The sequence below is a fragment of the Hippopotamus amphibius genome, chromosome 7 (genome assembly GCF_030028045.1).
Source record: "Hippopotamus amphibius kiboko isolate mHipAmp2 chromosome 7, mHipAmp2.hap2, whole genome shotgun sequence".
Classification (NCBI taxonomy): Eukaryota; Metazoa; Chordata; class Mammalia; order Artiodactyla; family Hippopotamidae; genus Hippopotamus; species Hippopotamus amphibius.
In genome coordinates, this window is record NC_080192.1 from 102,495,141 (window position 1) to 102,617,036 (window position 121,896).

At 37.1% G+C, this 121,896-nt stretch overlaps 2 protein-coding genes across 2 annotated transcripts; both read left to right on the forward strand.

The window, feature by feature from the left end:
* Positions 1-67,268: 67,268 nt before the first annotated feature.
* Positions 67,269-116,889, forward strand: PNPT1 (polyribonucleotide nucleotidyltransferase 1). The gene is made up of 28 exons (XM_057743587.1): positions 67,269-67,441; positions 71,845-71,905; positions 72,527-72,601; positions 73,277-73,382; positions 74,617-74,666; positions 75,662-75,725; positions 75,826-75,873; positions 76,815-76,928; positions 84,333-84,519; positions 85,052-85,103; positions 85,480-85,537; positions 87,278-87,374; positions 87,831-87,933; positions 92,137-92,207; positions 99,512-99,548; positions 101,460-101,526; positions 101,618-101,707; positions 105,582-105,635; positions 109,935-110,041; positions 110,496-110,567; positions 110,652-110,715; positions 111,119-111,202; positions 111,532-111,615; positions 112,541-112,647; positions 112,735-112,790; positions 113,821-113,899; positions 115,317-115,364; positions 116,527-116,889. Exons 1-28 carry the CDS (start codon positions 67,281-67,283, stop codon positions 116,683-116,685), a joined length of 2,355 nt encoding a protein of 784 aa, XP_057599570.1. The 5' UTR covers positions 67,269-67,280; the 3' UTR covers positions 116,686-116,889.
* Positions 116,890-119,352: 2,463 nt separating this feature from the next.
* Positions 119,353-121,667, forward strand: LOC130857672 (non-histone chromosomal protein HMG-14-like). Its single transcript, XM_057743386.1, has 2 exons — positions 119,353-119,377; positions 120,731-121,667. Exons 1-2 carry the CDS (start codon positions 119,353-119,355, stop codon positions 121,174-121,176), a joined length of 471 nt encoding a protein of 156 aa, XP_057599369.1. The 3' UTR covers positions 121,177-121,667.
* Positions 121,668-121,896: the final 229 nt, after the last annotated feature.

Here is a 121,896-nt window from a genome sequence, read left to right on the forward strand (position 1 = left end):
AAAGAGTTTGTAGTGGTAAGTGATTTGAAGTTAGCAGATTCAAATTCTAATTAAGATTCCAATACTCACATAAAATCATAGAATTTTGAAAATAGAGACAGTGAAGCCAAAAAGCATACTCTAGGTGAATACTAGAGGAACATTTTACTGTCTCCTTCCTCAATTCGACACACTTTCATCTATTTGGTGTATATAATGGTTGTTTGCAAATGCTCATAGCAGAAGAACTAATTGTTCACATATCACAGTGTTTTGGTTTTATATTACCTCTTCTGTTTATGTTTTTTTAGCTAAATATTGTCTTCAGAACTGAATTAGATTTCAAGAGAGAGCAGATTTTCCTAGGATCCCTCGCACTGGCTACAGGAGTGCTGGTCAACATAAGAGGCACTAGGTAAATAGCACTTTTCCTTACTACCTTAGGAAAGACGTTTTTAACCCCTCCAGTTAAAGAGAAGAAAATCAGGTGGGAAAATTTAGTTCCACAAATAATTACTGTATGAGGAGAAGAAAATCAGGTGGGAAAATTCAGTTCTGCAAGTAATTACTGTATCCCTAACAAAAGCAAAGCATTGTGCTGTAGCACCATCCTACAGGGGTACATAAAATACCAGATTTCCAGACATCATCACAGAGGTCTTCAGAAAACCCTGGTAAGGTAAATAATTAGCAAATGCCATGAGGAGCTACAATAAGTAGCATAATTCTAACAGAAAACTTGTCCTCAATATTTGAGAACTCATGGAAAACTGAGACCTCCTATTCACTTCAGAAAGCCTTCTCCAATTCTAATTCTTATCCCCAAATCTGTCCCACACGTCACGTATTCCCAGTGACTCCCAACATTGGCAGAATTAGAGAACTCGTGGAAAAACTACTAAACATTAGCTTCTTATGCATAAAGACTAATTCAGAAGACAGATTCTTAATGCTGGGAGACTTTGTTGATAACATGTCTACTTTGTTTAAGTTATCATTCAATGCTCCCATTTTCCATAATCTTTTCTTGAAATTTCTATAATTATTGTAGCTATAAAACAGCCTTGGATTAGCTAACTTGTGCCATCTAAAGGCTATAGTGAGAAACTCTTTGACGAAGAAAAATAAAATAAAAAATAAAGGATAAATAAAATAAATTAATTAAAATATTTATATCAGGCTCTGCAAAATGAATTCAACAAAACTCTTCTGTGTGAGGCTAAAATGTAAAACAGATAATAAGGGTTTGGGCAGATAATATTGATATTATTTCAAATTAAAATAAAGGAGAAAATCAAGAAACCTCCAAGCTCTAGTCTTAGCTCTGTTGCCTGTAAGCTGTGGGACCTTAGGCAAGTTACTTAATCTCTCTGGACTTCATATTTCTCATCTATAAAATAAAAGCATTGAACATGATTTCAAAAGAAATTCGAGAATATAATTTTTTAATTTTATGAAATAAACAAATCTATAAATATTTACATGAAATTCAAGAAAATGGGTAGCTTTAAAGAAGGATTAGTGAATTAAGAGAGAAGTGGAGTACGTGAGAGGCCTTCACAGTCCTCCCCTATTTTTCAACTATTTCCTTTTTTCCTGGGCACCCAGTGGCATACATTTTCCAGGCTCCCTCACAGTTAGGTTTTGACCAAGTAACTGAGTTCTAGTCAACAGAATGTCAGTACCATGATAGGTGCCTCTTCCATGTCTAGCCCATAAAAGCACCTCATGTGTGACACCCTCCGTGCCCTTCCACCTTCCGCCAGCTTGATGTCAATATGCACAAATAACTTTAAAGGAAATGGGCATCTGTATTAATGCTTGGAAGAGACCCACCTATTTACCAGAAATACCCATTTTGGATTTTATACAAGCAAGAAACAAACTTATTTCATGATTTAGCCATTACATACCATCATATTTTAGCCACTGCATATCATTGTTATATGAGGCAGCTATATGCTAACTGGTACAACAACTTTTCATTCAAATTGACCAAGGATACATTTGTGTTCCTTCTTTCTGGAATCCCTCAGAAAATGCCAAATCAAAAACCATGTGAGACATATGACTTTCTAAATTTGTTTGTGCTGTAAACTTAAGAATTGCAATGTTTGGCTATTACTTCAAGAAAACAAAAAGTAAGGAAAGCACTATGAACCACGATAAACTGGACGACATAATCAGAGCTAAAAGGAAGGTACAGACAGCTTCCAAAGGTAACCCTGAAGTGGCTCCATGCCTGAGACAATGTCTTCTTGCACAAAACAGATGTTCAATTTCTTGAATGAAACAATGAGTGAATGAATGAATGGACCACAAATCTAATCATTTCTAAAGTGGAGTATAAAAAAAAAAAGATTTATTGCCCATGCCATAGAACGTCTAGATTTAATTCATTCATGTTATCAGCAATGTCTTCAGTGCAGGTGAAAAATTCTAATCATAATGTGTATTCTAGTGACTTGGTTCACCAAGAAATGGGAGATTTGAAATTCATTCAGAATCAGCCTAGGCTTCTACCATGAGCCTGGTTCTGTGTCCTGCCCCCAGGAAGCATATGTCCTCTGCCTCCAGCATAGTTCCTCACTCGGGACATGCAGATTTTCCGTGTAACCTCAGTAGGCTCCCAGCTTCCTCTGGCTTTTCCAGTATTGTTACCCTCATTCATAAAGTAGGACTAGCACAGTGATTAAGAGCACAGTCTGTGGAGTGAGAATGCCTGGGTGAGAACTTGCCTCTGAAATTTTTAGTCTTGGGAGTTTGGGAAAGTTACTTAAGCTCTCTTCCTCTCTAAACAGGAGAACTAACAGTACCCACTCTTTCAGCTGCTGTGAGGAGACACTGAGAAACTCCAAGTTTAGAACACTGCTTGACACACACTAAATTAATTCTCAATAAATTTTAAATATTATCATTTCTCTTGCTTAAGAATATAAGGTCTTAAGATGGCAGGCACCAGTGGAAAAAACATCAGTCAGGATGTCAGCACTCCAGAATTCCTAGATTGTTGTTTCAGGTCTGTTGCTAAATAGATATTTTAATGTGAGCACATCATTTAACGTCTCTGAGTCCAATTTTCTTATCTTTCAAATAAGAAGGGTGGCCAGATGATTTGTATTTTCCCTTCCCACTCTATGACACTATTATGTCTTATTCAGGTCTCTGTAATCTAATGCTCAATACTTGGTTCAGCACATAAAGTACAGACAGACAATTCCATAACCTCCCTCTGACACCTACTCCAATTATTTTAAAACATAAGAGCTCACTCCTGGCATCTTCGCCATATGGTAAAATGTGTAATAGGAAAGGCAGGTGGAGCCAAACAGGACTCAGATGCCCTATCAAACACCCTGAGGGCAGATGTTATGGCCGAGAGTGTGGGATCCATAGGAACATCTGCAGAGAGCATCAATAACTCACAGAAGCTGCCACATTTATCTCATAGCAAAGCACCACAGGGATAAATAGCAGAATTCTAAGCATAGAAGGCACTCAAAAATATCTCCGGCTTTATTTATTTATGTAGAACACTCATTTCCTGATTCTGAAAGACTGAATTTGAAGAGACCAAAAAAAAAGTATATTTCTTGCTTCAGATAAGGAATTATATATTTTGATTCCTTAGAGGCAACAAATAGTAGATTCTCAATATATGCATGTTTGATGAATGAATCAATCTGGATCTTCTAGTTCTGCATGAGTGAATGCAGGTTGTTAGAAACTTGTAAATTAATTTTTATAATGTCTCCTAATGAAGCATATGGTAGATCATTATAATAATGGTCCCCAAGGACTCACTTCTCCCTCTGCCTATTCCTCTTTTGCAATGTTATATTGTTGCTACTCCAGTAAAGAGGGGGGCTCTTTCTTCACTTATTTGAATCTAGGCTGGCCTGGTGACTTGCTTTGACCTTTAGAATGTAACAGAAGTGATATTGTGAAAGTTGCAGAGCTTAGACCTAAAGATTCTTTGTAGCTACTACCCATGCCCTCTTAGGGCTCAGCCATCATGGAAAAAAGCTTGGGTCCAAATACTGATGAGAGACCATGTGGAGAGAGAGGTCCTAGTTTTCCAACCAGTGCTGCCAAGGTGCCAAAATATGAGGATGAGACCTTCAAGACTCTCCAGCTCGGGGCTTCCCTGATGGCTCAGTGGTTAAGAATCCACCTGCCAATTCCGGGGACACGGGTTCAATCCCTGGGCAGGGAAGATCCCACATGCCGCGGAGCAGCTAAGCCGGTGTGCCACAACTACTGAGCCTGCACTCTAGAGCCCACGAGCCACAACTACTGAAACCTGTGTGCTTAGAGCCCGTGCTCCACAACAAGAGAAGCCACCGCAATGAGAAGCCCACATACCACAACAAAGAGTAGCCCCCGCTCACCACAACTAGACAAAGCCTGTGTACAGCAACGAAGACCCAAGGCAGCCAAAAATAAATAAATAAATAAATAATAAATAATAAATAAATAATAATAAAATAGATCTTTATTAAAAAATAAAAGACTCTCCAGCTCTAGCAGACCCACCAGATGAATGCAGCTCCATGAGGGAGTCTAGGCAAGACCAGCAAAAGAACTGTCCAGCCAAGCCACAGAATCATGAGAAACAGAAATTGTCGTTGTTTTAAAACACTGAGTTTTGGGGGTGGCTTGTTACACAGCAAAAGATCATTGATGCAAAATTATTTCTGGGCCAGAATCAGAATAGTCACACCATAAGAAGTTTCTTGAAAATAAGATTATATCAGCAGTTCTGTCAGAGCAGAAAAAGGAAAAAAGAGAGGAAAAAAAATTTAAATACTATATATATGATAAAGGATAAAATCCCAGATTTTTTCAATATGCAAATTACACAGGAAATGCAATGCAGGGATTGGTTACCACATTAAATCTATTCATTGGTCTGGGGCCCTGCAGAAACAGCTGCTAAAGAGTAGATGCTTTTTTTGAACTAATTATTCATTAGTTATCATTCATTACAATAGTTACCTATTTCTGCATATCAAGTCACTCAAAAGCTTAGTGGTTAAAAGAATGACAGTCATTTATTATTCTCACAGTTTCTGTGGATTGTGTATAGAGAAGCTTGGTTGAACAGTTGTAATTCAACTGTGATGAGGTTGCAGTTGAGGTGTCGGCTGGGGCTGCAGCCATCTAAAGTCTTGGTTGGGGATGGCCAACAAACACATGAAAAGATGCTCAACTAATCATCAGAGAAATGCAAGTCAAAGCCACAATGAGGTATCACCTCATACCAATCAGAATGGCCATCATCACAAAATCTGGAAACAACAAATGTTGGAGAAGGTGTGGAGAAAAGGGAACTCTCCTGCACTGTTGGTGGGAATGTAAGTTGGTACAGCCACTATGGAAAACAATTTGGAGGTTCCTTAAAAAACTACAAATAGAACTACCATATGATCCAGTAATCCCACTACTGGGCATATACCCAAAGAAAACCATAATCCCAAAAGAAACGTGTACCATAATGTTTATTGCAGCACTATTTACAATAGCCAGGACATGGAAGCAACCTAAATGCCCATCAACAAATGAATGGATAAAGAAGATGTGGCATATATATACAATGGAATATTACTCAGCTATAAAAAGGGATGAGATGGAGCTATATGTAATGAGGTGGATAGACCTAGAGTCTGTCATACAGAGTGAAATAAGTCAGAAAGAGAAGGACAAATATTGTATGCTAACTCACATATACGGAATCTAAAAATGGTACTGATGAACTCAGTGACAAGACAAGAACAAGGACGCAGATGCAGAGAATGGACTGTAGAACTCGAGGTTTGCAGGGGGCGGGGGGGTGAAGGGGAAGCTGAGACGAAGCGAGAGAGTAGCACAGACATATATATACTACCAACTGTAAAACAGATAGCCAGTGGGAAGTTGTTGTATAACAAAGGGAGTTCAACTCGAGGATGGAAGACGCCTTAGAGGACTGGGACGGGGAGGGTGGGGGGGACTCGAGGGAGGGTAGGGGGGAGTCAAGGGAGGGAGGGAATACGGGGATATGTGTATAAAAACAGATGATTGAACTTGTACCCCCCAAATAATAATAAATAAATAAATAAAATTTAAAAAAATAAAAAATAAAAAATAAAGTCTTGGTTGGGGCTGGAGAACCCACTTGCAAGGTGCCTCACTCACGTGGCTGGCAAGTGCATTCCTCTCCGCTTAGGTTTCTTCTTGTAGCTCTTTGTATGTCCTCATGCCATGATGGCTGGTTTCCCTCAGAACCAAAGATCCAAAAGGCCAAAGCAGAAGCTAAAATGTCTCTTATGGCCTGACTTCAGAAGTCACACACCAGCACCGTTGCCCATATTCTATATGCACACACAGAACATCTCTAAGTTAATACAGGAAAAGACTACACAAGGGCAAAGATTATTGTGGGTCCTCTTGGAGACTGGCTTCCATATCCTTACTGCCAAAAAAATTGAGAGCTTATACTAAAAATACATATGCAACAGGATTATTAAAAAATTATGTTAGAAAGTGAAACCAGAAACCATAAAGAGGCAAGAAGAAAGCTAATTCTGTCTGAACCTTCAGGTAGGATATTTATTGCAAGTCCCAAGTCCCTTAACGGAAACCCTTGAGGCCAGATATGTTTCAGAATTCAGATTATTTTGAATTTTAGAAAGGTAAGGAGGTATATACACCAGATATTACACAATACCCTCCAGTATGGTGTAATAAACAATTTAAAATCAACTACATTGTTATTTAACCAAAAAAAATGTATGAATTTTCAAATTAAATGGGATAAAGACTTTAAATAGTCACATACATCCATTTAGGTAAGATTTTGACAACAAAAATTTTTAAAGTCTAGATATTTAGAGCTTTAGGGATTTCAGAAGTGCAGGTAAAATGTTGTGAACCTATAGAAGTTGCAAGTTCACAGGACCAGAACCTGTGGCTATAGAGTCCCCTCGATTGTGTGCATCCATTTGCGTTTCCAGGCCTTGCCTCCCTGTCAACTCCCCAGTATGGCTGATCAAATTTGTCCCACAAACTCAGATATTGAGAGCTGCCCCACTCATATCTGAAGTCTCCTAATGATCTATTTCCTGCCTTGTACTTTGATTCAGGGGCTAGGTCTTCATATTTGCTCAGCTATACCCAGCATCTGTTTTCAGGTTTACAGCCACCATTTTATCACTGACAGCTCACAGTAACTATCACATAGTCTAAGAGGTAGAATAGTTACCAGACTTGAACCATAGATTTAGCTGTTTCCTGACAATCAAAGTGAAAAAGCATAGAAGTTGTTTGAGAGAAACCATTATTTTCCTTATGTCAAATTCTGATAGGAATTAAGTCAAATGACTATTTAAAAGGACATAGCTCTAACCAGAGGCATCCAAAACAAGACACAACACCGCCCAGAAGTCACAAAGTAAAAGAGTTTTAGTTTGTCTAAAATAAAAATATGAAATTTCTAAACAGGGTTAAAAGACAAATGACAGGCTGGTTGGAAACTTTGCAACATACAAAACAGAGAAGGAATTAATGAGGGCTCCTAAAATTAAAAACACATTAATAGGAAGCACATTAATAGGAAATTCACAGAAAATATATTTAAATGTCTAACAAATACATGGAAAACTTCCTGATATCACTAGGAAGGAGGAAAATACAATTTTTTAAAGTGAGACTATTTTTTAGCCTTTGGATGGACAAAAATTTTAAAGTTTGATAATATTAAGTTTTTGCAAGGTATAGAGAATAGCACTCTCATATACTATTGGTGGAAGTGTAAATGGTACAAACTTTGCAGAGGGTAATTTGACAATATCTGTCCCAATGTTAAATGTAAATACATTTCAAGGATTGATTTCACTTCTAGGATTCTATTGGCACACATGAACAGAGATATGAGTAGCAGGATGTTTAACTGCAGCCTTGTTTGAAATAGTGAAAAATGCAAACAATCTGTCTATGAATAGGGGACTGTTTAGAAAACAAAACTGCGGTATAGCCCAGGAATTTGCCATCTATGGCCCTGGATTTCAGCCTGTTTTTGTACTGCCTGCAAGCTAAGAATAGTTTTTACAGTTTTAGAAAATTAAGGAAGTCAAAGAAGAGAAGGAGGAGAAGGAAAAAGAGAATTTGCAACAGAGGCCTTATATGACCCAGAAAACCTAAAATGTTTTCTAGCTGGCCTTTTGGAGGAAACGTTTGATATAACCAAATTATAGAACACTTATCAGTCCATGAAAATGATGAGAAAACAAGGGCAGCAATGGTTGGAGCCAAGCAGTGCAACTGACAAATTTATCCTGTTCCTATCATCTCTCAGGCCTCTGTGCCAATAGCACTTGAAAATACAAAGTTCCCAATGCCCTCTTGAAGCTTCATGAGGCATTTTTAAAACGAGCCCCATTTTTTAAAAAACAAACACTAATTCCAAGTGGCTGTCTACATTGATCATTATTACTGGCAAGTGGTTCTCTACTTCTCTCAGCTGACAAATGTTGATGTTACAATATCATAGCTTCGTGGGATTGAGAGAGTCCAAAAGAGAGTAGAGGATTAAGTGAAGTAAGTGGCTGGGGGGAAATCCTAAATTGTGCTGTTCTATCCTACGAGAAAACCAGGGCTGACATTTTCTTATTCAGTAATAGCACCTTGCCTGTAAATAGTATTTTACAGCTGACAAAGTCCAGGCAAAGACAGCAGCTGTATCTCTATTTTCACATGTGGAAACTAGGGCCAGCTCTAGCATCCAGATCGCCCGATACCTAGGAAAGTTTATTCTCTGTTATTTTTACCTCCAGACTTCAATTAAATGATCCTGGACTACTGTGATTAAGAATATAAAGACTGGACTTCCTCGGTGGTGCAGTGGTTAAGAATCTGCTTGCCAACGCAGGGGACACAGGTTCAAGCCCTGCTCTGGGAAGATTCTACAAGCCGCGGAGCAACTAAGCCCATGTGCCACAACTATTGAGCCTGTGCTCTAGAGCCCGTGAGCCACAACTGTTGAGCCCATGTGTCGCCAACTATTGAAGCCCACACGCCTAGAGCCTGTGTTCTGCAACAAGAGAAGCCACCCCGATGAGGAGGCAGCGCACCACAGTGAAGAGTAGCCCCCACTCACAGCAACTAGAGAAAGCCCAAGTGCAGCAACGAAGACCCAACACAGCCAATAAATAAAATTAATTAATTAATTAATTAAAAAAAAGACTATAAAGACTTTCAGGGGAAGAAAACTTCAAAAATCATCCTAGCTGTCGTACTGAAAAGAGCAAAAATCTTCGAGAAAGACAGCCCTGGTATTGAACACTGGCTTCCGCACTCTCAGTCACCGTAAATACTTCTAGAATTCTCTGAGTCCCCATTTTATTTATAAATGAGGAGTATACTACCTCCCTCATGTGGTAGTTAGCAGAATTAAATAAGGTAACATACAAAAAGTGTAGAAACATAGTGAACGCTCAATCAGTGCTAACTCCTTTAACAATGTCAGTATTCAAGAAACTCTACCTTATTTTGAGCTCAAATCTTTCCTGCTACATTTTACCTTTTATTTCTTTCCACACTATGGAAATATATATATATATAATATTAAAAATAGACTTTATGTTAGATGATTAGATGGTTTTGTTCAACTGTAGGCTAACATAAGGGTTCTGAGCACGTTTAAGGTAGGCTAGGCTAAGCTATGATATTCTGTAGGTTAGGTTATGCATTTCAACTTAAGATTCTTTCAGTTTACGAAGGGTTTATCAGGACATAACCTTAACTCTTACATTAAAAATGTCTCTCAAGTGCCACAATTATGAAAGCCTCATTGTATCCCATCAGTTGTCCTTCCTGATTATCTTGAGCACACAGGGAGAGAATCCCATTTCTGTAGCTAAGGCAAGAGATTACACTCTGAAAAACCAAAAGACAAAGAGAAGTAGCATGAATCATGTGGTTAAATAGGAAAATAATGTCTTGTTTATTTGTTTTTATATGTGTAGCAGAAGAAAATGGTCGAAGGATTCTCACACATGCAATATGCTACTTATTTGCATTACCTATGGCATTGTTTTAACTCTGAAACAGGGGGAATTGATTCATCTGCCCAGATTTCCCATAATAATGGTAGTTTAAAAAAGAAAATGGGACTTGACTCTCACTATATATTTTTCTTAAAACCCTTGCAAATATCTTAAGTGTTTTCAAAGTCCAGATCTGACTTCTTAAAAGCAAAATGATTTTGCAAAGGCCAAGTCTGATTTTGTTAAAACTATCACAGCCAAATGAAAAACTCCACTAATCTTTTAGGATTTATAGTAGCAGCATAGCAGCACACTAATCAAACCCAAGGCTATGGTAAATCTACTTACACTGGGAAAACAATGACAGTTCAGATTTGAAGGAGTTCAGAGTCAAGCTTTATCCCCAAATAGAGACTCATTAAGCACATAGTGTACTAACCACAGTGTACCCTACAGGGATAAATTCAGAACTCCTGGCATATGAGATGTTAGGGCTGGAGCAACTCTGAACTTCTTCTATAAAGGCATGAAAAACATGAGAAGCATGTCTCTGAACCTGAGCCAACTCATAAGGCTGCCATGCCCTCCTGTTTTGGCAAGGAATTGAAAAATGCTTAACCTTGGAGTGGTTATCTGTCCTCATCATACTATTCTAATCTGTAATATTCTGAAGTCAGAAAATTAAAGATAAAACTCAAGAAAACAGGATTAGTCACTATGGGTAAGAAAGACCCTATAGCTAAATCCAGGTTTACATTACCAATTATTTATCATTAATTCTACTTCTCTTACCTCACCTAGTAACAGATTTGAGCAGGTACTATAGATTTATTTGCCAAAAAATTGGTTGCATATTCTGCTCTAAGGGAAATACTGTGTTTGAGGAACAGATGATATAAGGAAATAATACTTGTTGGAAAACACAATGAAGAGAAAAAGTGAGATGGCAAAGCAAAGAAACTGAAAAACTAGCATAACGTGAGTGATGAAATCATGCAGTGATGAACTCCATAAAGCAGGATTAGGACATACGTATAAGGAAAAAATTAAAACCAGAAAAAAAGGGAAAGCATGAAATAGACATAAGGAAAGGCGGGGGGGGGGGGGAAGATGAAGAAAGGAGAGAAGAGAAAAGGGCATAAGAAAACAGTATTAGAGGAAGTGAGGCTGAGTACTCACAGGGCAAGAACACAATTGTGACCATCTCAAAGAGCCCCTGCATACTGGCATAAAGTGATCCTGGAAAATGTTTGCCTCTGTGATGTTTTACATTTGCATTATTTGGTCCTGTATTAATTGCAGAGGTTAACCTATTTTTAACCATGTTTACGCTAGGCAGTGTAAGTCAGAGCTTTTAAACTGTCAATGTATAATGAGGTCTCAGAACGTTTCCCCCAATGAGTATATAAGAAAATAGACAGAGTCAATATAAAGGTACTTTGTTGGGAAAATACAATAATGGTTAAGATGTCCTGTTGGGGGTAAATGTGCATGAAGGGACACAAACACCTAAGATCCCCCTTCAGAGACATATAAGTAATTTCAAACAGAGGAGAGCACAGGCTAAGTGTCAAGCAAGATTAATATCTTGGATTTATGCATGATAGCATCAAAAATAGACTCATACCTGAGAAATTCTTTACAGTATAATTCTTTCAGTCATATTGTTGTATAAAGCGATCTTAGCCACAGAAATTCTAAACAGATAAACTCAGAGAGTGCAGGCTGCAATGTGAACAGGTAAGAACATATTACAATTTCTGATGATGTCTTCCCAATGCAAACTGTGAAGCCAGTATTTCTTTCTTTAACTTCTAAAACACTGTAGTAGGCAGAATTTTGGCATCCATAATCTTTGCCTCCTGGTATTACTCCTGTGGTTGTGCTACATTGCGTGGTAAAAGGATATTGCAAATGTAATTAGGATTACTAATCACCTGACCATAAAATAGGGAGATTATTCTGGATTATTTGGATTATTCTGGAGAACCCAATGTAATTACATAAGCCCTTAAAAGCAGAAGAGGAAGTCAGAATTATTAAAAGCATGAGAAGGACTTGATATGACGTTATTGGCTTGAAGACAGAAGGGCCACATGGAAGGCCATGAAAAGGAACTGGACTCTGCCAACAACCTGGATAAGCTTGTTTTAAAATGTATGTTTAATTACTATTTTTTTAAGAACATTTATTGAGATACAGTTAACAGACAATAAACAGCATATATTTAGAGTGTACAATTTGGTATCCCAAGCTCCCAATTCATTCCCCCCCCAACCCTCCCCACTTTCCCCACTTGGTGTCCATGTGTTTGTTCTCTACACCTGTGCCTCTATTTCTGCCTTGCATTTCCTCTTTCATAGTTGTTAGCATTTGCCTTATGTATTGAGGTGCTCCTATGTTGGGTGCATATATATTTATAATTGTTATCTCCTCTTCTTGGATGGATCCCTTGATCTTTATGTAATGTCCTTTCTTGTCTCTTGTCACATTTTTTATTTTAGTCTATTTTATCTGATATGTGTATTGCTACTCCAAGTTTCTTTTGATTTTCATTTGCATGGAATATCTTTTTCCATCCCCTCACTTTCAGTCTCTATGTGTCCCTAGGTCTGAAGTGGGTCTCTTGGAGACAGCACATATATGGGTCTTGTTTTTGTATCCATTCAACCAGTCTGTGTCTTCTGGTTGGTGCATTTAGTCCATTTACATTCAAGGTAATTATCGATATGTATGTTCCTATTACCATTTTCTTAATTGTTTTGTTTTTGTTTTTGTAGGTCCTTTCCTTCTCTTATGCTTCCCGCTTAGAGAAGTTCCTTTAGCATTTGTTGTAGGGCTGGTTTGGTGGTGCTGAATTCTCTTAGCTGTTGCTTGTCTGTAAAGCTTTTGATTTCTCCATCGAATCTGAATGAGATCCTTGCTGGGTAGAGTATTCTTGGTTGTAGGTTCTTCCCTATCATCACTTGAAATATATCGTGCCACTCCCTTCTGGCTTGCAGAGTTTCTGCTGAGAAATCAGCTGTTAACCTGATGGGAGTTCCCTTGTATGTTATTTGTTGTTTTTCCCTTGTTGCTTTTAATAATATTTCTCTGTCTTTAATTTTTGTCAACTTGACTACTATATGTCTTGGTGTGTTTCTCCTTGGATTTATCCTGCCTGGGACTCTCGGCGCTTCCTGCATTTGGGTAGCTATTTCCTTTCCCATATTAGGGAAGTTTTCAGCTATAATCTCTTCCAATATTTTCTCAGGTCCTTTCTCTCTCTTGTCTCCTTCTGGGACCCCTATAACGCGAATGTTGGTGCGTTTAACATTGTCCCAGAGGTCTCTTAGGCTGTCTTCAGTTCTTTTCATTCTTTTTTCTTTATTCTTTTCCACATCAGTAATGATCACCATTCTGTCTTCCAGGTCACTTATTCGCCCTTCTGCCTCAGTTAATCTGTTATTGGTTCTTTCTAGTGTATTTTACATTTCAGTTATTGTGTTGCATATCTCTGTTTGTTTGTTCTTTAATTCTTCTAGGTCTTTGGTAAACTTTTTGATCTTTGCATCCAGTCTTTTTCCAAAGTCCTGGATCATCTTCACCTTCATTATTCTGAATTCTTTTTCTGTAAGGGTGCCTATCTCCTCTTCATTTAGTTGTTTTTCTGGGGCTTTATCCTGTCCCTTCATTTGGTACAAAGTCCTCTGCTTTTTCATTTTCTCTGTCTTTCTGTGGCTGTGGTTTTCAGTTCCACAAGATGAAATACTGCTGATACTGCTTGATACTGCTGTCTTCTCTCTTGTGGAGGAAGCTATCTAGGAGCCTCCTGTGTGCTTCCTGATGGGAGGGACTGATGGTGGGCAGGACTGGGTGGGCGGAGCTCAGTAAAGCTTTAATCCGATTTGGTGGACGGAGGTCAGTAAAACTTTAATCTGCTTGTCTGTTAATGGGTGGGGCTGTGTTCACACCTTGTTGGCTGTTTGGCCTGAGGCCACCTAGTGCTGGAGTCCACAGGCTCTTTGGTGGGGCTAATGGCAGACTCTGGGAGGGATCACACCAGTAAGCACTTCCCAAAACCCCTGCTGCCAGTGCCCCTGTCTCCTCAGTGAGCCACAGCTGCCCCCCACCTCTGCAGGCAACCCTCCAACACCAGCAGGTAGGTCTGGTTCAGTCTCCTATGGGGTCATTGCTCCTTCCCCCTGGGTCCTGGTGAGCACATTTTTTTGTGTGCCCTCCAAGAGTGGAGTCTCTGTTTCCACCAGTCCTGTGGAGGTCCTGCAATCAAATCCCGCTGGCTTTCAGAGTCTGATTCTCTGGAGATTCCTCCTCCCATTGCTGGACTCCCAGGTTGGGAAGCCTGACGTGGGGCTCAGAACCCTCACTTTAGTGGGTGGACTTCTGCAGTATAACTGTTCTCCAGTTTGTGAGTCACCCACCCAGCATTTATGGGATTTGATTTTAATGCGATTGCGCCCCTCCTACTGTCTCGTTGCGGTTTCTCCTTTGTCTCTGGGTGTGGGGTGTCTTTTTTGGTGAGTTCCAGTGTCTTTCTGTCAATGATTGTTCAGCAGTTAGTTGTAATTCCGGTGCTCTCGCAAGAGGGAGTGAGCGCACGTCCTCCTACTCCGCCATCTTAATCCTATCTCTCTGTTTAATTACTATTTAGGTAAGGTAAGGCCAACAGATCCGGAGACCATGGCCATTGAAAAGATAGTTTGTTACTCACAGTTGCCAAGAGGAGGTGCATGCCACACCACACAGGGCCACATAGGGAAGCACTAGTGTCACTCAGGAGGTAGAGAGAGAATAGGGAAAATGTGGGTCTTTATTGTGGTTTAGATGGGAAGGAAAGGAAGAGGCAGGGTAGGCAGGCTTGGCATTGGCTAGTTTGAATAATTTCAGCAAGTTCTAGAGCATAGGGGCTGTCCCTAGCTGCCTAGTACCTGGCCCTGGGTTGATTAGAGCACGGGAGTACTGGCCCTGAGTCTGACAGCCTAAGATAGGAGCAAGTGAGTGTATGGGCTCTGGATTGGTTAGTTTGTATATGAAAAGCACCCTTATAGGTAAGTCATTTACTGTCTTTAGGAACTGGCTAGCCCAGGAAGGGGCAGTTTCTCAAGGGGCAACAAAGTCCAAGGTGTTAAAGCATCAGAAATATAGAATTTAAGAAGGCATAATTAATGCAGCTTGCATATTAATTCTTCCCAACAGCTTCCAGAAAGGAATGCAGTCCTACCAGCACCTTGATATGGCTTTGTGACACCCTGAACAGAGAATTCAACTATGCCATGCCAGACTGCATTTCTGCAGATCTATGAGATAACAAATGGATACTGTTTTAAACTGCTACATTTGTGGCAATTTGTTACAGCAGCAATAGAAAACTAATACATATGCCAAATCCTCTTTGGTGATATGTTTCTAATTAATTCTCTGGGCGTGTTATATTCTGCAGAAACTTGCACCACCTTCTGCACCACAGTTATGGTACAGAAAAAGGCTAATTAGAAGTTTTCTTCAATGACTATATTTGGCAGGTTTCCATCAAGCTAAATATAATGTGAAATTTTTAATGCTATCCACCAATAGAGCATAGAGGAAAATTAAATCAAGATGTGCTTAGGAAATCAGTTTGAGTTTGTAGAATTCAAATTCTTAAACCTTTAAAGCATTGGGCTGCATGAGATAGAATAAGTACTAATAACTGCAGCACATATTATCCATCCCTATTAGGCAAATGACTACCTGTTTTAACATATACATTTGGCCACAACTTCAGATCAAGATGTTGCAAATTCATGCTTTGAGCCAGTCTCCAGCCCAAGTAAGATTACAGCAATGAAAGATAAAATGTAAAAAAAGTGAAAATCTTTAAAATGTAGCCAAGCTTACAAAGAGACCAACATCTCTGTGGATCAATAACCAATCGTTCATCCATTTGTTCATTCATTCACTCATTTAGCAAGCTTTTATTCAGTACCTACTATGTGATAGACATTGCTTTAGACACAGGACACTGCATTGAACAAAGTCTCTGCCCTTATGAAACTTACATTCCAAAAGAAGAAAATTCTATAGAAACACAAAGCAATAAACCAGGTGAATGTAGCAAGCAAAGACAGCCAGGAGCTTATTTCCTTAGGGGATAATGGAGACTGAAAGTGTCCTATCTGAGGCAGAACACCAGAGCCAGTTTTAGTGCTTGAAATAACAGACTGGGGTGGAAAGGAGGCTGGAAAGAGCTATGACTGCTGAGGGGGATATAACATATAAAACTATGTACGGATCTACATGAGACAAGTGGATAGCTTCACAGTCAGGACTTGGGCTGAGCTACCACTGGCTAAGTGATTGGATCTGTGCTGCCACCTAATCACCAGTGATAAGTGCCCTGAGCTGTCCCTAAAAGACCTAATTCTGGTAGTGAACAACAGGGGCTATGTAGAGACAACTGCAACAAAGCAGAGAAGGAGGAGTGAACAAACAAGGACAAAGGGAAAAAATAATTGCCCTCAAGATGAGTCTACAAATTAAAATTTTATACCACATGAGGAAAACTAAGAAGCAACAAGAAGAAAATTAAAAAAGAAACTTGACATGACTTCAGGATGCTCAAAGAGGTAAAGAAAGGAATAACACTTTTATGGAAAAAAAAATCAAGAAATTATGAAATAAAATAAGCAGAAATGAAATGAAAACAGGCATTCTGAAAAAAATTAGAAATCCTAGAAATGAAAACTAGAGTTTAATTTTTTTTTAAATTTTAATAGGTGAGATAATGGTGAGGGAATTAATAAAATGGAAGAGTAATGAGGAATGTACCCAAAACCATTACAGTGATATAAAGCACAAAAATGTAATTATGAAAAAGCAGTTTAAAAACATGGAAGTTCAATTGGAAGTCTTCAACATACATCTAAGGAGAAAGCCACAAGAAGAGCATCGAGGAAATGGCATAAAATTTTCCAAAGTAGAAGAAATACAGGAGTCTTCAGATTTAAAGTGCCCACCAAGTGCTACATAGGATAAGTGGATATACCTAGTCTGGAATTGATCCATTGCAATAAAGGTGCTAAAGCAAAAGATCCACCCTTAGAATGCACTATTCATTAAAAAAATCTTTAGAAATATAAACATAAGAATTCATATACTGACTGAAATGCTCCTTAACAGCTCTGAAACTCAATGGAGTTGGAATTTCTAGTTAGAATTATTGTAAGAATTATATCTAACAATATTAAATTACAGTGTCTTCCTAAATTGCCTTCTCTGTTTCTGTGGAGCAACTGAGTTGAAATTATCTAAAAAGTCAAATGGAGGAAAAAAATAAAGTCGGGGATAGGGGAAATGAAATACTAAATTGTTTGTATTATCTGGAAGAAAGATAAAGTTTTTATTAAGTAAAGTAAATTGTGCATGTTGTAATACATAGGTGAAATACTAAATGAATAAAACAACAGTATACAACTACCAAGCTAATAAAGGGGAAAAAATGATTTTTAAAAATATACTCAGCCAATCTGGGGGGAAAAAAAAGCAAAGAGAGAAAAATGTAGAGTAGGTGTGTCAAATAGAAATAAATAAATAAAATGAGAGAATTAAACAAAGCATATTTGTAGTTACATACAATGTAAATAGACTAAATATTCTAGTTTGGGCTTCCTAGGTGGCGCAGTGGTTAAGAATCTGCCTGCCAAAGCAGGAGGCACGGGTTTGATCCCTGCTCCAGGAAGATCCCACATGCTGCGTAGCAGCAAAGCCCATGCGCCACAAGTATTGAGCCTGCGCTTTAGAGCCTGTGAGCCACAACTATTGAGCCCACATGCTGCAACTACTGAAGCCCACATGCCTAGAGCCCGTGCTCCGCAACAAGAGAAGCCACGGCAATGAGGAGTCCGCGCTCCACAACAAAGAGTAGCCCTACTCACTGCCACTAAAGAAAGCCCGCGCAAAGCAAAAAAGACCCAATACAGCCAATAAAATAAATAAATAAATAAATAAATAAATAAATAAACAAACAAATAAGTTACAAAATATTCTAGTTTAAGGAACAATTATTTTCAAATTGAATTTTAATGGGACATTGAAAAGTTGAAAGTAAAAAGATGGAAAATCTTATACTATGTAAATACCAACCAAAATAAAAATGGGTGTGTATATATTAATATCACATGAAGTAAACTTTAAGGGAAAATTATAAATAAAGAGGCTTCATAATGATAAAAATGTTCAATTCACCAGAAAGACAAAGTTTTAGAATTGTATGCACCTGATAACATGACTTGAAAATATGTAAAGCAAAAATTGAACTACAAGGTTAAATAAACAACCCACCATTATGCAGAGAGATTTAACATACTTCTCTCAGTAAGTGATAAAACAATCAAAAAAAGCACAAAATATTTGAACACAATCTAACTGAACTGGATTCAGTTAGAACATTGAATCTAACAACTATGAAATGCACATTCTTATCAAGTACACAGAAACATTTACCAAAACATTGACCATATACTGGGCCATAAAGCAAGTCTCAACAAATTGCAAAGATTTGAAAATCATACAGATGTTTTCTTACCACTGTACAATGTGAAAAGATAACTTCAAAATTTTTCTTTGAGAAATTGTGAAATGAGTCAGATAGGTCAAAAAATAAATAATGGGAGAAATTAGAAAATGTTTGAACTGAATAATCATGTAAAAACCTGAATATTGGAATTTTAAGATGCTGTTAAAATAGTACTTAGAAAGAAACATATAACCTAAACTGTATATATTAGAAAAGAATAAAGACTAAAAATTAATAAGCTAAGCATTTATCTTAAGAGATTAGAAAAAGGGAAGCAAAATTAAAGAAAATAGAAGAAAAGAAATAACAAAGATAGAGAGCAATTAGTGGAGAAGAAACAAGAAAGCCAAAAGTCCCTTCTTTGAAAAGGCTAACAAAATTGACAAACCTTTGGTGAAACTAATCAGGAAAAAAAAAGAGAAAAGGAGTGAATAACAAATATCAGAAATTAAAGAGAACAACTGCTACTGATGCTGCACACATAAACAGGTAATAATGGCCTATTATTGATAGCTTTGGCCAACCAATTTGAACATTTAGATGAGATAGAAAAAATCCTATAAAAATATAGTATATCAAATTAGCAGCAAAAGAAACAGAAAACTCTAAAACCCTTTAAGCGTTCAAGAAAGTAAATCAGTAATTTAAAAACCTGCCCACAAAGACAGCTCTGAGCTTAGATAACTTTGCTCTTAAGTTCTACCAAACATACAAAGAGTAAATAATTCCCATTTTACACAAAATTTTTCAGAGAATAGAAAAATAGCAAATACTATCCAACTCATTTAATGTGGCTAGCATAAATTTGATACCAAAGCCTGACAATGACAATATATGAAAAGAATATTACAGACCAAACTCACTTACATAAGCATAGATGCAAAAATCCTAAACACAATATTAACAAACCTAGTCTAGCAACATGTAAAAATAATAATAAATCATGATCAAGTTGTGTTTATACCAGAAATTCATGGTTGTTTAATATTCAGTAATTTAGTAATGTAATTTACCACATTAACAAATTAAAGGAGAAAAATCATGTGGTCATCTCAATAGACGCAGATAAAAGCACTTAATAAAATTTAATATCCATTTATGGTTTAATCAATTAAAACTCTCAACAAACTAGGAACAGAAAGAAATTTCTTTAATATGAAATATTTACAAAAACATACAGCAAATATTATACTTAATTTAAATACTGAAAGTTTTCCACTGGAAATCAAGAACAAGACAAGGAAGTCTGCTATCATTGTTTCTAGTCAACATTGTACTGGAGGGTCCGCCAATAGGAAAATAAAAAGAAATGAAAGGTAAGAAACTAAAGTAGAAGAAAAAACAAAACTATCATTATTTACAAATGATAATGATTTTATACAAAATCCAAAAGAATTTACAAATAAACTGTTAGAATTTAGAACAAAGTATAGCAAAGCCATTGGATATTAAATCAATGTACAAAAATCTTTATTTGTCTATACCAGCAACAAATAGAAATTTTCATTTTACAAAAGATGTCATTTTATAATAATATCAAAAATTACCAGTTACTTCAGAATAAATCTAACAAAAGATTTCCAAGACCTTTAGGAGAAATTAAAGACAACCTAAGTAAAGGAGAATACAACGTTAACAGATTGGAACACTCAATATTCAAAATATGTAATTTCTTCCCAAATTTATTTATAGATTCATGCCATCTTATCAAAATCACAAGTGTGTATGGAACCTGACTAACTACTTCTAAAATTTATGTAGACGTGCACAAAGCCAAAAGTAGTCAAGGCACTTATAGGAGTTCTCTAGGGCTGCTGTAACAAAACACCACAAACTGGAGGGCTTAAAACAACAAGTTTATTGTCTCATAATTCTGGAGGCTAAAATTCCAAAATCAAGGTGTTATCAAGTTGATGCTTCCTGAAACCTGTACACAGGGAATTCTTCCTTGCCTCTTCCTAGCTTCCGTGGTTTCTTGACAATCTTTGGCTTTCCTTGACTTGCAGCTGCCATAACTCCAATCTCTACCTTCATCACACAGCATTCTCCCTATGTCTCTCTCTTTACACGGCCATCATCTTATAAAGGCATCATTCATAATGGAGTAGGGGCTCACCCTACTCCAATATGACCTCGTCTTAACTAATTACCACTGGAATGACCCTGTTTCCAAATAAGATCACATTCTGAGATATTGGAGACTTCAACATATCTTTTTGTAGAGGGACACAATTCAGCTCATAACATCACTCTTGAAGAGAAAGAACAAAAAGGAAAATTTGTTCTTCTAGGCATCAGGACATATTACAAAGTTATAGTAATCAAGATAGTGTGGGGACTTCCCTGGTGGCACAGTGCTTGGGAATTCAATGCAGAGGACACATGCTCGATCCCTCTCCAGGAAGATCCCATGTGCCGCAGAACAACTAAGCCTGTGCACCACAACTACTGAGCCTGTGCTCTAGAGCCGGAGAGCCACAACTACTGAGCCCACATGCCACAACTACTGAAGTCCTTGCGCCTAGTGCCTGTGCTCCATGACAGGAGAAGCCACTGCAATGAGAAACTCGCACACCACAACAAAGAGTAGCCCCCACTCGCTGCAACTAGACAAAGCCCGTGCACAGAGATGAAGACCCAATTGCAATAAATAGATAGATAGATAGATAGATAGATAGATAGATGGATAGATAGATAAATTTATTTTAAAAAAACACATACAGTTTGATGTTGGCACAGGGGCAGAAAAATAGGTAAATAGGAGAGCTCAAAAGCAGCATAGAAACTGACCTATGTAACACTTGATTTACGACAGTGATGGTACTGCAGAACAGTGAGAATGGAATGAATTTTCCAAAAGAAGGTACTAGGACAAAGGAAAAAATGATATTGGACTCCTCTTTCACAGCATACACAAAAATCAAACCCAGAGAATTTTAGGAAATACAGGATGATTTCTTCTTGACCTCGGACTAAGGAAGGATTTCCAAAATAAACACAAAGAGTACTCAAATAGAGAAAATAACTAATAAACTAAAATTAAGAAGGCAATATAGAAAGAGTGGAAAGTCAACCCTCAGAGTAGGAAAAGATATTTGCAATACATATAATTAAATATGTAAATAAAGAACTAGCATCCAGAATATAAAGAAACCCCTACAAATAACAAGGGGAAAGTACCCAGAAGTAAAAATAGTGAAAAGATTTGAAAAATCACTTCACAAAAGAGGTAATCCCAATGACTAATACATACCACACTTTAAAATGTTCAGTGCCACTATTTCTCAGGGAAATGCATTTTAAAACCATGATGAAATACCACCATTTATTCATCAGATGAGAAAAAATGTAAAAGTCTGATAGTATTAACAGTTAGCAAAATATGGAGCATCAGGAAATTTCATAGTATGAATGGTATATATTGGAACAAATTCTTTGAAAACCTGTTGCATTGTCTAGTCTAGTTGAAGACATGCATACACTATGACTCTGCAATTCTCCCAAATCTCTACCCTGGAGATTCACATTTATAGGTACCATAATACATGAACAAGAATGTTCCTAGAAGCATTGTTTAAAAATACCAAAAAGTATAAATAATTCAAATGTCCATCAGCAATAAAATGAATAAATAGTGGTCTTAATCATCAGTAAGAATGAGCAATCCATAGCTGCAAACAGAAACATGAATAATTCTTAAAATAATGTCAAGACAAAGAAAAGCAAGTCACACGCAAAATACATAAAATAATGATTTCATCTATATAAAGGTCAAGAACAGAGAAACACTATTTGTTCAGGGGTGTATATCTAAGTGGTAAGATTATGAAGAAAAGTAAGGAAATACTTCTATAAAAGTCAGGATAGTGATTATCTCTGAAAGAAGGAAAGGAGTTTGGGATTGAGAGGAGGATAATTAGGAAGACATACACAAGAGGCTTTCTGAGTATCAGTAATGTTCTATTTCTTGACCTGGGTGATGGTTACAGGGGTGTTCACTTTACATATATTTGTTACACTACACATACATGTTAAAAGTCCACATGGTCTGGAGGAGAATAAGTCAATTACATAGTCAAGGCCCTTAGAATATAAGACTTAAGTGAGGAGAGTGTGGTTTTCGAAAAGAAATCCTTCTAGGAGCCATAAATGGATACAACACTGAAGATTTTTGAACAGGGAATTAACAATGTCAGAGCTTGGCTTCTGAAAGTTCAAGCTGGCAGCAACATGGAAAACAGTTGAAGGCAAGAGAACTACAGGGGGGCACTTCCTAGGTGGCGCAATGGTTAAGAATCCACCTGCCAATGCAGGAGACACGGGTTCAAGCCCTGATCTGGGAAGATTCCACATGCCACGGAGCAACTAAGCCCGTGAGCCACAACTGTTGAGCCCGTGTGCTGCAACTATTGAAGCCCACACACCTAGAGCCCGTGCTCTGCAACAAGAGAAGCCACTACAATGAGGAGCCTGTGCACCACAATGAAGAGTAGCCCCCACTCGCAGATACTAGAGAAAGCCCATGTGCAGCAACGAAGACCCAACGCAGCCAATAAATAAATAAATAAATAAATAAATAAATAAATAAATAAACTTTTTAAAAAGAGAGAGAGAGAGCTATAGGAGGACATGAGGGCTCAAAATTGGATCCGTTGGAACTAAATGGAAATGGTAGTATGGAAGTAAATTATGCACAACTTAGCAACTGGTCAACAAAGCAAAGAATAAGGCAGAGAGAAAAGTCAAATATGGCTCCAAGGTCTCAATTCTGGGGCAACTTTTATGGATGGTTCTATTAATGCAAAAGGGGGGTATGTGAAGTAGGGCAGATTTAAGCATCTAGGTGACAAGTTCCATTTTGTACATCATGATATTGAGGTACCAGAAAATATCCTACTGCTGATATTTAGCTGACCATTGGAATTGGACCTGTTAGATATTTTACAAACATGTATTATGGGCGGAATGTTTGTGTCTCCTAAAATTCATATGTTAAGTGCTAACCCCCAGTGTAATGATGTTTGGAAGTAGGGATGATAATTAGGTTTAGATGAGGCCATGAGGGTAGGGCCTCATGAAGGGATTAGTGCCATCATAAGAAGAGGAAGAGAGACCACAGCTTTCTCTCTCCATTAAGTGAGGACATAGCCAGAAGGCAGCTGTCTACAAGCCAGGACGAGATCTCCTACAGGGAAACCAAACTGGCTGGCACCTTGATCTTGGGCTTCCTAGTCTCCAGAGCTGTGAGTAATAAGTTCCTGTTGTTTAAGCCACCCACTCTACGGTATTTTGTTATTACAGCCTGAGGTGACTAATACAATATGGGAGGAAACAAGGGAGGGAGAGTCATGTAGTAGAGAAAGTAGAGTTATAGATATAGATTTGGAGGTCAACCACACACAGCTAACAGTCCAAGAGATTGGATAAAAGAGTTTCAGGATTTGTCCAACAGTGGGTTAGAGGGTTGACAGAAAGTGATTGTGCTCAGTGATAGACCAATTTTTAGCCACCTTAAAGAGAGTGACTTCAGCACATTGTTGAGGGCAGAAGTCAGGCTACAAACAGTTATGGAATCTATGGATCACCCTAAAGCAGAGGAAGCAAACCTGACGCTTCCGTGACTTTCAGTAGTGAAAAGGTGAACCAAAGGAAAGTAACAGGAGAGTAATAAAGTCAAAAGAAAAGCCCTTTTTCAGACAAAGAAGACTACTACAATGAAGAAATATTACAGATGCAGAATGATGGTCAGAGTAGATAAATGAAGGAATGATGTTCTGGGAGCCGTAAGAGCACAAGTGCAGGAGCTAGTCTTTGAAAGGAGGTCCTCACAACCTGTCTGAGGCAGAAGAATCTTCATTATTAAAATGTACAGCTCGAAAGGAAAACTCAGAGATAAAAGCATTAAGAAAAGAAAACAAAACAAAACAAAGCAAAACAAAACCCTTGTGCACTGAGGTGGGAATGTAAACTGGTACAGTCACTATGGAAAACAGTATGGAGATTCCTCAAAAAATTAAAAATAGAACCACTATATGATCCAGCAATTCCACTCTTGGGTATTTATCCAAAGAAAACAAAAACGCTAACTCAAAAGGATATATGCACCCCCATGTACATAGCAGCATTATTTATAAAATACAAGATATAAAAATAGCCTGTGTCCACTGACAGATGAATGGATAAAGAAAATGATATATACAATGAAAAATATACATGAATATCATTCATCCATAAAAAAAGAATGAAATCTTGCCATTTGTGATAACATGGAAATATGTATATACCTTGAGGGCATTATGCTAAACGAAATAAGTCAGGCAGAGAAAGACAAAAACACATGATCTCACTTATACCCGGAACAAGCTCATAGATACAAAGAACCAATTGGTGGTTACCAGAGGGAGCGGGGTGCAAAATGGATGAAGGGAGTAAAAAGGTACAAACTTCCACTTATGAAATAAATAAGTCATGGAGAGGATATAATGTACAGCATGGTGACCATAGTTAATAATACTGTATTGCATAATTGAAAGTTGCTAAGAGAATAGATTTTTTAAAAAGGAAGGAAAAAAGTATTTTTATTTCTAACAAAAGTATTTTTACTTCTCATGCCTTGTAATGGAGTCCAGTCATTAAAAGAATGTATTCCGGACAAAGAATGCAGCAGGTATTTAGAGGGAAAAAAGTGAGGTTACCGAGATAACAGTGAATCTGTTTATGATGGGCAAAAGTAGCTGTGTCCTCGCATGGTTCCTCATATGGGCAAGGATCGCCACCTACCTGTAGATGGCAGAAGTCGGGGGTAAATTTGTTTTCATCAGGAACTCCCCAGAAAGGACTCAAAAGGCTTCATTACTCGGGGGCTCATGTTAGACAAAGTGTTCCTGCATTTTGTTTTGTTTTTACTGTGGTTCGCGCTGTGCTACTCGTGTTGCTCTCAGATTTACAGTCATCTGCAGTCAGTGAGTGTGCCTGTGAACGTGTGGACCTTTAGGAAAATGCAGAATGCTTGAAATGGACAGCGTAGGAAATGTGAGGAGTTGGTTGTATGTCATGTGTGCATAAGAATGGAATCCTAGCATGAACAGTAAAACAAGCAGTTCCCATAATTTCAGATACATTATTTTGGTCTTTTCCAGACTCTCTAGGAAAGAAAAAGAAGAAAAAAAGGCACACAATATGTCTTTTTTAAATTCCTAAAATAAATTAGAAGTACTATAGGAACAAATGTAGAATAAAAAGTTACCCAATAGTAAAGCACTTTATATTAAACTGGCATTTTAAAAAATAGAAATTAAAAACTTTAAAAAAAAATATTTCCAATAGCTTCCTAATTTAATCAAGATCTCATTTAGAGTGAGATAAATTAATCTGAGGAACTATTAAAATGAATGTACTTATTCAATCATAAAAGTTATTAAAATATTGAAAATTCCTAAACCTCTTGCTAATATTAAATCACATTATTAAGCTGTTCTAGAAATGAAAAGAAGTTTAAGTATAGCTTGAAGACAAGAATAAAAGGGTGGAGAAACAATTCATTAGTCTTCCATCACATTTTAATCATTCCAAATAATAGTAAAATGTTAATACAGTAAAATAGCCAAATGAAACTAATCAATTTACATAAAAATAAGAAAGCCATAGAAAATGTCCTTCTATAAAACTGTGGTACTAGTTTTAAAATGGTCAGTTTCTGGTTTTAATTAACTTCTAATTTGCAGAATAGCAATCTGAATATATACTCTAGGAAAAATCATAATTAGACAAGACTGATTTTCTTAAAGTTATTCATTTTAGAGTTGAATGTGAAGAGTTGTCAAAAATAATCTCAAGGCAGCTGTTTTCAATTATGCTTATTTTGACATCTGAAAATGAGTAAACAAACCAAAAATAGTTTAATATTTTGATCAATGTAACTCCTTAATGCTAAACAAAATAATTATGCTTATATAGGTATACAATTTAAGAAGCACATTTTAATGTTTAAACAGGAAGGAATTATTTTCTTAAATTCTGCAGAAGTTAAATTATTATACAAATTCAGGTAAATGGTATACAAGGTATGTTTTCATCAACACAAAAATTCCAAAGAAGGCATGCCTAGTCTGTAAGTCAGATAACTTGAATCCACTCAACACAAGCTTCATTCATAAAAGGTTTCCACCATATTTAATATTTGAGGGACATCATGTACAGTGTCAGTACCAATAATAGTTTAAATGTGACTGAGATCTTCTAAATACTTTCCATTCTGCCAAAGCTAGATTTCTACCTTCATTCTTAAAAACAAACAAATAACAACAACAAAAATCTTTATAGGAATTTCAACTATTTGGAAAGAATTTTTTTTGTATATGGAAACAAAAGTAGAAATAATACAAATGAGGCAGAAAGAAGAAAACGGGGAAACATGAACAACAGTTATCAAGCATACAAAAGTCCTAGAATTATATAGCAAAAACAGTACAGGTATCTGGGTTTTTCCCCTCCGCACTGCTGTGAAATACTGGGGACACAATTTAATCTTTGCATTTTGGGGTTAAAACATCTTCTCTCATTACAAATCTGCATTTTTCTTTGCAGCTTTCATTAAAACTTTTCAGTGGCAGTTATAGGGATTTTTTTCTCAATGGAAAACAAGTGAAAATTCAAGGGCAGCTTTGACCTTGTGCATAAGATCCTATAGGACACTAGAGCCTGCCTTTTCCTAGACACCTGTTTGATTAGCCTGGCATCATCTGAAATTTCCATTAATTTGTTATATTAGCAGAGTGTCTTTGAGGATAAGGAATTAATTCTGATGGATTCCTGTTGTTAAAGTACAAAATGTTATATCAATGCTAACATTTTTCCAACCAGCTAGCTAGCTATACATGGTTGGGAGCAGATGTATATAAAGGAAGAGGACACAAAATTATTTCAGGTCAGTGAATACCCATCCTTATGTGGATGGTAAAGGTGAAGAAAAGATCCAGAGCATGGGGTATTACACAAAGGCAAATTTGTGGGGGGACTCTGAATGTGGGGTTCTTAAACAAAGCCATGTGGCAACAGCCATGTTGTAACAGACACTTGGGGACAGTAGGAGAATCAAAGAACCACATTTTCCTATTCCACCATTTGATCTCCTAAATACTCTCCATTGCCAGGGGTAGATTCATTCACAGTATAATAGCATGTTGAACACACCAGAAGAAAGCAACATATCTGTACTGTAAGATTTATGACTTTCCACATTTAGTAAAAGGGGCTGTTCCTGCACCTATATCTGTGTTTTTCTTTCTGCCTTCAAGTATTAATTCTGCTTACCTCGAATTCCTCATCTGCCTAGTCCTGCAGCAGACCAGGCCTAAAATATAGGACCAGCCAGCACCATTTCACCCTAACATTAAACAATTGAGGCTGAGGGCAGAAGGGAACCATCTCTGTGTATTTCTAGAATGAAATGCCATGACTTCCCTTACTGGAAGTGTCAAGCCATGTCATGGACTAACATTAGGATCAAAAGCAGATGATTACCCTTTTTAAAGCTTACCCTGTTTTTCCTAGTTAGTTTAAAACCCAAAACCTAATTTTTATCTTGGAAAAAAAAAAAAAAACTCTTTAAAGTAAATATTTCCCCCGAAGAAAACCACCGTAATTTACTTGAGTAGAGGGGAGGAGAGGGGATAGAAAAGGAAAACAGAATAAATTGAGATTTGCGTGGGGCATATGTAATTTGAACTCTGAATGTGGACATGGATCTTTACCATTAGTAATTGTTCTGCTATTCTGGGGGTGAGGAAGGATGAAGCTAGGGTTGAAAACAATTCAGGACTGACCAGAGATGAAAGCACTAATTCCAGTGCGGGTGGAGGATAGGATTCAGAAATACTGGAAAGCTTTGTTTTCCTCACCCTGTGTCTTGGAACTGCCAGATCAGAAGTTGGCAACTCTAGATTAAACATCATAACAGCTGGGATGAGGAAACTCTTCACAGAAGGCCACCCCAAAAGTCAGGAATGAAAAAATGCTAGAGGAATAAACACAACGAAATCCCTCAGGAAAACATATCTGGCCACTGGGTGGGTATCAGCCTTGTGTCATACTTGGTATTTTTTCTCTCTTTAAAATAAAGATTTTTTTTTTCTTTCAGAAAGTTGTCTGGTTTTTAGGTATTCACCCATCTTTCACAGAGAATTTCAATTCTAAGTATATATTGCTCATAATCCTTTATTTTTAGGGGAAACATTAGCCCAATCCTTTGAGATAGGGTTTTAAAACATTACCTATAAGAGTCAGTGGACAGGAAGAAAAAAAGAAAATGTTAAATAATTTCTCCCCTTGGGAGAAGCAAGTTGGTTTTCTACAATGTTATTTACCCTGAATTGTATACAAGACTGTTGTCAAGCTGTAAGTGTGTCTTGGTAGAAGCACAATAGTTACCCTACCTTCATTCTGCATCATGTTTCTATTCTCAGTCTGCTTAAACTCCTTCCCCTGATGCCTCAGCATCCAAAGTCCTGTCATCTTCCCCCCAAAATGATAGCCTTTTTTATTAACAACAGACAACTTCTCTCTGCATAAGAGAATTCTGTACTAAATTTAGCCCTAAATGTTTGTACCTTTGCCTTCACATTATTTATTGACCCTCTTCCCACCTTCTCATGACCTCTTATGCCCATTATCATGCAGTGGGAAAATTGAGAGCCTTTAAAAACTACAAGGTAGGAACCTAATCCATGAGCAGGCAGTCAGAAGGCCCTGGAAAATAATGTTAAAACAGGATCAAAGTCAAGGGCAGAAAGAGTATCCACAGAGACAACAGAAGAGTCAGTTCCTTAATTGAACTTTTTAATATTAAAGAGAAATCCAGAAAAACAAAGTGTTCATAGATAATTTGTGTTTTTGCCCCATGGAACAAAGAATTCTCTTAATAAATGTAAGAGAAAATACTGGAATGTATTGACTTTAGGTTGCCCCATGGGTAGATATATTTTCTTCTCTGCACTAAGCAAAAAACAGAGTTGAAGTACAATAGATGAGATTTGTATTAGACTTTTATTTTTTTCTGACTTACTTTAGGGGAACAAGTCACTGGAATATGGCACCAAAAGACCTCCTCTGGAAACTTTGAAGAATCTAAGCTAGTTATTGGACAGGGCTTCCTGGAAAAACTAGGTGAGAGCTCCTTTAAGCCAGAGACAGGCTATATAGGGTAATATATTTGAACACTAGCTTGGCAGTCAAGCATATTTTGGGTGTGAATTCTGCTTTACCAGTCACCATATCGGTGATCTCAGGCAAGTTACTTAGCCTTTATAAGCCCTGGTCTCTCAGCTATAAAAATAGAGGTAATACTAATAATATCCTCAACAGAGTTGTTACAAGAATTAAATGAAGTAATGTAAGTAAGTTCTGGCACATGAAAAGCAAATAATAATAATAGTAATAAGAGCTAAGCTGCATCTAGTGATTACCAAGTGCCATGTACTCTTTACATGTATTACTTAATTTCATCGTCACAGTAATCCTTTGAATTACATGCTGTTTGTAGCGCCATTTCACTGATGAGGAAACTGAGGTTAAGTAATTTGCCTGAGGTCTATCACTTAGGAAGTGGTAGAGATAGGAGTCAAATCTAAGTACTCTTATCCACTATGCAATTTATTACTACTATACTACTACCGTTACTGCTACTACCTTTCATTATTCATCAGCGTACCTCCAGTACCTAGCATGGTACTGAACATAATAAGCATTTTGATAAATGTTTCTTGAATTGAATTGAATTTCTCACATTACTTAGACTCAGGCAAGGAATGAATAGTCCAGTCAACCAAAAAAATCATATTCATAGTCAAAGTATCTATCAAAAAACATGACTGTCATTTTTCACTGAATTAACTTGTTTTTATCAATTTCAGTGAACTAAATGGGAATTTGGGCAGAATACACTCTAATATTCATGAATGTCACCAGAAGATAAAATTACAGACCAATATCACTTATAAATATATATGTAAATATCCTCAAGAAAATACTAGCCAGCCAAACCCAGCAACATATAAAAAGAATTATACATTGTAGTCAGGTGGAATTTATCCCAGGAATGCAAAGTTACTTAACAGCTGAAAATCAATGTGATAATCATGAGTGGCCTTGAAGATGTAGCATTTTGTCTAGCATTTTACTAAGAGGCAAATTTGAACCACACGCAGTGCAAGACCAGTATGGGAAGACCAGTCACGAAGGTGTGTTTGGTGTGCGCACTGAAAGGGGGCCCGCTGAGAAGGCAAATTGGCCCTTTTCTAAATCATTATCTTTGTAGTAACTCTTATAAAGTTGTGGAGGAAAAGGTGTCCTTGTGGAAAAGTGGGCTCAAAAAGTCAGCCAACAAAGCCATAATAGTATTCATGAATTTGGGAACTCAAAAAGCACTTGGGACAGATCCCTAGTAGATATCAAGGATATACCATGTAGAATGTGATAACTGTGAAAACTAAAATCAGATCACATCAAAACTACCCAGTTAGAAGACCAAATAAATTCTCTGAAATTCAGCAAAAAATTCTGGTGCAAACTTTTAAAGTCTAGTTTATCTTATCACTTTCCCAAGTTGTGATATGTTCATGATTTCCTGTTTAATTCTCTTCAGAAACTTAAAAAAGAAAAACTTTTACAACATTTTCACATTTTCCAAAACAGTGCAAACAATCAAATGTCAAGCCTACCATAATAAAATGATTTAAAATGTACATGCAGAAAATATGAAATTACTTTGCATTTTAACATTAGCTTAACCACATTACAGAGTAAATATTATGTTCTTTTAACATCATAAGAGTAAACTAATGGCTCAGAAACAACATGTGTGATTTGACTAAATTAGTGTTACTATGGAAACTTGATATTTTCAATTTCCCGACCCTCAAGGTTGATTTCAACACTGCAATATGCTGTGTTTTCCATTTTGCTGCTATAGTTCAGTACAATAGAAAAGCATGCTGCAAATTAGTTATTGAAGACGCTAAAACTGGGAAATAAAAGTAGGAAAAACTATATTCTCTTTTAAAGTTCAGACATATGTCATCTATGCTTCATTCCATAACCCAAGTCCTCATCTGGCTTGTCTTTATTTTTCCCAACAGTTTGCTGGCAGATTCACAAATTCAAAATAAATAGAATTTTTCCACTATCTAATTCTGAATTTGGCAGGGAAACTCAATGATGAATCTATTCCTACCTCAAAAAATGTTTTCTTTTATACATTTCACTCACCCATATTCACTCAAGTCTGTAGACTAGAGAAATAACAACTTTATTTTGGGGGGTATTTCCATCATGTTTCTCAGGAATAAGTCAAATACAAATTCAACACTAATATCTGAAATTTCAAATAGGAATAATCGATTTCTCTACCACTTCCATCTTGGATTCCTTCCAGGCCATCTGAAGAGAAATCCCATAGGCTTTCTGTCTATGAGGAGCATATTCCTTCATATCCTGAACCAGTAAAGTCCCCTCACAATAGCAGGTGGTGCTGCAGGTGGTGCAGCTTCGCCTACCGTACTTCAACTTGATTCTTTTTTACAACACAAATGCTTCACAACCTATACAAACTTTTAACCAGCTAACTTGTCTAGAACTTACAGTAGTAAAATAATTTAAACAGTAATTTTTATTATTTCCTTGGTATTGTTATCTAAAAATGCTTTCTCTACTAATTTTTTTCTTACTTTTTCAAGTTAAACTTAGTCCCAGTCATTCTCTACCTACCAAGTCAACCTCTAATACAAACCTTTTCAAAAAGTCTTAAAAGCTCATTCATTCTATTTGGAATTAATGCCAGCGGAGTGACACAACGTGAACCACCCTGTTTGTTTCATGTAGGTGCCTAGAAACAACTTAGAATTTCTATTTGGAAAGAGACAAACCTGGGTTATACATGTACTTTTACTGTGGAATCTGTTATTTCTTTTTCAAGTATCATTTTCAGTTTATGTGAGGAAACTTGTCCCCAGGGCATTATTTTAAGGGGATTTGTGAATTTGTACTGCATAGTGCCTCCAAATTAATTTCACCAAAGCAATTTTGATCATGTCACTACCTTACTCAAAACCCCTCAATGATTCTCTTTCTTTCTCCATTGCCTACAAGCTAAAGTTCTAAAAGACCCTCAACAATCTGGCAGCAATTAGTGCCAGGGACCTCACTTCCACCCTCTCTACTCAGACTCTCTCTTCCGACCAGTGCAAGGAGAACTTAAAATTCCTATTCAGTGGGATATGATGTGTAATGTGGACCAGGGAAAACCATGTACTGTATTCTAACCACTCTTTCCAATGGGATTTTTATTGACATTATCCTGTTCTTTCTCCACAATTCCATACTGGTGGTTTTGGAAGTGGACCTCTTAGATCATTAGACTGCAAAGAGTTGTGTCCACACCTGATGGAGAAGAAAGGGGGAAATCCCGAGATCCTGGACTTAGAACTTGAATTAGACTTGGATTATCTTCCTTTGGAGAGAGTCTGTAAATGAACATAGTCTATGGGTAGGAAAAAGGATATGTATAGATGCTGAACCAGAAATAGATTGCAGAGGACACTGTGGGTGCCTCCCCAACACATTATCCACTCCTTTTGTAGAAAAAACTGTGCTGTTTGAGTGGCAGCAAACCACTTCTCCGGCTCTAGCTGGACACTAATTTGTCTAAGCCAATCATTGCCATCCTATCCCCCTTGAAACAAACATTAGCTCAGTAATCCAGACCCAAGTCATTCAGCCACTGTTGTTCTACCAGCCACTGTGATTGGTTTAAAGATGGTACAATCAGAGAAAATCTGACAACTTTTGTTCAATGGCTAAAAAAAGTAACTCACTTTTTTTGGATATGAACAAGGAATCACATAGGCCAGTTGTGGTAGCCAGACTCTAAGATGGCCCCCAATGATTCCAGGCTCCTGATATTAACATCTTAGTATAATCCCACTCTCACTGTGTACCAGGGTTTGTCTGTATGACCAATAGGGCAGAAGTGATGGTATGTCACTTCTGAGATTATATAATAACAGACTAGTTTCCCTCCCCTCTCTCTCTCTCTCTCTCTTTCTCTCTCATTCTCCCTCATTATTTACTGCTGAGGAAGCCAACTGCCACATCATGAGAAACCTAAATAGAGGCCCATATGACAAGGAACTGAAGCCTCCAGCCAATAGCCACATGAATGTACCTGGAAGCAGATTCTCCAGCCCCAGTGAAGCCTCAGATGACCACAGCCCAGCTGACATCTTGATTGCTTCCTGGTGAGAAACTCTGAGACAGAGCTACTCAGCAAAGCTGTGTCTAGATTTCTGTCACACAAAAACTGTGAGACAATAAATGTTTATTGCTTAATTTGTTAAAGTTTGGGGATAATTTGTTATGCAGCAATAGATAACACATACACCTGAGGAATAATTCTTGCAACTAAGAAGAACACTAGGCTAAAGGTAAAGGGCTATGAGGCTCATAGAGAAATGGAGCTACAGCCCTAATCAATGCACCCCTAAAGCCCACTTTACCTCTAGTTGTATTCAATTACTTAAGCCAATAAATAAATGCCTTTTATATTTTAAACTAGTTTGATTTAAATTTTCCAGTACTTGAAAAGTAAGCTGATGTAGAGTTTGTTTGGGGGGACTCAGTGGCTCCAAATGTGACTTCCAAACTACCCTGATCTCTGCCTAATTTCTCACATAGCAGTGCTTTAGCCTCTGCCCACTTTATTTCTACCCATCTTCATGGCACTGTTCAAGACTTCACCTTTGCTTTAAAAAAAAAAAAAAAAAAAAGACTTCACGTTTTCTGATCTGATGACCACTGCAAGAGGGTATCCAGGTAATCTAAATTCATACAGTGCTTTAGCTGTCACTTACATTCATTTGGCACTTGTCATACACTGTCCTATCTTTGATGAGTATATACTTATTTAGATTGCAACCTCCTTGAAGGTGGAGACCATTTTTATATACTTCTAATACCTGTGGTATGCATCATGAAAGGCACTCATTAACTATTGACTGCTTAATTAGATCTATCAGTCAGGATTTCTTAATGCAACAGTGACCTACCTGGCTTGGAATCATACATCTTAATTCTGGCAGATCAGATGCTAAGATATCTGCTGTGGCAAAAAGAAAAATCAAAAGAAAGAAGGGGGTTACCTTTTTTGCTGACCCATGTTTTCTCAGTCTCATCCCCTGGACACGCAATAATGATGGATTTTAAAGATGCTACCTGGTTCCTAACAACATCATCCCATAAATGGGTCTCTTTCTGTGTATTTGAAAAGGATGCAAAGCTGTCCAGGTAAGCTATGGTTATTACACATATTTTTGAAGCATATGTAATATCCATTCTAAACAGCCTGAACTCAGTAGAGTACAAACATAAAATGTCTTTTTTTCCAATTACTACCTTAATAGTAGTAAGGGGACAGGCGACTCCATTGCCTGCTTAATCTTCTTTTCTCATCCCTAACAACATTCTGGGCAGCTCTTACATCTTTGAAATAACAACATTATTAAGAAGTCCAGTCCCAGTACTTCCCTGGTGGTCCAGTGGCTAAAACTCTGTGCTCCCAGTGCAGGGTACCCAGGTTCCATCCCAGGTCAGGGAAGTAGATCCCACATGCCACAACTAAGAGTTCACATGCTGCAACTAAAATATCCCACATGCCTCAGCTGAAGATCCCACATGACTTGACTAAGACCCCGTGCAGCCAAATAAATAAATAAATAATTTTAAAAAAAGAAGTCCAGTCCCGATTTAAAACTTCCTTTTAGCTTCTCCCTTCCTATAGCTCAGGCATTTGTGGCCAGAGCCTGAGAAATGGAGAAGGGGCTTGGTCTCTTCCTTCACTTCTCCTTCCTTCCCTCTTGAGTAGCCGGCTTGGGGTTGGAGCTTGTAGTAGAAGCAGAGATGGGAAGGGGCAAGTGTCTGCTTCAGTGCTGAATTGTGGCCTTCTCTTGGCTGATGCTGCTTATTGGCCTCTGTGGGGCAGACATCCCAGCACTGGCTCTTCCATGGGCTACATATGTGAGTTTTCTTTAGGGGTTTGTGAGGGGCCTCCCCAGGGCAAAGTCTCCACCTTGCTTTTCTAATACTCCCACTGTTGCTACCCCTGGCATTACCCCCATAGCCTCTTGCGTAGGGTATTGGCAAATCAGCTCAACTCTGGCTACTTTCCTTGGAGGCTTCTCAACCCTTGGGAAACCCACACATCACTGCTGTGCCATAAGATGGGGACAGGCTGCTCCTTGCCTCACTTCTTTCTGCCCTGTTATTTCACTTCAATTCTCTGTTCCCTTATTTGCACAGGCAATGAGGTCAGATAAGCTGGTTTGATGACTAAGAAATATGATATCATTTTCCTCTTTTAGTACCTTCCCCCTATGGTTTCAAAGGGGATGCCATAGTACTTTCCACCAGGCCAAAGACTCACAATTCTAACAGTATGTCCATCTCCCCTGGTCTAGTCAAAAGTTTAAGTGGGTTAGGCATCAGGAATATTTCATTCTCAGAGGATGATGGGCAGGAGGTGGGGCCTTGTGGGGGGGAGCATTAAATCCTGCAGGTGATACCTGGTCTCCAATATTCAGAATATGGAGTACTTGGTACCTCTTTTTCCTTAGCTTTGGCTCCTAGTTGCCAATTACCTACTCAACACTCTGATATATATGGCAGAGAAGTGGAACCTGATCTATTAGGAAGAACTGGATTCTTAACTCTGTCAGCATTAGCTAGCACAATACTATGATGGTAGTCTTAACCTTTCATATTTTCTCATCAGTAAAATGAGAATACTCTTTACTTTATCAATAGGCTTCATACATATATAGGCTAAAAACACAGAATCACTTTTATTTTATTCAGTATTTAGGTTGTATCTATAGAAGAGCATTCAATGAAAAAATAAGCCAGTAATGCCAGTTTCTTAGCGCTGATTTATAATCCCAGTTTGTCACATATTATGTATGAGATAATAGGACTATTGTGAGAATTAAACTGACCATCCATGAGGAGGGCTTGGCGTAAAGTAAGTGCTCAGTTAATATTATCCATCATTATTATTCTCTCTGTGACCTCAGACAAGTCATTTAAGCTCTCTGAGTCTCCACGTCCTCATTTTTAATTAAGGATAACAATAGAGTTCCAAGGAAAGATTCTAAGATACATATTCAAAGAGTCTGTAAAATCATGTTATCTGGTAGCAATTATAAATTTCTTTGTAAATTTTAGTTATTATATATAAAACAAGAACACTAAACCTTTAAAGTATTTTCCCCTTCTAAACCTGCCCTCCTAGCACAGCCAGCAGTGGGTGTCTCATAAAGTATTTCCTCCTCTAAGTGCCATGCATTTTCCATTATGAAGAAAGAAGAGAAAAATGTTCACTTTTCAACAAAATGTGTTGGAGACATTAATAAATAAAATCAGCAAACACAGCCTCATTCTATCCAAGAACTCACAATTTTCAGAGTGTAAAAACTACTCTTCCCTTCTATCACACTCAATTCTCGTCTGTTCTCCAAAATGTTTTACCTTCTCAAGCACCTTCACATAACTTAACAGAGAAGGAAAATGACTTAGGATGCAATGAAAAACTACCAAAGAATCAGCCAATAAAATTTACTCATGGGGTTACTTATTCCAATTCCTTATGTCTAAAATATTGCTGGGGGGGGGGCGGAGTCAAGATGGCGGTGTGGGAAGACGCGGAGATCATGTCTCCCCACAAATAGATCGGTTGCTGGAGGCCGGCTGGGGACCTGAGGCCCAAGGAGACCCGAGGAACCCTGGAGCAACCGGGAAGGACCAGGGGGAAGTCAGGGGGGCAGGAAAGGGGAAGTCGGACAGGACTGGTGGCCCTGGGGGGGTGGTTGGGTGAGGGGGGAGGTTCCTGCCTGCAGAGACCCTTGGAGGCTGGGGAAATCGCAAAACTGCAACTGGGTTTCTCCGGCCCAGGAGGCCAGGAGGTCTGCTGAGCTCCTGGGCCTGGGAGCCTGCTGGGTCCTTCACCCTCCAAGGCCCTCTCTGGGCTGCCTGAGTCCTGGGGGTGTGGGAGGGAAGGAGGAGGGGCGAGGAGGTGGAGAGGCTGACTGGTGGGGGTGGGGACTTTGAGATCAGGGGACAGGGAGGTGAGAGGGCATTTCGCCTGCCCTCTTGGCCAGGGAGGCCAACTGGGCTCCTGGGCCTGGTCCTTCACTCTCCGGGCCCCCCTCCAGCACGTGGGTCCTGGGGGCATGGGGGGGATGGGGGGAGGGAGAGAGGCAGACAGTGGGGGTGGGAAGGGATCTCTCCAGCTCAGAAGAATAGGGGAAGTGCCACCGGGTATTTCTTCCGGATGGGTCCTCCACCTTCCAAGGCCCCTCTGGGCCCTTGGTCCTAGAAGTACAGGAGGGAAGTGGTGAGGGGAGAAGAAGAGAGGCGGAAGGCAGGAGGGACCCTCTGGGATCAGAGAATTGGGGGAGGAGCAGAAGACATTTCTGCTCCCCACTGGTGCAGGAGCCCGGCTGGTCTCCCAGGCCTGCTCTCCAGGATCCCCTCCCAGACGCGTTGGTCCCCGGGGCATAGGAGCATGGCAGGGGAAGAGGAAGAGAGGCAGACAGGTGGTGGGATGTTCCAGGATCAGCGGATCAGGGGAGGTGCGGAGGAGCTTTCCCCTGCCCACTTGGGCCCAGTGGGCCTGCTGGGCTCCCGAGTCTGGTCCCTTGGTCCCTAGAGTGTCCTCTCCTGCTGAGTGGGTCATACAGGCATGGGAGGGAGGGAGGAGAGGGGAAGAGGAGGAGAGGCAGACAGTGGGGGGGGGGGAGACCTTGTAGGAGCTGCGGATCAGGGCAGACACTGCAGGAAATCTCCCTACCCACTTGGCACCGGGAGGCCTGTTGGTCCCCCAGGCCTGGTCTTTGGTCTTCCAGGGGCCCCTCTAGGTCTCACTGGTCCTAGGGGTGTAGAAGGAAAGCAGGGGAGAAGAGGAGAGGTGGGCAGGGAGGGGGCCTTCTGGGATTGGATGATCAAGGGAGGTGAGGAAGGTATTTCCCCTGTCCACTAGCCCTGGGAAGCCTGCTAGGCTCATGGACCTGGTCTTTCACACTCCAGGGCCCCGTCCAGCTGCTTGGGACCTAGGAGAGTGGGACGCAGGGGAGAGGGAGAGAGGCGGACAGGGAACCTAGGAGACTGGGAGATTTGGAGAAGTGCCGCAGATGTTACCCTAGCCCAGTTGGCCCTAGGAAGCCTGTTGGGTGTCAGGGTCTGGTCTCCTGCCTTCCAGTGCCCCCTCCAGCTGTGAAGGTCCTAGAGGAATAGGAGGGAGGGGGTGAGGAAGAAGAGAACCCAAGGGGGAGGGACCCCCTGAGATTGGAGGACTAGGGAAGGTGCCTAGCATTTCTCCCACCAACTCGGGACCAGGGAGCCTGCTGGGTTACCCTCAGGACCAGAGGCATGCCTGGGACCCTCCGCCTCATTGGGCCTAAGCCCCACCCCCACAGCCAAGGCCTTTTCTGGCTTTTTTTTTCTTCCCACCTCCTCACTTCGGCTACTGCAGTTGTTTTACCTTCCAGTTGTTTCTCCGTCTATTTTCTTTTTAATTTTTCTAACACATCTGTTAGTTTACTATTCTTATCATATTTTTTATCTTACTATTGTTCTGCTGTTCTCCTACTTTTTCATTATTATTTTCATTTCCCTACTTCACACAGCTTGTGGGATCTCAATTCACAAGCATGGGGTCAGGCCTGAGCTCCTGAAATGAGAGCTCTGAGTCCAAAACATTGGACTAACAGTTCTCAGGGAATATCCATCAGACTGAGGTCTCCCAGAGGTTCTCACTTCAACAACAAGACACAGCTATACTCAACAGCCTACAAACTCCATACTTGAAACCTCAGGCCAAACACCCAGTGGGACAGGAACACAATCCCACCCATCCAAAGTGGGGGGGAAATGAGACAACAAAAAAATATGTCACAGATGAAGGAACAAGGTAAAAATACACAAGACCAAATAAATGAAGAGGAAATAGAAAAATTGCCTGAAAAATGATAGTAATGATAGTAAAGATGATCCAAAATCTCAATAACAAAATAGAGAAAATACAAGAAACAGTTAATAAGGACTCAGAAGAACTAAAGAGCAAACAAACAGTAATAGATAACAAAATAACCAAAATTAAAAATACTCTAGATGCTATAAACAGCAAAATAACTGAGGCAGAAGAACGAATAAGTGAGTTGGAAGATAGAATGGGGGAAATATTCTGCCACAGAGCAGGAAAAAGAAAAAAGAATAAAAAGAATGAAAGACAGTCTCAGAGACCTTGGTGACAACATTAAGCGCACCAACATTTGAATCATAGGTGTCCCAGAAGAAGAAGAAAAAAGAAAGGGTCTGAGAAAATATTTGAAGAGGTTATAGTGGAAAACTTTCCCAACATGGAAAAGGAAATAATTAATCAAGTCCAAGAAGCACAGAGAGTACCATACAGAATAAATCCAAGGAGAAATACACCAAGGCACATATTAATCAAACTAACAAAAATTAAACACAAAGAAAAAAATGTTAAAAGCAGCAAGAGAAAAGCAACAAATAACATATAAGGGAAAACCCAAAAGGATAACAGCTGATCTTTCTGTAGAAACTCTGCAGGCCAGAAGTGTGTGGCAGGATATATTGAAAGTCCTGAAAGAGAAAAACCTACAGCCAAGAATACTCTACCCAGCAAGAATCTCATTCAGATTCAATGGAGAAATCAAAAGCTTTACAGACAAGCAAAAGTTAAGAGAATTCAGCACCACCAAACCAGCCTTATGACAATTGCTAAAGGAACTTTTCTAAGTAGGAAACACAAGAGAAGGAAAAGACCTACAAAAACAAACCCAAAACAATTAAGAAAACGGTAATAGGAACATACATGTCAATAATCACCTTAAATGTAAATGGATTAAATGCTCCAACCAAAAGACACAGACTGGCTGAATGGATACAAAAACAAGACCCTTACATATGCTGCCTACAAGAAACCCACTTCAGACCAAGGAACACATATAGACTGAAAGTAAGGGGATGGAAAAAGATATTCCATGCAAATGGAAGTCAAAAGAAAGCTGGAGTAGCAGTACTCATATCAGACAAATTAGATTTTAAAGTAAAGATCATCACAAGAGGCAAGGAAGGACACTACATAATGATCAAGGGATCAATCCAAGAAGAAGATATAACAATTGTAAATATCTATGCACCCAACATAGGAGCACCTCAATACATAAGGCAAATGCTAACAGCCATAAAAGGGGAAATCGACAGTAACACAATAATAGTAGACTTTAACACCTGACTTACATCAATGGACAGATCATCCAAACAGAAAATAAATAAGGACACACAAGCTTTAAATGACACATTAGACCATCTTGACTTAATTGATATTTATAGGATATTCCATCCAAAAACTACAGAATACACTTTCTTCTCAAGTACACATGGAACATTCTCCAGGATAGATCACATCTTGGGTTACAAATCAAGCCTTGGTAAATTCAAGACAATTTAAATCATATCAAGCATCTTCTCTGACCACAACGCCATGAGACTAGATATCAATTACCTGAAAAAAAATGTAAAAATTACAACCACATGGAGGCTAAACAATATGCTATTATACAACCAAGAAATCACTGAAGAAATCAAAGAGGAAATCAAAAAATACCTAGAACCAAATGACAATGAAAACACAACAACCCAAAACCTATGGGATACAGCAAAAGCAGTTCTAAGAGGGAAGTTTATAGCAATACAGTCCTACCTCAAGAAGCAAGAAAAATATCAAATAAAGAACCTAACCTTACACCTAAAACAATTAGAGAAAGAAGAACAAAAAAAACCCCAAAGTGAACAGAAGGAAAGAAATCATAAAGATCAGATCAGAAATTAATGAAAAAGAAAGGAAGGAAACAATAGCAAAGATCAATGAAACTAAAAGCTGATTCTTTGAGAAGATAAACAAAATTGATAAACCATTAGCCAGACTCATCAGGAAAAAAAGGGAGAAGATGCAAATCAATAGAATTAGAAATGAAAAAGGAGAAGGAACAACTGACACCGAAGAAATACAAAACATCATGAGAGACTACTACAAGCAACTATATGCCAATAAAGTGGGTAACCTGGAAGAAATGGATAAATTCTTAGATAACTTCAATCTTCCAAGAATGAACCAGAAAGAAATAGAAACTGTGAACAGATCAATCACAAGTACAGAAATTTAGACTGTGATTAAAAATCTCCCAACAAACAAAAGCTGAGGGCCAGATGGATTCACAAGCAAATACTATCAAACATTTAGAGAAGAGCTAACACCTATCCTTCTCAAACTCTTCCAAAATATAGCAGAAGGAGGAACACTCCCAAACTCATTCTACAAGGCCACCATCACCCTGATACCAAAACCAGGCAATGATGTCACAAAAAAAGAAAATTACAGGCCAATATCACTGATGAATATAGATGTTAAAATCCTCAACAAAATACTAGCTAACAGAATCCAACAGCCCATTAAAAAGATCATACACCATGATCAAGTGGGGTTTATCCTGGGAGTGCAAGGATTCTTCAATATACGCAAATCAATCAATATGTTACATCATATTAACAAATTGAAGGATAAAAACCATATGATCATCTCAATAGATGCAGAAAAAGCTTTTGACAAAATTCAACATCCATTTATGATAAAAAATCTCCAGGAAATGGGCATAGAAGGAAATTACCTCAACATAATAAAAGCCATATATGACAAACTAACAGCCAACATCGTTCTCAATGGGGAAAAACTGAAAGCATTCCCTCTAAGGACGGGAATAAGACAAGGGTGCCCACTCTCACCATTATTATTCAACATAGTTTTGGGAGTTTTAGCCACAGCAATCAGAGAAGGAAAAGAAATAAAAGGAATCCAAACTGGAAAAGAAGAAGTGAAATTGTCACTCTTTGCAGATGACGTGATATTATACATAGAAAACCCTAAAGATTCTACCAGAAAACTGCTAGCACTAATCGATGAATTTAGTAAAGTAGCAGGATACAAAATTAATGCACAGAAATCTCTTGCATTCCTATACACTAACAACAAAAGAGCAGAAAGAGAAATTAAGGAAACTCTCCCATTTACCATTGCAACAAAAAGAATAAAATACCTAGGAATAAACCTGCCTAAGGAGGCAAAAGACCTCTATGCAGAAAACTATAAGACACTGATGAAAGAAATCAAAGATAATACAAACAAATGGAGGGACATATCATGATCTTTGATTGGAAGAATCAACATTGTGAAAATGATCATCCTACCCAAAGCAATTTACAGATTCAGTGCAATCCCTATCAAATTACCAACGGCATTTTTCACAGAACTAGAACAAGAAATCTTACGATTTGTATAGAAATGCAGAAGACCCTGAATAGTGAAAGCAATCTTGAGAAGGAAAGACAGAGTTGGTGGCATTAGGCTTCCTGACTTCAAACTATACTACAAGGCTACAGTGATCAAGACAGTATGGTACTGGCACAAAAACAGAAAGGAAGATCAGTGGAACAGAATAGAGAACCCAGAGATAAACCCAAGCACATATGGGCAAGCTTATCTTTGACAAAGGAGGCAAGAATATACAATGGAAAAAAGACAGCCTCTTCAATAAGTATTGCTGGCAAAATTGGACAGCAACATTTAAAAGAATGAAATTAGAACACTCCTTAACACCATATGCAAAAATAAACTCAAAATGCATTAAAGACCTAAATGTTAAGGCCAGACATTATAAAATTCCTAGAGGAAAACATAGGCAGAACACTATGACATACATCAAAGCAAGACCCTTTTTGACCCACCTCCTAGAATAATAAAATAAAATCAAGAATAAATAAATGGGACAATGAAAATTAAAAGCTTTTGCACAGCGAAAGAAACCATAAACAAGACAAAAAGACAACCCTCAGAATGGGAGAAAATACTTGCCAATGAAGCAATGAACAAAGGATTAATCTCCAAAATATACAAGCAGCTCATGCAGCTTCATACCAAAAAAGCAAATAACCCAATCCACAAATGGGCAGAAGACCTAAATAGACCTTTTTCCAAAGAAGACATGCAGATGGCTAACAAACACATGAAAAGATGCTCAACATCACTAATCACTGGAGAAATGCATGTCAAAGCCACAGTGAGGTATCACCTGACACTGGTTAGAATGGCCATCATCAAAACATCTAGAAACAATAAATGTTGGAAAGGGTGTGGAGAAAAGGGAACTCTCCTGCACACTTGGTGGGAATGTAAACTGGTACAGCTGCTATGGAAAACAGTTTCGAGGTTCCTTAAAAAACCACAGTAGAACTACCATATGATCCAGTAATCCCACTACTGGGCATATACCCAGAGAAAACCATAATGCAAAAAGAAACATGTACCATAATGTTCATTGCAGTACTATTTACAATAGCCAGAACGTGGAAGCAACCTAAATGCCCGTCAACAGATGAATGGATACAGAAGATGTGGCACATATATACAATGGAATATTACTCAACCATAAAAAGGAATGAAATTGAACTATATGTAATGAGGTGGATAGACCTAGAGACTGTCACACAGAGCAAAGTAAGCCAGAAAGAGAAAAACAAATACCATATGCTAACTCATATATATGTAATCTAAAAAAATGGTACTGATGGCCCCAGTGACAGGGCAAGAATAAAGATGCAGATGTAGAGAATGGACTTGAGGTCATGGGGCTGGGGGAGAGCGGGTGAAGGGGAAACTGGGAACAAGTGAGAAATTAGCATAGACATATATACACTACCAACTGTAAAATAGATAGCTAATGGGAAGTTGCTGTATAACAAAGGGAGATCAACTTGATGATGGGTGATGCTTTAGAGGGCCAGGACAGGGAGGGTGGGAGGGAGTCACAGGAGGGAGGTGATATGGGGATATATGTATAAATACAGCTGATTCCCTTTGGTGTACCTCAAAAACTGGTACAAGAGTGTAAAGCAATTATATTGCAATAAAGAGCTTAAAAAATAATAATAATAAAATAAAATAAAATAATCCTAGAAAAATCCAAAAAATAAAAAATAAAATAAAATAAAATAAGTAAAATAAAATAAAATAAATAAAAAATAAAATAAAATAAAAAAATACTGGTGGGAATTTTTTCTTCCATCCTGCCTTCAAATATGAACACTAATCATATCACAGAGATATTAATTCCATTTTGGAAATTCCAAATCTGTCCATATTCCTTGCCTGTTGAATAATATAAACAGCATATTCAAATCTAAGGTTTTTTTTTAAAGTTATCTATTTAATTTACATTCATTGGCCAGTCTGTCAAAAATATTTTAACCATGTTAGTCAATTGAAATTGAAAAGAACAGAAATCTAAGTTTCTGTTGTCACAACATGACATAACTATGTATTGCAATCTTTAAGTACAAAATTGAAACAAACTCTTATATCTGCCCTTAAGGAATAAAATAGTAGTTAATGTATTTGGCTACATTCAGACTCACAATTATTCTAATCATTAAGTTTTGAAACAGGAGATTATCTTGGGGACAGAATCAATTTCAAGTTTGAATGTAGGTTGCTTGCTGCAAATTTGCAAGTGGCTCTATTTATCAATCGAGAAAAATCTCTTTTGGAAGGTCAGTCACCTACTAATACAGTCCTTTACAATTTGAGAAGTGTTTTCACATAAATTGTTTTATTTGATATATGAAATTCCCTGGAAGAGAAACAGAGGAGATAAGAAAACTGATGCTCAGAGAAGGTCAGTGACTTGCTCAAGATCACAGGAACTGGCAGAGCAGAAAGGAAAACTCGGGTCTCTTGATTCCCAGCCCAGGATCCTCCTACCATAACAGGATGCTTCAAAAATCCATGGAGTTCTCTGAAATACTGAGGACATCTCATCTATCACCCCACCATCAATCAGTTAAAATCATGCCAGATAAAATCAGTCAGTCAAAATCATGTTCCGTATGGAAGAATGCTTACGATATATTTCTTTTTTGGGGGGCGGGGAGAGGCCCGCATGCAAGATCTTAGTTCCCGGACCAGGGATCAAACCAGTGTCCCTTGCAGTGGAAGCATGGAGTCTTAACAAGTGGACCATCAGGAAGTCCCATGACATATTTCAATTACTCATTCACTCATTCAAAAACTGTATGTGCCTGACATTGTACTGGCACTTGGGATGCAGTCATGAGTGAACCAGCCATGATTCCTACTCCCCTGGAGCTTACAGTTAAGTCATGGAGATAGATACTACTCACAAAATCACACAAGTAAATATATCACTACAAATCGGAAGTAACACTGTCCAGAATGACTACAACACACTTTGAAAGTGTCTAATGGAGAGACCTAGCCTCATCTGAAACACCAGTGATGGCTGGGATGGGGGAAGGGGTGGAGAAATAAGGAACATCCCAAGTCATGGAAGGACATGCCAGGCCAAGAGAATCACATTTATAGAAGCCCTAGGGCAAGAAAGAAAATTGAACATACTTTATGATAGCAATTTTAACACAATGTAAACAAAGGGGGGGAGTCTAGCAGGAAATACACCAAAACATTAATGATGTTTCCTTTTGGAGAATAATTGGTGATGTTCATTTTCTCATTTATGCTTTATTGAATGTTCCAAATTTTCTACAATGAAAAAAAACAGGCTTTTTGATCTGCAGGGAAAGTCAGCCTAAAGAAGTGGGAAAGAGCTGACTAGAAAATCTGGCCCAAAGGGCCCCTGCGTGAGGAGGAGGGAAAACAGAACTGTCCCAGTCATTCCAGGCCAAAAATCCAGAAGCTGGAGTGGGAAGCTAGAAGTTAGCAGTATAAGAACATAATTAGCTTTGGTGAATTAAAAGGTCCCTGAATACTTAAAATGTATAAAGCTGTGAATGGAAAGGAACTAACGTGTATTGAGCCCTCTATCGTGCCAAGCACTATCCTACATTCTTTATACCGTTTCCTGGAACAGTAGTATACAGATAATGTGCTGAATTTCCACAGTTTACCATCTGACTGTGTTCCTTTCTCTACACCAGCCCTACAAGATGGATATTATAATCTCCATTTTAGAAATGAAAAAGAAAGTGAGATTTAAAGAGAGGTCAGGTAATTTACTTAAAGTCAGACACCTATTAGGTGGGAGAGCTGGAATTACAAGAATGGGTCTGACTCCAAAGAAGATCCTAGGACTCCTGTTGATACCAACAAGGGTTCTTGGCCTTCCCCAATCAATAGAAATTGATAAGAGGCCAGTCAAGTAATTCAGGCAAGGCTTTACTGGGGCTCCTGAAGCCACAGGAGGGAGTGAAAACGAGTAACAGGTTCCTTTGCTCACTCCCCTAGTGGGGGCAAGCTGCTTCCTTATATGGGGTGAGTATAGTGGTGTGTCCAGGAGTCTGGCTGGAGGGTGGCTTAGGTGTTTTGCCCTCCCCTTTGGTGGTGTTGAGTAGGAGGCATGCACAGTAACCTGCTTTTGCTCCCTACACTCTATTTTTGCTCCTGGCTCTTCAGAAGTGGCAGTTGGGTTTTTTGGCTCTTTTTGAATCTTGTTGTCTAGAATTTGCCCCAACTGCACCTGCACAGTTATTTTTAGTTTCTCATAGTTTCTTTGTAATTTGTTACTCAAGTTGACATTTGTTCAGGTGCAAGCATTGCAGCACTGCAGCAAAGGGTCCCAAGTCCCAGCCTGTCTCACTGTCACAAATGTAAATATGATAGAGATTGTTTATATTAAGATTTTCCCATAAGAATTGGGGAAATGTATGACTGTTGTTTTGTTGCTGACCAAAGATAGTAGGATTGTGCTGGCAGGATGGTAGGTGACCTGTGCAAAGAACAGTATTTTTAAACCCTTACAGAGTGCCAGGTACTGTTCTAAGTGAATTAGAAATGTTGTCTAATTTAATCCTCATAACAACATAACAAGCCTATAAGTACTATTATTACCTTCAGTTTGCTGATAAGGAAACTGAGTTACAGAGAGGTCAAATAACTTGCCCAATATCACACAGAGCTGTTATTTGAAGCAGGCAAAGTGGATCCAGTAATTTACTTACTGACTTTAAGTAAATTACTTGACCTCTCTTTAAATCTCATTTTCTTTTTCATTTCTAAAATGGAGATTATAATATCCATCTTGCAGGGCTGGTGTAGAGAAAGGAACACAATCAGATGGTAAATTGTGGAAATACCACCAAGCTACACAGCATTTCTAAAATCTAAACTCTCTTGGTTCCCTCTATACATGAGAGATCTGCTTCCAAAGTTTCCTTCCATGGGCTGGTGCCCCTCCTTAGACCAGTGAAAACAAGTTCCTTTAGAAGCTTGAAGCAGGTAGAAAACCACTTTGATACTGACTACCATTTGCCTAAGAGTCTGAGACCTAGCGGAGAAGAAAGTCTGCTTTTAATTCTCAGAGGAAGGACTACGCAATAGTACTGAAGTTCTGCTTGCCCAAATGCAGCTTGCCTTGTGAAAACAAAGTGTCTAGCCTAGTGGTTCTCAAACTGTAGTGTACATCAGAATCACCTAGAGAACTTGTTAAAACACAAACGACTGGGTCCTACCCCCAGCAGTTCTGATTCAGTACATCTGGGGTGGGGGCCCAAGAATTTGCATTCTAACATGTTCTCAGGAGATGCTGATGTTGCTTATTGGGGGAACTTTGAGAACCACTGGCATAGCCTAATAGAACGGCATGACCGTCCTGGGAAGCAGAACTCACAAGAGTGTCAGCACCTTGCACCAGAACCCCTGAAACAGTTTCTCATCCTGGCCTCACTCCACCCTCATAATCTGGTTCCAGAGTAGGTGGCTGAGATGGAGAAGGAAACTTGGCTCTCAGACCCACAATGAACCAGGGCTGGAAGTGTTTGCTGGAAAGCAGAAACAATGGATTTTTCTTTTCATTCTTTTTGTTGTTATTGTTGGTAATGGGTTCTGATTATGATGTCATTTGGGTAATTATTTTAATCTGACAGCAAAAACAAGACATAGTTAAGTTTTAAAACATTGGAGTTACATTTATCCCCAAATCTCAAACTAAGTTCACCTACAAATATAAAGAAATAAAAATTCCATTTTACATTTCGCATTACACAGGAGGTCCAGAAATCGAGAGATGACTTAAGTAACACCCGAGCGCCCTCTGGTGGGAACCAAATTCTCTGTTGTCCAAGCGGAAGTGTTTCCATGCTAAACCACCATAAAAGAAACTTTCCTTATTTTTCTAACCCTTTGAAGTTGGTGAATGTTTTATGGGAACAAATATAAAGAAAAAGATTACTGGAGGAGAGAGATTTTGGAGAGTACTGTTATGAAAATGGCTGAATTTTAGATCAGATATATTGATCTATATCAAATTTTTACCCACTAGTCTTATCTCTGTTGATGATTCTTACCTGAATCAATTATTATGAAGACAGAAAATATTTTTATTTATATTATAGATTCCAAAGCACTTGAACAATAGTTAATATACAAAAGTAGGATTCTAGTAAACTCTTGAAATTATCTCGTTATAAATATTCTGCTGGTCTCACTTGAAAATGCCCATGTATTTTGTTTAAGTCTCCAGGCTTGCTTCCATTTTACTTGACATTTTGTAAAGCTATCTTTTGTGTTTTGTGAAATATCCTGACCCACTACATGGATCTCTCTGGATTCACAGCACATACCTACAGGTTGAGGATCAGGCCTAAGGGATTTCAGCTCAGAACATCTTTAAAATTTTAATTAAGCCCAAGAGGCAATCTCTAGCACTTGCATGGTTGCTAGTAACCAGCCGCTGGAATATTATTACATAGTATCGATATCTTCTTACCAACCTTCAATCCATGTAGAAGAGCTGATGAAAATTTTGAATCAACTATATTTTTTAACATAGTAACTGGATTAGACTTACATTTTGCAGTATTTCCTTACTTTTAGAATTCTAACAATAGCACTTAGCACTTAATGCATGTTATATGCTAGTCACAGCAGCCTTATGTGAAGAGCACTCTTGCTGTCTCCATATTACATATCAGTAAACTCAGATGTACAATGGTTAGAACACTCACCCAAGTACATACACACAGCCATTTAAAAGCAGAGCAGAGATTTAAACCAAGAAGTCTTAACTATGCTCTTAGCCAGTACGGCACACTACCCCCCTTTTTATTGTTTTTTTTTAATGTCTTTGCTTGTAAGAAAGAAAAAGACAGGTGAGGACATAGGTAGTCTTCTATTTGAAGATGCCCCTAGTACTTTTACCACACACTATCTCTATAAACCTGTTTCTCTATTAGATTCCTTTATTTCTGTAGAGGCAGCTCCATCCTATCAATCTCTTATGATCCAACCATCTATAATGTTTGACCCGAGCCCCACTCTCAAATGCAATCTTTTTCATCACTGGTCCCCTCCCCGCTATTCCTGTTTCTGGCATTCTGGTGCAGCATCTTGATTCTTCTCTGCCTTCAATCTCTCTCTACCTCTATTTTGTCTCAGAATACCTGAGATTATTCTTCCCAAGGCATGGTTCTGTTCAGATCGTCGCCAGTGCAAAGCCCAAAGCCCAATACACACAGATCCCAAGGCCTTTTATGACCTGACTCCAACCCTCACATCAGCTGCATTCCCCTCCTCGGGCTTTAGCAAACTCCACTCTAGTCACAGACAGGACGTCTTAGTTGTTATCCAGCAATATTGTAAGTGTGTCCATGCCTTCACTTAGACATTTCTCTTCCATCATATCCCTATATCTAGGTCTTACCAATCCTTCAAGGCCTAGGTGAAACACTACCTTCTGCAAACTAGAAATTATTTCTGCTCCTCTAAGTTTTGTTCCTACTTCCTCTGTGCCATTTACTACTTTTGACCTCGTGTTTTAGGACAAATCCATGGTGGGTGGTTGACAAGCACCTTAAACTTTGCATAGCCAAAACTGATATCATCATCTCTCATACTCCAAACCTTTCAGAAACCTGGGAATCATCCTTGAGTCCTCCTTCCTCATCCTCATCCCTTACTTTGAATCAGGGGCCAAATTTTATTCTCCCTGAACCTCTTGAACATTCATTCCAACTCAGCCCTCTGTAACGCCCTGGTTTATGTCCTCATCATCACTCACTATAGCAATTAGTCTCTTAGCTCTTTTTTGTCCTCTTACCCCCTCAAATTCATTGTCCATACCACCACATAAACCATCTCTTAGAAATTCAAGTCTCCACATCATTCCTCTGCTCAAACCCACCTAGAGTTCTCCGCTGCCTACAGAGTACAGTCCAAGATCCATAGCATAGGATCACCCATTAACTAGTTTTGGGTCCTATCACTTTCCACCTTCATTTTGCAATCTAGTAACATCAAACTGATTCCAGTTCCCCGAACACAGTCCTTTATTTTACACTTCTCTGCCTTTGTTCTGCCTGGACTGATCTTCCCCTTGGTACTCCCTCTTCAGGGCTTCTGTATTGTATAACCTGGGGGGTGGGGGGTACGATTCACATAGGATACACTTCGTTGTGCCTGCAGTACCTTTTGGCATCCTCAGCCCCACTTCTGTACCTCACGAAGTCAGAACTATTATTCTGGTTTAATTTGAAATTCATCTCTCCCAGGAAGCTTCCCTGGCATTCTTCAGTAGTCTGTGCACACGGCTTCTAGTATAGCATGTTGCCATATATTTTTTTAATCATCTGATCATGTGTTTGCCTCTCCCATTACCAGACTTGAAGACAAAGACCATGACTTGCTTATCTTTGTAGCTCCAACACCTAGCCCAGTGTCGCATACATTCAATAAACACTGATTAAACTGAAATGTTATGTTCATGCCATCTTGCTGTCAGGACTGTGATTTGCTGTAAAAGAGGAATTCTGGCTTACAGTACATATTAATATCTTTTCATTCTCCATAGTCATCATACACAAAGCTGACTGAATATCAGAATCTCCTGGAGAGTTTTTTTTTTTAAATATAGTTTCTGAGAATTGAGCATATTACAAAGGTAGCATTTCATATCATGGAGGGGAGGGAAGAGGAAGGATATTAACCATTTCTCCAATAGTGCTAATTTTTACAACATACATAGGATATACTGTGATCAATAGTTTAATAATTTGACTGTGATAAGGAGCTGATGTTGACTAAGTAGAGAAAATGTGTACAAAGCATAGGACACAGAGCCACTTTGCTAGAAAGGCTAGCTACTCTGTTGGCATGCCCAATATTTATACCTGGGCATAACATTTGCTCTTATATTTACCTTTGGTGTTTGTGAGGTATGCTGCAAGAAAAATTGCCAGGTCAAGGCCTAAGATTAAAGAGGAGAATAAGGCTCTGGAGTGAGTGGAATGTAAAGAAAATGAAGAAGTTTGTTTTGTTGATTTTAATATAATTTATTATTTTTAGTGTGTAATAACTAAATATATTTATATTCAAAATTCCTTTATTATTGAAATCCCTGCAGCAAAAATAACTTGGTTATTGCCAATCTAAAACTCTCTAACCCCTAATTTCCTTTTTCTACTGAAACAATTGTTTTGATAACATACTTACATAGTGACAAGTATCTCAGGAATGATACTTTTGAGTTATAACAGAATAGATTGTATTAAAAATGGTTTTGGGATAACTGGCTGACCAAATGAAGCTTACAGACTAGAGAAGAAAAAAATCATTAAACAACATCAACATGACAAAACCTGAACTCATCTTTTTCCCAAATCTGGCTTTCTTCACACTTCTCTAAGAGAGACACAGTTGCTCACACCTCTCTAAGACAGGCATACCATGCCACATTTGACTCTCCTCATGCCCTCTCCCCAACATCCAAAGTATCACCTAGTCTTATAGATTCTACCTGCTAAGCATCTTGTGAATCTGTCCACTTTTCTCCAGTGAACTTCCAACATCTCAGTTTTGGCCTCTGTCATCTCATATCTGGATTTCTGAAATAGTCTCCTAATGAGTATCCCTCCCTACTTCCTTGTGCTTTCCCAATCCGTTCCTACAAATCACAGCCAAGCAGTCTTTCTAAAAACAAATCCAATCACTTCATTCCCCTGTTTATAACCCTTCCATGGCTCCCCACTTATACTAGAATAAAGAGCACACTCCTTAATGTAGCTGAAAGAACACTGCATTTTCTGGCCCCTTCTCTAGCCTCATCTCTTGCCACTTTCTCCCTCAGACATTCTTATCCAGACACAATAAATTTATTTCACTCCTCTCTCACTTCTTGCCTTCTGCATTAACCACTTTTTCTATCTCTTGGCCACTTTCCTACTTATTAAGCAGCTTACCTGATACCCCTCCCCACCAGTTTCTGTTGGATTCTGAGCTCTGTTCCCTATGTCATCCTGTACTATGACCATCATAGGAGCTACCACAGCAAATTGTATTTATATATTTAATTGACTCTTTTTTTCATCAGATAATAAACTCACTGAAGATAGAGATTTTGCCTATCATGTTCACTCCCAAACTTCTGGGCTTAACACAATACCTGGTACATGGTAGGCATTCAGTAGTTAATTGGTCAAATGGATGGGTGGAAGGATAAATGAATTAATGAATAGACTCTACGATAAGTGCTATAACTTATAAATTATCATAGGGCATTAAGACCACCCTCAGGTTCTATGATTCACTAGGAGGACTCAAAGGACACAGAATGTGTGTTATATTCACATCATGATTTATTACAGAAAAAATACAGATTAAAATCAGCAAGGGAAAAAGGTGCATAGAGCAGAGTCCAGGAGAAACTAAATGCAAGCTTCCAAGTGTCCTTTCCCAGTGGAGTCTCATGGACAGCACTTAATTCTCCCAGCAATGATGTGTGACAACACACGCAAAGTGTTGCCAACCAGGGAAACCCACCTGAGTCTTGGTTCCAGAATTTTTACTGGGGGATCAGTCACAGAGGCATGAAGTGCCTGCATGACTGACCTTAGTTGCTCAATCTCCCGCTCCCCACTCAAAGGTCAAACTGATACAGGATGACCCAAAGCCCAAGGAATGAAAAAACAGGTATTCACCACAAATCACACTGTTAGCATAAACTACGGTTTTCCCCAATTATCCAAAAGTAAAGCATGCCTATGAAAACTTTCATAAGCCAAATGGCGTAATGTGGAAAAGCAATTACCTTAGGACACACCTTGCTAACAGACGTACAATATTTAAATCAAGATAAACCCAGTTCAAAGCCACAGCAGCTCGATGCTGAGATGCTGAGTGTAGTTCTCTGGGGAAGAAGCTTGTCCGTGCCACTCCCACTTAAGGGGGTGCTGCTGCATCTATAACTGCTCACTGCAAAACAAATGCTGAACACTATTTTCTCTTTTTGCCTTTTTTCATAACAGCAAAAATCCTCTTTGGATTTCTTCCAGTTAGTGAACATGGGTACTGATACAGGTCTTTTGTGAAAGTGAGGTGGTGTAAAGCAAACTGTAAAAAAGCCCAGGATATCTCTATCTGGTGTGGTACAGTCTCAGTTATATAAAGACACTCTTAGCAAGAAGGATATTTCAAGGGCTCAGAGATTATATGCCAGAAAGTCATCAAGGGCCAGTCCTAAAGCCCTTTAGCATGGGCAGGATTTGGGCAACCGAAGCCTGCTGAGTTAATCCCTCTCTGCTTACAGAAACTCAGTAGACTGAAGTGGACTAAGGAAGACCTCTCAACACATACAATACCTGAGCTGCATATTGAAAGACAAGTATCAGCCAGAAGAATATAGATGAGGAAACACTTCAAGCAAATGTAGAAATATGAGCAAAATCACCAAGGTATAAGTGAGCATGGCTCTTTAGGGGACTGAAAATATCTCATATGGCTCAAGTCCCCTCTACTCACAGATCCTCCAGCTTCCATGAAGTTCCTATTGCCACTCCTCTCCCACTCGTATTTATCCACTTGCTAGGATATATTTTCACAAACTGTAAAAATGATTCCTGCAACATCCTGTATTCTTTCTAATCTATTTTTACAGTATACAGAACTTTTTGCCCAAAGGCTCACAAATAATTTATCTCAAAATATTGTCTGCATCTATTTTCAAACTCAAAAACTAAGTATCTTATTATTTTCTTTCTTTCTTATAACCTTTTCCAGAGACAGTGAAAATAGTATACCCAAGTTACTTCCTGACTTGAGGAAATGGTAGGATAGAAGAAAATACTGGAAAAGAAGAATAAGTATCTCAAAATATCATTGAATTCCCTGTAGCTCATAGCTCATAAATTTATATTACTCCAAGTCTGCATGGCCATGCTCCCCTATTCTCTAAAATTAAGTAATAAATGTAAAAATAGTGTTGTGCCTATATCCAACAGACTCAATAAATTATTGTTGAAACTGAATCCTAATTCTTTAAGTACCTTTTCCAAATTAACCTCTTCATCAAAAGAGATAATAACTAGCTTGTATACTGAAATCAAGGCTTGAATGAAGTATACCTTCTTAACAGTCAAAGCAATCGAACTTTATGAAAGAAAAAAACTAAAACTAAAACTTTCCATAAGAAAATATTGGGGGATGGGAGGAGTTAAACTTTAATGGGAAGAGTGAAACAAAACAGCCATGAAAAATTAAACTAAGCTATGTATCTAAGGCCAAAACAAAATTAAAGGAGGCCTAACGAGAACGAGGCAGCAGCCTGAAAGAAATCTTATTTGCCCTCTTCACCCTGGTATTGCCTTGTTGAGAGTCATTGAGAGTCTGTATTTAAGGAACAAAAATGTGCAGGCATTTGCTACAGAAATTCCTCTGGTTTCTCATGCAATGGTGTGGGCTCCAGAAATAAGAATGATGATTATTGGAAGCAGGAAAAAAGACATAGGGATTGTTTAAAGGAAGAGAAAATACAAATATAGATGCACAAATGGAATTCTTGTACGCTAATTTTTGAAAGCTATATGAAAGACTGAAAAAGACAATAAAATATTAAAGCAAATATTACTGCTCAGCTTCAAAGCCTCTTCTCATAAGACTGAGGCATGTGTACAACCAAAAGAGAAGTTTTATTTTAAATTTAAACATTTCAAGGAATAGTGTATGACCTTGAATATCATCTCTTTAAAAGAGAACAAACTGTGAGAAGCTAAAGGCCTGTGATGTTAATGAGCATTAACAATGAAAATATAAAGCTACCTTGAACACAATAGTCCATTTATTAGCAACAGCTCACGCCTGTCTGCAGAGCCACCTGTTTCATATCCAAGACACAGTAAGTGTATTTTAATATAAAACTTTAAGTTACTTCAAGACATTCTAAATTTGTACCAACATTATCATCTTACTCAATGAGCCAAAACTCAAATGTATGGATTGCTTCTCTCCTGATCTGACTTTTGTGTGAATTGTCAAAGGGAGAAGGAGAAAATTGGGTGAGGGCTGGCTCTGTATTATTCCTGACCAAACATTAAAATCAGCCTGTTCCAAAATCAGACCAAAGACATAATTATTCTGTTAAGAAAACACAGAACAAATTTATAGAGCAAGAGAAAATGTTAATATGGTCTGAAATTTCCACTAGCATAATTAACAAAAAACAACTCCAAAAATCTCTTCCAAATTTTAATCCACGTTAATAACAAATGACAAACACAGTTAATATAAGCCATTAATGGTCTAAACTAATTTGACCAAGCATGCAATACAGTGTTGGCAAGGTCAGGCTTTTTGTACTCAATTATTGTTCCTTCATGCTGATTTTAAAGAAACTGTTTTGTGAGAAGGAACAATGATCCCACTATCCAAAGAACAACTAACATGAAAATTTAAATAACAATCAAATGGAGGTTGCACTTGGAATCCTAAAGACACTCAAACATATGCAAAACTCTATTTGTAAATTGATTCTATTCATTACAATTCTGTAGAACTTTTTACTAGACAGTTAGTGACAATGAATGAATGCATCAGGAGTGTGGACAGTATAGGAAAGTCCATCCATTAGGAAAAATGACAATGACTAGTGGTGGTAGAAGTAACAATTAACCGTAATGGTGATTGGACGTATCAGGACACCCATGAGACTGAAGGTCTAGGTACAGAACTTAGCTGTTTTAAGGTATGGAAAAATTAGGGGTGATCCCCTCATTGGGGCAGACCTCTTTCTGATTCTCCTTTTGTTGGGATGGAGGGAAATTTCAGTACACCAAAACAAAGAGAGACTGAAGGGATTTTTACTGCCTCTTATTCTCCTCCAAAAAAGTAGCAGCAAATATTATCCCTGTATTACCTAACTTGCTCCTACCCTCATTTAGTTATCTAAATGATTCAAAGCCCTGAAACTGCTCAGTTCACTTGGTTCCTGGGGAAGATACCAAAGAGATATCTGTTACCTGTACCAGAAAGGCTGGGTGACCATTCCAAAGGAGGAAAATATCCTAACCCCTGTTATTGCTTTCCTGATAGCAGAAAATGTGGGACAATGGTGATATCGAGTTGCAGCTTTCTTAATAAATCCATGACAATGAGGAACAGGTGTTTCTTAAACTTTTTTTCTACCCTTTTATGTTAAGTACCTAGGCCTGTGAATTAAAATGACAAAAGACATATTAATAAAAGAAAATGCATACAAATTTTACTGATGTTAATATTTTTACATGCCCAGAGGCTTTGTGGAAAACAAGTGAAAAAACCCAGAGAAGCAGTTAGACTCAGGGGCTGTAATATTTTAACAAAATGTGATAAATTGCAGAAAAGCAACTAGACTAAGGAAAGGGGGTGTTGGGCTTCCAGTAATGATAAATGGAGGGAAACTAGTGGAAGATGAGAGTTATTTTAGTAAGGTTTGTTTATGCAGATTCATCTCAGTGCCAGCCCTCCACTTCCAGTGATAAGGGTCATTCTCCTCATCCCAATACAGAAGAAGGACAGGGGAGTTATGTCACCTTCACAAAGGGAAATTTATGCCCTATTTCTAGGTAAATAAGGGAAGGGCACAGAACTTTTCTTATATTTGTTGATTCTCAATTTCCTTCAGCTCAAAATGATCCTTATGCCAAGGTGGCCTCTTTTAACTGCAAATGCCAAAAGTCCAGAACAAATTCACTCCAAAAAAAAAAAAAATTATTGAACCATTTACCTGGAAATGACCCAAAATTCATTAACTGATAAACAAATAAATTGTATATCCATACAATGAAGTATTATTGAGCCGTTAAAAGAATGACATGCTGATATATACTTCAACATGAGTAAACCTTGAAAACAACCATCATCTTTTATTTCCACTTCTATAATTCAACCTTCAATCTATTGACCCCACCATTTCTCACTGTTCGTCAATGTTTTGCCATCATATTTGGAGCTACTTGTCCTGCCTAGATTATTTTCCTTTCTTTCTTTCTTTTTTTTAATTAATTTATTTATTTTGGCTGCATCGGGTCTTGGTTGCGGCATGCAGGATCTCTGTTGAGGCACGAGGCATCTTCGTTGCAGCGCCCAGGATTCTCTCTAGTTGTGGCGCGTGCAGGCTCCAGAGAGCGTGGGCTCTGTAGTTTGCAGCACACAGGCTCTCTAGTTGAGGCTCAGTAGTTGTGGCGCACGTGAGTTTAGCTGCCCCATGGCATGTGGGATCTTAGTTCCCCGACCAGGGATTGAACACGAGTCCCCTGCATTGGAAGGTGGATTCTTTAACCACTGGACCAGCAGGGAAGTCCTCAGCCTAGATTGCATAGTCCCATCCTTATAATCATTCCTCTGTAAATATCCCCAACTCCTTTCCCCTCTCTTCCTCTGTCATTCATGCACAGTGTCTTAGTCAGCTTAGGCTGCCGTAACAAAATATCATAGACCAAGTGCCTTAAACAACAGATATATATTTTCTTACAGATTTGCAATCTAGAAGTCTCAGATCAAGGTCCAGCATCTTTGGTTCCTGGATTGTAGATGGCTGCCTTCTCACTGTGTTCTCACATGGCAGAGAGAGAAAAAGAGCTTTCTGGTGTTTCTTCTTTTAATCCTATCAGGGCCCCACCCTTATGACCTGGTTTAAACTTAATTACTTCCTTACCCCAAATACAATCACACTGAGGGCTAGGGCTTCAATATATGAATTTTGAGGAAACACACCAGTCCATAGCACTTAGAAAACTCCATCTCTAGATAAATCCTACCACTCACTTTCTCCATTCTTGCACCAAACAGGTAAACTTTGCTAGAAAAAAAAATTCACCCAAATGAATAGATTGATTTCCCTTGAAATTCGTGATCACACATCTCAAAGAGCACACAGCCATGCACCCATGGCTGGCAGTCCCAACGTGCTTCCTGAGCCGATTCACTTTTCTATCCAACAAAATAACTTCCTTCTGAAACGTCATATACTTTCTCTTCCCCTCAACCCACAAATCTCAGCTACTGGCCTTACCTCAAACTTTATTAAAGACACAACTAAAACAAGTTTCCTTCATTCTTCCCCAGGCAAGCCTTCAGACTCACCTACAGTTGCTCCTATCCCCACCTTCTCTCTCATTTCAGTGAAGGAAACTTTCCTCCCATTATGTGTAAAACAGGTTGTTAAATGAGGACTTTCCTACTGTATCAGAATTTGGGTTAAGTTTCCAAAAATGAAAATAATCACTGATAATTACCCCAACATTCTACAAGATACAAGACAGCAGAATCAGTCCATAATTATCAACTCCCACCATGCATTCCAGCCAAAACAGACGACATTAGCAACTTGGAACGCAAATTAAAGAGAGTCATGTAGGTAGAGACTTGCCAGCCTAGTTAGGAATGATGTGGCATTTTCCTGCCCATTCCATGGAGGAATACAGAGCCTTCCCTGCCTATTCCACCCTCAACCAAACTAAGCAATGGGAGTTCAAGAGAACAACTGAAAGAGAATGAGAAAAATATTATTTCCTTCCCCAACTAAACATTTATTAAGCTTTGGAATAGCCCTGTGATGCCATGAAATAGGAGCAAACACAGTAAGAGGGTTCACAGAAAGGCTTGACGTATGTCACCTAGAGCTGGAGGACTAAAATAAAGAATTTGAATCCATTTTTTTTAACGTTTAATTGCTGATAACTTTTAACCCTCATTGTCCTTCTTCTCCTTGTGACTCACTTCTGGGCACACTGATAAGAAAGCTCAAGCACTCCCGCCTTTTGCCCCAGTGGGAAATTTAAAGCACAAAAGCCTCTGCCCACCCACACATAGGGACACTCACTCCAGCCCCACCTCATAATCACAATGAAAACTCCAAGCTGGTCTCCTTTCCCTGCTCTCTCAAGCCAATTTCAAATCAGCTTATGAAGTCTGTCTTGCTCACCCCAAAAGCCTCATTAGGTAAGTGATACACCTCTTCATACTCACTTGGTATGCAGGTGGAGGTGGGGGTGGGAGTGTCACATCAGTCTTGAAATCCAACCAAATTTTGGGTGAGAGTTATCCTGCTACTACAAAGAGGCCATACAGAGATATTTAAGTATAGACTCTAGGGACTTCCCTGCTGGTCCAGTGGTTCAGATTCCACCTTCCAATGCAGCGGACATGGGTTCATTCCCTGGTCAGGGAACTAAGATCCCACATGCCTCTGGGCAACTAAGCCTACGTGCCGCAACTACTGAACACTCTGGACACAACTAGAGAGCCCACGCGCTGCAACTACTCAGCCCAAACACCACAGTGGAGGATCCCACAATGAAGATCCCACCTGCCGCAACTAAGACTCAATGCAGCCAAAAATAAAATAAATTAATTAAAAAAAAAAAAGAATATAGATACTAGTACCTGCTTCCCAGGTAAGAGAATTTGAGGACAAGAGTCTGACTGAAGCCACCTGCAATGGCACAGCAAGAAAAGAGGTCAGTGGTTGAAATAAGACACAATGCTACCTGTTTGGGGGACAAGGATATGTGAGTTTGTGTGCCAAGAGAACCCAAGGGAGCTATTTTGATGGTACTTTACCCAAGAGGGCTAAGAGCCAAGACAGACAAGAGGATCTCAGCAGTAAGAAACTGTGCACCAGGAGCAGAAGCTGGGAAGGTCACAAAATGTCACCCAGAGAGTATGCACCTTAGGAAACTATGCAGTTTGGTGGCCTCAGCAGAGGTGGTCCCACACACACACCCCATATCATAGCCAGCTTTCGGATGTCTGCAGTAATGGTGAAATGAAAACCACACAGTGTCAAATAAGAACTCCACTGGCTCCAGAAATTAAACTCTTTCATCTCTCTTCTGCTCACTCCTCCTGTGTCCCAGTTCTGGAAGACCCATAAAAATTATGAATGCTGGATGAGGCTAAAAAATAAAATAATGAAAGAACAAATTCTACCTTTTATTCACCTCTCTGTACTAGTGAAAAGGAGAGGTGTTAAATTACATGAGAGACCTCTGGCTTCTGCTTAGGGTGCAGAAATCTGGAAAGAGCATCCCATCCTTATAACAATAATAACAATAACAACAGAAACAACAGAACCAGACAATCTGGAAATTCACAACTCTCCTACAACTTGTTAGAGAGCTAAAATGACAGAATAATCAGATAATCTGCAATCTCAGGAAAGATCAGACTCTCCAAAGAGAGACAGGACATGAGCCCTTGCTTACCTGGCACAGTCAGCAAAGGACATTGGCAAGAAGAATAAACTAAAATTTTTAACCAATTGTTAAAGCCAAGTGTGGGCTACTGAGAGAATTTAGAACTCCTGGAGGCTGCAGATAGTAGAAGAATTCACAACCACTCACAGGCTCTTCTCTGTGGACCTCACTGGGCACTCACAAAAAAGCCTAGGATAAAAGCAAGAGTCCTGAGAAAGTGTCCTTCATGGTGCAGGCCTGGGGAAGGAGGATAACAGTTACTGTGGGAAAGGCAGAAGCGCCCCTGGATTCTCCTTCCCTACCTCTCCAGAGGAATAAAAACCTTACTCACTGTGGGAAGGTAAATGCTGTCACCCTAAGGCACTGTGAAAACTCACTGCAGGTGGGAGAAGAAAGAGAACGTAAACCTTTGCCTCTGGGGAATGGACAGAATACATGCTGGGTCCAGAATTACATCTGGAAGAGGGTCTTCAGCACTGAGAATGCTACTCCCACTCAAAATCCAGGGAGAGAATACCTTTCTAAGACAGAGGGTTAATCAGAACAGCATACCCCTCACCTCCCACCTCCAGAGTAACATGCTTCTGGTAACAAGTAACAGTGTTCTACTGCTGAGACGCAAAAGAGTGATGAGAGCTCCTCTCTGAGGAGCAGGGCAAAGGGAAGCAAGAAACAGAGGGCATACTCAGATGAGTTCCGAAGAGAATTTAATGAACAGACTATTTACAGAGGGGAAGGCAGATTCTCGAAGGAACAATGAGGAATGCTGAGACACTGAGAGATGGGCAGCAGTAGGAAACTGTCAAGGCTTGAAGCAGCAAGGAGAAGAAACTATGCAATTGGAGTCATAGCTAGAGTCAAGCAAGCAGGACTATCTGGAAGGTACGGCAGAGACAGGTGGAAGCAGTCACTGCCCCACTGCAAGGAATTAAGGTTCTGTGTTTTTAATTTGTCTCTCCTCTAGCCTTCTGATCTCCTGCTGATGTCTCCCACTGGCTGACTCAACGAAAATTCAAAGGGCCAGAAAGTTGGGGTGTTACAATCCATAAATCAGCTACTTGGGGTACAGGGCAGAGCTGAGAAGGGCAGAAAATAGATGGAGCCGGTGCAAATGGAAAATACCTAGCACAGTACATCCTAGCTTTCCTCCTGCAACAAGGTTGGCTCCATTTCAGTGGACTTGGCAGCCTCTCCCTCCTTAGGGCTCAGACCCAGGCCTTCTTCTCTTTTCTTTCTAACCTCTCTCGGGGCAATATCATGCATTTCCATCGTTGGTACACCGATTTCTCTTATATTTATATTACTCTAGCCCTCTCCTTGAGTCAAATCCAACTGTCTTGATAGTGACTCTTGGGTGTCTCAGACACTGCATTTCTCATCCATCTAAGACTATTAATAGTCTTAATTTCCCCCTTCTGGTATCCAATTCATCAACAAGTCCTACCAATCCCAACACTAAAATATATTCCAAATCTTTCCATCCTTTCTCCTTGTCACCCTTGCCACCATATTACTCCTGATCTCTACACTACACTCTTGTCCTCCTCCAACCCACTCTGAGCTCAGCAGCCAGAGGCACCATCTTTTTAAACTCCACAGTGCCTTCCTCTCCATCCTCATCTCTCCCACACTCTTGCTAATCACTCGCTATCCACACTGGCTTTTCCATATGTCCTCATAGAAACCAAACTCTTTCCTGACTTAGCGGTAACCGTTGCCCTGCAAGTGGCTTCTCCCACCTGGCCCCCATGTCTCAGAAGCCCATTTCCTTCTCATCCTTCAGGCTGGCTTATATGTCTCCTCCTCAGGAAGTCTCTCCCTGGCCACTTTATTTGATGTAAGTTATGCCTTCATCCCACTATTTTCTATCTTTGCACCTAGTTTATTGCCTTCTTAGCATTAATCACAGTCTAGTTATTCTGTTTGTTTGGTTCTGCTTTTGTCAGTCTTTCATACTATACTGCAAGCTCCATAAAGCAGGGATTTTTATGCTTTATGACTGTCTTGACACCCTTATATCCTCTGAGCCTAGTACATAATGCCTGACATAAAGCAGGTATTCAATAAATATTTCAACACCCTATTACATTTTCCATATGCCAGGGACTATGCTTAGTTCCCTAAAAATAAGACTGATTTTAAACATAACAACTCTAAGAGGTAGATATTATTTTAATTCTCATTGTACAAATGAGGAAACTGAGGTTATAGAAAGAGTGAGTGACTTACCAAGAGTCACATGTTTAAGAGGTGACAGAGGTGAGATTCAAATCTAGACAATCTGATGCCAGAGCCAACACTGTTAACCACTATGCAACACCTATTCCCACATTCATCTCCATGCTTAAAATAATGACTATATGAATTAATTAATAAAGTAGGAGGACAGACATAGATTGTACCCATAAGTCAGCCTGGGGAAGTCAGAGAAGATAGTATTGCAGCTGAGACCAGAAAACTAAGTCTGCAAGACCGGCACATGAGGGGTGTGTGTGCGAAACACAGAGAATCATTTGTGCAAAGGCACGGAGGCAGAAGAGAGAGCAGTATGTTAGAGAAGAACAAGTAATTCAGTTTACTTGGAATGTAAAATGAAGAGAGGGGGACTTCCCTGATAGTCCAGTGGTTAAGACTCCACACTTCTAATGCAGGGGCATGAGTTCAATCCCTGGTCAGGGAACTAAGGTCCTGCATGCTGTGGGACCAAAAATAAATAAAATAAAATGAGGAGAGGAAAATAAGGAAGTAGGGTAGTAAGTCAAAACTGATGAGGCTAAATAGGAAAAGTTCATAGTCCACACAAAGCAGTTGAGATTTTATTATGTAGATTAAAGATTTAGGAAGCCACTGAAGAAGTTTAATCAAGATGGAGAAACATTTAGTTTTGTGATTTAGAAAGATCCCTCTGGCAGTGGTGTAGAGCAGACTTTTTATTTTTTTATTTTTTGGGGGGGTACACCAAGTTTAGAGCAGACTTTCTTAAAGTTGAATAGGCTACGTTCTTTCAAGAAAAAAAATTGTCATGGATCCCTTCGGTGTCTGAAGATACTTTTTATTATGTTGTTTAAATATGCACAAGTATATAATAAAACATAAGTTCCTTATTCTGGTAGCTTCATCATAAAACTAAAATACATAAGTAAGTAAATAAATAAATAAGTAAATTATTAATTTATTAAACCAAACTACAAACCAAATTAAATTTTAATTAGCAACCATTTAATGCAATGGTATTTTACTTAAATGAAATTGCTACTCAGAGGGTGCAGTGGTATTAACTATTTTGATGCAAGTCTTTTGGAGTTTCAAGAAAAGAGAAAAGGAGATCTGAGAAACATTGCTGGTGGATTTAAACTGGATCACCTTTAATGTGCTTCAAGGTAAAGAAGCTGATTTTAAATTACATTTTGACTGTCAAACTAGACTTGGCAGAACTGTGCTTCTAGAATGTGACATTTCAGATTGAATCTCATGGATCACAACTTTGGTAGCTACAAGCAGAAGAATTTTTATACGTTTATAAAACATATAAAATATGTTTATAATCATAAAAATGTTTTATAAACATAAAAATATAACTTTTATATGTTTCTATGTCAATTTTAAAATGCTTAATATAAACACAGTCTGGGTCATCTGTATGACTACTTTGTAACAAAGCTCTGCCACAAGATTTCAGTATCCACACTTGCCTTTGAGTTTATAATCCAATTACTATCATTTCAATTATTTTGGATTGGTGTGAGGAAACAGTTGGGCTTAATGTGCAAATTCTGCTTTCCACTATTTCCATCTGGATGAAAGCTAACCAATCCATGGTTAGTTTCTGAAGGAAAGGAGGTTGTTCAGTATTTTAAACTGAGAAAACCAGAGGCAAAATTAAGAAAAGGCTAAACGAAAGCTGAATCTACCATTTATAAGACAACATGTTGCTGACAACATGCTAGATACTGTGATAAACATCTTACATCCTGTCACATTTAATCTTTACAGAAATCCTTTGAGATTTGTATTATCCATTTCCATAGATGAGAAAACTGAGGCTCAGAGAGATTGGGTCAGACAACTAGCAAATGGCAAAGCCAAGACCGGGACCACTCAGGACTAACTTTGTTACTGATTCCCAGTGGGTCATAGACCCCTCAATGGGTCAATAGGCCCTTTGCCTGGAGTTGAAAATGTCAATCAAATGAAACCAGGTTCAGTAGAGCACAGCAGAAACTTTATTCATTCATCAAGGAATGAAGAAAGGAAATACTTTGTCACCCATATCAGTCCCTGAGAGCTAATGGATCCTTGCCTTGATTTATCTTCCTGTTTGTTTCAAAATCACCTGATATTTGACAGTTGTCTTCCAGTTGTTAAGAGATATGCAGTGCTCAACTGCCTTAAACTGGCTCTGACTTGACCACAGACAAAACCTGGCAATATCCAGAATTTATCTTTGCTTCACTACTGTGCTACGATCTCTGCCCAAGGTGGGGGATTTGTACTCTGCTAGGCACAATTTGTGCCTTGTGCAAAGAAGCATGGAAGACTGGGCATGCCCCAGCTGCCCCCAGCTGCCTCTGGAAATCTCCACCCCTTTCCTAGAGCCCTGATAACTTATCTGCCTCCTACCCCTTAAAATTCCCTTATTCCCCTTCCTTTGGGGAGAAGGTGTTTTTAGAGCACAAGCTCTCCTTTCTCCATTCCTTCATCAATAAATAAAGTTTCTGCTGTGCTGTACCAAACCTGGTTTCATTTTAGTGGCATTTGCAACTCTAGGCAAAGGACCCATTGAGGGGCCACTGACCATTTGGGGACTGGTTACCAACTTCAAGTCTATGCTCTAAACTATTAGACAATACTGCCTAAATGAAAATGAGTACACAGTACTTAGGTACTTTACCAAAAGGTGATTTAGTATTCTTATTTTATAAATCTAAAATCATGTTGAATTGTGGCAGGTAGATTCTATGGATTTGTCCTTATGACAAGGTTTCAATGGATTGGTCTTGAAAACACTGGCAACACAAGGTAAAGTCAAAGGCAGAGGAAGAGGCAAAAACTACTTTCACACTAAATACTATAAGTTATCAGTAATCCCTTCTATCGGCATGGAAATCCCAAGTCAGTGATAATAGTTCTTGAGAGCAAGGTATACGGGAGCTGCTTTGCCACCAGATAATTTGAGTTAATATTTTTTGTTCTTAAAACCCTATTTGAATGTGCATTGGATTTTGTTGTTTGGATTTCTTTTGCAGGGACAGGATTATGACCTTAAAACAGAAATATGACCCTCATAATAGAAAAATGATCATTTGGTTCATTCCAGGAACCATATAAAGATTTCCCAACAGACTGGATTAAGAGGGGTGGGAGAAATTCATCTAATTCCAAAAACATTTTTTCATTTTCCAAAACATTTTTTTAAATAGTAGCAGGCATTTTGCCTTTAAGAGTTGGTTTAGAAAGTATTAACACTTGACCAAAAGCAGGCTGAGAAATGAACTGCAAAATGTTAACAATGGAAAGGAAGATGAATCCAAAATGACCATAAAGATATAAAAAATGATGACATAAGAAGTGAAATTAGCTTACTAGAAATAAATTAACGCAAACCTTCGTAGTAATATATTTGTTGTTTGAAATTTATAAAATAAAAGCCAGGGAGGAGGAGGGGAGAGAGAAAGATATCTTTCCACGACCCACAACACAAATTCTCCTAATTCTCAGCTCGCAGAAGCCAAATAATAATACTGTTTTCTGATTACTATTATATTTACTCTACTTATTAAACACATTATTCTAGGATTCTCTTTTAAACTACGATAGAAAAACTAAAAGCTAACTAAAAAAACCACAATATTTTTCTAATTGTTCATTGGCTAATACGGAAAGGACGCGTTAAAGCACAATAGCGTTCAGATAGGTTTGACCCTCTCTAGGCTTCGTAGAAAGCGGCCAAGGTATCCGCTTCCCCAGCTTTCTCCCCGGCACCGCGGAAACGAAACTGCATCAGGCTCCGCCCACTATCTGCTGAGTAAGCCAATCAGAGCGCAGCCCGGGCTGATCGCTTGTCGGGTGTCATGGCGGCATGCAGGCATTGCTGCTCGTGTCTACGGCTCCGGCCACTGGGCGATGGTCCCCTCCGTCTAACAGGGCGGGGTCGGATACTCACCCAGTTGCAGGTGCGAGCACTATGGGGTGGTGCGGGGTCGCGAACTGTGGCTGTGGACTTAGGCAGCAGGTAAGGAACGGTGTGCCTTCTTTTTCCTTTCACAAGGCGTCATGACAGACCAGCCCGAGTATATTCATCTCCTAGAGTACGAATCCGGCAACCCAGGTCTCTTTCCCCTTGTTTACCCCAAACCAAGGTTCCAAATTTCCCTTTCTGGGTTTGGAGGCAGTCTGTTGGTACCCCTGTCCTTCTAGCGCTGTCTCAGCCTCGTGCCCTTTGCTACTTGTTCCTCCCTCCTGCCCTGTTCCGGGCTTCTTTTCCCCAGCTGAATATCCACCTGATTTCCATTCTCTTTGCTTTCGGGGATTCCTAGGCTGTGAAGTGAAAAGATAATGCGTTGATAATTGATGCTTACGTCATCCAATCCAGTTTATTGCCTAAAAAGCTTGGCCTGTATGACCCTGGATGGGAAGGGAAGGGCAAGACCAGTTTATTGAACGCGGGTTCTATGATACCCTATGTTTAAGGCTGTAGTAAATGTAAATACTGTTACTCCCATTTCATAGTTAAAACAACAGAGGCTCAGAGAAGGTTAGGTAACTTTATCAGAGTGAACAAAAGCTAGTACTGTGAGAGTAGGTGGATTTTGAACTTGTGTTTCAAACCCATACTTTCTTTAGGGGTCTGTTTGCCAGAATTCATGTCTGAAATCACCTCAAGGAAAAAAAACTACCGAATTCATTTTTAGAATAAATGAAACTTCTAATCTTTACTTTATGTATCTACACTTTTCACGTATACTTTTTAAAAACTTGATCCTAGTCGTAGATCCAAGACTTGCTTCCTAACTTACGGAATGATCTTAGAGCAAGGTACTTCACCACTTCTCCGCTCCGCGCCCCCCAAATGAGGAGACTGAATTAGATCGAGTCTGCAAACTTTCTGTAAGGGACCAGATAGTAATTATTTTAGGTTTTGTGGGCTGCCCACTGTGTGTCACCTATCCATGCGTGTTTACAAACCCTCTAAAAATGTAAATTACGTTCTTAGGTGAAAGGCTGTTAAGAAACAGGGTGTAGTTTGTTGACCCCTAATCTAGATGATCTCTAAGATCTTTTCACTTCTGGTATTCTTTGATTCTGATTTTTTGAGGGAAAAGATATCTTTTCCATTCTCTGAAGAAATGCCCCAGAACATTTCATTCAACAGACGTCTACTATTTGTTAGGCACTAGGAACTCAAAGCAACAAAATTAGACTCTGCCCTCCACATAAATAATCTACTTTGAATCTCTCATTAGTTAAACTGGACCTCTTTTGTAACCTCTTTTTTAAACCTGTGTCTTGTGTTGTAACAATGAGATTCATAATATCATACCTGCTGGGTAAGTCAGTTATTTTCTTTGTCATGTTTGTTGTTTGCAGCAAACTTTTTTGGGTGATTACTGTGTATCACACACTTTATACTTGTTATATATATTCTTTACAGTGCCCTAGAAGGTTGTATACTATTGTAGTAAATGTGTTTAATACAGTAACCTTGGGGTCAACTTTAATTTTCATTTCAACAAGCTATTATTTGAGCATCTATGACATTGAGTTCCAAGGCACTAGAGATAGTCTGATGAGGAAGTAAGATAAACAGAGGCTCAGCGTTGAGAAAATCAGTGTGGGAAAGGTATGCTGAAGGAGCACAGAGGGATATTTATCCCACCCTAAAGTTTGCTGTTGAAGGTGAAGCCTGAAAGGCAAGGAGGAATTAGCAAGGAGAAAGCAGAGAAAGTGGCAAGCACAATTGCAGAGAAGTGAGAGAGTACATTAAGTGGCTACAAATAATTCACTGTGGATGGAGTGAAAGGTGATATGTGAGTCAGCAACAAAGGCAAGGCCAAATCATAAAGGTGGGTGTTTTGCAGGTGGTGGTGGGGTGAGTTTTGTATTACCAAATTTTTCGTGGTGGAAGTTGGAGGAAGGTGGTTACATTCCATACCATTTGCAAGTGTTTCTAAAAATGTTCTTTAAGCCTATCTCTCTCCCTGGCGTTCTGCTTCCTGGGGCAGATAACTCCTCTTTTCCTAAGCTACCTTCTCCCACTCTTCTGCCCACCAATAGGATCTCCCTGCTCATCTTATCCTTTTTATTATTTATTTTTTCAAAAGTATTTTTTGATTAGGTATTCACTCACATGGTTCAACATTTAAAAAGCTCAAAAATCTCCTTCCCATACAGTTCCATAGCAACCCAGTTCCAGTTCCAGAAACCACTGATGTGTTAGTAATCTTTTACATATTAATATTTGGAGATATTAATATTGGGAAGTAAGTTGATAAGAGGTAAAGTCAACCATGAAATACAAAACTAATAACAGATTTGCACCAAAAACAACTAAAAGTGTGTTAATAGGAAAAAATTACATAGGTCAGTTAACACCAGCTGAGATCATGAGACATAATGGAAAGTAATCACTTAGTTCTTTGCATACTATAAATTGTACACACCTGGAAAAAACAGTTTAAATTAGGGCAATCGGCAAGGCAGGACCATAGGACTATCAGGTGGGAGGTCTAGGACCCCTAAAGGAGACACTGCGTAGACTCAGCAAAGGGAACAAAGAAAGTAGGAGGATTTGGTATTTGGCTATAAATCCAAGCATGTGTTTGAGAACATTGGGGGTACTGTAGAGCTGGTTTGTTTGTTCTTTTGTTTTTCTCTCATTGATTCATTCAGTCCCCATTGTAAATAGTCATCCCTCAGTATCTGCAGGGAACTGGTTCCAGGACCCACTGTGGGTACCAAAATCCAAGGATGCCCAAGTCCCATAGTCAGGCCTCCCTATCGACAGTTCTGCATCTGAGGATTCAACCAACGGAGGATTGTGAAGAACTGTACTGAAAAAAATCTGTATATAAGTGGACCCTTGCAGTTCAAACCCAGGCTGTATATTAGCTTTAGAAGCTTTTAACAGTGCTTTCCTGGCTCCACTTCTCTCCCTGTTCTTGATACAGTTGGGAGGGCTTATTCTTAGCCAAGGTGGGGGTAGTCCATCCCTTGACTCATCCTTGTGAGTATCTGTTCTGTCTTCTTTGATACGCTCATTTGTCAGTTGGCAGACATTTCAATAGTTTCCATTTGGGAGCTATTATTAATAATGCTGCTGTGAAGATTCATGTGCAGATTTTTGCATGAACATATGTTTTCATTTCCCTTGGGTATATATATAGGAGTAGAATTGCTGGGTCATATGGTACTTCTGTGTTTAACCTTTTAGGAATTGCCAGATTATTTCCCAAAGCAGGTGCACCATTTTAGATTTCAGTCAGCAGTATATGAGGTTTCCAATTTCTCCACATCATCTTCAACACATAACCATCCTAGTAGATGTGAATAGTTATCTCATTGGGGTTTTGATTTGCATTTCTGTAGTGGCTAATGATGTTGAGCATATTTTCATTTATTGGCCATTTGTTGATATTCCTTGAAGAGACATCTATTCAAATCTTTTGCCAGTTTTTAAAATTGGCTTTCTTTTTATTGTTGAGTTGTAAGAATTCTTTACATATTCTAGATACAAGTCCCTTATCAGGTATATGATTTCCAATAATTTCTCCTATTCTGTAGGTTTTCTTTCACTTTCTTGATGATATTCTTTGAAATATGAAAGTTTTTAATTTTGATGAAGATTTATTTTTCTTTAGTTACTTGTGCTTTTGATGTCATCTATAAGATGTTGTCTAACCCAAGTTTATGATTTACTCCTATGTTTTTTCTTTAGAGTTTTATAGTTTTAACTTTTACATTTAAGTCAATAGTCCATTTTGAGTTAATTTTTATTTATAATATGAGGAGCGGGTCTGACTTTAACTTTTTTGCATATGGCTATCCAATTTTCTCAGCACCATTGCTTGAAAAGACTATTTCTTTTCCCCCTTGACTTATCTTGGCACCGTTATAGAACATAAGGGTGTCTGTAGGCAGTTTTGGAGTTTATATTTTGAAAGCAATGCGGGAAATTTTAAAGAATTTGAGAGAATGATCCAGTTTGTGTGTTAAAAGGCTACGTAGTAAGTGGGAATTAACATTTAAGAAGTCAGCTTCTGGGGATATATGTATACGTATAGCTGATTCACTTTGCTGGAGAGCAGAAACTAATACAACATTGTAAAGCAACTATACACCAATAAAAATTCATTTAAAAAAAAAAGAGGACAGCTTCTGCACCCCAGAAATACTTTGTCATTCAGATTACTCCTGTGCCTTGGTTTCTATATTTTTCCTAAAGCACCTCTTAGATTCACCTTGTATCTTCAATAATGATAGTGAACTGTCCCTTTTTAGTTTGTTTTTTGCTGGTTCGGGGCCTATGGGGGTTGGTAACCTTTAGTTCTTCTGTTAGAATCTTTGATTGCTTTATACTAAGCTGGGAGTTGTACTGATGACCTAAGTCCTTTTGTACTGAATTTTTATTTTAAACAGAAAATTAGAAATATCCTCTGGAAAACTGGCCAGATTTGCAGATGGCTCTGCTGTAGTACAGGTAAAAAGTCCAAGTTGTTAAATTTTTAGTCTTAAAGATGGTCATGGAGACCGGTACTGAATTGTTTTTACAGCATCAAGTAACTTCTTAGAATTTAGTTACTGGAAATTAATTCAGATCATTTCTAATGTCAGAACCATTCCAGACACCCAGGGAGTCAGAGGACTAGGTATATTAAATGACCTTTAAGATCTCTTCCAAACTTGGGGTTCTGTTTTATTCTGTTAGATTCTGTAATGCTTTTCTAGAGAAAGTAATTTTACAGGTTTCTTCAATAGTAATACTTTGGAAATTTTTCTTTATATGTAGCCTAAACTTCCTAAAATTTCCTAAATTTCCTAATATAGAAAATATGATTGGATGTGACTTAAGCTATCAGTGAGCCTATTCCCTTTTAGTTCTGTTGCTTTTGAAAAACTTAGTGACTGTTCTAATACAGATCATGATCATGCAGAAGGGATTAAAAGTGGACTACCTGGGAACAATTATTTTCATAGGCATTGTGTCATGGAATAACAGTTCACTTTCTTTGGGTTTAACTGAGGGAGGATTTAGTCATTCATTGCTTGTATGTTAATATCTGATTTTAAAAGAATTTTACCAGTGTTGTTGTTGTTTAAGTCAGGTGACACTGCAGTGATGGTCACAGCGGTCAGTAAAACAAAACCTTCACCTTCCCAGTTCATGCCTTTGGTGGTAAGTATTTGCTGATTTTTCTGAACTGTAATATAGCATAAATATAGAATTTATAATATTTTTGTCCAGTGTCTAGTGAGTACAAAGTGTAAACTTTGCACAATAAAAGATTTTCCTTAATTGCTGGATATTGAGTCATTAAAAGAATTTAAACTGAGTGCCTCATAACCAATTCTCATATTAGTGGTAAGTGTACCTTAGAAGGTCCAGGTTTGTTGACAAAAACAGTGGAAGTACATGAGTACTTTGTTTAATAAGCAATGATTAATTGCTTTCATAGGTTCCCCTTTAGTGTGAGTCTGCAAGTATATGTTTGGTGACGAGTAAAGAGCTCATTAGTATTCTATGGCTTCTTTTATTATGAAAAGGGGAATGCAGTTATATCTGAGAGAGTTGATACAAAAAAGGCAACGTTGAACTTGACCAGGATAAGCTACTGTGGGGGCTACACAGTCATCTGACTGATAAATGGAAGGCTTTTTAAAAATCAGTTTGCTGAAACACTTCTACAGCTCTCCTTTCCCTAAGAAATACAAAACACTAAAAGTAAACTTAGTCTGGACTGTGCTGTTGGCAACCTCAGGAGAATCGTATCTATATAATAATTCTTGGGGAATAGTTTGCTACTACAAAAAAGCAGTCAAATGAACTACATTTTTTTCATTGCTACTTCAGGTTGACTATAGACAGAAGGCTGCTGCAGCAGGTAGAATTCCCACAAACTATCTTAGAAGAGAGATTGGATCTTCTGATAAAGAAATTCTTACAAGTCGAGTAATAGGTAAGATACTAAAATAGAGGCATTAACCCTCTCTGATATGCCTGTGTTAGTATCTCTTCTCTTCCATCTGTGCTCTACAGTATCTCTTTTTTTTTCATTCAAAATTTTTTTAATTTTTTAAATTTTTTTATTAACTATAATCACCATATTTTATTTTATTTTTCATATATCCCCATATCCCCTCCCTCCCGCAACTCCCTCCCACCCTCTCTGTGTTGGCCCTCTGAGGCATCACCCATCATCGAGTTGATCTCCTTTTGTTATACAGCAACTTCCCACTAGCTATCTGTTTTACAGTTGGTAGTGTATCTATGTCTATGCTACCCTCTCACTTCATCCCAGCTTCCCCTTCGCGCCCCCCAGCCCCATGTCCTCTAGTCCATTCTCTGCATCTGCATCTTTATTCTTGCCCTGTCACTGGGTTCATCGGTACCATTTTTTTAGAAATTTTCTTTCGTTACAGTAACAGTGCCTAAAATTATTTACCTTCTGTATCCCTTCACTCAGATGTGGGGTCCATGAGAGAAAAAACTTTTTCTTTGTTTAATACTGAATCCCCTACACCTGGCATACTGCCCAGCACAAAACAGGCATTCAATAAATATTTGTTGACCAAATGAATGAATTTCTATTAATTATATAAATTCTGTGACCCATGCCTCTACTCCGTTGAACCTATCCTATTTTTCATTTTTGTGTTCAGCATAGTAATTCCTGAAAGCGTTATATTCATCAACTACTGAAATGTTTTATAATCTTTCAAATCTTTGACATCCTTAAATATCGTGGTATCATTTGTAGATTATAGTGCTTCTACCCAAAATTTCTACTTTGTGTATGTTTATATGCATTCATCAGACACAGAATACCAAGGAAGGATTTTCTTTTGGTGTGCTGTTGGTCTTAAGTCTCTTTCCTCTGCTTATGTAAATAAATAACAAATAAGCAATGAATTCTGATGCCTATGGAACCAGAATGAAAAGTTGCTCCCCAGTTTTACACTTGGGTGCTCCTGCCCTGCTATTTTTTTGTCTTTAGGGCATGTGTATATTAACATTTATCTGTGTCCCTCTCAGAAATTAGTCCAAGGGTTTTGTTTTTGTTGTTATTGTTTTGTTTTATTGAATGGCTAGTTATATTATTTTTTAGCTTGGTGGTTAATGGGAGGAAAGTTTTGAACTGTGAAGCAACTTCTGTCCCTATTTCATGTCTTTTCTTTTCTTTCTGTTGTCAGATCGTTCAATTAGACCTCTCTTTCCACCTGGCTACTTTTATGATACACAGGTAGGTTCTGTTTTAGGTTTATTTGTTTCCAGGTCAATCAAAAAATGACTTGATGGATCTCTATGTAATACTTCCTGGGCTGAACATTATAAACATTACAAAATAAGAATTTTTGGTGATCCTGCTGCATTTTACATTAAGTTTTTTTTAAAAACAGTAATTTTTAAAAGCTGACGTTTATTTGATGTCAGTTTGAGCTGAATTATCAGTAGGAATTAGCCAAAAATGTAGGAGTGGAGGAAGATGGAATGGGAAACACAAAAGCCCTGAAGCAGGAAAGAAATTGGTACATTTGAAAAGAGGTTACAGTGATTGAGGTGGGTGGGGACAGGCTGGGCCTTGAAGATCATGTTAGTAATAGACTAAGACAGTCAACACAACTAATATTTATTACCTATTTTTATCACTGGGTCCTCTAAACCTCTACTATGTTATATTTTAATACTTTCTGAATATTACTTTCAGAATAATGACTCATATACTTTAAAAAACTTTTATGTATTTGAGAAAAATATGCCTTGCAAATATCCCTTTGCAAAGATGTCACTGCCTCAAGAAGTTATTTTCCTAAGTATATGACATAGGCATATTATTACAGTGTAATTTATTTGTCTATGCTTAACAAACAGAAGACAACAATATTTTTATGTAACATTTATTAACATAACTAATATTTACTGAATACTTTCAACATGCTCAGTATTATAAATGCTTTACACACAATATTTCCTATACTTTTTCTAAGAATTTTTTAGGAAGATGCTATTATTTTTCCTTTTAAAGATGAGGAAACTTCTGAGACTTAATTTAAGTAATTTGTCTATGGTCAGGCACGTACTTAAATGATAACCAGAATTAAGGGGTTTGACTACAAAGCCCCTACTTTTAACCATATAGTGCTCCTATATTTTAGGCCAAGATGTTAATCGAAATGATAATCCTCCCAAATCAAGTAGATTTTTTTTAAGTGCTTTGAATTTTTTCCCTTGCACCAGATCCTTTGTAATCTGTTAGCAGTAGATGGTATTAATGAACCTGATGTCCTAGCAATTAATGGTGGTAAGTATAAAAATAAATATTAAAATTATTATTCTTGATTTTTTGTTTTTAAGCAGTGAAATATTTTTACTTCAGCTCTTATTTTTTTCCTTTTTTAAAGCTTCTGTAGCCCTCTCATTATCAGATATTCCTTGGAATGGACCTATTGGTAAGTTAGGATTTGAAAATAAGAAACATATTTTTTCGGGAAATAGAGGAGTGAGCATGCTATAGCAAGGGCACAGATTTATTGCCTCTGATTTATTATTTCTTAGGGAATTGAATTAGATGACATTCTAAGAAGAGTCCTATTAGCATTTTAAGACATTTTTCTCTTTGCTTTGGGTTTTGTTTCCTATAGCAATATGCTATGGTGTTAGAGATTATTTTATGTTCTTAGATACTTTGACTTCTTAGTTGCCTCTTTTGTTTGAGGACTTTTCTTTTTTTGGACTGAGAAATTATCAGAGTACATAGTCTTTCAAGATAATACAAACATGTTTGCAACTTACAGCTCTTATAAATTATAATCATGCAATATACACATGATTCATTGAGTAAATAATTATTGAGTGTCCTAAATGCCAGATACTGAACTAAGCATGGAAGGAACTAAGGCAGACTAGGCACCAGCGGTACAAAGATGAATGAGACAGTTCTTGGTTTCAGTGTAAGTGAAACAGACAAATAATTATTGATACTTATAAAATAAAGGTGTAGTCAGAGTGCTAAGAAAATGATAAAGAAGGGAGGGTTTAGTCTTGTGAGGTCAAATTGTCAAGGAGGGCTTCTCAGAGTTACTGACATTTAAGCTGAACCTTAGTAGGGCCAAATGGTAAGCACTTGCCTTAGAGAAAGTACATTCTAGACCAGAAGAGCATGAGCATAATCACAGAGATGTAGAAGAAATGGTGTATTTGCGCAACTGAGTGGTCCAGTGAGGCCAGAAGGTAGGGTGAGGTAGTATAATCTGTGGGTCTTAAATACCATGATAGAGATATGGATTTTATTGTGGTCACAATTGAACTGAGTATGCATTGAAGCCATCACTGGACTGTCTTGAAAACTGAGTTTTTGTTAAACAATTGCCAATATTTTAATATATTTTAGGAGCAGTACGAATAGGAATGATTGATGGAGAATGTGTTGTTAACCCAACACGAAAAGAAATGTCTTCCAGTACTTTAAATTTAGTGGTTACAGGAGCACCTAAAAGTCAGATTGGTAAGTAGTTTAAGTGGTAGATTTGTTCTGGATTTTACTTACAAGTTCTGGCTTCTTAAAAGTGTATTTAAACTCTTTTTTGTATGTGTGTTTTGTTAATTAGCCATAAAGATTTTTGTTTTGTTTTATTGCTGCTCTATTTTGGTAGTGCTCTTGCTTCATATCAAATAATACCTAAAATTATAGACTGTTATACAACTCTGATTGAAATATACAAAAATCTTTATGAAGATAATTATAGTAATTATTTTTAGACTGATAAGCTAGTCTAAAATTTGAAGTTCTAAATCTGGTAGTAAATTAATTGTTTTATTTATTTAAATATGTTAATTTAGCTAATGTAGTTATTCTAAGTCTGTTTGTTGTCCTCTAAGAAAGAGGTATCATATTTCCAGTAGGTGGAAAACTAGTAATAAAGTAGAAAAAATGCACTGACTGTGGGTCACCTTCACTCCTTCTAACTAAAATGTCATAACTGCATGAATGAAAATCAGGAGCTGGTTCTGTTAAAGGAGGATGGGCTTCAACAGAGAGAATGATCTGGGTTTGAAACCCAGCATCTGCCACAGTTAACCATGGACAAATTAATTAAGGTCTCTTAGCAGTTTATTCTACTTTGTGACATTTGATGTCTGGAACTTTTTGACATGGGATCTTCTGATGCGGGAACATTTTTTTTTTAATAAATTTATTTTATTTATTGGCTATTTTGGGTCTTTGTTGCTAGACGCGGGCTTTCTCTAGTTGCTGAGAGCAGGGGCTGCTCTTCATTGTGGTGTGCGGGCTCCTCATTGTAGTGGCTTCTCTTGCTGTGGAGCATGGGCTCCAGGTGCTTGGGCTGCAATAGTTGTGGCACATGGGCTCAACAGTTGTGGCACATGGGCATAGTTGCTCCGCGGCACATGGAATCCTCCGAGAGCAGGGCTCGAACCCGTGTTCCCTGCATTGGCAGGTGGATTCTTAACCACTGTGCCACCTAGGAAGTCCTGATGTGGGAACATTTTGATGAAATGTAAACTATTAAACTTTTAGTGCTTTTTTGTACAGTTAATGTGGGGAACACCTCATTTCCAACTTCTTCTTTTGCAGTGTTAGTAATGAGTTAGAATTAGGTACTATATGATAGACAAACACATGAAACAGGAATTGTGTATTATCTACATGTTAGTTAGGGATTGTGTGGTTAAACTAAATAATAAGGCTTAAACAAGATGGGAACTTAATTTTTCTCTCAAGTGACAAAAATTCAGAGGTAATAAATCCAGGACAGTTACAGCAGCTCTGTAATGTCTTAAGAAATATAGATTCTTTCTAGCTTCTACTCTGCTATCCTCAGGGTATGGCCTACATCTTCATGCTTATGAACTGGCTATCAGAGCTCTAGCCAACTTATCTGACTTGCAGGCAAGAAGAAGAAAAAAGAAAAAGGGGAATAGTAAAAAGGTGTGTGCTCTCTGAGTAAGTCACCCTCCCTTTTAAAGAGCTTTCCGAGAAGCCCCCACATAGCAGTTTCCACTTACATCTTATTGGACAAAAGTGTGACACATTTGCATCACTGACTACAAGGGAGGCAAGGAAATAGATTTTAGATTCTACCTCCAGAAAGTGGGATCACAATATAGAGAGGATTCCACAGATTTGGGGAGGTTCTGAATAATGAATGACCCCTATATCATATTTGAGTATCTCAGAAAGGGCTTTGGGCAGAGTATTGGTTTACTATTTGAAGTTCACTTGGTCAAAATCTGAATTTTTTGCTGAAAGTTACAATGTTCTTTTACCTTCAATTAGTAAATCGATTTGACTACTTTACAGGGCCATTATGATTAATTCAAGGTTTGTAAAGTATGCAGCATAGTACCTAGTAAGCAAATGGTTAATACCTGCTATTACCATTAAGACACAAAATAGCTTGTTTCTAAATGGTCATATACCCTGTATCTGCCTTAGAATTTGAACCCCTCTAATTTTAAATAGATATTGGAGGAATGAACTAAGGCGCTTTACTGTATCTGTGGCATGCCACAGAAACCCAATAGGCAGTCTTCCAGCTGGCTGTTCTCACCTGTTCCTCTCTAGATGGAGGAGTGAGACCAGAAACTGCTTAAACCATCACAGGGTAGTCCTGAGTAATTATAAGGAGGCTGAAAGTGATTCAGAACCAACCTATAAGGAGTAAAAAGTTAGGAATAGTAAAAAAGTGTGTGCCTTCTTACTCCCCAGTAAGGAGACTGGTTTCAGAAATTACCAGCATCCACTTATGACTTATGCATCACTATTTTCATGAAGATATTCAGCCAATTCTCTGTGCTTTTGTCAAGGTACACCAAATATACATTTGACCCCATGTTCATATGTTAAACTTAATATTGGGTCCAAGTCAAATACCACCATCATGGAACTTCTGGGATACAAAAATATGAAAAAGTAATTGCTACTGCTTCATTATTAAAATATTTAGTAATCTGAATCTTTAAACTTTGACCTTATAGGGCAAGAACAATTTCTTTTTTTTTAATTAATTTTTTTAAGCTCTCTATTGGAATATAATTGCTTTACACACTTGTACCAGTTTTTGAGGTACACCAAAGTGAATCAGCTGTATTTATACAAATATCCCCATATCCCCTCCCTCCCGTGACTCCCTCCCACCCTCCCTCTCCTGGCCCTCTAAAGCATCATCCATCATTGAGTTGATCTCCCTTTGTTATACAGCAACTTCCCACTAGCTATTTGTTTTACATTTGGTAGTGTATCTATGTCTATGCTACTCTCTCACTTCATCCAGCTTCCCCTTCGCCCCCCACCCCAGCCCCGTGTCCTCAGGTCCGTTCTCTACATCTGCATCTCCACTCTTGCCCTGTCACTGGGTTCATCAGTACCATTTCTTCAGATTCCATATATATAAGTTAGCATATGGTATTTGTTTTTCTCTTTCTGGCTTACTTCACTCTGTATGACAGTCTCTAGGTCTATCCACCTCATTACATATAGTTCAGTTTCATTCCTTTTTATGGCTGAGTAATATTCCATTGTATATATGTGCCACATCTTCTGTATCCATTCATCTGTTGACGGGCATTTAGGTTGCTTCCACGTCCTGGCTATTGTAAATAGTGCTGCAATGAACATTATGGTACATGTTTCTTTTTGCATTATGGTTTTCTCTGGGTATATGCCCAGTAGTGGGATTACTGGATCATATGGTAGTTCTATTTGTAGTTTTTTAAGGAACCTCCAAACTGTTTCCCATAGCGGCTATACCAGCTTACATTCCCACCAACAGTGCAGGAGAGTTCCTTTTTCTCCACACCCTTTCCAACATTAATTGTTTCTAGATGTTTTGATGATGGCCATTCTGACCAGTGTCAGGTGATACCTCACTGTGGCTTTGACTTGCATTTCTCTAATGATTAGTGATGTTGAGCATCTTTTCATGTGTTTGTTAGCCATCTGCATGTCTTCTTTGGAGAAATGTCTTTTTAGGTCTTCTGCCCATTTGTGGATTGGGTTATTTGCTTTTTTGGTATGAAGCTGCATGAGCTGCTTGTATATTTTGGAGATTAATCCTTTGTCCGCTGCTTCGTTGGCAAGTATTTTCTCCCATTCTGAGGGTTGTCTTTTTGTCTTGTTTATGGTTTCTTTCACTGTACAAAAGCTTTTAAGTTTCATTAGGAAAAAAAAAAGTCTCATTAGGTCCCATTTGTTTATTCTTGATTTTATTTCCATTATTCTAGGAGGTGGGTCAAAAAGGGTCTTGCTTTGATGTATGTCATACAGTGTTCTGCCTATGTTTTCCTCTAGGAGTTTTATAGTGTCTGGCCTTATATTTAGGTCTTTAATCCATTTTGAGTTTATTTTTGTGTATGGTGTTAGGAAGTGTTCTAATTTCATTCTTTTACATGTAGCTGTCCAGTTTTCCCAGCACCACTTACTGAAGAGGCTGTCTTTTTTCCATTGTATATTCTTGCCTGCTTTGTCAAAGATCAGGTGCCCATGTGTGTGTGGGTTTACCTCTGGGTTCTCTATTCTGTTCCATTGATCTACTTTTCTATTTTTGTAATTAATTTTTATTGGCGTATAGTTGCTTTACAATGTTTTGTTAGTTTCTGCTCTACATAGAAGTAAATCAGCTACACGTATACATATATCCCCTCTATTTTGGATTTCCTTCCCATTTAGGTCACCACGGAGCATTAAGTAGAGTTCCCTGTGTTAAACAGTAGGTTCTCATTAGTTATCTGTTTTATACATACTAGTGTATATATGTCTATCCCAATCTTCCAGTTCATCCCCCACACACACCCCCTACCCCCCTTGGTATCCATATGTTTGTTCTCTGTGTCTTTGTCTCTATTTCTGCTTAGGGCAAGAATAATTTCTGTGCGCTGTCAACTGCTAGGTTACTTCAGCAGTCATTATTCTGCACAGTGCCATTTAGATGCTTGTTTACAACTGGTACATTTAATATCACGAATCTTTCTGTGTATACTAGGATATAATTTAGGAAAAAAGTACACCAGTAACAAATTTTAAGAAAAAAAATTGTATCTAGAATTCATAGCTTCAACTAATCTCAAAATTCCCTTATCTTCAACTATTGAAAATAGTTAAGTTCAGAGCAATCTTTTTTTTTTTTTTTTTAGAGCAATCATTTTGACAAGCTTTTTTGTTTAAAGTTTTAGCCTCTATGGCAGTGCTGTCCGGTAGAACTCTCTGCAATGAAGGAAATGTTTTATATCTGAACATGTGATTACTGAGTACTTAAAATGTGGCTAGTGACTAAGGAACTAAATTTTTATTTTTATATAATCTTAACTTATGTAAAAGCAAATAGCTATATGGGGCAGCACAGGTCTACAGACTCAAAACAATAAGGAATTTTCTTATAAAGCACTTTTAAAAATGAATTGCTGATACAGGGATATGTGTATAAAAACAGATGATTGAACCTGGTGTACCCCCAAAAAAATAAAATTAAAAAAAAAAAAAAAAGAAGAATTGCTGGGACTTCCCTTGTTGGTACAGTGGTTAAGAATCTGCCTGCCAATGCAGAGGACATGGGTTTGATCCCTGGTCCGGGAAGATCCCACATGCCACGGAGCAACTAAGCCTGCGCTCTAGGGCCCACATGCCACAACTGCTGAGCCTGCATGCTGCAGCTGAAGTCCGTGCACCTATGCCCATGCTCCGTAACAAGAGACGCCACCACAATGAGAAGCCCGCGCACCACAATGAAGGGTAGCCCCCACTTGATGGAACTAGAGAAAGCCTGCACACAGCAATGAAGACCCAATACAACCAAAAAAAAAAAATTACAAAAAAAAATGAATTGCTTTGAAGTTTACTTGGTGAAAACAAAGTTTGTGATATTCATTTTCTTTACCATATTCTCTTCATATTCTCTTTTTTAAATCAGTTTACTCAGGTATAATTTATATGCATTAAAGGCATGTTTTTAAATCTCCAATTTAACTCTGTGAAAGTGAGAGATGTCATGTGAATACAAATAAGAAGAAGGATATAACCATCTCCATATGGTATCAGAGGAAGCTTCTTCATGCCTCAAGTGAAGAATCGAAACCTCACCCCCCTTCACCCTCCCACATGTGTATTACTTTAATATTTCTCTACATTTAGAACCACAACAGGGAACTGTTACAATTTTTGCTTTTGCTTCAGCCATCAAACAGTTTAGAAAATTCCAGAGAAGGAAAGTGTATTGTATTTACCCATATTTCTGCTTAGCATGTTCTTAACATGGTTTGCTTAACAAGGTTTCTTCCTTTATTGTCTCTTTTCTGTTTAGAGAACTTCCTTTAGCCATTTTAAGGTGACAAATTTTCTTCATTCTCTTTCATCTAAGAGTCTTGAGTTCTCCTTCATTCCTAAATATTTTTACTGGGTATAGGATTCTGGGTTGACAGCTCTTTTCTTTCAGCACCTGAAAAATATTAATGTCTGTTCCTTCTGGCCTCCATGGTTTCTGATGATAAATCTGCTGTTGTTTGAATTGCTTTTCCCATATGGGTAAGGTATTGTTTTTCTCTGGCTGGTTTCAAGATTTTTTCTTTGTTTTTGGCTATCAGAAATTTAATTGTGATTATCTTTCTTTGGATTATCCAATGTATGGTTTATTCAGCTTCTTTAGTATGCAGGTTTATGTCTCCATTAAATTTGGGGAGTTTCTCGCTATTTTTCCCTTAGTACTTTTTAGCCCTGCCATCTTTCTCCTCTTTTTCCAGGACACCAATGACACAAATGTTAGATCTTTTGTTGTAGTTTCACAGGTCTGCTTCAATTGACTGATGGAATTCCAACATAAGTAGATTTTTTTCCATTCTCAATTATGTCTAGACGCCTTTAGAAGTGACTTTTTAGGCAATTATAAATCTTAATGACAACATGATGTGGTTGAATGTATTAGTTATGATGGTAACTGCATTACATGATCTTCTACTTTGGACAAGTTGAGAAATGCCAGAAATGGCACACAAGTTGGCAGGAGTCTGTTCAGCCCTGTAGAAACTGAAGCCAAAGCTGAATAGTAGATTATACCTAGATACCATGCTAAAAGCCTTACTTTGGAGCTTCCCTGCCTTACACAGGAGTTTTACTGTTACAAAACTATAAAAACAACTTTTTTATGGTAGTAGCTAGGGTTCTCTAGTTAGCTTACTTACAGTATCACTGCAAAGATTTCCCCACCTGTGCAAGAATTAGACAATGTGACAATTACCAAATTAAGTGGGAGGTCATATCAAATAATTGTTAAACAGGAAACATTTATTGGACACTTACTGTGCTGATATTTTAAATTTTCATTTTAAATACATTTTAAAAATAGATGCAACTGTACACATTAAAAGATGGAATTTTATGGTATTTGAATTTTATAAAGCTGTTATAAAAAATTGTGTGCAGGGACTTCCCTGGCATCCAGTAGTTAAGACTTTGCCTTCCAGTGTACGGGATGCAGGTTCAATCCCTGGTCAGGGTGTTAAGATCCCACATGCTTTGTGGCCAAAAAAACCATAACATAAAACAGAAGCAATATTGCAACAAATTCAATAAAGACTTTAAAAATGGTCCACATCAAGAAAATCTTTTAAAAAAAAATTGTGTGCATAGTTTCTTTTCTGTTTCATTTTTTATGAAAAATCCCTCATTAAATTTATGAAGAATATAAACCTAACTTCAAATACCAAGGTATCTTTATTCATTTACTACTGTTTATATTTTGGAATTACGTTGATTCTGAAGAAAGAAATCAAAAAGGTGAATTAATAAACAGGATTCATCTGTAGTATTTATGTCATGTCATGGTATTTGAAAATGCTATATTGGTGAAAGGTTCAATGGCTGTCTTTTTTTTTTTTTTTTTTTTTTCCTTTTGTCTTTTAGTCATGTTGGAAGCCTCTGCAGAGAATATTTTACAGCAGGACTTTTGCCATGCTATCAAAGTGGGAGTAAAATATACACAACAAATAATTCAGGGCATCCAGCAGTTGGTAAAAGAAATTGGTGTTGCCAAGAGGACACCTCAGAAGTTATTTGTCCCTTCACCAGAGATTGTGAAACACGCTCATAAGTAAGAATATCTGTACAAAAGAAAATATGAAAGTGTCACCAGATTTAATTTCCTCTCAGAAAAAACTTCTCATGGAAGCATTACTTCTTAAATAGCACCCTTCTATTTTAAGAGTCATTGCCATCAGTACCAGTCTAATGCTTTAAAAAGGATAAACCCACATCCCTCTTCAAGGGCCTAAGTTTGAATCTCAAAGGAATAGGGAGAGTGAGTTTATTGGTCAAGATTCAGATAATCATATCTCTCTGTCAAGGAAAAAAGAGTATAAAGCATAAGATATTTGAATATCTAAGGAAACTGTTGACGTTCTCGAAAAAAAATACAACCAGCACTATATGCCCAGTCCTTATAACAGCGCCTGCACATAAGCACTCCGTACAGATTAGCAGTGTTACAGAGCAGTAAATACATATTTTTAACGCTTTATGAAATGTTAAATATTTTAGTTTATTAAATATTTCAGTTTTGTTAAAATAGTCACTGCGTAGTGTTTCCAAATATTATGCTGACATTTATTTTATGCTTAAAATAGACTCGCCATGGAAAAACTCTATGCAGTTTTTACAGATCATGAACATGATAAAGTAGGTATACCTGAATTTTGTTTATATAATTGTTGTGGGAATTCTTCTTTGTCATAGCTTATACAATTTTGTTTACGAATATTTGTCCTATTTTTATGAAGAATCTCTAAACAGAAAGCTAAATAAAATCCTAGCTGTTTGCTTCTCCATTCTCCTTTTGTCGATTAATAAAAGTTTTAGCGAAGTGTGGAAATATATTTAAATGAATTAAACAGGTAATGTTTCCTACAGATTAATAACCAGTTCCAATCTTTTAAAGAATATTATCATCAGAGAAATCTGATCACTATTACAATGTGTTAATTGTATAGTAATTTAAAAAAGAGAAATGTTAAATGTTGCCATATATATATAATAACTGAGCCTCGACTTTTAGATTTCCAGAGATGAAGCTGTTAACAAGATAAGATTAGATACAGAGGAACAACTAAAAGGTAAATTTTTTTTTTTAGTTTAAAAAAATGTTTAAAGAAAATAATGGATTTTAAAATTATAGTTGTGAGACCTTGAACAAATCAGTTGTTCTCATTACTCCTTAGTTTTATCTTTAGTAAACTTGAGATAATAATACATCCTGATATTATGGTTAAGTTGACTTCTATGAATGGGTAAGAACTGCATCTGACACAGAGTGGGCACCAATAAAAATGCTGAATGTGAGGTATTCCTCATCTTTTCTGAATCAAAGTCTTGTACTTCAAAATGGGTATCTTGTGTCCTGTCATATGAAAACCTAAAAGATATTCTTTAAAATTCTTGAGTTCTTAATTTGTAAAATTGCAATATTAATAATACATGATTTGTGGGGATTGAGTGAATAAGTCATTTTCATCTGTGCCTGGCACATAGCAAGTGTTCAGTAAGTGTTAACTGATGTTTTTATTAACATGTAGAATTTGTAAAATTTAGATTTTAGAGGATCTTGCTCTCTAAATTATTAAACCAAGAATTTTATTGTTTAATATCATTCACAAACTGAATGTGTAGCAGGCATGACATACAGTTCTTGCTAATTTTTCTGCTAATAGACAAATTTCCTCTCACCCGAGTGTCTTATGTTAAGACAAAATCTTATGTTAAGACAAAAATTCTGCTGCTAGCATTGATATTAAGGCCATTACCTATAATTGCCATTGAAAAAGTTTGGTCTTTTCTCACTGTATTTCATCCTATTAAGAATTAGAAACTGTATAACGCCTGTTGCCTTACCTAAAAGAAAGTGATTTTGTTTGTATTAATACCTAATAGAAGACCTTCATGTCTCTGGGTTCATAGGATAATATTTTAAATGTTTTGTTACTAATTATTTTCCTCTCCAAGTGCAACCCAGTTAAAGCATAAAAGTTCACATTAAAATATAATATTTAAAATTATTCTTGCCCGACAAAGACACAATTCTTAATATATCTCTCTTTCAGTGGCCATTTCTTACGTTCTGGTTACTTTAAAGTTATATTTAATAAACCAAATGCTTAAGAGAACGTGCTTAAAACTTGGCATAAATCAGTTGGTAAGATAAAACAGCTTAACATTTAAAAGCATAAGCATAGACAAACAGATCTATATTCAGGTCACAGCTGTCAGTTACTACCTGGGTGATATCAGGCAATTTACTCCTCCTCTTTAGGCCTGTTTTTTCTTCTGTAGAATGGGGATAATAGTAATATAATTTATCTCATAAATTGCTATACAGATTAAATGCATTTAAAGACATGTAAAGTTACATGGATTATGAAAGAATTTGATCAATGTTAACTAAAAACTAGTTGGTAGGGATTTGTAATATATAAAAAAAAATTATTCCTCTATTTGTGGACCAAGATGAAAGTTCCTAAGGCAAAACAGTGAAGGAGACTACTCTTAAAAGTATCAGTTAAACCTTCTCATAATATGGTTGGCTTGATTTGTCAGGTAACATAATGCAATAGAGAGCTGACTTCAAAGCACTATTCTAGTAGAAAGTAAACTAAGTTTCCATTAACAGTGCACTTGAGTATAATACCTGTGTCTCTCCTGCTTAAAAACATTTAATTTATCTACTTTGAGGACTAAATGTTCAGAGTCAACTCCCTTGGCTTACTCCCATAGTTAATTGATTTGGTAGTGTGAACTTAAGAGAAATCTTATCTTCCAAAAAGAGAAAATCTTTGTTTTGGTTTCTCTTTCTTCTACAGAAAAATTTCCAGAGGTTGATTCCTATGAAATAATAGAATCCTTCAATATTGCTGCAAAGGATGTTTTTAGAAGTATTATTTTGAATGAATATAAAAGGTAAACATATCCTTTTTTGATGGAATTGAAGCATGTGCTCTCTGCAGGTTTCCTCAAAAGTGGCACTTGCTCAAAGCAAGAAACTTTTTTTCAGATAACAGGAAAGAACTATATAATGTTTATTTTATAAATGGATACCTGTTGAAGAGTGTGTGGATTGTGTAGATGTGTTCGACTCTCTGTGGGCCTCATGTAGAGCACTGCTTCACAGCCATGACTGCATGTCAGAATTACCTGCAGAGCTTTTAACAGTATAAGTGTATGGGTCACAACCCTTGAGATTCTAATTGTGGGACTTAGGATAGGGCCCAGGTATCCATTTTCTTTTTTTAAGTTCTACAGGTGATTATGATATGCCATTCAAGTTGAGAACTTCCTGGTAGGGATCAAGATATACCTCGTGAGTTTTATGACTTCCAATACTGCTTTACAAAATTATTTCCTTTATTACTGTAGGTGCGATGGTCGGGATTTGACTTCACTTAGGAATATAAATTGTGAGGTAGATATGTTTAAAATTCTTCATGGATCATCATTATTTCAAAGGGGACAAACACAGGTAATATATGTAAAAAGCTACAATTATTTGCCAAAAGAGGATTGCTTAATTAGTTTTAATAGAAGTACATTATGTAGGTTTTTAGCATATGGCATTTATTATCTATTTAGAGTAATATCTGATTTTTTTTAAATGTTTAACAGTCAAGATAATGAACATGTTCCCAAGAGTTTCCTCATGCCTTTCTATAGTCTCTTCTCCCTGCTCCCCTCCCTTTCCTCAGGCAACTACTGATCTGCTTTTGTCACTGCAAATTAATTTGCATTTTCTAGAATTATCTGGTATTTTTATTTCATTTTTCTTTTAATCTTAGGTGCACAAAATTAAGTCACTCATACTCCTCAGTTTATGACATATTGTCATTGTTGGTCTATTCCAGGCCTTCACTTGTTTTCTCCATTTAGCCTGAACCTCAGTCCTATTCTTTTCCTCTACATAGGCACCTGTTCTCTTATATTTAACATATATGTAAATGCATTGTTTCACATATGGTATTATGCTTTTCTTAATTATGTTAATCACTAATTTTGCCCATCTAATGGATACAAAGTGGGATGTCATTGCTTTCATTTGTTTCCTGATGAGGAATGAACATCTCTATATGATAGCCAGTCAGCATGATAACTGTATAAACCATACCCTGGGGGGCTACATACCTCCAGGGCACTCTTCACATAGATAATGTCCCTAGAGTTGAGCAAAGTTAAGGTCTGCTCTTTTGTGAATTATCTGCTCATGTCCTTTGACCAATTTTTTTTCCTTTTTTTAATATGGTTTACTTTGTTTTTCCTGCTATTTTTCAGTGAGTTCTTATGCGTTTTAAATATCAGTCCTTTTCAGTAACCATAATTTGTATCATCTCCCTCTTTGCCATATACCTTTTAACTTTGCTTACGGTAGCCTGCTATAGGCATACCTCGGAGATACTACAAGTTCAGTTCCAAACCACCGCAGTGAAGTAAATGTCATCATAAAGCAAATCACACAAATGTTTTGGTTTCCCAGTGCATATAAAACTCACGTTTTATACTATACTGTAGTCTGTTAACTGGGTGATAGCATTATGTCAAAAAAAAAAACCAATGTACAAACCTTAATTTAAAAATACTTTATTGCTAAGAGATGCTAACCATCTGAGCCTTCGGCAAGTCATATCTTTTTGCTGGTGGATGTTTTGAAAATTGCAAGAATTACCACAATTTGACACAAAGACACAAAATGAGCAAATGCTGTTGGAAAAATGGTACTGATATACCTGCTTGCTTGACACAGAGTTGCCACAGACATTCAATTTGTTAAAAAGGCCTTATCTGCAAATAAAAAGTTAAACACAATAAAGTGAAGTGCAGTAAAATAAGGTGTGCCTATATATGTCTAAAGTGAACCTGAAATCTTTAGTTTTGAAGTCTTCTTAAAGAACTCCTTCCTTATCCCAAAGTCACAAAGTTATGCACCTACTTTTTCTGTTAACTTTATATTTTTAGCTATTACATTTAGACTATTAATCTATCTTGGAGTTTATTCCTATACATGGTATGAGGTGGAACCCTCCAGAGTAAGCCAGTTTTACAACACTGTTTACTAAAAATTCATTTTGGGCTTCCGTAGTGGGGCAGTGGTTAAAAATCTGCAGGGAGACACAGGTTCGATCCCTGGGCTGGTAAGACCCCACATGCCACAGAGCAACTAAGCCCTTGTGCCACAACTACTGAGCCTGTGCTCTAGAGCCCGTGAGCCACAACTACTGAGCCCACGTGCCACAACTGCTGAAGCCCAAACACCTAGAGCCCGTGCTCTGCAGTAGGAGAAGCCACCACAATGAGAAGCCTGTGCACCACAATGAAGAGTAGCCCCCACTCACCACAACTAGAGAAAGCCTGTGCACAGTAACGAAGACCCAACGCAGCCAATAAATAAATAAATGATAATTTTTAAATAAATATTCATTTTTCCCATTGATTTGTAATGTTACCTTATATTCAAAGTTTATAAATACATACATTTTTGAACTATACTCTCTTCCATTGTTCTGGGGGCTGTGTCAAACTGTATTAATTATTATAGTTTTGGGATATATTTTAAAATCTGAGGGGCAAATCCTCCGTTTTTATTCTTCCTTCTCTCTCCCCCCAAAATTGTCTTAGCTATTCTGGTACATTTGTTCTTTCATTTATATTTTAGTGTATCAAGTTCTGAAAAAAAATCTTTCTATCGATATGATTTAGATTGGTTTTGCATTGAATTTATGGAATGAGTAAAAAATGATATTTTTACAATTTCAATCAGTCTTTACAGTAAATATAGTCTTATCTCTCCTTTGATTTGGGTTTTCTTTTATGCCTTTTAATAAAGTTAAAAAATAACTATTAAGATATTTTGTATATTTTTGTTAGCCATTCTGACAGTCTCTGCCTTTTAACTGGAATGTTTAGTCCATTAATGTTCAATTTAATTATTGACTGAATTTAGTCTCTCATTTTATTATGTTTTCATTTAGCCCCTCTGTTTTTTGTTTTTCTATTCTTTCTGCCTTCTTTTTGGATTAATTGAATATTTTTTAGATCTCCATTTTAATTTGTTGCTTTTTAGCTGTACCTCTGTGCTATTTTACACTGATTACTATAGAGAATACAGTATACATCCTTAATTTCTCACAGTATTTTTACAGTTTATTTTTTTCACTTCACACAAAATGGGTAAAATTTGCAACCACTTAGGTCTGTTTGCCCCTCCTTCCATCCTTTATGCTGTAGTTGTCTTGAGTTACATCTACATGTGTTGTAACTCCACATGGCAACATTATAACTTCTATTTTAAACAATTATGTACTTAAAGGGAAAAGATAGTCTTTTATATGATCCACATATTTGCCATTTCTGATGATTTTTATTTCTTCCTGAAGATCCAAGTTTCCATTTAGTATTATTTCCCTTCAATCTGACAAGACTTCCTTTAATATTGTCCTATGGCTCTTCTGATCACAAATTCTTATTTTTCATTTATCTAAAAATGTCATTATCTTATTACAAAGAATCTTTTTGCCAGAATATAGATTCTGGGTTGATGGTTATTTTTTAAAATTTTTTTTTTAATTTTAAAAAAATTTTTTTAGCACTTAAAGAAATGGTTTACTGTTTTTTGTATTTTTTTTTTTTTTTCTGATGAGAAGTCAGGGCGCATTCAAATCATTGTTCCCGGTATGTTATTGTTTTTCATCTGGGTGCTTTCAAGAGTTTCTATGTCTTTAGCTTTCAGTGGTATGACTATGAAAAGTGTGGTTTTCTTTTATTTATCCTAAGAGTTTCTTGAGTTTTAAACTTGTAAATTTGTATCTTTCATCAAACGAGAAATTTCAGCTCTAATTTCATATATTTTTTTCTATCTCATTCTCTCTTTTCTCTCATTCTGTGATTCCAAGTACCTATGTTTAGTTTTTTTGATATTGTCCCACAGGTCCTGGAGGCTTTCTCCCCCCCCACCCCCCTTTTGTTCTGTAGAGTGGGCAATTTCTTCTAATCCATCTTCATGTTCACTGACCCTTGCCATCTTCTTTCCTTATGATATATTTTTCAGTTCTAGAATTTCTATTGGTTCTTTTGTATGTCCTTGAATACAATTATAATAGCTCTTGAAAACACCTGTCTGTTAATCCAACATCTGATTCAGCTCAGGGGCCGTCTCTAGTCATGGTCTTTTCTCTTGAGAATGGGCCCTATTTCCTGTTTGTTTGGTTTTTGTTTGTTTTTTTGTAGGTTGTATGCTGGATGTTGTGAATGATACATTGTAGAGTCTTTGGATTATGTTATGTCCCTCCAGTCTTTTTAGAGTTTTTTTTTTTCTTCCCAGTTTTAAGCAGGCAGTTTTATTGGCTGAACCTTTATTGAGGATTCCTTTATGCTCAGGTTTTAAAATATTCCTCTTCCTCTCCTACTCCCCAAGCACTCCCTAGTGCTTTACATATGTAGTCTTAGTGATATTAGACTTCTGGATTATTGAGGTTTACACATAATATTTATAATGTGCAAATAATATAATTTCTAATGTTTATGGAATGAATAAATGTTTTCTGTACCTTGACAAGTTTTGAATAGAATGTACTTATCTCATTTCTTTAAAAGCTAAGTGGGTTCTTCAAATGTTTTTAGATTTCATCTTTGTTGTTAGTAATTTAAAGCCTGAGGAATTTTGTTGCTTCTTTTTCAGGTGCTTTGTACTGTTACATTTGATTCATTAGAATCCAGTATTAAGTCAGACCAAATTATAACAGCTATAAAGTAAGTTATTTTTTTGGTTATGATGTTATAGTGTATAATTCATGTGGCATATTATTATTCATTATTATTTCTTAAAACCTGTATCTTTATACTTCATTTTTCTGTTTGCATAATAATGATTTCAATAGTTTTTTGGGCTATATTTGTCTCCTAACTCATTTATTAGAACAAATTTTGGTAAAGCATTTAATTCTTTATAATATGGGTACATTTAGTTAATTCTTTATCTCTAAAACCATTCCTCTGGACAGATTTCTTGGGTAATCTTGAATGGATATGATTTTCTATCAATATTATAAACAATAGAGCAAGTCAGTAATAAGAATTTCAGTTCCCCAAAAGAATCTGGAAGGTGTTAAAAAACAAAAAAAGACAGAAAAAACCTTATCTAATCCCAAGACACATTTGAATTTGTGAAAAAAACAAAAACAAAACTTGGTTCTCCTCCTCTATTCCTAAAAAGTCAGCAGTAAAACCATGTTGATCAATTTTAGATGATGAGAATCTATATTACAGTCCTCACCAGCATTTCTACATCAGAGTTCTGGAACTCACAGCCACAGATCTTCCTCAGTGCCTAAAGCAGTTGTTTCCCTTTCCTTTATTAAGGGTCTCAGAAGACCAAAGGACTCTGCCTCCCTCTTCTTACTGCCCAGCTGATGAGGATAATCCCCAGTATCTGCAGGATAGCCTCACTAATTGTTTTTCATGTACCTAATAAAAACAAAAATGCAGCTGTATGTATAAGACTTGAATGTTCATCATAACCATAATTCTTTGTGGTGGGGGAGCTCTTCAAATTTCGTATTTTAAGTTCCCAACTAGGCCAAAACTTGGTTGCCCTACCCATCTTCACTTTGACTCCTTTTCTTCTAGGAGGCAACACAGCTTCATAAGAGTGTGCACTGGGTTTGGCCAGCGTACCTCTCTATGTTCTAGTCCTGTCTATAACCTTTGTAAGTGTGGGGGTACACATCACTCAACCATGCTGGTCTTGGGTTTCCTCATTTTGTAAAGTGCAGGTACTGGGCTAATGATCCCTAGTCTCCACTCTAGCCCCCCAAATCTGATTCCTTTAGTCTTCTGAAGGTGTCTGGTTTTGAAATTTCTTTCCCCAAGGCCATAATTTATGGTTGTGCAGATTCAGCCTTAGCCCAGGGCTTTCTAAATCCTCTGTACAGAGAGGTGCCTTTTGTAATCCCACCCAAAGGGGATACTGTTTGTGCCACGAACCTGTATATGCCAGTGTTTTCCTCAGTTAAAAATAAATCTGGGAGAGAAAAAGATGGCGGCGAAGTAGAGAGACGTGGAGTGCATCCCTCTCCACAGATGCATTGGGAATGCACGGAAGGACACAGTCATTCCCACAGAGAACCAGCTGAACACCAGCAGACGGCCTCGGACACCGGAAAGGGCTGCGGAGAACCTGACATAGCCGACTGAATATTCGTCTAATCCAATACTTGGACATTAGTCTGAGGCTTGGACAGTCTTCTATAAACACCTCTATCACCAGGACAAGCAACCCCAAAAGCTTGGACAACCATGAGGAAACAAAGAAACACCATGCAGGCAAAGGAGCAGGAAAAAAACCCACAAGACCAAATAAATGAGGAGGAAATAGGAAAAATGCCTGAAAAAGAATTTAGAGTAATGATAGTAAAAATGATACAAAATCTCGATAACAAATTAGAGAAAGTACAAGAAACAGTTCATAAGAACTCAGAAAAACAAACAGCAATGGATAACAAAATAACTGAAATTAAAAATACTCTAGATGCTCTAACCAGCAGAATGACTGAGGCAGAAGAACGAATAAGTGAGTTGGAAGATAGAATGGAAGAAATAAACGCCACAGAGCAGGAAAAAGATAAAAAAATAAAAAGACTAGAAGACAGCCTCAGAGACCTCAGTGATAACCTTAAACGTACCAACATTCGAATTATAGGCATCCCAGAAGAAGAAGAAAACAAGAAAGGGTCTGTGAAAATATTTGAAGAGGTTATAGTGGAAAACTTCCCCAACATGGGAAAGGAAATAATGAACCAAGTCCAAGAAGCACAGAGAGTCCCATACAGAATAAACCCAAGGAGAAATACACCAAGACACATATTAATCAAACTAACAACAATTAAACACAAAGAAAAAATATTAAAAGCAGCAAGAGAAAAGCAACAAGCAACATATAAGGGAAAACCCATAAGGATAACAGCTGACCTTTCTACAGAAACTCTGCAGGCCAGAAGGGAATGGCAGGATATCCTGAAAGTCCTGAAAGAGAGAAACCTACAGCCAAGAATACTCTACCCAGCAAGAATCTCATTCAGATTTGAGGGAGAAATCAAAAGCTTTCCAGACAAGCACAAGTTAAGAGAATTCAGCACCACCAAACCAGCCTTACAACAAGTGCTAAAGGAACCTCTCTAAGTAGGAAACACAAGAAAAGGAAAACACCTACAAATACAAACCCAAAACAATTAAGAAAATGGTAATTGGAACACACATGTCAATAATCACTTTAAATGTAAATGGATTAAATGCTCCAACCAAAAGACACAGACTGGCTGAATGGATACAAAAACAAGACCCTTCTATATGCTGCCTACAAGAAACCCACTTCAGACCAAGGGACACATATAGACTGAAAGTGAAGGGATGGAAAAAGATATTCCATGCAAATGGAAGTCAAAAGAAAGCTGGAGTAGCAATACTCATATCAGACAAATTAGACTTGAAAGTAAAGACTATTAAAAGAGACAAGGAAGGGCACTACATAATGATCAAGGGATCCATCCAAGAAAAACATATCACAATGGTAAATATCTATGCCCCCAATATAGGAGCACCTCAATACATAAGGCAAATGCTAACAGCTATAAAAGGGGACATCGACAGTAACACAATTATAGTGGGAGACTTGAACACCCCACTTACATCAATGGACAGATCATCCAAACAGAAAATAAATAAAGACACACAAGCTTTAAATGACACATTAGACCATCTCGACTTCATTGATATTTATAGGACATTCCATCCAAAAACGACAGACTACACTTTCTTCTCAAGTGCACACGGAACATTTTCCAGGATAGATCACATCTTGGGTCACAAATCAAACCTCGGCAAATTCAAGAAAATTGAAATCATATCAAGCATCTTCTCAGACCACAACGCCATGAGACTAGATATCAATTACAGGAAAAAAACTGCAAAAAAGACAAACACATGGAGGCTAAACAATTCACTCTTAAACAACCAAGGAATCACTACAGAAATCAAAGAGGAAATCAAAAAGTATCTAGAAACAAATGACAACGAAAACACAACAACCCAAAACCTATGGGACGCAGCAAAAGCAGTTCTAAGAGGGAAGTTTATAGCAATACAGTCCTACCTTAAGAAACAAGAAAATGATCGAATAAACAACCTAACCTTACACCTCAAACAACTAGAGAAAGAAGAACAAAGAAACCCCAAAGTGAGCAGAAGGAAAGAAATCGTAAAGATCAGAGCAGAAATAAATGAAAAAGAAAGGAAAGAAACCATAAGAAAAATAAATAAAACTAAAAGCTGGTTCTTTGAGAAGATTAACAAAATTGATAAACCATTAGCCAGACTCATCAAGAAAAAAAGGGAGAAGATGCAAATCAACAGAATTAGAAATGAAAAAGGAGAAGTCACAACGGACACCTCAGAAATACAAAACATCATGAGAGACTACTACAAGCAACTATATGCCAATCAATTGGATAACCTGGAAGAAATGGATACATTCTTAGAAAAATACAATCTTCCAAGACTGAACCAGGAAGAAATAGAAACCATGAACAGACCAATCACAAGTACAGAAATTGAGGCAGTGATTAAAAATCTCCCAACACACAAAAGCCCAGGACCAGATGGATTCACAGGCGAATTCTATCAAACATTTCGAGAAGAGTTAACACCTATCCTTCTCAAACTCTTCCAAAATATTGCAGAAGGCGGAGCACTCCCAAACTCATTCTATGAGGCTACCATCACCCTGATACCAAAACCAGGCAAAGATGTCACAAAAAAAGAAAACTACAGACCAATATCACTGATGAATATAGATGCAAAAATCCTCAACAAAATACTAGCTAACAGACTGCAACAGCACATTAAAAAAATCATACACCACGATCAAGTGGGGTTTATCCCTGGGATGCAAGGATTCTTCAATATACGCAAATCAATCAACGTGATACATCATATCAACAAATTGAAGGATAAAAACCATATGATCATTTCAATAGATGCAGAAAAAGCTTTTGACAAAGTTCAACATCCATTTATGATAAAAGCTCTCCAGAAAATGGGCATAGAAGGAAATTACCTCAACATCATAAAAGCCATATATGACAAACCAAAAGCCAACATTGTTTCTCAATGGAGAAAAACTGGAAGAATTCCCTCTAAGAACAGGAACAAGACAAGGGTGTCCACTCTCACCACTGTTATTCAACATAGTTTTGGAAGTGTTAGCCACAGCAATCAGAGAAGAAAAAGAAATTAAAGGAATCCAAATTGGAAAAGAAGAAGTAAAATTATCACTCTTTGCAGATGACATGATACTATATATAGAAAACCCTAAAGACTCTACCAGAAAACTGCTAGCACTCATTGATGAGTTTAGTAAAGTAGCAGGATACAAAATTAATGCACAGAAATCTCTTGCATTCCTATACACTAACAACGGAAGAGCAGAAAGAGAAATTAAGGAAACTCTCCCATTCACCATTGCAACCAAAAGAATAAAATACCTAGGAATAAACCTGCCTAAGGAGGCAAAAGATCTGTATGCAGAAAACTTTAAGACACTGATGAAAGAAATCAAAGATGACATAAACAGATGGAGGGATATACCATGTTCCTGGATTGGAAGAATCAACATCGTGAAAATGACTGTACTACCCAAAGCAATTTACAGATTTAATGCAATCCCGATCAGATTACCAATGGCATTTTTCACAGAACTAGAGCAAGAAATCTTACGATTTGTATGGAAACGCAAAAGACCCCGAATAGCCAAAGCAATCTTGAGAAGGAAAAATGGAGTTGGTGGAATCAGGCTTCCTGACTTCAAACTATACTACAAGGCCATAGTGATCAAGACAGTATGGTACTGGCACAAAAATAGAAAGGAAGATCAATGGAACAGAATAGAGAACTCAGAAGTAAGCCCAAACACATATGGGCACCTTATCTTTGACAAAGGAGGCACGAGTATACAATGGAAAAAAGACAGCCTCTTCAATAAGTGGTGCTGGGAAAATTGGACAGCAACATGTAAAAGAATGAAATTAGAACACTTCCTAACACCATACACAAAAATAAACTCCAAATGGATGAAAGACCTACATGTAAGGCCAGACACTATCAAACTCCTAGAGGAAAACATAGGCAGAACACTCTTTGACATACATCAAAGCAACATCCTTTTTGACCCACCTCCTAGAATCATGGAAATAAAATCAAGAATAAACGAATGGGACCTCATGAAACTTAAAAGCTTTTGCACAGCAAAAGAAACCATAAACAAGACTAAAAGGCAACCCTCAGAATGGGAAAAAATAATTGCCTATGAAACAACGGACAAAGGATTAACCTCCAAAATATACAAGCAGCTCATGCAGCTTCATACCAAAAAAGCAAATAACCCAATCCACAAATGGGCAGAAGACCTAAATAGACATTTCTCCAAAGAAGACATACAGATGGCCAACAAACACATGAAAAGATGCTCAACATCACTCATCATCAGAGAAATGCAAGTCAAAGCCACAATGAGGTATCACCTCACACCAATCAGAATGGCCATCATCACAAAGTCTGGAAACAACAAATGTTGGAGAGGGTGTGGAGAAAAGGGAACTCTCCTGCACTGTTGGTGGGACTGTAAATTGGTACAGCCACTATGGAAAACAATTTGGAGGTTCCTTAAAAAACTACAAATAGAACTACCATATGATCCAGTAATCCCACTCCTGGGCATATACCCAAAGAAAACCATAATCCCAAAAGAAACTTGTACCATAATGTTTATTGCAGCACTCTTTACAATAGCCAGGACATGGAAGCAACCTAAATGCCCATCAACAAATGAATGGATACAGAAGATGTGGCATATATATACAATGGAATATTACTCAGCTATAAAAAGGGATGAGATGGAGCTATATGTAATGAGGTGGATAGAACTACAATCTGTCATACAGAGTGAAGTAAGTCAGAAAGAGAAAGACAAATATTGTATGCTAACTCACATATACGGAATCTAAAAATGGTACTGATGAACTCAGTGACAAGAACAGGGAAGCAGATACAGAGAATGGACTGGAGAACTCGAGGTATGGGAGGGGATGGGGGGTGAAGGGGAAACTGAGAAGAAGCGGGAGAGTAGTACAGACATATATATACTACCAACTGTAAAATAGTCAGTGGGAAGTTGTTGTATAACAAAGGGAGTCCAACTCGAGGATGGAAGATGCCTTAGAGGACTGGGGCAGGGAGGGTGGGGGGGACTCGAGGGGGGGGCGTCAAGGAAGGGAGGGAATATGGGGATATGTGTATAAAAACAGTTGATTGAACCTGGTGTACCCCCCCAAAAAATAAAATAAAATAATAATAAAAAAAATAATAATAAAATAAATAAATAAATAAAAGGTAGATATATAAATTAAAAAAAATAAAAAAATAAAAATAAAAATAAAAACCAACTATTTTCTCCTAAAAAAAAAAAAAATAAATAAATCTGTTTTCCTGCTTCCAGAAATTGTGTTTCTTCTCATGCTTATTCTCCCCATTGTTCTAGATTCAGCTGTAACTGTTCTCTTTTCAAACCCTGAAAAAAATCCTTGACTGTCAGATCTCCTGATTGCTCTCAGCTGTATCATTTCAGTTACTCATCTTCATTTCACATGTTTGGGAAGAAGATCATAACTCTGAGATTTAAATAATGTGTTTATAATATTTAGGATTCTCACTAGTTATTAATGCTTTAAAATGTGTCTGTTGTCTTAGTATTCAAATCTAAATATCTAAGTGCTTTATTTGCAGCAAAGTTGTTTTCTAAAATCTGTGTAGAATTCATTCCGAAGCCCCAGGAAAAGAATATTGTTTCTGACATTCATCCTTCTAATTCTTCTGGTATTCAGTTTCAGACTAACTCTCCTTAATAACCAAGTGTTTCTTAAATCCCCTTACATCTTTTTTAGTTGTTTATTGAATAAACTTGTATCTGTGTGATGTCTTTTTAACATTATGCTTTTTGTTTGTAGTGGGATAAAAGATAAAAATTTCATGCTGCACTATGAGGTAAGGTGAATTTTTCCCCAATATTTTATTATGAAAGATTTCTAGAATACAGCAAAGTTGAAAGAATTCTACAGTAGATACCTGTATATCCACTACCTGTATTCCACCATTAACATTTTACTATGCTAGTTTTATCGTATATCTATTAAGGTAGATTTGGGTACTGTTATTTCATTGCTTACAGAACGGATTTAGAGAGACAAGTAGTAGCTTTCCAACCAACAACTTCCTGTTCTGAGTCATACATAAAAGTTAAAGTATAGTTGACAATATTGGTCAAGAAAGAGTTGTAAATGTTCACATGTGTGTCAGACAAGTGGGGCTTTTCAAATACCGCAACTGACAAGTCACTATCTCCCTTTAGTTCATTTAAATGTTCATATCTTTACTCAGTAAAAGAACTGAGGTATTTAATGTTAAATTACTTCATATGAAATCATTACATATAATTGAGTTTGTGATTGACTTTATTCAAAACTAATCCTAAGGCAGACACGACACAACCACATAGCACATTAATTTTAGTATTTGAAGCATACACGCTGGCAGGCATAGCAGGTCTTTTGAGTGGCCATTGTTGACTGCCCAGAATCCCAACATCTCAATTTTGTTGAATCTGATATAGTTAATAGAGAACATTTCATGTAAAACATATATGCTAGAGAATATCCAAAAACCTGGAGCTTCTCACAGGTTTGAAGTCCCTAATATCCTGTTTTGGATATATCCAGATGCTACAGAAGCCAGAAAGGAGTAGTAATTGATAAGGCACATCCTCTGTCAAGAGCTGAAGAGCACATGGCAATCTGTAAAAGGGTACCTGTGAAAAATACAGCTGTAGCTGATTATTGGGAAAAGAGGTGAGGGCAGGAGGCTAGAGAGATATGAGCTGTTATTGCTGTATTATCCCATTTTCAAATACCTTTTTATCATAAAATACAGATAGTGAAAACCATGTAAAACAAAGGATGATTTAATGAGTTTTTATAAGGCAGACACCCTTGTAACCACCACCAAAGTCACAGAATAAAATGTTGCCAGTCACCCCAGAAGCCCCTCCATGTTTTTCATCCCAGTCTTAATACCTTTCTTCCCCTAAAAGTAACTACTCTCCTCAGTTTTATAATAATCACTTCCTTGGATTTTTATTGCACATCCCTAGATACTATAGTGCAGTCTTGTCCATTTTTTTTTAATTTGGTGTTTCTTCGTCTCTTTTAATCTATAGGTCTCTCCTCCATCACATTCTTTTCTTTACAGCCTTTCTGTTGAAGCCCCAGAACCATCTGACCTGTATTGCTCTCCACAGTCTGGATGTTGCTGATTGCAGTGCAGTTCAGCATGTTCCTCTATCTCCTGCAAATTGACTGCTAGATCCACAGGCTTTATCAGATCCATGTTCCATCTCTCCTTTTTAAAAATATTTTGTTAAAGTACTGGAATTCCAGATTTTAATGGGAAATTTCCCAATTTTTTAAATAACTGCAGCTAGTTCACATTCTTTTAAGACATTATATCAATCAGTTTGCAACTCCTGGCTAAAGTAAAACCTTTATTGGAAAAGATCTGTTTCCTCAATGTGCATTTTTTAAAAATATGTATATTTCTTCTATTACAAAAATATAGTATTTTGTTATTGTTAGCAATTTAAACATAAAAATTTGTGGTGTAAATCCCCATAACCATCCGTTTCCCAGGCCCAGGTCACATAAACACTAGAAACAGCTACTTTTAGCAATTTAGTATGTTTTAGATGTCCAGACATTTTGTGTGTATATGTGAATGTACTTTTTTTTTTTTTAAACAAAAATGGGATTCTATTGTTTTGTAGATTATTATATATATGGGATAGAAATCTTTCCATGTCAATGGTATATGTACATGGTTTTTGTGTGTTTGTTTTTTTTTAAGTTTCCTCCCTATGCAACTAATGAAATTGGCAAAGTCACTGGTGTAAATAGAAGAGAACTTGGGCATGGTAAGTACAAATCTGTATTTATACATGGTATTCTTACAGAGACTTAGGATATTTTTTTTTTTTTTGCTTATTATTTTCTATTCTGATTTAGGTGCTCTTGCTGAGAGAGCTTTGTATCCTGTAATTCCTAAAGATTTTCCTTTCACCATAAGAGTCACATCCGAAGTACTAGAGTCAAATGGTATGTTTGTTTTGTTTTTTATTAGAGTATAATTGCTTTACAATGTTGTGTTAGTTTCTGTTGTACAACAAAGTGAATCAGCTATATGTATACATATATCCCCTTCCTCTTGGACCTCCCTCCCACCTCCCCATCCCACCCATCTAGGTCATCACAGAGCACCGAGCTGAGCTCCCTGCGCTATAAAGCAGGTTCCCACTAGCTAGCTATTTTACACATGGTAGTATCTATATGTTAGTCCTAATCTCCCAGTTCATCCCACTCTCCCCTTCCCACTGTCTCCACATGTCCGTTATCTACATCTATGTCTCTATTCCTGCCATGCAAATAGGTTCATCTGTGCCATTTTTCTAGATTCCGCATATGTGTGTTAATGAACAATATTTGTTTTTCTCTTTCTGACTTACTTCACTCTGTATGACAGACTCTAGGTCCATCCACATTTCTACAAGTGACCCATTTTCATTCCTTTTTATGGCTAATACGCCATTTTATATGTGTGCCGCATCTTTATCCATTCATCTCTCAGTGGACATTTAGGTTGCTTCCATGTCCTGGCTATTGTAAATAGTGCTGCCACTGCAGCACATTGGGGTACATGTGTCTTTATGAATTATGGTTTTCCTAGGGTATATGCCCAGTAGTGGGATATCTGGGTCATATGTTAGTTCTATTTTTAGTTTTTTAAGGAACCTCCATACTGTTCTCTATAATGGTTGTACCAATTTACATTTCCACCAACAGTGTAGGAGGGTTCCCTTTTCTCCACACTCTCTCCAGCATTTATTGTTTGTAGATTTTTTGATGATGGCCATTCTGACTGGTGTGAGGTGATAGATACCTCATTGTAGTTTTGATTTGCATTTCTCTAATAATTAGTGACGCTGGGCATCTTTTCATGTTCCTCTTGGCCATCTGTATGTCTTCTTTGGAGAAATGTCTATTTAAATGTCTTCCACCCATTTTTGGATTGGCTTGTTTGTTTTTTGATACTGAGCTACATGAGCTGTTTGTATATTTTAGAGGTTAATCCACTGTCGCTTTGTTTGCAAATATTTTCTCCCATTCTGTGGGTTGTCTTTTCATCTTGTTTATGGTTTCCTTTGCTGTGAAGAAGCTTTTAAGTTTAATTAGGTCCCATTTGTTTATTTGTGTTTTTATTTTCATGACTCTAGGAGGTGGGTCAAAAAAGATCTTGCTGCAATTTATGTCAAAGAGTGTTCTGCCTATGTTTTCCTCTGAAAGTTTTGTAATGTCTGTTCTTACATTTAGGTCTTTAATCCATTTTGAGTTTATTTTTGTGTATGGTGTTAGGGAGTGTTCTAATTTCCTTCTTTTACATGTAGCTGTTCAGTTTTCCCAGCACCACTTATTGAAGAGACTGACTTTTCCCCATTGTATATTCTTGCCTCCTTTGTCATAGATTAGGTAACCATAGGTGCATGGGTTTATCTCTGAGCTTTCTATACTGTATCATTGATCTATATTTCTGTTTTTGTTCCAGTACCATCTGTCTTGATTACTGTAGCTCTGTAGTATAATCTGCAGTTGGGGTGCCTGATTTCTCCAGCTCTGTTTTTCTTTTTCAAGATCGCTTTGGCTGCTCGGGGTCTTTTGTGTTCCCATACAAACTATTAAACTTTTTGTTCTAATTCTGTGAAAAATGCCATTGGTAATTAGATAGGGATTACACTGAATCTGTAGATTGCTTTGGATAGTATAGTCATTTTCATAATATTGATTCCTCCAATCCAAGAACATGGTATATCTATCTGTTCATGTCGTCTTTGATTTCTTTCATCAGTGTTTTATACTTTTCTGAGTACAGGTCTTTTGCCTCCTTAGGTAGGTTTATACCTAGGTATTTTATTCCTTTTGTTGCAATGGTAAATGGGACTGTTTCCTTAATTTCTCTTCCTTGATTCCTTGATTAGCTTTGGTAGTTTTCTGGTGGCATCTTTAAGATTTTCTATGTATAGTATCATGTCAGCTGCAAACAGTGACAGTTTTACTACTTCTTTTCCAATTTGTATTCCTTTTATTTCTTCTCTGATTGCCGTGGCTAAGACTTCTAAAACTATGTTGAATAATAGTGGCGAGATTGGATATCCTTGTCCTGTTCCTCATCTTAGAGGAAATTGCTTTCAGTTTTTTACCACTGAGAATGATATTTGCTGTGGGTTTGTCATATATGGCCTTTATTATGGCCATATATGAGGTAGGTTCCTTCTATGTCCACTTTCTGAAGAGTTTTTATCATAAGTGGGTATTGAATTTTGTCAAAAAATGGTATGGTTTTGAAATATATTTTTCCTAGTTAAAAAGAACAGACTCCCTGTTATAGTTTTACGTTTTCATAAGTAATGTTACATTTATTAGTACAGTAGTACCCAAACCCACTATAAGAGAAAAATGTGTTTAATCATATACTTCTCTGAATCTCTATTCTTAGCTAATGAGATGCCTTGGAAACAATATAATATAAAACAAATATTTCTCTTTATGTATCTTTTGCAATAGATCCAGTCTGGGTTATTTTATTATTTTTATAAACAAACCATAGAGCAAGTCCAGCTTGGAGAGAGGGAGGGGAAAAAATATACTGAGCCATTAAGCAGGGAACACCTGTCATGTATCACAGATGTAAGTAGATATCAGAGAGAGAGACTGGGCTAAAATTTTCAAATTTTATTTGTTTATTTTTCAAAGAAAATTATCTTTTTTTTTTTCTTTTTTTTCTGGCCGTGCTGCGCAGCTTGTGGTATTTTAGTTCCCCAACCAGGCATTGAACCTGGGCCCTCGGTAGTGAGAGCTCGGAGTCATAACCATTGGACCACCAGGGAATTCCTGAAAAGTCAAATTTAAATTAAAAATTGGTCCACAGGTCAAGGCACGGCAATCATTAAAGGCAAAAAGAGCACATGGTTCTCAAACATGTAGCAGACATATAGATCAGATGGTCATAGATATTTTTAAAAAATCACCAAAGCTCAGAATTTAAACTAGAGACTTGGGGCTTCCCTGGTGGCACAGTGGTTAAGAATCCACCTGCCAGTGCAGGGGACATGGGTTCTATCCCTGGGCCAGGAAGATCCCTCATGCCCCAGAGCAACTAAGCCCATGCGCCACAACTACTGAACCTGTGCTGTAGAGCCTGCGAGCCACAGTTATTGAACCCACGTGCCAAAACTACTGAAGCCCACACACCTAGAGCCCGTGCTCTGCAACAAAAGAAGCTACCACAATGATTAGCCCACACACCACAACAAAGAGTAGCCCCTGCTCACCACAACTAGAGAAAGCCCGTGCGCAGCAGCAAAGACCCAACACAGCCAATAAATAAATAAATATTTTTAAAAATAAAATTAAAAAAAAATAGTAATAAAAAAATAGTAATAAACCAGAGACTTTCTGTTCTCTACTGGGTGTGAATAGGCTGTAGCTTATGGCCCCATGAGAGAGCTAGAGTCCTGTATCTTTAACTGCCTTCTGATTAAGCAACAAAAGAGGCATGCTGTTTTTCCTGGCAGGTTTCTTAGAATCAGAATCTCTAGCACTTCTGTCCAACAGAACTTTCTGTGGTGTCAGAAATTCTCTTATCTTTGTGCTGTCCAGCTGAGGCACTGTGTTTATTTCAAATAATTTAAATTTAGTGGCCACATGTTGCTAATGGCTATCATATTGGACTGTGCAGCTCTGTAGTTTGTGGTTTAGGAAAGCTTGCCTTAAGTGCTTTTAAAAAGAAGGAAGGAAAGAATATTGAATATTTAAATTATAAATAAGTATTTATAAGGAAATAACCAATAGTAGCTATTTTCTACATTTAATAAAAATCAGTATTAAAGCAAGTATTTTTCTCTCTCTCTTCTTATAGGATCATCTTCTATGGCATCTGCATGTGGTGGAAGTTTAGCATTAATGGATGCAGGTAAAGGAGTTATGTCTCAAAACTACCAAAGCTTATTTAGCTTATTTATATATACTTGATTAGTATAAAATATAGGATTCTTTTAAACTGGATTTTAGTAAGACTTAGGGAAGTCAGATTACAGATTAGCAAACCATGCCAGAAGGAAGATAGTACAAAGCATAGCTTCAACTAGACAGATATCTGCTGAAATTCTTATTCTTGCCTAAAAGCAGTACACTGAAATTATTTACTTAGTGATCCGATAGGCTTTCTGAGAGCTCTGCAATTGATTCCATTCACTAAGGAAGTTTGGATTAGCAAGCAGAAGTATTAGGACCCATAAAGGAAAGTAACTATGTAATCTTTCAGTTAGTTTATGCAAGCCTTGAGAAGAACAAGTGCCACTCATAGAAGAGTACACAGAACTTTAAGAAGGAAGACTGCAAGTGGTTCAGTATAATCTCTGGATCTGAAACACCCAAAGGGAAAGAGGCAGCATGTTAGGAAACTCTGAAAACAGTGTCTTCCAGTCACCAATGATGCTATTTGGGAAGAAGGGGAAAAGGAACTTAGACACTCAAGAGGCCACACAAAGAGTTCTCTGTAAGTTCACACATTTACAGTACAGAAAAACAGAAAGATAGAAAGGATAACATAACCAAGGATGAAATGAAAGAATAGTCTAAATGTATAATACCATTATCTAAAAAGACTAAAACTTAAGCCAAAGCAAAAAAAAAGCTATAGGCAGTTAAAGGCACTTTTCTAGTTGCATTCAGTGGAAGGAAAACATAATCTGATATTTAAAGTAGCTGATAAAATACCAACTTTATTTTCACCTTCATGCATTCATTCAACAAATCTTTATGGTATGCTACCTCTGTGCCAAGCACTGATCTAAGCTTTTGAGACACAGTGGTGAACAAAACGAAGTCTCTGTCTTCGTGGAGCTTGCATTCATCACTCTTACAATCTCATTTTGGAAAACACAGAACAAATCCTGAAAAAGGTGAACTGAAAGATAAAAGATCATAAGAGAGTCTTTAACTGCTTTAAGTGAATTCAGATCTTTAGGTCTAGACAAAAACCCATCCTAATTAGTGATGAGAACTTCAGGATAAGATAACTGAACCAATTTGGCAGTACTGGAGAAATCATGGAGATTAGTATAGCAAAGACACAAAGAATTCTTACTTTTGAAAGATGAGAAATGTATTTTCTGTAAAGTATAACCCAGTGAACTTGACAGTGACCCTTGGCAAGACTCTTAAATGGTAAAAGAATAGGGTATAAGTATTTTGGAAAGGAGCCAGAAGAGACTCATTTAAAACTAGGTCATGCCAAACTTATTTTCTGTTTTTGAAAATATTGCTAGGTTTAGAGTAGGGAGGCAAGGTGCTGCTTGTACAGGGTTCAGCTTGGCAGTTTATGACCTTGGCAGTAAGTGATGCAGAAATTGAGAATGGGTGATAAGTACACCATTTATAACTGGTTGAAGAGTGAGCAGCCAGGACTAGATAATCTGATTGGTAGGTTGGAGAGGGGTCTCAAGTGGAATACTTGCAGGTGCTCCATCCTAAACCCTGTCCCTTTCAGTGTTTTTTGTTATTGACTTAAGTACACTCACCTACTGATAAAAAGGATACTGATAAAAAGGAATATGTAACTGATATGTTAAATGACAGATTTTATCTCTTAAAAAAAGATGCTAACAAGATTAAAAAAAAAATTATGGAGCCAAATAGAGAAAAATTTTGATAAGAATGAATGTCAAATCCTGTGGTAAGAGCCAACAAATGGTATTTGATTCAAACACGAATGCTTGCCATGTCCTACATCACACATCACACTGTCTGTACTCCAGGGATACAAATGATACCCACTTTTTAAAAAGTTTATGGGAACAAAAACAAGCATAAAGATACTAACATATCAAAGAGATAATACAAATATGTACAATATGGATGAAGAACTAGGTTGAACATAATTGGCTTCATAGACACAGCTACATTTCATCTGGGTTTAAAGGTTGAGTGGCTGTTGACCAGGCATATTAGCAGCAGGGCCTGTATTTTGTGTGAAAGGAACAATATATGCAAAGTTATGAAACAGTACAGTGTGTTTCTGAAATGTATTTGAAAGAAGTGATGATGTAATAAACTGGGACGAGATTTCAGAGATCATTATTATGCTAAGGAGTTTGAACTTTTAAGGCTAGTATTTCCCAACTCAGTATTCCATGAAATAGAGTAGCACAGGACGTTGATTATTGTATACTACGAAAAAAAATGTTCTAAAGTAGGTTTGCACAGAGTTAAGCAAGTTTGTTTAATATGGTTTAAATAAACTTAAGTATATTAACAAGAATATTGAACCTCTAGGAACAGGCTATGTACTGTTTTCCAAACTTTTTTGACCACATAACTTATATAAAAAATTCCTAAAAGCAGATAGTGGAACTTGAAGGATTTTATGGAGAAGAGTGGCATGATGTGAATCTGCCTTTTTTTTTCTTTCTTTCTTTTCGGGGTAGTTTTTCCTACCTTACCTGATAGCCCTCATGGGAGAGAACGGGAGCTGAGTGGGGGTACTAAAATCTGAAAAACTGGACAGGAAAACTGTTGCCAGGGCAAGAAATAATGTGGACTTGGACTAAAGGAATAGCAACAGATATTTCAGTATTTAGAGGAAAGGACAGTTTTCTTTAAAAAAAAAAAAAAAATAGAAGATAAACTAATCAGATCTTTGTGACTTAATAGAATATAGGAAATGAAGAAAGAAGTGTTGATTCTAGTATGAGTGCCTTATTGCTTTCAACCAAGATGGGAATGCAGGAGAAAAGGGATTTATTGGGGGGAGGTGATTAAATTTTGAATATATTTATATATATATTTAAGATGTATTGGGGACATTTAGCTGGAGATGTCAAATAGGCAGATCCAGGGTTTAGCAAAGAGAACTAGGTAGGAGGGATAGATTTTTAAGTCATCAGCATTGTGGATGATAGTTAAAACTGTGGGGCATACGTGAGATTGCTTAGAGAATATGAAATGAGGTCTCTACCACACTCCTCTATACCAAATAAGTTTTAAGTGATCAAAACTTTAAACTTTTTTTCAGAAAAATTAAACAAGGAAGATTTTATGAAAATCTTGGACAGAAAAAACATTTCTAGGGATTTGCCTGGCAGTCCAGTGATTAGGACTTGGCACTTTCACTGCAATGGCCTGGGTTGATTCCTGGTCAGGGAACTAAGATCCCACAAGTTGCGTGGTATGGCCAAAAAGGAAGAAACCTTTCTAAGCAAAATCCAGGAACCATGATTGCATATAAAATCCTATACAGGGAAAAAATCACAATAAACAAAGTCAACAGACTAGAAAATAATATTTTATATTATATTTCATATTTATATTTTATTTACTATAATATTCTATATATTTAACAAAGATCTGTCCATACTAAAAGAGCTCTTACAAATCAATAAGAAAAAGACTAACAACCATGTAAGAAAATGGTTGAAGACCACGAATAAGCAGTTCACACACACACAAAAATATAAATGGTTTAGAAACATGAAAAAAGTTCAGCTTCACTCAAACAGAAATCAAGTTAAAAACAGTTAAGCTGCCATCTTTATCATTCAGATAGCAAAGATCAAAAGGTTTGACAAAAATTAACAAGAACGTAGAATAGCAGGCACCCTCATACACTGCTGGTAAAAGTATAAAATGTTACACTGTGGAAGGCAGTTTGACACTATAACAAATGTAAACCCACACACCTTGACTCAGTAACAGCACTTCTGTATAGCTTATAAACACATTCTGCAGCCATTCAAAAGAATAAGGTAAAGAAAAGAAAAGATTACACTCACATTTTTACTCCCTAGGTATAATTTTCTGGGAGGATATACAAAAAATCTAATGATGGCTGTCATGGGGAGGTGGACTGAAGGGCTCAGGCTGGAAGGATTTACCAAATACATGATCACTTTTCAAAAAAAAAAAGGCACCAAAAGCAAAGCACAAAGAAATGGATTACTTTAAGAGTTAAGTTTGCTATTATATTAGAGAGGTTTTTTGTTGAGAATAAAATCAGAATTATATTAGAATTATGTTAAGGGGCTTTTATTATATGTTTAAGAAGAAATGAGGTAGTCAGATGATTTATTAAGACCTTTCCTCTAACTTAGTTTTGGCAGTTGTCAATTTAGAACACCATCCAGTTACATTAAAATAAATGTCAACAGAATGATGAATAACCTGTGTTGGGCTGATATACATATTGCGCATAAGTTCTTTTTCTCAATTATAGGAGTTCCAATTTCATCTGCTGTCGCAGGTGTGGCAGTAGGATTAGTCACCAAAAATAATCCTGACAAGGGTGAAATAGAAGATTATCGTTTGCTGACAGATATTCTGGCAAGTATATTCACATTTTCAAATATTTAATGGTGAAGATTATACACAGTTTACAAGCATAATATGCTTAAAAGAATGCTGGTGCTGGAGAAATAGAAGTCCTTGTTCTTACTTTCCTCTTCTGCATATTTGCCTTGGATTTTATAGGATGTGATTTAAAAATAAATACTACAGTATGAGTATCCACAATGGCTCACTTTAGGAGGATTATAAATTAATCATTATGCATTTGTGGGGGAGGAACATGATCTAAAAATAAAGTGATTTTCTAATGAAATATTTGTAACTTAAAAAGCCACAAATTGAAAGCAGTAGTTAATATACAAGATTTTTTTTGTGTATAGTCCTAGAGGACATGGTTTACTTATAAAGCTATTTTTAAAAATTCCTCTACAGAGACTATGGGTGAATTTCACTTTTAAAACTATATTCATAATTTCTTAAATTCTTTAAGGGGATTGAAGATTACCATGGTGACATGGATTTCAAAATAGCCGGCACTACTAAGGGAATAACTGCATTACAGGTATTTTAAAATCCATTTTGTTTCATTTTTAAATATTTAAATAGTCATAAATCAATATATAATTGTTTGCCATTTCCATGTTAGGCTGACATTAAATTACCTGGAATACCAATAAAAATTGTAATGGAGGCTATTCAGCAAGCCTCAGGTAAGCCAAGCCAGTATGCCTGATTTCTCCTTTTATCATTGTCTGTGTGTTAATGGGAACTATAATTCCCATTAGGCTTATTATTAAAAATAGGCTTATTATAAAATGCTGCTTTAGAAAATGAAATTTAATCTAACAATCTAGATCAAGAAGTATTAAGTTATTGGGTACATGACTAATCATCACAGTGGAAGATAAGTGAAAATTCAATTTTTACAAATTAAGGGACTCCCCAAGATAGGATTTATGGAGAAGGGAATACAAGTAGAATTGTTAAGGTAATTGGGATGTGAAGAACTTTGATTATTTAGCTGAAGAGTTTGGATTTTACTAAGAATACTGCTATATCTGATCACATTTATTTTATACAGTTATAATTTTATTATGTTTTTATCTCTTCTAGTGGCGAAGAAGGAGATATTACAGATTATGAACAAAACTATTTCAAAACCTCGAGCATCTAGAAAAGAAAATGGACCTGTTGTAGGTAATACATTAAAATTACTGATTTCATGATAAGGTAATAAACATTACTATATGAAAGTACCTTGCTATTAAAAAAATTTTTTTAAGTCCATACACAAAACAAAAAAGTCAAATGCTTTTATAATTAAAATACTTTAAATTTGAGGGGATATTCTTAGACATTAGAATTTTTTTAGTCACCTAGCAGATTGTTTTTCTTTATTTCATACTGAAATATTTTTACATGTGTCTAGGTCAAGTCTTGAGTGACCAGTACCTGTTTTAGGTTCATATATATATATATATATATATATTTGAATTAATAATATTTTTGTCTGTACTACATTTCAGAAACTGTTCAGGTTCCATTATCAAAACGAGCAAAATTTGTTGGACCAGGTGGATATCATTTAAAAAAACTTCAGGCTGAAACAGGTAAGAGTTGTATGAAGTTTGGGATTTTTTAATTTAATGCTAGGTCATGTAAGTTTGCCGTTTCATCTGTTGTGTTTTTCCAAACATACGTTTGAGAAAGGAAAAAGAGATGTAATGTTGACATCTCAGTGAGAAGAGAAAAGGATGTAACATTGACATGTGTTTACTGTAAGTTTTCTATGTATGTCTCTTAATAAATCAGCAAATGATCATCTTTAACTATATTCAAGAAGGGTGACTTAGAATTCACCCGTTTTTCTTCAACATTTTAAAATCAAACATTTAGAAAAATCACTTTTTCACTTTAGAAGAGCTTTGCTTTAATTCTTCTTATTATGAGTTCTGCTATTTTTCACTTAGTCTTATTTATTTAGACTTTTATTTAAAGAGTATGTGCTAATTTGTTTTTTTTCTGGAATCAATCTTTGGGTTACCTAGTACTTACCAGCTTTGAGGTTATTGAAGGAGAGTAGAGTCACCTTAGGCAGTTCTCAAGACTGAAGAAACTGACATGATTTCGTCCCGCATCCATCTCTTCACCAATCTAAAGAGTAAGAGGGAGAAGGAAGAAAAGGTGAGGAAAGGGTTTTAGTATAGTTTCGTCTCATAATTAAGAGCACAAAACCAAACTCTCCAAAATTAGAACATATATGCTTTCTCCCACTAGATTGTGGGCTCCAAGATAGTAAGGACATTGGCTCACTGTTGTATTCCCAGGGCCTAGCACAGTGTTGGATACCTAGCAGGTGTGCAATATGTATTTGTTGGTGAATGAATCCCTTCATTTCTATTGCAGAGATTAAACATAGCACAGCCCTACCCAGCTACTTCCAGGTCACTCCCCTGCTCTCACATCTACTTTTAAGACTATTCTCCAGTGGAATGAGCAAGTTAACTTTAATATATAAAATTATTTTTTTTAAAGGAGTAACTATTAGTCAGGTGGATGAAGAAACATTTTCTATATTTGCACCAACACCCAGTGCCATGCATGAAGCAAGAGACTTCATTACCGAAATCTGCAAAGATGATGTAAGTATAGCTCTTTTAATAGTTACTTTTTTTCTACTTTTTGTTCCTGTTTTCTTTTGAATCTAATGGCTTATTTTGCACTTACAGCAAGAGCAGCAATTAGAATTTGGAGCAGTGTATACCGCCACAATAACTGAAATCAGGTAATATCAACTAAAATGCTGTGCTAATTTTTATAAGATTTATATTACAAGCTCATGTTCACTTCATATTTGCATCATTGACTTTGAAATTGTAAGGTGATCATTTGTCAGTTTTTAAGATAAAATTTATTTTCCACACCAGTTCATAGACTTTCACTAACATGGTTCTGTGATTATAATTATACTAATAGAGTCTTCCAACTGAATTGTTTTCTTTAACCCAATTTCCCACCATTTTAATCTTCCCAGTAAACAGCCCCAGATAGAGTTAGCAATATTTCCTTTTTCTTTCTTCCTTTTTTTTTTTTTTTTTTTTTTTTGGAAGTTTCTTGTTTGTTTTAAAGATAGTACTACTTAATGCCTAAGTGGTGCATTTTTTTAAAATGCCAGTTTCAACTTCAAATCCTGTTTTTTACCAGCTAAAAATATTGGATTTTCTGAGTCAGAAAATTCCCTTTCGGAGAAAAAAGAAATTATCAGATGTAGCATGAATGTTCAGAACTATTTGAAATGAATTATAAAAGGCAGTGGGATAATTCGTTTAATATCACAGGTGAAAACTAAGAAATGGGATGGTTTATTTTAGATTAGAGAAAAAAAGGAAGATAAATTTTTTAATGAAATGAGTATCCCATTTTAGCTAACCTCCTTCCTTAAATCACTGCTTATAGTAAGTTGATGATAATTCTATACACTTATTTTAAAATATTTAATGTCATTTCAAAATTTTTTGGAAAATATTATGAAGAGAAATATTAAAGAATATACATTCCAAAAGCTTTTCCCTGCATATTTTTTCCTTAATTTTCTCTGTCCTTTGATCCATAAGTATTTAAATATAAGGTGTATTTTCAATTGGTAAAATAAGTATCCCTCTTGGATAATCATACTTTTTATAGTTATAAAAACGTACTGGACAGGGGTTTTTATGTATTTTTTTACTTCGCTCTCCTATGAAAACATAACTACAGTTTAATTATCAGTAGATAATAGAGTTATTGTTCTAACCAGGCTTATTTCCTTTTTATAGAGACACTGGAGTAATGGTTAAACTATATCCAAATATGACTGCCGTACTACTTCATAATACACAGCTTGATCAACGCAAGGTAAAAACAAGAAAGGCAGATTTGATTTTTTTAAGACTGCCTTAAAATAACCATAGTGAAATTACCTAGGTTGATGAGGATTGTATACTTTGTCCACTACTAGCCTAAATACAAAAACAAAACAAAAAAAAGACAAAGATACTGCTGACAAAAGGTTTTACACTGTTTACCAGATAATATTTCTCCTTCCATGATGGAATAGAAACATTCTTGAGTGTTTTGAGGTAGACTAGCCAAAATAGTGTTACATCTAGAGGCTATTTAGTTACTAAAAATATCTAGCTAAGCGCAGTTTTCCCACTAAAAGAAAATATGCATATTTTAATAATCTTAGGACTAGGGAAATCTTTCTCAGCATATCAAAGCCAAAAATGTAAATAAAGTGATAAAATTTCACCCCATGATTTTTTAAAATTATGGCAAAACTACAGTAAGTTTGAAAGACAAGCAACAACTTAGGGGAAAAAATGCTTATATGACAGAGGCTTCATGTACAAAAGGCTTGTATAGGTCAGTAAGAAAGAGGAATATCAATAGGAAAATGAGCAAAGAACATGGAAAAATTGTGTTTTTTTTTTTTATGCCAACCAAGATATTCAGGTATCAACAGCAATTTTTTAAAATGCAAATAAAGCCAAGTTACCATTTTTCAACTTTTCAGATAGTTGAAAATTTCCAATGTGTATGAGAGTGTAGAGAAAAAATGGACATTGACATATACTGTTGATAGGAATGTAAACTGGGGCAAACTTTTTTGGAGAGTGTTTGGTAAATGTACAAGTACCTTTGGACTTAGAAGTTCCACCACCTGTAGGACTTTGTTCTGACAGGATAGAGCACGTGAATATATAATCATTGCAACACTGCAATTTATTTTCCCTCAACTTTTTATTTTGAAAAATTTTAAACCTCCAGAATAGTTGAAAAAATAATAGACTGAACACCCATATACCTTTCACCTAGATTCACTGACTATTAACATTTGCAACACTGGAATTTAAAACAATTTAAATGACCATCTTTAGGTGACTGGTTAAACAAATATAATTTGAATATTCAGTTGTAATGCTTCATTTATTAATATGAAAAGATCTCAACATATTGAGTAAAAAATATGCATATTATAAAACAACAAGCTGAGTAAGACCCATTTGTACAAATGCAATGCACACACTAAATAGACATTTGAAGGGATACTCACTGGAGTGTTAGCATTAGTTATCTACAAGCAGAGGGGTTTTGGATGATTTTTACTATCATCTGAACACTTATGTATTATTTTAAATCTTTATAATTAACAGATTTTATAATCAGAGAAACCAATAAAGCTGTTTTCCACTTGGAAAAAAAATGTGCACTGCCATGGATAGTAGGTAATTATGTATGACAGCTCATAGATTAACATGTTCTCTTTCAGATTAAACATCCCACTGCTTTAGGATTAGAAGTTGGCCAAGAAATTCAGGTACTTGTATCCAACCTTTTAGCCTTAAAGTTGTAAATTATACTTGAAGTTTCAATTATTTGTTTCATCAAATAAGCTGCAAGAATCAAATCAACATCTATGATTTATATTATTTATATGCTGTGCTTCTTTTTTAACTTTAGGGTTGCTTAAAACAGACTCATTAGGGATTTAGATACAATTCTTTCCTTCAAGGAGCTTACAGCTTAGTTAGGACAATAGTCCCCTTTTGAGCTTTTAAAAATACATGAGCAGGTCAGCAATGGCTATGTAGAGTCAGTGATTTGGAGACAGGATGTAAAACATTTGATAAGGTAACTTTGTTGAAGGTCTTTGAATGTCATATTTGAGGATTGAGACTTTAATTGCTTCTATACTGCTTGAGGCTAAAGTTTTTGAGTTTGATGAAAGCCATGATGTCAGTTCTAGAGTTTTGATAACAAAATTGAACTTTTTAATAGTGCTGTATAAATAGATGAGAGAAGCGGTTGCCAGTCTGGGTTTTTTTTTGGCTGCACCACATTCTGTTCCAGTTGTACCTAATACCCATGACCTGAGTAACTAAGACTTCTAGTTTATTCTCAATCTGTAGTCCCATTGTTCCAGTAGCCTCTAGGGAAGGATAAGAACTAAAACATAATCTCTCTGTATAAGATTTTTTTTTACATCAGAAGGGACTTAAAAACTACATTGTGGGCCGTTTTTAAAGTCTTTATTAAATTTAATGTCTGTGGTCAAGCTAAATAACCGCCAGTGTGATAGATGGTCCTTTGAGTGTTAGACTGAGTGAGCTAAGTATAATCCTGTATAGTTTGTAGCACACATAGGCTCAGGAAGCCCTTATCTAGGTTCATGCACCATGGCTTTCACTGTTCTTCCAGTATAGGCATCTGGCCCAGAGAGGAAGAAGGCACAGATAAGTCTAACACAAGACTATAATTGGGCAACTAAATGCCCCTGTTTTCTTTTTTTTTATAATCACTACTTAACCAAATTGTATTTGTTAGCATGTATCTCCAGTTAGCACTGAGCTATGATTTCAGTGAACAAGTAAAAACATTAATCATTGCCTTATTTGGACCATGTAAATTTAAGTATCTTTTAATTTGGGTATCAGTCAATGTGCTGTAAATTTTAAAGTATATTTGTTTCTTTAACACAGGTGAAATACTTTGGACGTGATCCAGCTGATGGAAGAATGAGGCTTTCTCGTAAAGTGCTCCAGTCTCCAGCTACAACTATTGTCAAAACTTTAAATGAAAGAAGCAGTATTGTAATGGGAGAATCTGTTTCACAGTCATCATCTAATTCTTCCCAGTGATTTTTTTTTTTTTAAGAATTCTAGAGTGATATTCTGTAGACCAAAATTTCAGTAGTATCTTCTAATGTATAGATTTATATGTAATATAAATATATTCTAATGATTTGTATTAAAATGCTCACTTTACGTGTTCCATTTTTTAATTCTGAATAACCTATATTACTCTTATTTACATTATAAATCAATCCATATATTAAAAGTAAATCATTTATACATCTTAGAAAAGACTACCCTTTAATTCTTGTAATTTTGAAATATCTGAAAAATTTAGAAATAATAGGTCACATTTGCTATAATGGGTTTCTTCCTACATATTTTTCTTCTTCCTATACAGTAATGACAGTTTACTTTTAGTTATCTTACAGCTTACTTCTGCACAACAGCTTTACTTACCCACAACTGTTTCACAAACTGGAACTTACCATATTCAAAACTAGTGCCTGTTTCTTTAGTACAGTTATCAGATATAGTAAGGAGTTGAGGTAGCTAATTTAATCTGTTTTTAATGATACACCACCTTTCAAATTGGTCACAAAACCAGAAACATAGTGGAGTAAATATTATAAATGGGATCCTGTTGAGAATGAGATAATACATTTTTCAAATTTAGAAAATATAGAAAAATAATTTACTCATCATACAGAACTAGGTCATTTTTGTGTGTATGCATATTGCTAATGTATGGATGTTCTTGGTAGAAGGGAGGGAGGAATCATGATTTTCAGTTAATAAATGTTTGAAACAGCCATGTATAGAGGCTATCGATATAATTACTAGTAATAGTAGTAGGATCATGTTCATTCCCATTATTTAATATATCATAATTCCACAAAAAAAGTAACTGGTTCGTGGAAGTCATAATTTAGAATCTTCGTCCTTTTATAAATCTGATAAAATATTTGTAAATTCTTAACTCAGGGCTAACTAGTATATATGTGTAATGTGTAAACAACATGATAGGCAGTGTTAATATACTTTCTGAAATACTGAAGATCAACTGAAAATGAAAGATTAAAGTATATGCTTTGTATATTTCATTGTTCTATTTTATAATAGTGACAAAAATTTTATTCTCATTTTGTGTTCTGTTTAAGATATAATCCTTACTGGTAGAATTTCAAATTGTAATTTATGTTTTTCTTGAGTTTTATATTTTATTTTTCAAAAAGACTCCCAACTGCTAGTAATATGGAAAAAATAAAGCTAGTTCTTATAGAGACCAGTAGTGCCACAAAGTGAAAATATAAGTCATTAACTATAAACCACCAAAAAGGTCTCATTTCCACTTAAATCAAGTTCTTACACTTTATATCTGAACTTTTCTTATTTTTGTCTTCATTCACATCTTGGTAGTATTCTCTACTTTAAAATAAAATTCTTCTATGAGGGCTTTTATATGCTAAGATCTCTAATTTATAATGACTCAAATCAAATTGAGTACTCATCTTTGGTAGGTAGGTACTTAGAAGACTTTTTCCTTTATAATCTTTGTTTTTGATGTCTCCCTGCCCATAAATGACCGTTTATACAATCATTTTTTTCTTTTCTTATAGAATATCTTGAATTTCTGGATCTAACATCAGTATCTTTCTTACTTCAGTTCAGCCAAGAATAGCATTCATTTATTCAACACTTGTGTGCCAGGTACTATAATGTGTACAGGAGATGCAACGGTAAACAAAACAGATAAAGTTCCAATGCTCACATTCTAGTGGATGGAAGCAAACAATAAATAAGTATACAACATGTCAGATAGTGGTAGGTTCTTTAAAGAAAAACAAATGGGTAGGGGATAGAGTGATTAAAAAAAAAAGGTAGTATTTTAGTTACAGTGATACAGAATAGCATCTCTGAATAGGTAACATTTGAGCAGAGACCTAAACAAAGTGGAGGAAGATGTGCAGCTATTAGGGAAAGAAAATTCCAGGTAAAGGGACTAACAACTTTATTGGTATTGTATGTCTAGAATATGCAGCAGCCTTTCCATTCTATAAACCAATTTCACATAGTCTTTTACTCCTTAATCTTGTGCCTGTTCTTCACCAGAATTAGCAAATTTTATTAAAGAATATGAAACAAGAGGAGATATTTGGTGCAATGTGATATTTTTCAAAGCATTTAATCTGGCAAGAATATGCCTGGTTACTTCTAAGAAGAAGGAAGACACTAATATCAGGCAAGAATATACTTGGTTACTTGTAAGAAGGAGGAAGGTACCAAGGTTGTGTAAAAGTTTAAAAAGCTTTTACAAAATTTCAGGCTCATGACTAGGGTGATGAGCAGCAAAAATGGAAAAGAGAATGTGTCTTGGTATCAAGGGACAGAAACCAGTCTAAGTTAAGCTAAAGCAAAGGGGGAATTTTATCACAGGGCCATGAATTTATTTCACAGAAGGCAAGTCACTCTCCCTATGGTGGACTGGAACCAGGACTGTTAAATTATTAAGAACTAAGACAGTTCTCCCTACCTGTGGAGTCTCATGGCTTCTCATTTGTGCTTCTTTCCATATAACAGCTTTTTTCTTCTATGCAAATGTATTTTCACAGCATGGGGCAAAAGATGGCTATCCCACAGGAATATACTTGTCTCTGAGTTCGGCTTCTCCAAATGAGGCTTAGCTTGAGAAAAGTGTCAAACCTGAATAGGATTGCCAGATAAAATAACAGAATGCCAAGTGAAATTGGAATTTCAGGTAAACAAATGTTCAGTGTAGTATGGCCCATGCAATATTTGGGATATACTTTATATTAAAAAAAAATTGTTCCTTATCTAAAATTCAAATTTAACTGGATATCCTGTGTTTTTGTTTGCTAAGTATGGTAACCCTAAACCTGGTACCAGCAACTAGTCAGAGAATTCACAAGGGCCCACTCCTGGGAAGGGAGAATGTTCAGAAAAAGCAGACTGAGCCAAGATACTGCAAAACAAATGTAAAAAGAAAATGGATAGACTTAGATTAACTTAGAAGGGGATTTAGGTGGGCGGAAGAAAAAGAAGCAGTTAGGACTGAGGATTTCAGCCTGAGAGTTGTGAGGACAGCAGGATGTGTGACATGAACAGTAAACCTGGAGAGGCAAAATAGTTTTGAAGAGAAAGTGTCTGACTTATTAAGTATGAGTATGAAGTCACCAACAGACACACTGGTTGGATATTCACCTGAATATCCTAGAAAGCAGTTGGGGCATAAATAACTTGCGGAGATAATATTTAAAACAATCCCAGTTTTACCATCTCAAGCATATCTCAAATCACTGCAACAAGTTTCAAAATAACACTGAAACTCACCAAATTAAATGTAATTACTAATTATGAGACTTACATATAGTCTAATATAGAATCAGTAATTTATGAAAGGCAGACTGATGAGCAGTCTAGTAAAGGTTTTTAAAAAGTCATAAAAATTGGGGAAAGAACAGGTTAATTCTAATGAAGAAAAAGTGAAAGTTTCTAAGAAGTGGAATTGAAATAGGACTTCATTATGGAGAGGTTATATTTGAGCTGGGCTTCAAAGGATGATTATAAAGGGAAAGGCTGCCAGGCTGCCTGTGGAGTGGAACAGTTTTATCAGTGGATCAAGAAGACAGTAAATAGACATCAGATTGTAGAGGGGTTTAGAATATTAGCCGTAGGACTCTGAACTTTATTCTGCATGTGTTGGGAAACACTGAAGAATACCCAATGTTTCATGAAAACGAAATTGCATAGTTGGCTATAGTTTTGATAGTGTGGCTATAAAATTTAATGCAATTGCCAAGGACCCATAATTAGAAGAGATGATATTTTAAAAAAAATAAAAATATGTAGGCCATTATCATTTATGAAAACAGATAAATTATCTTAATAAAATATTGGCAATAGCTATTAGGACCAAGTAGTTCTATAGAAATGCAAGGATGGGTAGGCATATAATCTCTATAATGAATAACAGAGAAAAATCATATGATAACCAGATGCAAAAGAGGCAATTTATAGAATTCAATGTACATTTCCTAGAGAATTCAGAATATTAGGAATTGTTCTTAACTTGGTAAGTGCTATCTATCAGAAATTAAGAACATATATACAGCGGGTCCCAGCAGCTCGGGCGGCGGGAGGAGTGGCAGCGGCCAGACAGCCCAGCTCCGCGAAGGCTCTCGGCGCGCCGCGGCCCGCAGGCACCCGGCACACGCCCGCCCCGCCGCCACGGTGCCCAAGAGGAAGGTCAGCTCCGCCGAGGGGGCGGCGAAGGGGGAGCCCAAGAGGAGATCGGCGAGGTTGTCAGCTAAACCGGCTCCCACAAAAGTGGAGACGAAGACAAAAAAGGCGGCGGGAAAGGATAAATCTTCAGACAAAAAAGTGCAAACAAAAGGGAAAAGGGGAGCAAAGGGAAAACAGGCCGAAGTGGCTAACCAAGAGACTAAAGAAGACTTACCTACAGAAAACGGAGAAACTAAAAACGAGGAGAGCCCAGCCTCTGATGAAGCAGGAGAGAAAGAAGCCAAGTCGGATTAAAATCACACACCTGGTCCTCAGTGGTCCCTGTCTCCCTTCTTGTACAATCCAGAGGAATATTTTTATCAACTATTTTGTAAATGCAAGTTTTTTAGTAGTTCTAGAAACATTTTTAAAAATAAGGAGGGAATCCCACCTCATCCCATTTTTTAAGTGTAAATGCTTTTTTTTAAGAGGTGAAATCATTTGCTGGTTGTTTATTTTTTGGTACAACCAGAAGATAGTGGGATATTGAATATGGGAGGCTTTGATTGTCTTGGGTGTCAGCTTAACATTCCATAGATGGGGGGTAGCTTTTATATCCTATAATACAAAGCATACTAAATGGCAGTTTGGAGTCAGTTGTGCATTTAATGTCTTGAACACTTTAAATTGCTCCTCTGTTTTTGGTAGAATTGTTTCCTAAAGCAAATTACTCACTCCTTGATCTCGGCTCTCCTGGTCAGAATTTTGTGCACCCTGTAACATCTTTCGTTGTGGTAGTCCAGTTCTTCCAGTAACTTTGTTAATGTGCTGTGAATGATTGACAATTGGAGTGTGTAGTGTATATGATATTAAATTGTGAATTAGTGGGACTTCAGATGTAACAGCATATCAATATTTGAAGATATTGGTACTTGATATCCTGTTAAGGAAAATTTGCCTCCAAATTTTAAGCTGGAAAGTCACTGGAATAACTTCAGAAAAGAATCACAACTACATGATTTTTTGGATTTTTGG

Excerpts from the sequence above, each read along its gene's own strand:
- PNPT1 (XM_057743587.1), top strand. The coding sequence starts at position 67,281 with ATGGCGGCATGCAGGCATTGCTGCTCGTGTCTACGGCTCCGGCCACTG. Across the intron at positions 74,667-75,661 it reads GCTACTTTTATGATACACAG|ATCCTTTGTAATCTGTTAGC; the intron begins GTAGGTTCTGTT and ends CCCTTGCACCAG. Across the intron at positions 87,375-87,830 it reads ATTTTGAATGAATATAAAAG|GTGCGATGGTCGGGATTTGA; the intron begins GTAAACATATCC and ends TTATTACTGTAG.
- LOC130857672 (XM_057743386.1), top strand. The coding sequence starts at position 119,353 with ATGCCAAGTGAAATTGGAATTTCAG. Across the intron at positions 119,378-120,730 it reads AAGTGAAATTGGAATTTCAG|AAATTAAGAACATATATACA; the intron begins GTAAACAAATGT and ends GCTATCTATCAG.